The sequence below is a fragment of a genome, unplaced genomic scaffold, assembly GCF_019419815.1.
Source record: "Pyrus x bretschneideri cultivar Hongxiangsu unplaced genomic scaffold, Pyrus_bretschneideri_v1 Contig23, whole genome shotgun sequence".
Taxonomy (NCBI): Eukaryota; Viridiplantae; Streptophyta; class Magnoliopsida; order Rosales; family Rosaceae; genus Pyrus; species Pyrus x bretschneideri.
In genome coordinates, this window is record NW_025999535.1 from 6,227,818 (window position 1) to 6,368,115 (window position 140,298).

A 140,298-nucleotide genomic window follows, 5' to 3' on the forward strand; every position below is an offset into this window, starting at 1 on the left:
ATTGGGAAATATTTTGTTTCGATTTAGCTTTTCTGTGCAGGAATTACATATAGAACATGAGAAAATGTGAAATTTTGATGATTTGTTCTTCATCTGCTTCTGATGAACCAATGTTAGGATCCTGGATCCGTGTTTTTTCTTTTCTTGAATTAATTAATATATTTTTCATAATAATTTTATTAATTTATTTTATTGGTGGCTGAATTAATTTGGTTTTATTTCATTTTGCGTATGAAAGTAGGGGGCTTTGAGCTTAAGTTAATCGAATTGTCATCTGTTAATCTTTGAATTATGATCCGGGGGTCGATATTGTTGAGGCATTGTTCAATTTTAAAAAATTGGGGTTCTTTTTGTTGGTTATTTATTTTATTAATTTTTCGTGAGGATACGGTTATTGGATTACTGTGATCTAAATAGATTGGTGGATTATCGTGGGGATTTGAATTAGAATTTGTTCCCTCAATGTGCTCTCCCTTCCAATTTAGTTGTTAATTAAGTTAGTGTTTGTCTGACTTTCAAAATTGTGATCTTTTCTTTGCTGAAGTTATGGTACTGAGTTGATTTTCTTTTTTCAAATTAGGGTTTTGATTCTAATGTTGTTTTAATTTGGTCAATTTTACAGGTTCTGGAATTGGCTGGTAATGCTGCAAGAGACAACAAGAAGACTCGCATTGTACCTCGTCACATTCAGCTCGCTGTGCGCAATGACGAGGAGCTCAGCAAGCTTCTTGGTGATGTGACAATTGCAAATGGTGGTGTGATGCCCAACATTCACAACCTTCTGCTCCCAAAGAAGACCGGTGCCTCATCCAAGAACGTCGGTGGTGATGATGACTGAAATGACAATTGTTGCGGGATTAATGTGTTCCATCTCAGATTTAGCTGTCCGGTAGGTTAAATTAGGTAATTGGTTCTCTTGTGTCTGGAAATCGTGTCAGGTTTTAAAGTTAGGGTTGTAGGTTACTAATGTTTGTGTATATAATTGTCTTCTTCTAGCTCCTTAACAGATAGATGATATTGTGGGAACTTCTTTTGCTTCTTTCTTTTTGGATGTGTTCTTTGTGGGTTTACATACTTAATGACAGTGCTTTAAATCATATGGTTCTTGTGCTGTATGGTTTCACAACTTTCACTCTTCTGTTCACACCATTTTTGTTAACGCTTACAAGCACTTGGTGGCACATTTGGCCGTTGAATTTGATTTACCAGTTTGAATTGAATTGAGTGATTGAAGACCGTTGAATCAAATCTAATAGTCAAATATTTGCTAGCAATTATGAAACTGAAATTTGTTTACCGGAAATTGGTTGCACTTTCCATGATGGTGAAACCGTTAAAAACATATTTTTAAAAAGTTATGGCGATGGACACAGATGGCAATTTGTGTTTTGTGAGCGCGTGTCAAGAGGCTTCTCACTCATTTATAATGGGTCGTGTTCAGGTTGACCGTTTTATGAACGTGCATGACGAGCATGCAACATGAACGAGAAATTAAACAAAAAGGAGAAGATGAAGAATTCTAAGATGGATTATTCCAAATATAAACCCTAATGTATCCATAAACAAACTATTGAAAGTCAGAAATTACAAGTCAAGAAGGAGAAAGACTTGGACATGAAGAATTCTATTGATCAGCTTCCTGAGGCTAAGAGCATCAAGCAGTGAGCAATGAGCAATATCATTGATCAAGAGTGCGCCCGTATTTGTCAAGGCACTCCTTGTAAACGTCGATGGGTTTAGTCAACGATGTGGTGGTGGTGTCGTAACTTGCAAGGCAAACGGAACAGAACCACCACACCAATTGAGTTGTTCATGTCAATGGAGCACTCAACGCAGCTGCCTTGGTAGCAGAAGGGGCAACAGAAAACAGTTTTGGGCTGCTTCTCCATCGGTCGCTTCTTAGCTGCTGCCGGCGACTTTTTCGTCCCCATTAATCTTTCCGACAAATTAATCTCTCTTCTAAATCGTATCGGATGAATATTATTGCTTTTTAGCAAACAATATATTTCTCTTTTCTTCCTCCAAATTGTTGCATCCTTGTTTGTGTAGTACTAGTTTGGTACTGAGATGCTTTTATAAAAAACGGGTATAAAAAAAAACTGAACTAAAAAAAATGTTTGGTAAACACTTAAAAACAACTTATTTTCACAGTTTTTGGTGAAAAATAGCTTCAAACGTGAAACAGCAAAAACGAGCTTATTCTCACAACACATCAAAATCAGTTTTTTTTTCAAAACACAGCAATACCAAACCAGACCTTACACACATCACATATATACTCTTGAAAAGTATTTGGTCGGAGATGGGGCAGTCGAATTGCACCACCACATAACCTAACAAAAAGTAAAACCAGAGTTGTCTACCAAGTTGCACACATTAAAGAGCTTAATACTGATGATATTAATAAACGACAAGAATGTCAGTTTGTTATAAATCCCGCTAGGGTCAGACTACCAGAGACAAAAAAAAAACGCAGTTGCTTCTTCCCTAAAAGCAAGCAAATATATATCTGACTATATCACTTGTGACATGTTCATATGCAGATCAAAACTTCCGTTACATGGAAAGTCATGGTACGTCAGGTCCAGACTTTTTTCCGGGGTCCTAGGTATCTATAGCAGCCTCATTCCTTGCAAAATCACAGAAACATGTCGAGTTAAGTGCGTGATTTCCATTGCACAGAGGAGTACACAATGTTTTAACTGATAAACAAGGCTAATAAATTAATAATAGATCAACACATACCTTTTAACGCTTCCGCTCTGCCCGCCACTTGCATACAGCGTTGGATGTTGGGGAGACAATCTCATCTTCACATACTTTGCGGTTTTTACCCCTTTTCTGTTAATTCAGATGGAATTGTTTTCAAAACTTTCCATGGACAACAAAAAACCCAGAACTAACCAAACAAATGTAGATGTCACTACCTGTAATTCCTTCTGCATTGCCATGTCCATATAAATTTTCTCCAACTCATTGACTCTCTTCCTCCTTCCTTCAAGCTCTCTGTAGGAACCAGCTGTTTTCCTGCACATTGAATACAACAATATAAGACAAACAAAACAACAATATCGGGCTACAAGAATCCTTGCTGACAATAGAGACAAGAAGGAAGATGCAAGCATTGGTTCGCATGGCAGCAAAGAGCTGTTTTATCAAACAGGTTAATAATTTAGCATACAGAACAACTTTTACAAGATAATTTTTTATTTATTGTGAATTTTTTTATGCCATATACTTGTAACCATTAAGATTTGTTTATGCTCTTTTAGGTCAGTTGACATATTCACAAATCACAATCACATTACAGTATAAAAGCCAAATCGCAGCCTTTGGTCTTGTGAGACTAGTTTTGCTTAAAACCTTTCCTCTATTACGAAACAATCCAGTCCTATTCACTTCATGGTTGATGGATTTGTATCACAAAGCAATCTTATTGCTTTTAGAATGCAACTATGCAAAAGTGCAAACCAATCACAGCACAATTATTCTTAGATAGCAAAACATGCGAAGATCTTATGAGCAAAATCGATGGGAATTTGTTTCTACGATAATGCGATGCATAGAAATGCATAATTGATACTGATATTGATGAAAATAAAAAAAATTAAATAAAACTTCCAGTATAAACCCAACTCCTCAGTATGTCCCCTATCACTGAAACTTTTGTTTGTACCTTTTTATATGATCAGGAATGTCCTCAGAAACCGGCATTTTTCCACTTTTTGGACGTGATTGAATTTCTCTAGCTTCCTTCCTGCCAAAAAAATAATTAACACGATAAAACTTATTTCTAAAAATGTGCAAAACAAGATAAAATATTTGGCAAATGGGAACATAAATGATGAGAAGTTAAGAAACTACTTTTCTTCCCTACTCTTTCACACGGAGTGGTCTCACATGAATTTAATAACATTATAGATCATACCCCCATTTGAAGAATTGAATAATAATGTCTTCCCAAGAAACAATTAACAACACTAAGAAATTAGCCTAGTGTCCCCAGTCGAAGCCATGAGGATCTACTTTCAACAGAATCAGAATTACTATAAGTACATGGGCCTGAAAGGAAGCAGTTTGCAGATTTGTAATAACACACTTGTAGTCACTTGTATCATGGTATTTCTATGTCCCCTTTTTCGGGGCCATAATTTTTTTTGTAAATATACTCAAGTAAACAGGATGAAAAGCATTTCATATAAGTCCAAAACAGGATCAGGAGAAACACACAAGTTTTATGTATACATCTTCCCATTTGTTACAGTTCCTTTTCAATGTGTGTAGTGTATGCGTGCATATGAACGTTGGGGTTCATGTACACCAGATATATGTTTGTGTTGTGTGTTGTGTGTTTGCTTGGAAAAAGGGGTTAACAGATCACTCCAGATACTTGTGCCTACTGATGACAAAACAAACTCAATGAATATAAGAAAATATACATAACAAAATCAATTAGAACAATGGAAACACGCAACCTCTGGGGATAATAAGGGATAACAAAGAACTGAAAAATGGTGAAAATCATCTTTCACCAGATCGAAGTCTGAATACAAATAACAGCAACGAAAAGTTAAAAAATAAAAAAAAATCCACTAATACAGAATTAAAATTCTCCGAGGACAGAAGATTTGAAGGAAGCTCAAACCTGTCTTCAGTAAAGTAAACATGTCTACTTGAAGGCCGATTATCAAGAGAGTGCAGCATTGCAGTTAACTTTTCAGTTTTCTAAATTAATTAACTACACAATTATAACCAACATGTTAATTTCAAAAACCAATCGGTAAACCATAGCTTCATGATATACGTATTTATAACCTTTTTCTCACTCTGCACTTTCTGAAATATGTATCCAATATCTTGGGTCTTCATAAGCAGGAGCTCTTCTGGAGTGTACTTGTTTGCCCAACTCCTGTAGTGAGCTATACCATTTGAGTAGCAAGTGTGAAAAAGGAAAACGATATAGAAGAGTAAAGTAGAGTTTTAAATTACTCTAATTTATGGACTCCATCAACAGTTCGTGTCTTGGCCATCTTGAAGTTGAACTCATCTGGGTTTCTGAAGAAGGGTTTCTCCTTGAGTCTCTGTTGAAAAGACAGATGAGAGACGTATACCATATCCGGAAGTTAAACTACCAGGCTATTAGTAGATGATGAAATCCAAGGAGACGAGCAACATAGCCATCATAAATTTACCCGTAAAGTCTCCTCCGCACGCTTTCAAGAAGCCCAAATTTTTTCATCGATTCCCTATAAAAAATTTGGACCCAAAACACAAAAACATTAATCCCATCATCTGATGCAAAACAACATTATGCGAAAGTCTACCAGCGAACGGAATGTGGTCACTCTCGGTTGAGCTCGTTCCTTGTGAGCCCGTCGGCTAACAGCATTCCTTAAGGACGACATGCTGAATAATTCAAAGCAACCACCACAAATTAACTGCGAAGGTATCACAAAAACTGATTTTTTTTTTTTTTTAAGCTGCGGAATTGCAGATACACCAAATATACATAACCATCTCGAACAAATTTGATAAATCACAATGTCGAACAATTAGGGAAATTAATTCTTGGGTAAGTTCCAAAAGCTCAAATCTTTACACGTCTAATCCTACAATAATTGAATTGAAACCCTAAAATCTGAGTAGCAATTAGCAAGTGAAAGTTGAACAATTGGAAAGATGAATAACATTAATAAAAATTAAAAGCGAGCAAAACCTTTGACGATGAAAAGTTGGGATTCCTGAGCAGCGGAATGGAATTCCAAAGCTCTCCTTACTGTTCCACCGAATGGGGAAGAGGATCCTCTCGGAGCATAGGATGAATCCTCCTGATCACGAAATTCGAGCCGTTCAATTTTAATTCAACGATTGCAATTATTATAACTTTTTAGAGGACCCTCTATTTAGAGCCGTTGAACGGTCCGGATTTCATGATCAGGAGGATCCTCATCCTTAGCTCAAGAGAGGATTCTCGTCTCACCGAATGGAATCAAAACCCTAAGGGCACGTTTATTAATCCGTAATCAGATTCAGAGAAATTGAAATCAGATGGAATCAGAATCAGATTATTGTTGAAGTTATTTACTAAAACTATCTAGAATCGGAGTAAGAATGATATTGATCTATATAAACTACTAATTCACTTGAACCGGAATGAAAACTGATGTGATTGCTAAAATTCCCCTAGTTTAACTAATCTATTTTCTATGCTAATTATTTTAAAATTTTTATCTTTCATTTTTTTTATTTTTTAGTATTTCTTCTTCTCATTCACGCTTTCAAAAACCTTTTAGAAACTCTGCAACTTCAATTTTCCAGAAACTCTTCTTCTCATTCTTTCATTTTTCTAATTTTTTTTGTGATCCCCCGTCTCTCCCTCTCTTCCCCGTCTTTCCCGACCTACCCATTTTCTAAAATTTCCCCATCGTTCTCTGTTGCTGACGTACTGCCGACCTACCCCTTTCTAAGATATCTTTCTCTGCTACCAACCCATCCCACGTTTGCAAAGAACCTTTCATGCTCCCTCCCTCCATGTCCCAACCTTAATTTTTTTACCCCAATTTTGAGTTTCCTAGTTGAGGCAGTGAATGAGTTTTTAACCATGGACTCGGCAGATCGAAGAATCGAAATGAGAATATATAAGAATAGGGACATGAATCGGGTTTGGGATAAACAACAGATGACTGAAGGCAAGGAGGAAGATGGACTTTGAAAGCTCCAGTCCCAAGTCGCAGAACGAAGAGAAATTGGAGAAGAAGTTGCAAGGAGTCCACTGAGAAAGGAGCAAGAGTGTTGGAGCCGCAAAGGTGTATTGGGATATAAAAAGAAGTACAAGGGCACTTTAGGAAGAAAAGTTTGATTACTGATGGACCCTTTCTTCCGAAATTCAATTACCACCTATATCTTGGTAATCGGATTTTGAACAAATCCAGAATTGAATTCCCCATTTTGGGTGGACCCCATCTTTTTTTTCATTCCCTATGTACAACATGAATGCATTTGAAGGAATGCAATTCTGATTCCACTTTCCTCATTCATGTTTCGTAAACGCGCCATAAATGGAGAACTGGATTTTGGAACACGCAGACTAAAACCCTAGGGTTTAAGAATTAGTGATTACAACTAAGGAGTAAGCGGTGGTTCTTAGGGGGGGGGGGAGGGGGGGTTGGCGCCTACGGCTGTTGGGTGTGTGTTCAGATGTGTTTTTTTTTGTTATTTATTTATTTATTTCCTCTCAATAGTAATGGACAAAATTGAGGTTTCACTTTTCACTCAATATGTTTTTTATTATTCGCCCACATTTTAATAAAATATTTAGTAACAAATTTACCCTCCTAGATTAATCTTTTCTTCATTTTCTGTTCATTTAATTCTTCTAGTTTATTCATTTATATAAGGAACTTTAATGAAAAACTTTTGGTACTGTTCACTTTAACGAAAAACCACATTTTTATACTAAAAAATCAATCCTGTTACTATCCACTTTACAATTTATTTTGTCCTTATCGTTAAAATCTAAAATTTTCAAACATTTTTCATTATTTTTCCTTATATATAATCATTTAAAACTTTTGTAATAGTGAAATTATTATTATTATTTTTCTTTAAATTGAAAAACGAAATGGAGGAGGAGCTGATTTCGATGTGGGATCCAGGAAAGGAAGGCAGCAAAGAATTGGAAAAAGGGGGGAGGAATGGGAATGCTTTTCTTTTGGGGTCTGGAGAAGGGGGCAGGGAAGAGGTAATCGGACCGGATTCTGGAATTCAGAGAGGTCAGGTTGGGGTCACTGGATAACACTGTCATGTTTGAGGGTATTTTTGAGACAAAGTGGGTGACAAAATAGCGGGGATGTTTTTTTTTTTTTAATTTTTTAAAAGAAAATTGCAGTAATGGTCCATCAACATTAACTCAACTGGAATAATGGTCACTCAATTAAAAATTCATGATCATTCGTCCCTTAACTCTTCAAAACATGTAGTTATGATCATTTTCTTCAACTTCGTTACATCAGCCAAAATGAGTCACATGTGTATATGAGGCTGATCAAGGGACAAATATAGAAAATCAAATAAAAAAAAATTATAGCAATGATCCCTTAACTTTAACCTAATGAGAGAAATGGTCTCTCAACTTTAACCCAATTGGAGCAATGGTTCCTCAACTTTAACCTAATTGTAACAATGGTCATTCCAACATGAGTTTTTTGACGAAATTCTGATGGAGTTGACGAAAATGATCATGAATTTTTTATTGATGGACTATTACTCCAATTAAATCAAAATTAAAAACACCATTGCTACAATTGTCTCTTTTTTTTTTAAATGAGAATGAGAAAAATAAAAAAAAATGAGAAGAGCCCAGCAGCACTTTCTTTTAACTTCTTTATCGCCACAGAAGCCTCTCATGCCCGTAACATTGTTCTTTGTTCAATACGAAACAAGAAACTCCCGGCAGCAAGTTAAAACAATTGTATTTAGAGAAAAAAAAAAAAGTAAAAACAATTCTATTGAACACAAAACTACCTTGCTACACCTTTTTCACTCCCAAAAGGTCAAAATTATGAACAAAAGTAATAAACAAATAATCATAGGTGAGAAGAACAAAGAAATAGGAAAAAAAAAATCACCGAGTCTAAATCGCTGCTGCGGACGTCCGGCTGTCTAAGGGCAATAACATTGTTTTGTCATAAGTTCATTCTCCACAGGACACCAAATTACAAGGAAGGTCACTCTACTAATGCGATGTTAGGTCCAATAGCTGGTCAATCAAGAAATTGTTAGCCTTTTGAAAGGAGGATGAGCAGCCACAGTTCAGCCAGTTCGGTATAGTACTGGTGTAGTCCTGTCGTCTGCCTTATCAGTGGTTAGTCATTGATGTACACGGCCAGCCATAAGTTGGGGTTAAACATCACCGGAGGTACCTTCGAAAGTGAGCATAGATTCAATCCAGTGAAATTCCACCTTGAAGAGAAGGGTATATGCCACAGGCTCAACTCTTATCTCCCTTTTCACGAATCCTTATGTGATCACTGCCTACGGATAACATCTTCAGACAAACCAAAAGGGCGTGTCGTTGTTGAGATTCTACAGTGATGTTCACCTGAGTACACGCCAAGAAAATAATTTCTTATTTGGTACTCAAGATAAATATCCTTGACTTGCTTTTTTTCTAATTAAATTACGCACGCACACACATGGATTGAACTTCTATAAAATATACGAGAGATTATCTTTCTTCAACTAGGTTAGAACATACCTTCTCCAAGTAAAATCAATTAACTTTCATCATCTGAGCTAGAGTTATCCATTCGTCGATCTTGGATTGCCGGGAAAAGCCGCTTATGGAGATCAGGCGGAGGAGGCAGCCGAAGATCAGAGGCAGATGGTGTTGTAGAAGGCTGGTGGGGATCAGAGGAAGGTGTCTCCTTTTTCTGAACTTTTGTTGACTTTTTTGGTGCCAATTTTACCTCTCTGCAAACCTTATCTACGATTATTAAAAAATCTCGCACAATAACAAACAATCGTAAGCCCTCATCTTTCCCTGAATTCCCATGGAAGTAGTCACCAGTGCTCTTCACCAGAGCCATGATTCTCTTTTCTTCTTCAACAAGACCCACGATATCAACCTCAGCATTCTGCACGAAACTCTTCAGTGTTTCATGGAATTCACTATCTTCCCCTGAATCTTTCATGTTCGTGTTCAGGAAGTCCCGGGTTTTTATCAGTGCATGACCAAGTTTGGCAACAGTTCCTGTTAAGCTTTCAGCATCTAAAACAGATGCTTTTCTGACATTCTCAAGTTCATTGCTTAAACCTGAAACTTTCTCAAGACCGAGACTGCGATAATGTTCTTCTGTTTCATTGGAAGTGTCCTCAAGGAGATCATCTGTTTTGATGCTAGAGAAACTCCTGCTCTCTTTTGCTGTACGAGCAGCTCTGACACCCTCAGAGCGGATTATTTCCTGAACAACAAAGTGCAAAAGCGTTGTCTTGCCATCTATTCCTTTTACATCTAACAATTTCAAGAGTGTGTCAAGTTTGAAAGCTTGTGCTCCACCACGAAATGTTCCGTCATTCATGCGATTGCCAGTTTTAAGAACAGCTTCCAAAAGCTTGAGGAAAAGCCGACTGCTTCTTAGTTCCTTACAAGCAACCTGCCGTAGAAATGAGGTGCCATATAATTTAGATATTTTTAGTGCAATGTTTCAATATATGGACCGAAAAATACTGGTAGGGAAACAAAAAATGATAGGTTACAACAACAAAAAACTGTGCCCCATTTTAATAGGAACTGATAGACATTTTTATAAATGTCGTACAAGTACATTTGTACAAATCCTCATGCCAGATTATCTTCAGGAATCTCCTCTAGATGCAGATAGATCACATATCTAATGTCCAACTCCCAAGGACAGTATAGTCTGGGCCATTTGAGCATTCAGCTTTGCTGACATGACTAAGATGAAGCTATCTAATAGATATGCTATCGTTTCGCCTTAAAAAAGCTATCTAACACATAGTTTTGATATGCTATTGTCCTCTGCTTCAACATGTGAATATCATTAGCAATATAAAATTGAATTCTGAATAAACTAGTCATCACAGAAGTGACGTGAACTTTGAAAACCATAAGCATAATGTACAAAATATCTGCCAACATTTTCCAATCTCTTCAGCAATCTCATTAAGGAGAAAGAGCAGTCATGGTAAATGTATAATTGAAGGCTTCTAGATGAAGTAATACGCAAGAGTTGGGGTCCAAACCCCACCAGAAATAAAAGCAACCATAGGTCTGCCACTACTAAGTTCTTAACATATGTGCATGGTAGCAACCAATCCCGTGCGTAATTTGCAATCATGGCATCATTTGTCTCCTGGTTACATCAGACTTTTTCATGCTATTTCAACTGTACATTTTTCTTTTGCCATTGGCATTTGGCTCTTTATTGGTTCAGGTTTGCAAACTAGGGGAACAATATGTCTTTGTGTAGGGTAGAGAACATAGGATGCTAGCTTAACATAGATCTGCACTGTGTTCTATGTTTATTATGGTTGTATAAACATAGTTTAGGTAGCTATATTAGTTCTTTCTTTTTAACACTTTCTGAACAATAGAAGTTAATGTAAGAAAACTAAAGCATGGGTAGGTGAGCTATGACACACAAAATCATATAAGTGATGCAATTCAGATATACAGTACCTCCAAGGTCGCGAAAGACTCTTTAAGGTGGGTGGCCTCCTCCTGAAGAGTGCACATAAAAAGTAGTGCTTCCAATCGCTTAAAAGCAAATGGGATGTCAATCAACGCTTTTAGGAACCGCTCAGCAGGCCCAAGTTGAGAAAGTGGACCATTGAACATTCTAAGCTTTAGTTCTTCTTCTTGTGTTGGTGCCATCTTCAACAGAGTTTGTAAGAATTCTGAGGGAAGCTCATTCCCTGATCCAATTAAGAAAAGTAAACGCATGTTAATGGGTCATTATAGAAACAGTCTTTAGTAAGAATTCTTTATATGTTATTCTATTACCAAATATTGAGGGCATTTTCACTTATGGTTTTCAAAAACAATAATTTGAAGTCCTATAGCAGGTAAGCATTTTGGGTAGTTTATGTTATTCTTAGTCTACAGTATTTGATTACCTGGTTAATTAGTTCAAATAGGTTGTTTTGTAATGTTTGTTTAGCACGTTAGAGTACATTGACTGTGTGTGAGGGGGAGGAGCAAGAGGCGAGAAAGGGTGATACAGAGGAGGGTGAAAAAGAGGCAGATAGTTCTTTTGTAAATCTTCAATTGAGGGTCTATCATTCTATTTCTACCCCTGAAATTACATCATGTGCTTGCTGCACGACAATTTTTAACAGAAAAACTAATGATCAGACGTCATGGGGTACATTGATGCATAACCCCCGAGTTTGGAAGGAATATTGATGCATTTCTGTGACCAATTTGATTGCAGGGAAACAGTTCAGGGAGAAATGGTTATAAAAAGCTTAACAATAAGAAGCAGAGTGACCAAACTATCTACACATCAAGATGTGCAGAATCTCTAGTCTACCGGCTGCTAAAATCCACCATAAAATTTTGAAGATAATACAACAGCAAAACAATTAATCACACCTACATTAAAGATTGCTGCCTTCCAAGCTGCGTAAATGTGGAAGAAAGGTATATCAAGAAATCAAAACATATCAAATCCTAACAACAAACATTTTTCCACAAGCCCTTCACTTCCCTTAATCTTCAAAACTTCTCCTATATCATTGTAACCACCCTATCCAGAAAAATAAAAAACGCACTTGCCCCTCCACAAACACTAGGTTCATTATCATCTTTTGTTTTAGTTTTCTGTACAAATTATTCTTCTACGAAAAGAAGAAATTTTGTCTCAAATAAAAAACTGTGCAGATAAGTGGACAAGTAACTCCTCAAAGAAAATGTTTCACCAAGAATTTGCAGAGTAACAATATCCCTAAGTGCATCTGCCACTTGAACTGACATAAGTTGAACCTCATAAAATGGCTAATTTGCAGGTTTCCCTCTAGGAAAATCATATATCCCTTCTAGTACATTTCATCTCGACACACTGGAAAATGAGGAAAGGACAATACTTGCATATTATTTAATGCCATGGAAAGAAAGGAGAAAAGTTACCTTCACGAATTGCATCACAGACTTCTTCTATGGTCACATTCAATGCCCGCAAAAGAATTGATAGATTTTGTGCCTTTTTGGGATTAATAATTTGAATAAACTGTGGCATAGGATCTTGAGATGAAGACTCTTTCTTGCGTTCATTTTTGTTTTTATCAGCAGCGTTGTACCCAAAGAGAGTTTCAATCATATTTTCATCAAATCTGTTTAAGAATCGCATATTGTTTTCAGAGGCTTATAATATCTAATGACTCATGGGTCACAAAGAGAAAAAGGTAAAAAAATTGCGACTTACTGGAATGATCCTGACTTAATCTGATGCCAAACCATTGAATTATCAGGGTTTGCTAGAACCTTATCCCAAAAAAAGGGCTTCAGCTTGGTTTTAGGAGCATCACCATCAACCTCCGATCCAGCATCCGATGGATGTTTTGGGGCAAGAGGTGGAGGTCGAGCTACCTTTGAACCAATAGCCATTGCTGGAGGTGGCCGAGGAGGAGGAACGCCGCTCTTTGGAGGTGGTGGGGGGCGAGGGCCAGGAGGTGCTGGAGGCGGTGGGGGCCGAGGGCCAGGAGGGGCTGGGGGAGGTGGGGGCCGAGGGCCTGCACTCCCTGGGGGGTTTAAAGCGGGAGGTGGGACAGGTGGTGGAGGAGGACTAGCCCTGCTGGGAGGTGGCTTAAATGAAGAAGGTGGTTCAGGTGGGAGAGGATTTGCTCTGCCAGGCGGAGGCTTCAGAAGAGACATTCCAGGAGGAGGTGGTACTAGTCCATTGATACTGTTGGATACGTCAAACTTGGAAGCACCTCCAGGGGATCCTAATTCTGCAGTTTCATTTAGTGAAGCATTGAGAACATGAGACTCAATGCAAAAATGCTATTAAAGATTAGGCCTTCCTGAGATGACTTGAGTTATTACCTAATGATTGATGGTCAAGCTTCTCTTCTTTCATGGAACTTCCCATAGCATAAGACTTGTATGAAGAACCTGAAACATAAACAAATTTCAAAGAAATGTCAAAATGTAAGGGCTCCAAACAACTGCAGATAACAAAAACAAGATATTTCAGAATTATACCAGCAGAATCAGTTAGACTCAGGCTAAGAAGGGGCCTGTCATCATTTTGTCTATCCTTTTTCCCATTTCTACATATTTTAGTACAGCATAAAAAGAGCACTGCTGCAACAATAAATGTCACTGATGCAGTTATAACAACAGCAGTAACAATTTTTTTACGTTCATCTTGTCCTTTATGTTCCTGTATATTTGAGCCAGAAGCTGGCCCTGAAGCTTGAGGACCCGAATTTCTGGGAATGGAAGGAAAAAATGATCCTTGTGGAGAACGGCGTGCAGGCGTAGGACTAGGACTTTGAGAAGTGGAAGGTGCTACACCAGGAGAAGATCTTGGTGCAGGGGCTGGAGAAGGTACATCAGCCAAATTTCTTCTTGGAACATAAGGTATGGGAAACAGGGACTTGATATACTTGACAGACCAAATCTTAGAGGCACCCTCTTCTCCAGAGACACTGAATAGGAGATTATGCTTTCTTAAACAATCTGATAGAGTTCGTTTCACCTCAGGATGCAGGACATTAATAAGATTTTGAAACTTTTCTTTTCCCAATAACCGTGTTTTTGAAATAATTTCATCTGTGCCACTATATGTTTCCTCTGTTAACCACAAGTCAAGATGTTCAATAGCTTCCGTCAAACGGAACAAATCAACCTTGCAACTTATCCATAATAGCTGTGCCTGCAGGCCACAGAATTTCATAAGTTTTAATGTCAACTTTCGAAAAAATGAGCATATTAGAGAGTTAATGAAGAATAAAAATTTCATTGGTGAAGGCCTTGGTGAAAGTGAAGCTCAAACACATCAAAGTATCTTTTTAATAAAAGTTGTTTTCTGTTAAGGCCTTGTTTATCTGCAATAAATATAAAAGTTCGTTAAAATTACCAAGACACTGGTTATGTCAAATACTACTTCTGGTTTCGAAATAAGTTACGCCCAAACATTCTTCACTAGCTTAACATAATCAAGATATATTTTAGTAAAATTAGCTTTGTGCCTTAAACATTTCATAAGCTCCAAACGTACTTCCACGTACTCAAAAGCTTAGACTTTTTAAGTAACTTTCAAATCTACTTTTCGATCCCCAAATATGAAATGATGCTCCCTACTAGAGTAATCCATACATAAGACGTTCTATAGAAATTTAAAGCGAATGACGGAATCACTCATATGAACAAATTTATCATATATAGGATTAATCTATGTGAAACTAGAAACAACACACTCATAGGATAAGTTATCAAGCTGAAACAAACAAAAAACAAGTTATATAGTGTGTTACCATGTCCCCATCAATCTTTCCAGTTGCTGGATCAACCAGTTGACTGAGAAAAACTTCCTCTGTCGTCCTGCTCTCCTCTGAGCTCGTTGATGCTGAAGCACATAGCAGAATAACCAAAGCAATGAAACAGCCTGTCTTCATAAGACCTATTTGTTGCCGAAAACGTTTAATATCTTTCTCATTTCATTAATCCGTAAACCTCTAATAACCAAAACCCTAGAACACATTCATCACGCAAAACTCACACGAAGTTTCAAACTTCCGCGATTTGGCACCGGCCCAAGTCGATTTTCCTCAAGAGAACACCTATGATATCCCAACTTCCAGCAGATGCAAGCAAATTTTCACCTACCCACCAAATATCTTCTCATCAGAATTTGAACTCTGAATAGTATAGGAAGATATTCAATAGAAAACCCAGAATTTTTCTTCCCCGAAGCTGCCAAAATATTGAACCAAATCAATAAATTTTAAAACCCAGAAAGAAACAGACCAGAAATAGCTCATATGGAGCTGTAAGAATTCAATATTCACCTTGATTTCACTTGAAGAAAAAGCCTGAAATTGAAGAAATTTCCAAATGGCTTCCTAATGGCAGCCGGGAATGCAAAAATTCAAAGGCTCCTCGTGTGAAAACCTTATAAATGCGTGTTCGATTCTGACCAGATCCACCCAGAGGAGCTTAAGGAACGTATGTCAGCTGTTATATATTTGTATAAAATGCATTGGCGGTATTGACCGCAAGATGTCGAACAGGTTAAGTTTTCTTTTTCTTCACAACGTTTCGTCTCAAAGCTGTCAAGGGAACGAGTCGAACGACTATGTTTCCTGTCACTTTCCTTCTCCTTTTAAAATTTAAATAAATAAATAAAAAAAGAAAAATAAAAAATGTTTTTTTTATTATTTAATTTTGTGTAGAAAACTCCCACTCTTTTACCACATGCATGTGTTTGTGTCCTAATTGGAATATTTGCAACAGAACAAATGTGAGATGTGCATTATCATTGTCTTATCCACTAATTAGTAATTACACCCCTAATTTTATGAAATATAAAAGACATTTTCCTTGTTAGTTACTAAAATACGTTCGTTATGGCAGTTTACAGGGGTCAGAAAGACTCGTAAAAGCATTTCTACTATTATTTTTTTTCATTCTAATACTTCTCTAAGTGATTGATCCAAAAATAATTAAAGTACTTTTCTAAGTTAGACATGCAATTTAGAGGTGTTAATTCTTGACACACAAGATAATCCTATTTGAAAATATTACGAAATAGTGTTAAAAGTTAAAACCAACCAAATACATATTATATATATATATATTACATATATATAACAATTACACACTTTACATAGAAATCAAATTGAACTATATATAACTTAATCACAAATATGAAAATTAAACATAAGTTGTAACTAGAGTCACAATAAATTACTAACTTGGTTTTCCAAAGATAGAGGCTTGCACCAGCAATCTCCTAATGCAGAAATACATCCCTACACATGTGTGACAGTTCTTGGACGTCTATCTTGTTGGCTACAATTGTCTAATCCAAGTTCTTGGATTCAACTATCTAATCCAAGTTCTTGCATTAGAACTTGAATTCTTGGCGAATTGATGTGTGTTTCTCAATGAAAGAATAGGAAGGGAACATTGGAAATTGATTATTACATTTCAGATACTACAACTATGTGGTAGTTCTTGAACATTTACTTCTAATCCAAGTTCTTGCACTTAGACTTGGATTCTTGGCGGCAAATTGATGTGTGGTAGTTCTTGGACATTTACTTCTAATTCAAGTTCCTGCACTCAAACTTGGATTCTCAACGAATTGGTGTGTGTATCCCAGTGAAAAAATACGAAGATAACATTGTAAATTGATCATTATGTTACTAATACTAGAGCCATAGTTTGTAATGGCTTAAACCAACAGTTGTTTGAATTCAGTCTTATCCTTTCAAAAGGGTTATAACTGTTTTCAGTAAACAGCCTTCTCAGTTCTTATTTCTTATTTAAAATAAGTGAGATGGACTCACTTTAATTTTTTAATTTTTTAATTTTTTTTTTAAGGAAACGATAGATGGCATATATTAGGAAAAGTCATAACAAAGTTCGCTCATGGAAGAGACGGTAAAATCCTCGAAAGGCGTTAACATCCCAATACGTTCATGAATAAGACCAGACCGAGCAGGTCTCTGCATAGCTTGATTGGTACGACAAATTTCCCTCGCAAGTTTTTGCGCTTGATGCGCGGCTTGATAGACTCACTTATAAAGATGTCCTTCCTCAGGTTTTTGGTCGACGTGGGACAAATTTTCATCACAAATTCCAACCCTACATTGTCTATTTAAACTCTAGCAATGGACGTGTTTGGGTTCGTCAAAATCGTGTTCGTATTGGTCAAAATCTTGTCGGCACGTTTACTATGAGTAATAATCGATTTGTGTTACTCAGTGAGCAGTTGGACTCCACGCACAGGGCCCCAAACTCGAATGGCCTCGAAAAAACAAAACAGGAAATTATACATAGGTGAAATCATTATTTAGTAAAAAAAAAACAGGATTAGTTTCGGAGACACATGTTTTGTAGGATCACTTTATATGTATTTTAACAATTTAAATTATTTATTTTTTAGATATTCTCTTAAAGATCAAGTCTATTAAAAATCTGAAACCTTATGATCATTGAGTTAAATGATAGTAATTTCACTGTTTATATGCAAAACTGTACTCGTCTATTTTTTTTCACTAAAAGTAAATGTCTTAATTGCTTTGGAGTTATTTAATTTTTTGTAAGAATGATGTATAAATAATGAACTGAAACATAACCAGTGCAGGAATTAGATCCTCTCCGGATCTCCTCGTTGGGGATTCCAGAGATCAATATACCAACTGTTCATCAAAGATCGTGCGGCCATAATTGAATTCTTTTTATATTTTCAACAGTAAACAGCCTCATTTTGTGTGAAAAATATAAATAAAAAAAATTATGATTGCACGATGTTAAATGAACATTTGTTATTAATTGATCTTCGTAATCCCCAATGAAGAGATCCAAAGAAGATATAAGTCCACCAAAGCGAATCCTTAAAAAAAGCTACGAAGTGGAGGCCTCTAAAATAAAAGAAAAACTAAAGAAAATAGTTTGAAAACTTTGAGTTTTAACGATAAGAACAAAATAAAAGGTAAAATGAATAGTACTAGGATTGACTTTTTATTATAAAAATATAATTTTTCGTTAAAATAAATAGTAACAAGAGCTTTTCGTTAAAATTTCTTAAAATAAATGTAAAAAAATAGTTGTCTCCCAATCCTAACTCGATTGATATAATATTTGTGCAAACAAATGATGGGAAATGAAGCTGAGAGCGTGGTGACCAGCTGGATTGTTTTTAATTGACAAGTGCTGAATTCGAAGCTTGGTTTTTTCTTCTTTGTTACTAGCGGTTTTGTAAGATCGCCAGCGAGGAAATGTTACACGGTAACACCTCTCCCTAATTTCATTAGGAGCTCTCACAATTGGGCACTAAGTCAATATCCTCTATTATCTTCGATTTTAACAAGAGTGCTGATATGTCTATGCACTTATCATATTTCCGCTCACTTTATAGAACAATTGCAAGAGGAATAACAAAAAGAAAAACAATTTACAAACAGATTACTTTAATCCAAATGTTGAATTTTATGTGCCGAAGTGTCTATTTTTTCAAGTTGCACATCATATATGAATGAGGAGGATCCTTTTGGTGAGGATCCTTTTCGGATACTTTAATTGTGTCCGTTTGTCGTAAATCGTAGGCCAGTTTTTGTTAGATACTATTTGTATTCAATTTTAAGTATAAAATTTAAAATGATTTATAATCGCACGATGTATGATGAATGGACACGATTAGAGGATTCTCGGGATCCTCACAAAGAGGATACGGAGAAGATCCTCATTCCTCATATTAGTCAAATCGAAAATATTTGAGAGGGTTTAAAGAAATTGACGAACACTTTATTTTATAAGAAACAATAAAATTTTATCGTAATAATTAAATAGACAAATGATTTTGTATTGAATTGAATCTTTGCAAGGATGATCTATGAATTAATACTTACAAAATAGATGATTCTGATCATTGAAGTTCGATATAGAGCTAATTTATAACTAATTTCCATTTAAATAAAATAAAATTCTCTACCTTTTGTGAGTATATATAATTGCATTATCCAGCACCGGAAATAATTGCCTTATTAGTTTCCAAAAAAAAAAATAAATAAATAATTGCCATATCCTAGCCGCTTCCAGCATACTACGTCAGGATGAAGATGATGAATCAAAATAAAGGGTCAACCATTGTAGCATCTGCATAGTCCTCACCTTTCATGATAAACTGCACCAATATTTGTGGCTGTGCCCCACTATCCAAAGTTGCTGCAGAGTTTCCCTGTGGACTCTGAAATTCAGCATCAATCAAGCAGATACTAATCCTGCTTTTGTAAAAAGCTGCTCTCCGCAAAAGCTTTTATTTATTTATGAGAGGAGGTGCATGCATTTACATTCACATTTACTTTACAAATATTCCTTTCCCACAACCTTTATGAGTACAAATTAATTGGTATATTTCTATCTAACAAGCAAAGGTACTCATTTATTGGAACTTTAAATACACTTTAGATAAGGTATAGTTTGAATGGAGAACTGCATGATGTATGAATTTGATGTAACAAATTCGTGTTTAGGTTTAGCTTTAGGATTTAGGGCTTAGGGTTTAGAGTTTATAACTTATAAATTTATTAAGTATCATAGTCACATACGCTTTCACGTCATTTATATAAATTGAACACATGTTATGCACAGAAAATGCTACACAAGAAAAAATATGTTAAAGATACTTTATGTGAAAAATCCCATACCTCTACATTATTAATTAATTTTAAGTTGGATACTCGTTATAACTCCCTTCGAACCATCGGCACTCACCTAAAGTTACAAAATTGTCATAGAGATGGATCATAACTCGTCTTGTATACAAAAGAAACAAAAACCAACCTTGTGTCGTTAGAGATAAGTGAAATACTAGCTAGCTTGATGGAAAATTTAATTAGCTTGATTTTCTTCACACCCATGAGCAAAAATCTAGAAAAAGAAAATATTCCAAATTGCTTTACAGCCCTCCAAATATTCTCACCAAGGAATTGGTGCTCTAGCTTTCTCCTTAGTGCTTCTCATTCACTGTAAACACCAAACAACGCTAACCTCTCTCCACCATCCACTCAAAAGTTGCTCTCCCAAGATCCTCCCATCTTCTCCAATGGCTACTACTTCTACTACTCGGAAGCAGCTTGAAGTCGTAAGAGACGATAAAACTCCGCAGAAATGGTGTGTTTTATTGAGAGAAGACGTGTTCAGAAGATTCATGTCTCAGGGCAGTCCAAATCCAACAATCCAGAAGGTCTTTGGTGGTGCATCTTTTTTCAGTCCTTTGTTGTTTGGGAAATTTTTTGATCCTTCTGATGCCTTCCCACTGTGGGAGATTGAGTCAGATATCTTTCTGTCTGGTCTCAGAAGCGCTGGTCAAAACACTATTGATTGGTTTCAAACAGATCAAGACTATGTCCTTAAAGTAGAGCTACCAGGTAAGGTTTTTCAACTACTTTTAATTTATTTGTTTTCGGAAATTAGACTTCTTAATTTTCTAATTATGATTTAAATTTCATGAACTAAGGAGACTGCATCTACAAAACCAAGAAGTCTGCCTTGGCCTCAACCATTGCTTTTGCAACAGTCTTCTCATATGGACTGTTGGATTGTCGTCGGTAATTTTGTTTTTTAAATTATAGGTTCTGCCGTGGAACAATCTGATGCGTCTTATTTTAAAAGATTTTGAAAATCAACGACCATGATTAATTCAACGGCGAAAAAATCCAAATAAAAAAACCCTTTTATTTAATTCTAGAAATAGATAACCATCTTCTTCATTCTTCTCATCACAACTCAATATTTATTTTTACTACTAATCTCCTTAGATACACTTAGGACGATAATGACACGTGTTGGACAATATATATATATATATATATATATATATATTTGTGAAAAGTAATCGTCTTGTTCTTCCAAAACAGATGAACTTGCACAAAGACAATTAATGTTTAAATTGGATAGTAAGGGCAATTCCACTGCCTTACGCACCTAAAACTGGTGAACTTGCTCTAGCTTACTAGCCCAAGAGGATTATCACCCTTGTGTATTACATAGGTTTTATAAATGAAGAGCGAGGGATAAGACCTAGAGTCCAAAGTGGTTTTAACTAGAAACTAAATTGATGAGGGTAGTGAGACTATAACTTGATGCGCATGACTTTTATTTAAAATGGTTAAAAGCATTTTACTCTGCATTCACGCTTTTAAAACGTACTCAACACTAATGATTTGGTGAAACAGGAGAAGGGAAAAATAATATTCAGGTGTATGCTGAAAATGGGAAGGTGGTGGAAATTAGTGGGCAGTGGAAGCAGCAGCAGCAAGGAGGAGAGTCCAACTCCTCGAAGAGCGCAAAGGATTGGAGAAGTGGGAATTGGTGGGAACATGGTTATGTTCGGAGGCTTGAGCTCCCACAAGATGCAGATTCCAAAAGGATAGAGGCTTCTCTCACTAATGACCTACTTTTGGAACTCAAAATTCACAAGATCAACAACAAACCCTTGGATTATGAGGCTAATGCAAAAGATAATGATGCAGATTAAGTTCAAATAAAACCCAATAACATACTATTTGTGACTTGTTAAATTTTGACATACTTGTGACATAAACTTGTGTGATGTGATGACGTACTTTTATACAACAGAGTTTTTTCATACCTATTGTAAAAAATGACGTACACGAAACAAGTTCATGGTTATTCTGACGTCTCGGTCCAACGTAGTAGTGAACCCAGTTCCCCGCTGAGCTTAAGTACGGAAATATAATGATTAAAAAAGGAAAAATAACAAGAAACGGGGATGTAGCTCAGATGGTAGAGCGCTCGCTTAGCATGCGAGAGGTACGGGGATCGATACCCCGCATCTCCATTATTTTTGCCTTTTTCATATTTATTCAGACGGCTATTTAGCTTCTTGTCAATAATAAACGACGCCAAAGTTAGCGAATCACGGGCTGGAATTTCATATAACTAAAAGTACTAATATTTGTCTCTTATCGTTGGCAAGTGTTTATTCTTCTTTAAATACCAACTAGAACCCTAATCCAATTATCCAAGCATTAAAAGAAATTTAAAAAAAAAAGGTTCTAAATGCTTGGGCGGCTGCATATTCTAATGAACCGATTGACCAGAAAACTTGTTTACCAATCATGGTCCTCAAGGCCTCGTTTAGCAATATCGTATTAGATATTGAATAGTACTATTTAATATTATTCGGTTGTTGGTGCCGTTCCGTATTAAATTAACATCGAATTTTTATGCGGTCCCATCTATTTTATACGGTGCAAGCCGGATAATTTATACACTCCAAATCCTCGGTATTATTAGTCGGGTTGTTGGAAATAAAATCACCATAGCTCTTTTTCCATCCCTTTCTCGTAGATTACCTTAGCACCATCCCGATCCATCTTCTCAACCAATATTCCATCTTTTCTCTCTCGATGAAAAGGAACTGGAGTTTGGGGGTGCGGCTGTGTATGGTTGTTAGGGGTGGGGATTGGGTGGTGGAACAAATTGGAATTGGGGCTAATCGATGAATAGGCCGTTGACATGCATTTGCAGATACTCGTGGCGAACATTCATGACAGCAGCGTCTACTTCTGGATTAAAGGTGGTGGTTTCTAGTGTTTTGTCCACAAATTGACGGGCTCTAATACCAAATTTGATTTTAAATTGGAAACTCAGTGCCATTAAATATTCTTCAATCTCTTTTGAGGAAGTAGATCAACATGATAAACTTTGATTCGTTGTGTAGCGACAACTTTTATTAAGGAAGAAATGCAAACAAAAACAAGTCTAAGATGAATTGAGTTTTTATTTTTATTTTTCAACTAAGAACAAATCTAATCAATACTCTTTAATTTGTTTATACTCTTAAAAAGTATAGATAATATTTTTATTTTTATTTTTTATAAAAAAATCGGTATTTAATCCGATTTTGCACCAAACTCCTGACTAAATAGTCAACACGCGTGACTAAATAGTCAATATTATCTAACGATAGATTATCCTATCTACAGTCCAAACTGCCAAACAAGATCTTTGTGCGTTGTTCGGTGTCCCATAAATTTTGGATTACTTGGAGTGTTCCCCTGCATAATTAAGCTGAATAAATCATACATTATGAAACAAATCGGGGATTGCTTTATTTATACGTGTGTGTGTGTGTTGAATTTATCAAAATGTTTGAGTGGCGACATATGCACATCTTGTTGATTAAGTCCAATTATTTGTCAACTTGGTATTAGTTGAACAAAAAACGTAAGCTTCAACGCAATCTTACGTTCCATTGTCAACATATGGCATCGAAAACAATCGAATTAGATCAGTTTAAAATGAGTGCGACTATTGATCTAGCTGATTAACTTAAATTCATATAAGATATCTTGATCTCGAACAGAAGTGGGAATAGACATTCGTATTGGACGGAGCGCTCCACGCCGTAGTGGGTGAGATTTGACTGCTGCTAGTACCGGTACTCCTAATTTTGTTCTTTCTTCCACGTTTTGATCCCTTGATTTATCAGCATAACAATTTAAGCAACTAACTAGTTAGGAAGTGATAAGGTCTTCCATAGGAATTGAATTCCATTTAGTGTATGTTTCATCCGGTCTAATTATAATCGAATTTTAACTTCACAACTATGGTCGAAATCCATTTGATTTGGAAATCCAATCCAATAGAGTTAGCCAAGTTTGGGTTTTCATTATTTTAGTGTTTGGTATATATATTATTATATAATGGTGGAACAAGTGAACAACCACGTACTTTCATGTTACAAAATAAATAGTGACGGTTATCCATCTGTTGTACTTAAGAATTACATGCTCCCATATTACATAATAAAATGTTAACATGTGTTAAAATTTAGTAGACTTCACAAGTGAAGGAGTGTTGAGAGTTTTGCACATTGAAGATGAAAGCCTTGCAGTGCTTAAAAATCGTTACTTACTCTACTAATAACTAAATGATTTTATGTTAGAACTCATTGAAATACACATTTCAATTGAGCAAAAACTTTTTGTCGATTTGGATCAGCATCATCTAATCCCTCGTTCCTATTTTTTCAGGTTAAAAACTCCAGCTTGTTGCTGCACTTCACAACTCTTCTATCAATTTGTCAATCGTTGGGCATATTATCGAAGCTTTGTTGTAATTGCTTTTGGTTGTGTCTATCCATTCTGTTGGCAATGAATCCATCGATCTTTTCTCAAACCCCTAAAAAAAAAAAAAAAAAAAAAAAAACCTCACATTTTTTGGTACATAGAAGAAATGGTTAATCTCAGTTTACTACCTTGAAGTTTATTAGTTTTTAACATTTCATACATCAAGTTTTTTTCGTCCCAGTCTGATACATAATGTGGAGCCAAAAATAATCAAGAGGTGACACGTGGATTTTTAGGTGAAAATAACAAAATTACCCTCGAGGCACACCAGAATCCCTACTCGCGAGCAGTGGACAATTAGCCTTCAATCAAGTCAAAAGTGTCCAAATAGGTATTTATTTATAACCTATTTCATCCATCCTTTATCATATCTTCTCCTCAAGGTAACCTCTAAATCATTCCTCTTTTATTATATCAATTAGCTAATTAATTAATTAATTGTTCCATTAATTAGCTACTTAACCACAAATCAAGAACCTAATCCACAAAACCATCCAAGTGGCCGGTCCTTTCTCTCCCAAGGGGGCCGGCCACACCCCTATATTAAACCCCAACATTCTCTCCAAAACTCAATTCCAATTCACTTACCAAATTCTCTAAATTCTCCAAACACTTTTCCCTCAAATTTCTAACTTTGGCATCGGAGGTTCTTCGGCCAAAGCCCCCCCCATTCATCATGGGCGCGTGAGGATCTTGGCCTTGACCTAAGGTGTTATTTGTTTTGTAGGTGCAATTTTGTCCAAGATCAAGGAGGAAGAAATTTGCATCTACAAATTGGTGCTTTCATTGAGAGCAGAGTCACACACTCGTAGAAGACTCTCACATCTAAGGTTTTTCGTTTCCTTGCTTATTTGTAGATTTTTCGTACGTTCTTGTCTTAAGAATTTTTATTTCTAAAAATCCTTTGATAAAACGTAAAAGAAAAGTACAATAATAAGAGATTTGGAAACTTTTACGAACGGAAATTTCAACGTTCAAAGAGTAGGATCGCAACAATCTACAAGGCTTAACATAGCGATGAGTGGAGCGGCATCCCCACGAAGCACCACGTTGGCAACCACCATGGTAACCACCCATGACAAGGCTCATAGCGCCACAACCACGGCCCAAGCCGTGCCACCTTAACCTTCAGGGCCCAAGCCCTAGTCGACTTGGCCCGTGCCGCCCAAACCCAACACGAACCTAATGCATTGCCAAGCCGAGCCCAAACCTCGCACCTGCATGTGCCACACACCGAGCAACCCACTTTAGTGGCTCAGCCTGCGATCGAACCGGGGGCATTTTCACCATATTTATCCATAGATTTGACATTTCCCAACTCAAATCTCCTGCCCAGAGTCTACCACTCTTCCACTGCTCAAGGAGACGCATTCCTTCCAAGCTCTTTCAACCCAAATGGAGAACAATACTTGTCTCGACAAGTCATAGAGTTGACGAGCGCTCTTGCACAGCAGATGACCTTGTTGAACCAACTCTTGCAGCACACCAATATGCAACGTACCCCAGATGAGGTGTTCCGAAGTAGGACAAGGGTAGACGAAGAACCTCTCCAACATCGTCCCAGCAAGCAACCACTCGACCAGCTATGAACCAACCGTTTGGGCAGTGTACATTCTCGATTGAGCCCTCGAGATAGTGTATAATGCGTCTTAGCACGCGAAGGAGTGTGCATTCTCGACGAGGCCCACGGACGAGCATACACTCACAGTTGGGGCCACACTCTGATAATCAAGATGAGCAGCCTTCCAATTGAAGCGCTCATTCGCGGCTAGGCCCGCAAAAAACATCTTCTACCTCAAGTCGGAGTAGGCAGCACGAAGGACGGAAAGAAGCAGTTACTCAATCCGGCTCAAGTTCAACTAGCAGCCTGCTAAGAATTCCCTTGCCTCCTAGGAATGAACCACATGTACCGCAACCGCGACATAGACGAGCCGAGCACATAGAAGAGCAGCATAGACCAGTAGGTCTTGATCGGAGGCAACCGAGAGCTCCGTTACCCCCAACAAAGGTAAATTTAGGAAGAAGTAGAGAGATTCTTGACCGAGCGATTGCATGATTTCCAACGCAACAAGGTCACTAACAAGGCACTGCGACGAGACATGACCAACATAAGTTGGTCATCCTTCACGGATGAGATCGAGCAGGTAAAGCCTCTACGCAAGTTTAGCATGCCACATTCCACATCATTCAAAAGAGATGGAGACCCAGAGAAACACTTGAAGCACTACCGAAGCGCAATGATCCTCTATCAAAACAACAACAATCTTATGTGCAAGATATTCACCACCACTCTACAAGGCACTGCACAAGATTGGTTCTACACCCTGCCGCCACAATCTATCCGGAGTTTTGACGAATTTTCTTTGATTTTCACCAAAGAATATTAATCATATCGCTCAATCAAGAAAAAGTTATATTATTTGTTCAATGTTAAGGAGTCACTTCATGACTATGTGAAGAGGTTCAAAGCAAAGAAGGCAAAGCTAGTCGGATGCAACGACTCGATAGCTAGAACAGTCTTCTAAAAAGGACTCACAGCAGACCACCCGCTATTCAGAGAATTGATCATGAAAGAAGATCTAACTCTGGCAGACTCTTTCGCTCTGGTAGAGAAGCATGCATTTTGGGACAAAGTTCGTCGATGCTCATTCAAGGCAAATCTGAGCGATCTTAAATATGAAGTCCCCCACTACTCTGAAGGAGATTCAAGGTCTGACTAGACGAGCAGCCGCATCTAAAGCAGCAATAAGCTCTACCCTCATACGAGAAGAGCTGGGGGCTTAACTACCTATATTCCATAGTTCAAAAGCTCTCCTTGATGCAGAAACCAACTACCAGAAATTCAAAAGCTAACTTTGGCGATAGTTGTTGCAACTTGGAAGCTCAAGTTTCACCACGTAGACACACTATTCCGCCCAATCCAAACACCTGACAATAAAGGCGTAGACATTGGTGGATGCAAAGTTTTCTGACGAAAACAAAAACTCGACCCAAAAGTTTTGCCAAGGGCAGACAAACACTAGAAGGACACACTCGGAAACAAGTTTTGTCATCATCGCCCCAAAAGATTATACATAGAAGCAACATGTACCGACAGTTGAACACGACCCCAGCCGACCCTTGCTTCATAAGTTAACTCTATAGTGACCCAATACTGACAGTTGAGCATCTCCTACTGCGTGAAAAGTAGCATGTCTGCCACTAGTTTATAAAATCTAAAGGTTAGGGTATGAACAAAAGAAGCAAAGATGAAGAAAAATGAATGAAGCATTTTTATAAACGACTAGCAAAGGTCGAATGAGATCAAGCAAAACAACAGCTACAAGGAAAACAAAGAAAATCCTAAAAGCTACCTAGAAGACTACACTTCAGCATCTTGGACATCTCACGACTACTCTGTCACCACACCTTCAACAGCCGCGACACTCTTAGCAGCAGCATCATCCAACGCTTCACCCCCGGCTACCCCTGCCTAGGCACCAACTTTTCCAACTACTTCACCAATGGAAGCCTTAAAAGTAAAAGCAAGCAAGTCTTCTGGAGAGAGAAGGTCTCGAAACCTCGAGCCCAGCCTTCTCACCCTTCAGCTGCTCGTTCTCCTCGAGCAAACAAACACGAATGTGATGCAGCTCATCCACTTCCTTCTTCAGACTTTCTTTGATCTTCAGTACACCTTGAAGTTCCAACACTTGGGGTTCAAGCCTATCGACGATTCTCTTGAAGTGGATTACTTGATTATAAGCAGCAATCAACTCTTCATCCTTTATATAAGCAGCAAAACGAAGCAAAGAAACTTCAAACTTAAGATGTTAAATCTGAGGTATGTAACATCCAATCTCATTCTCTGCACTTTCATACTTAACTTGGATTGCGTTAAGCCTAATCTTCAAGTCAACAATCTCTTGGCGAGTGGTCTCAAGCTATAGAGAAATGGAGGCAGAAATATTAGACCCCTTCAAAACAACGAGCTCAGATTCCAACCTCTCGATCTTCTCGACAGATTAATAAGCATCAGCTGCCATAACCTTTGCCACCTCCTTGGTAGCTTTGGTATCCTCTTGGTCAATGAGCATAGACTCGACTGTCAGAATAGCCGTCTTATGCATCATTGCAAGTAGAGCAATTTTCCTATACTCGGCCGTATGCTTCACAAAGGAACTTGGGCAAACAATCCCTCTAACGCCATCGACAAACTTGGCACAAGCATCCAGGTCTTTAAGCAGATTTGGTTTCAAAAGCGTATAGATCTCAGCAGCCTCCCCAGAAGCAAGCTTAGTGGATTTCTCACAGCTGCCTATGTGAGCAGTCTCTTCTTTCCTAGTAGGCGAATCAGTCACATCAGCAAAAGTAGTGGGCCTTGGCGCCACTTTAGCAACGGAGTCCACCTTGTCACTCTTCAAATAGCAAGTTTATCCAAAGGTGAATCGAACTTAGCTCCTAACGGACATCTTGGTACAGACTTCGGCACTGAGGATATAACAAGACCTTTACACTGAGCAATCTTATCAGCAATCGTACTAGCCATTCTCGACATGGTAGACGCCACATGCTCAGATCTAGCAGCCTCATTTTTCTTCCCATTGGAAGACGTTATGTCAATCACAAGCCTCTCAACAGCAGGCGGACCCTCATGAGCGGGAAAGATCTCTTCTTTCCACCTTCATTCACAGTAGGCTCCATGATAACGATCAGACGAGCCAAGGCATCCGCCTTGATCCTCTTTACCTTCTTTCTCAGAAGCAGCCCACCTTTCTCCCGACGAAGAGAAGTAAGCAGCCAACACCATTCACAATACTCAGTAGGGGAGCTCAACCCATACTGGTTTTTCCCTCATTTTTTCTCTCGGACTAGGAGGCAGGAAGCTTGCATGCCCAGCATTCTAGCAACCCATGAGGCCCGCGACCTCTTCATTTTTCTCAATCACCGGCCTGGCCCGCGTCAGGTCCAAAAGCCCAAATGACATGAGCCATGCGACTTGCCTAGCACTATGCCCCAGCGCCACAATCCGCGGCCCCAACCGCACAAGCTGCCCTTGTCTCTAGCCAAGCCGAGCAGCCCAAGCAGTGGAGGCTTTTGGCCAATTCCAAAAATCAATTCCAATTCTTTTGCTAAATTCTCTCCAAAACTCAATTCCAATTCTCTTGCTAATTTCTCTAAATTCTCCAAACATTTTTCCTTCAAAATTCTAACTTTGGCATCGGAGGTTCTTCGGCCAAAGCCTCCCCCATTCATCATGGACGTGTGAGGCTCTTGACCTTGACCTAAGCTGTTATTTGTTTTATAGGTGCAATTTTGACCAAGATCAAGGAGGAAGAAATTTGCATCCACACCTAAAGTCATAATTATGTAACACTTTCATACATCTCTTGAGTTTTCCGTTATAACATCCGTTAACTAATGATGTGGCACCCACATGGATAATGCACATGTGCGCTTTGGCGCCACGTGGACATTAAAAAATTAAAAATTAAAAACTAGGGTAAATCTCAGTTTATACTACTCTGAAGTTTCTTGGTTTTCTACATTTCATACATCAAGTTTTTTTCATCTCAGTCTGCTACCTAAAGTGATAATTGTTACACAGTTTCATATATATGTTAAGCTTCATGTTAAAACAGCAGTTAACTTGTGATATGTCACCCACGTGGACAATAACTAGGTGCCACGTGTCAACCAAGGGCTCATGTGAATATTAAAAATTAAAAAATAAAATAAAAATGAAGGGAATTAAAACACCGAGTTCCCAACGAGTTTAAAACTTAGCCTCGGCAGACTTGGCCTCACCCGTCCCTAACACGTTGGTGTAAAGATCAAAGCCGAGTGTCGAATTCAAAACAATGGCTCTTGGAGAGCAGCCTCAGATTTGGAGGTAACTTGTCAACGACGGGGACAAGGTGTAGTCCATGAGGTAGTATGAGAATTTGTTCCCAAACAGACAACCAGTTGCTAGGAAAACGAGATGGGTCATCTTCTTAGGTTTGCGATTAAAGCAGTAGGTGTAAGTGGAGTAGTTGAGCCAGGCGAGATCGATGTCGATATCAGGGACGAGAAAGCAATGATGTGGAAGGATGAAGGGTGCCAATGTGGAGATCGACGAAGTACGGTCCGAAATTTCCTGTCATCTTAGTTTAAAGTATAATATCGCTTGTAAAAAAATTCACCTATCATCTTCTTCTTGTTCACTATCTTCTTCAAGGGCTTCTAGAGATGGTGGTGTGGCATCTCAAGAATTTCCTGGGGAGTTTAACCTTGGAACTTATCAAACTTGGCAGGAATTCTTGAAGAAGAAGAAGACTTGGTGAGTGAAAATGCAGTAAAAGAAGAAAGGGAGCAGAAGTGAAACAAGCAGTTCGGAGATGTGGAAGATGCCATCATTAAAGTCGGCCACTGACACGGGAAGAGATCCCCTTCGGATCTCTCCTACCAAAGCCCACTAGTCAATTAATCTGGGTTTTTGAAATTGGATCCAACGGCTACAAACAGGGGGCTCCCTTAAAAGTTATAATAATTTTAGTTGTTGGATCAAATTTCAAGGGCCCGGATTAATTGATTGGTGGGCTTTGGGAGGAGAGGTCCGAAGAGGATCTCTTCCCCACTAACACCACCATTACTTGTACAAAAGTTGCAGAGATTTTATTTTTTATAGATAAATATTATTTTTATTTATTTTGTGATTGACTTGAGTCTTGAGCTATTTATACATTTTAGAAATAATTATAAAATGCACTACTGAAGTTTGAGAAATGCTAGTAACCTTCTCATTTATTTTTTCATTTCAACTTTCTTATTTCTTTTAATGTCACGTGTGCTCTATTAGCACCCAAAGCTATAATTTTAATTATATTAAAAAGAGTGAAGTGCCGATTTAGTCCTTAAACTATCATCTCAGTGAAAATTAGGTCCTTAAATTATTTTTTTGGTAAAATAAGTCCCTAAATTCATTAAAAATTGCTAATTTCATCCCTATCATTATATTTAAAGTTATTTTATCCAATTTTTCGTCAACTTAAGTCACTTGACACACTTTAGAGTGTAACACTGCTATTTTCTCACCTATAAGCCCTTAACATTTCATATATGTTACAAATCAAACGTCTATTTACCCTTCGAAGTTAACTTACACTATTTCTTATGAAAACCTACCAATTTACCCTCTAAAGTTAACTTCATACACTATTTCTTTATGAAAAACTACCAATCTACTCTCCAATGGATATCACATGCAAGTAACATGACTTAAATTGTCAGAAAATTGAATATAGTAGCTTTGAATATAATATTAGGAATGTAATTGGCAGATTTTTATAATTCAAAGACTGATTTTTCTCAAAAAATAGTTTAGAAACCTAATTGTCACTAAGGTGATAATTTAGGGATTAAATTGGCAATTCACCCTATTAAAAATTCTACAATTTTTCTTACTTTGTTAGTATAATTAAAATTTTAGTTTTTCAATTAAACAAAATAATTAGCTTTTTAGTTTGTGTGCTAGTAGAATACACTTGACATAAGTAGAAGTGAAAATGTTGAATAAGAAAGAAAGTGAGAAGGTTGCTAACATTCGCCGGAAGTTCTAGAAATAATTTCCGTAAAGAGATATGGTCTTTCAATTTTTATGTATTAATTGAAAAAGTGTTAAAAATATCAACCATTCAAACTACTAAGGCATATAATTTCATAGGCTTTCGTTAATCGTTTATGTAGCATGCGTGGAGCTTACGTTTTGTATTTGAGGATACTAATGTGAGAAAATTAAAATGTTTTATCACCTTATTAGAAAGTAGAATCACACTTCAAATTATATATGCAATTGAGTAATACTACGTAAACCAATTTTTTAGACTAAATTTACAAACAATATAATGTGTCACCATTAGAAAATAAGTACGTTAATCAACACTTAAGCAATAACATAATCATCAATAATCACATCAAAATTTTAATTTAAAAGTTGATCTTCTTAACATTACCCTTTGCAATTAGTCCTACTGGTAAACGACGTGAATGTTGCATCCTATTAAACGGACGACGTGAAACTAAGCGTCGTTTTGCCTTCTCACCGACTGGGGCCTGTTGGGCCATTTCGAAGTGGTCCACCGAGAAAATTCTTTATAGCCGTTAGAAAGAAAGAGCTCCCTTCCATTTAAACCGACGGCTCAGATTCACTCAATTCAAACTTGAAACGGTCTCTCTCTCTTTCTCTCTCTAGCTCTCTGAGATCTTCGCCTAAAATTCTCAACTCGCATTCTTGCTGTGATTCGATTCAATGGAAGGTACTCTCCTGAGTGTCCTCTCTCTCTCTCTCTCTCTCTCTCTCTCTCATCAATTATTTCTTGTTTTTTATTTGATTTCTTGTTAAATCGTGGAGCGAGCGGTGTCAAATGGTGGAAATATTCCCCCAAAACTGCAAAGACTTTGTTCCAAATCACGACTGCAAGCTCTCTTCGACCCTTGAAGCAGGTTCTTGTTTTCGTTTTATTTTAAATTTTTTGAATTACAAGAAACTGTTGAATTCGAAGTTCGGATTCGATTATTACTAGAAAATGTAGAATCGAGGAATTTTCTGATTCAATTTCATCCCTCTTTTTCTGCAGAGTCAAAACTTAAAACCCTAGAGCGATTACAACCCAGTTGGACAGTTACGTGAGCGACGAAGGTGGATAATTTCTGCAATCCTTGGTTTTTTAATATTTAATATTCTAAAAGAAATTGGGAAATTTTTCAACTAAACTGTTACATTGTGAATTCCAATTGAGTAGCTGAGTTGTAAGAAAATGGAAAATTTTGGGGGGGATCATTGAAGTCATGCTCTGATTATATCATTATTTTCAGAATGTACTCCAGATATTGCCACCAAACTCGTCAAGTGAGATTCTGATTTGATTGGTGAGAGCAGCACGTGGAACGGAACTCAACAAGGTTCTCCATGTCAGATGGTCCTTCCAGTTTTCCAGGAGATCACTGATTTGACTACCAAACTTCAGGTAATTCTTTGTTCTAGCATTGTATTTTGTTAACGTCGCTTTGAGGAAAGCTCAGAAAGTGATTGGAAGCATTTGTATGTTCTTTCTGTTTTGAATCTTTCGACAAATTCCCTAAACGTTTTTGGTTTTGTTCTCATGCTTTAGGATTTGAAGAGAGAGCATAATGCCTCGTCTGATGAAGTCAAGCTCACCACGAATTTCTTTCCGGACCCTGCAGTTCTAAACACCATTCAGCTGCTAAGTGAGCCTTTTGTTTTAATCACTCACAATTATTTTCTAACTTTCCTTCTCTCTTTGCTTCATCGGAATTGCCCTGGTATGGTTTCTGAAAACTCACTTTATAACTGCTGTTTGCTGTGACTGTGCTTAGAAACATGCATAGGAGTTAACTGCTAGACAAACAAGATTAGGAATGATTTTAGAGACCTAGCAATTCAATGAAAGACTAGGAACCCATATCTGCTTGTCTGCTTTGACTGTCCTCTGAGTGAAATTCGATTGCTTTGAACTGCTTAAATTTTCTGCAAAATGATACTCTTAGAACTGCTGTGGTTGATTGATGTCAATGAATGAATCTGCTGCTGGATGCAAGATCCAGTTTTTTCTTTATTTGCCTTGCACGTCTTAGATGAAATAGGGCCGCTTTGTAATTCTTGATTGCAACCTGCAAAAGCCCAAAGTTTTTCAATCAATAATCTGTTTTTATTAACTCAGTTTTTCATTATATAAGTTTCTCCAAGCAAAAATTTACTTTGAAAAGATAAGAATTTTATCCAACAAAACAAATGTTTTTTCAAATTAAAAACACAGCAAACAACAATTTCACAGCTAACAATTTGTACACACAAAAAAATACTTTAAAATACAAAATTTTAAACTAGCATTATTGAAAGAAAACAAAACTAAGTGAAATGTATTTTTTTAATTTTTTTTTTTTTTCAAGTTAGTGTTAGAAATTTAGGCTACTTCTTAAAAAATGCTTTAGTTAGTCTATAGCTAGACGTAGTAGAAGTCTGATGTTCAAACCACTGGTTTCTTCAGAGTCATTGACTCGCATGTGACATCGTAGGGTGACTCCATGTATGGTTTCAGCTTGTGAATACCTTGAATATGTTACACCACTATACTCATTATTAATGTCGACAACCCCATGAGGATAAACCTTAGTAACCCAGTGTTGTCTGTTCCAGCGAGATTTCAACTTCCTTGGAAACAACTTCAACCTTGAATTAAACAAGAACACTTTCTGCCTTAGTTGAAACTCTTTTCTAAATTTGATTGTTATGCAACCCCTTGGTTTTCTCCTTATAGATCTTCGCAATTTCATATGCCTCATTACAAATTTCATTTAGCTTATTGAGTTGTAATTTACTCTTATCACCAGCAGAATCATAGGCAAAATTTAGATGTTTAGCTCGGTACGCCTTATGCTCTAGCTCCATAGGTAGATGACACACTTTCCCATAGACGAGCTGAATGGGGGATATCCCAATCAAAGTTTTAAATGTCTATGGGAAACACATGCGATTTGGTTGTGTTTTTTGCCCAACTATCTTTGCTTAATAGTTTGTAGTCCATTAAGCAAGATCACCAGCAGTCTTGAGTCGACACTCTTGAGGAAGAAGATGAGAAGAGAGGACCAAACTTGCCACCTATGAGGAAAAGATTAATGACATACTTGCTGGTGTCGGAAAGATGAATGAGGTGGGGAACCCCCTCCATGCCAAAAACACCCTACTCTAGGAGAAGCTTGACGACTTCCTAGAATAAATCAACAAAATGAACAAGGAAATCGACAACACATCCAAGGGAAAGGCTCGGAAGCGGAGGCGAAGATGCATGTAAAGTCATCAACAAGAAGCTCAAAGAAGAGGATGACGCTTGGGACGAAAGGGCAAGAATCGTTGAGCACCAGCTAGGGTGTTCAATGGCAACTCTGGTAAACCCCATCGACCTCGGCTTGGAGACATTGAGCGATCGTCCAAACTAAAGAACCCTGATTATTCTGAGGAAGAGGTGTCATTGCCATTCTCCAATGAGCTACTCGATGAGCCTACGAGCGGGACACTCGAGCACTCAAGATGCAAAGTTACAAGGGGCTTATTGATATGTATAACCATCTCGATGGGTTCATATATGCTACCGACCAACCTTACCTTCATGAAATAGGGTTCTGATGAATCCCTGATTATATATCCAGATTCAACGACGAATACGCTAGATGCATATGATGTAATGAAGCAACGATACATAAAGCTCTCATAGGGGATTTGCTAGAGGCGATTTCTACTTTTATCTGACCCCCCGAGACTTTTAAGGATTTGCTCTGTGAACAATTGAACAAGACGAAGATACAAGGGCAATAAGGATTAGTCAGCCAAGCACGTCAGCTAAAGCCAAGCAAAAAGTTGTGTGTGATCGCCCGCTTAAAAAGAAAAGGTATAAGAATTACTAGCCCAATGCAGAGTCACCTTGAACAATATGCCAGGTACAAATCTTATGGCCTCAATGAATATGTCTTAAGGGGAGATGTTCCCTCTTGTGTAGCGTCAACTTCCCATCACTCGAACAAAGGGTGCAACTCGATTTTTACGGGTGGAGAGATGAGGGTATTGTCGGTATCACGAAGACCACGACACCTTATCGGTGATTGCATGGATCTCAAGGTCAACTTAGAATCGTTCGTTCTGCTACTCGCGATACATGTAGCTGATAGATCGTAGGCGCAGCCGAGCTTCATCTACGTCGGGTTCCCTTGCAAATTGTGGTTCAGTTGAAAGCAAGGTGATCTACACTTTTTCTAGAAGATCTTTACTATCGGGGAATTCTAACCGGTCTAGGAAGGCTTATGCTCGGGCATCATGACAACCAGTTTCGTATGCCTACTAGGTTGTAAAAGATGCTAGCGATGAAGTTCTAGACCTCTACAGATGTAAGAATGGTCAGATGAGATCAGGCGTTGGCAAAAGTATGATATGTGTCAACAGTAAAAGTGAAGACCAAGGTGACAATAGAGTAGTTTGTACGAACGATAAAAAGGTTGCCTGCACCAGATCACAATACTTGTTAAACGATCCAACCCAAGGTTCTAAAAAATGCTAAGTGCTAGTCGGGCGGCGGGTTAAAGCCTAGCACCTAGGTGGATTTAGGTAAATTTCTTGTATAACTTGTAAATAAGTGCATATTGACACTTACAAAAAATTATACTTGTATGAAATCCATGGATAAGATAATAAAAGAATGATAAAATGCAAAAAGAGTATCCAACAAGTCCAAAATTTAAAAACACATTAAGCATATATGCCATATAACCATAGTGAGGAGTATTGTAGGATAACACATGTAAAACAAGTTCACAATTTAAAACAACATAAAATGGAAAATAGGAGGAAAAATAAGGAAATTTAGTAATGTAAGATACTTATCTTTAGCATCCCGGAATTTAAGTTGATACACAATACACCTATTCTATAAAATTAACAAAATGTCAAGGTATAATTAGAACTTAGACTCTAAACAAATTTCACAAAAAAAAAAAATAAAAAACCACCCAGCAACCTAGCACTGCCTAGAGCCACCCCGATTTTTCCAGCCGTTTTGTACAAAATCACCTCAATTCCAAGGCGCCTAGCGCCTAGGCGACCGCCTAGGGTGTTTTTTAGAACAGTGGTCCGACCGCTCGTTCAAGCAGAAAGGTAACACGTTAATGAAATTCTACAAGTTGAGGAAGATGGGGACATAGTAGCAGGTTAAGGAAGACCCAGTCTTAGGCATTTAGTATGAGTAGCAGATAGCACTCTATAAGCAAGACTCTCGTAGCCTGCCTATAGAGGATAACATTTGAGCATGAAGAATAAGTCTTCGATTGATACAGTAGAAGGAAGAGTTTTGCAACGACCACGACGTAGGGTCAACCGCTAAGAGCTAGAGGCAGGTAGGGCAAAAATAAAAAAAGATAAAATATGATAGAATACCATAACGAAAAACAGTACAGGACTTTACCCAAAATCAATCATCAAGGCCGCTCAAAGGAATGTGAACAAAAGAGTTTTTGGAAGAACGGGCACCTTGAAAGAAGTTGGCATTTTTATCAGAAAAATTGGTGTGGATTAGGAAAAAAAAAAAAAAAAAAAAAGAAGCTAAATTGGTGTAGAGTAAGAACATCAAAACCACTGATTGTAAATAGCTTGCCTAATCTCCTTGAGACCATCTCTAACCCTTGGGCTAAAAGCCAAAATTTTTAGCCTAGAAACAGCTTTTTTGCTCCAACCCTTTTGGCCTAAATTTTAGCCTCAGATTATTAAAGAATGAACTTAGGCTAATTTTTTTCTTAAATTAACTTTAAAAAAAATTATGTAGACTATAGTAAATTAATTTTATGAACATTTTAATCTAAAAATATTTAAATTCCGATAAATATTGAAAAATCACTAAATCGATACATGAAACATTATGGAAGAATATGAAAATCATGATTGAGATGTATAAACATAAAATACATAAAACACACATGACACACAGAACACATGTGAAACATAACAAAACACATGTAAAGGACATAGAAAACACATGATAGAGATGAAGTACACACATAACACATGTGAAACACACGACACACACGAAACACATACAAAATACTTACAAAACACATGAAATGCATGAAACACAAACCTACACACATGAAACTGAAGCCTTCAATCATCCTCTATATAAACACAAGTTGAATATCAAACCATCACACAACATGTTCACCAATCTTTCAACTTTCAAAGTGTTTTTGTTTCCCAAAAATCCTTATTATCTCATCAATGGGTGATAGAAGAAGGCGTAGCAGGGCAATGCAGATGGCACAATACCAAGCAAGCCTTAACAATGAGGATGCATAAATGATCAACGCAGAAGTCAAATTTGGAAACTCGCTTATGCAATATGAGCATCATGCCAAATCTAGCTATGGGTTTTGGTCCGTTTCTTGTTGGCGAGTGTTATGGGTTTTGGTCAATCTTGCAAATTCAGTAGCAATGAGTGCACTCATCGGATCTTGGGACTTTCGTTTTCTCTTTGCTTCATTTTGCTTATCTTTTCCCTGGGGCCTTGCAAAAGAAGGAGTTGGGGTCATTTCATCGACACCTTCATTGACACCTTCATCTTCATCATTTGTTGGTGCGTCTTCACATTGAAATAATATTCCCCATTGTTGGTCCGCATTGGTTCCCCACCTCGGACAATCCTTGAGGACGTCCCAAGCTTGATGCAACTTAAAAGGTTGATTTTTTGGTGTTACTTTTGTCTTGTAAATTTCCAATGCTTTGTCACCCTATGCAGAAAATACATAAAAACAATTAGTTGCAAAATAATATTATGTACATAACAAATAAAATATCAACAAAAAAAACTCACAATTTCCGCGGTGCTTCTTCCACTAGCCATGCTAACCACGGCTCTCTCCAAGCTTCAATTCCATAAAGTGCATGCTTTTCAATGATTTTATCCCACAAAACCTTTTTATTTTGATTCATGTCAACTGCACCATCTTCGCTAACAGAAACCCATGCCAAGCATAAAGCAACATCTTCCTCACAGGTCCAATTACGACCTCTAATATGCTCTCTTGCCATCTTGAAAAATTGGGAAATGGGAAGAAATGGTAGAAAGAAAAATTGGAAGAATTGTAGGAGAAAAGTGAGTTTTGTGTGGATGTTTGAACAAATACTAGGTATTCATAAAGTTTTTGGGTGAATTTTGAATTAAATAATTTTTTTTAATTATTTTAGCTGTTGGATTTAAATTTGGGTCGTTAGATCTTTTTTTTTTTTTACCGTTAGATTTCATTATATTCGATCTCTACCGTTGGATTCAATGTATTTTAAAATTACATTTTTTAAAAAAACAAAATTTGAATTTGGATCGTTGGATCAACCAACGGTTGCTAGGATGAAAAAAAGAGCCATTGGGCTCCTGATGGTGGTCGACAATGACCCTAACAGCGGGTCCCACCATGTCAGATGCTGAAGGCCTCACAGCCCGCGTGAGCAGAGTGGGGCGCGTCCTCGGGCCGAGATTGGGTTGGGTTTGGGCAAGTCCACACATATGTGGGCTAAATCTTAGGGGGTATTGGGCTTTTGGCTTTTAGCCTAAACATTTAGGTTGGGTTGGGTTTTGGGGGGGGGGGGGGGGGGTGGGGAATAAATGGGAAAATTTGGCTTTTAGCCAAGGGTTGGGTTTGGTCTGAGGGGGGGATAAATTGAAAAACAAACTTTCCATATCGGTTCCCTTTACACTAAAAAACTTGCACACCCACCATGTTGGGTGCTGAAGGCTTCAGCCCGCGTGGGGAGAGTGGGGCGCGTCTTCGGGTTGAGATTGGGTTGGGTTTGGGTGAGTCCACATGGATGTGGGTTAAATCTTGGGGGAGGGGTATTTGGCTTTTGTTTGGCTTTTGGCTTTTAGCCCAAACATTTGGGTTGGGTTGGGTTTTGGGGAAGGGGGGAATAAATGAGAAATTTTGGCTTTTAGCCGAGGGTTGGGTTTGGTCTGAGGGGGGGATAAATTGAAAAACAAACTTTCCATATCGGTCCCCCTTACACTAAAAAACTTGCACACGCACATCTCTGTCCGACCACTAATTACTCATAAATTTAAACCAATCATCACTATCGTGACTAAGAATAATCCACGTCCTATCAAACGCCAAAACCACTTTAAGGAATAAAAGAAAACATACTTAATACATATATTTAAAATGACCCCTAAAATTCAACCAAAAAAAAAAAAATTATTACAAACTTAAAGTTGTTTGTTTTGTCACAAAACACTTAAAATTAAAAGCACAACAATTATGTTAAGGGGATGGCTGGTTTGGTCTGGGCGACAACTGTTGCAGAGTCGGCATCCATAGAGTCTACAAATGCTAAGTGTGGAGCTGTTGGGTCTCTTGATCGGCAGGAACACCCAATGTTCCGAGGTTTTGAAAACGGTAAACTCAATGAAGGTTTCTCCAGCTCCATTTTTTTCCTCCCTGCTCTACTCAGATAACTTCACTTTATTGTAAAACTCCATTTAGCCTTAGAAGCGAAGTTTGTTTAGCCCTCTTCTGCTGATCATTCTCCTCCCACCTACAATTCCAGAGCAAACTGAAGTTTGTTTATGGCAACTTCGCTCATCTGCCTGCATAAGCACTCGTTCCTTTGCTCTAGTTGAGCTCTTTTCAGAGAAGATGTGTTAAAGCCCCGAGTTGAACATGTGCTTCTTTTCAGAGAAGAGGTGTTAAAGCCCATGAAAAAGACTGTGAAAACCAAGGAAAATATGTTTCATAAGCATAAAAAGGTGAAATGGGAAGAAGAACTTACTGCAACTTGCAGATCAAACGAAAGGGAACTCCGCGAAACGAGCATTGCAAACAAATTGGGTGTGCGCCGAGTGGAATGCCCACAAGCAAGTTGCTTTACGTTTGATCTAAAGGTTGGAGTAAGTTCTTCCCATTTCACTTCTTTATACTCATAAAATGTCTTTTCCTTGGTTAATTTCCATAGTTTTTTTTTCTGTGTCTCTTTGCTCAATACCAGAAATTCTGACACCTCTTATCTAAAAAGAAGCACAGTGTTCAACTCGACCGAGACCTAAGAGGCTTTAGGATGCCTTAACAACTAAAGAGACGGAATTTGGGGCCGCAATGAGCCGAGCAAAGGAACAAGTGCTTGGGGAGACAAGTACAAAGATACTTCAAGCTTCTGGAGTTGGGGGCGAGGCTAAAGATGTTGCTCGGGCCTTAAGGGAGGAGAACGAGCAGCAGAAAATGGCCTTGGATGAATTCTTTCAAATTCGCCGTAAGGAGTAAGGATATAAACCTCCAATCGTCAGTAGGCCAAAAGCTTACTAAAAAACTGTTTTCAGTGCTATATGGAGTTTTACAAGAAGGTGAAGTATGATCTAGATGTCAGGGATGATAAAGACAGTGCTGAGCAGGGTGGGGGTGAGGAAGATGGAGCCGGAGAAACCCTCTTCGACCAAACTGGACAAACCGTAGACTTTTTGGTTGCTGACCCAGCAAACAAGACTAGACCAACCTCCTCAACATAATTTTTGCAATAAATTTTCTTTTAAGGGTCCTTTTAAATATTTTTATTAAGCATGTTTTTCTTTATCCTTTAACGTGGTTTGGGGGATTGATAGGACATGGATTATTCCTAGTCATAACACTGATGATTGGTTTAAACTTTTTAGTGTAAAGGGGACCAATTTGGAAAGTTGTTTTTCAACAAACTCTTTTCTCTTTTATACTAACTAGAAACAAAATCTCCATGTGATACCCTTTACACCCTTTTCAGGGAGATTAAGGAATGACTTTATTTAGTGGTTTCGATGTTCCTACCACTTTGATATGACTCAGCCAATGCGATGCCTCTACACCATTTAGCTAGCTTCTGATTCGAAATGCCAATTTATTTCGAGGCAGTCATCTTATTTAGTTGCCTCACACAGCAAATCCTTAAAGGCGTTAAAGGATTTTGAGTTAGATAAAAATATAAATTGTCACCAACAAATCCCCCCATGAAGGCATTATGTGTCATCACCTCATCACATCCTATGCATTTAGCGTACTCATTGTTGAATTTGGATATATAATAACTTAAGGATTCGTCTGGATTCTGTTTTATAAAGGCAAGGTTGTTTGGTGTGTATTGCCTCTTAAAGATGATCATATAAATGTCAAGGAAAACCTGCCTCAGTCTCGAGAAAGGCATATAGACCCTGAGACTATTTGCTTAAACCAATCCCGAGTAGCTCATTTGAGAATAGTTAGAAATAGCCTACATTTAGTAGTGGTGGTGTTTTTCTCAACCCTTGATGACGTATACAGATCAGTAATCCCCTCGTAGCTTCGCATCTTGAGCGCTTGAGTGTAAAGGTTCTTTGGATATGTTGTTAATCTTCTTGTTCATTTGGTTGATTTATTCTAGGAAGTCATCATGCTTCTCCTGGAGAACGGTGTCTTAGGTGTGGAGAAGGTTCCCTACCATATATCCAAAACCAGCAAGTATGTCTCTTTATAGGTGGCGAGCCTAGTCCTATTCTCTTATCGTCTTAGGTCTGCTGGTCATCTTGCTTAATGGACTACAAACTATGAAGCAAAAATAGCAGGGCAGAAAACACAACTAAATCGTATGTGTTTCTAATAAATAGTGCCAAAGCTTCTGCTTACTCGTTACCTTGTACGCCAACAACTTATACTAACTCACTAACACCTTTCCATCTATTCGGCCAGGCTCTTGTAAGTGAAATGACATTTTTGCAGTCTCGGTGGCACATCTTTTTAGGTCTAAAGAAGCATTGTCCCAGCTACCTTTATGTCTTATATTAGGTATTTGTTGCTAATTATGAGCCGCCACATATTCTAAATGGCACTTGAGTAGTTTTGCCCTTGGAGACTTTTGCTATAAAGCTATTAGTTTGTTCACATGTTCCATGCAATCGGGGGCAACTCCTTTTTTATCTCAATCGGCTCAAGTGCTCGAGGCAGCCTTCTATGAACCCCTTGAGCCTTAGGCTTTTAGGTCTTTTCTTGGGCCTGTATTAGATCATTTGATGATGCATTTAGAGGACACTTTGGGCTGAAGAGGACAACAACTAAGATTTTGCAAAGTGGGTTGTTTTGGCCTTCATTTTTCAAGGATGCAAATAATTGGTGTTAAGTTTGTGATCGTTGTCCACGAGTGGAAAATCAGTCTAAGAAGAATAAGATGTCACAGTAGCGTATTCTGGTTGTAGAATTATTTAATGTTTGAGGCATTGATTTCATGGGACCATTCCCATCGTCCCATGAGAACCAACACATTCTTGTGGTTATGGAATATGTTTTTAAGGCCATCTCCAACCATAGGGTCTAGAGGGCCAGAGGGAACATTAAACACTATGAAACAACATTAAATAACATTAACCAACATACAAATTATATAACATAAAAAAAAATTTAATAACATGAAACTTAAACAATATTTTTAAAAACATTTAATAACATAAAACTTAAACGTCTACTCCATGCTTCTTTTGGCCCAAAGATGTGCAACAAACATAATACTTGTTTGTGGCACGAGAACGTATCATTCTATAAGGTCTCATGTACTCATTTATAGAGATATTATAAGTTCTTGGATTGAAAGGCAAATTAGGCCAATCATATATTTTTGCACGAGCCCTTCTTGACCTATTTAGATCTTCTTGGTCGTCATCGGACTCTCCATCAATATACCCATCTCAATATGATGCAAGACATCATGATGGAGTCAAAATTTTCTCGACTCCACCATTTTGCTGGTTCACTAATGATCTTTCCGGTATGCCCTCTTGGTGTAAGGTAAACAAATTTTCTACATCATTCCTAGGGTTTGGAATTGCTTGGACAAGTGTCACCCATTTTGGGTAAATGTCATATGCCAAGTAATACCCCATATTGTATTGACGGTTGTTGATGTAGTAGTCAAGTTGAGGTGTTTTACCTTTCATCAAGTTAATGAATAGAGGTGAACGCCTAAGAACTGTAATGTCATTTTGGGATCCAGGGACTCCAAAGAAAGTATGCCAGATCCATGTGTCATGTGAGGCAAAACGACAGTTGGCTTTCTCGACCTTCCGCTAAAGCTTCATTGCCATCAGGTGGGACAGTTATTCCAATCCCAATTCATGCAGCCTAATGACCCTATTATGCCCAGAAACCCATGGTCTTCAGCTTTGCGAATGAGCCGATTCAAATCTTCTTAATTTGGCTCACGGAGGTACTCGTCTTTGTAAACCTGAACAATTATGTCACAGAAGTATCAAGGCATGTCTACTCAGGGTGGCCTGCTTTGTCCCGTTTTTGTCGAAAGTATGGATTGACCTGCTAGACATCACAACGTAAATGCTCGAATACATGACGCCTCATCCAGAAGCGACGTCTGAAATCCTCTTATGTGTACACCGAGTTGGGGTTGAAGTAGTTGTTCATCAGATTGGCATGCAACATCGCTCTGTTTCGTGGTTTGTAAGAGCGACCAGCAATAGAGCCACCCCATTGAAGTTGTTCCTCAGTTGGTTGACACACTATGGTTGCTGCTCTGTTTTGTTTGTTGCGTCTTACTTGAACTTCTTCATCAGACTCTTTATCTTCTCGTCTCATTTGCGCCCATTTTGTTTCCAATTTGGAATTAGATAAGGACCCCCAGTTGGAATTTGAAGAGGATCTAAAGTTGGAATTCATTGCAAACTTGAATTGAAAAAGATTATTAAATTGAAATAAATTGAATTCAAAGTTGTGTGAATTTGCAAACTTGAATTGAAAAAGATTGAATTGAAAGAGATTGAATTGAAATAGATTGAATTCAAAGTTATGTAAATTATAGCTCAATATCCACCCTATTTATAGCAAAAGAAAAATTCAAATCCAACGACTAGCTGACGTCACTTAGCCGTTGGATTTGAATTTAAGTTGTAGTTTTTAAATAATAAATTATGTTTGGTCCTATGGCCCTTTGGCCCTCGGTTGGAGACGGTTTTTTGTGACAGGGCTAAAACGAGCCATATGGCCCTTTGGCACTCGGTTGGAGATGGAGACAAATATGACCCTGTACTGTTCTTTAAAATATTAATTTCTTGGAGGACCAGAGCCGTCTGGCAAACCCTCGGTTGGAGATGGCCTTAATATATGGCCATGCATTGTTCTTTAAAATATTAATTTCTTGGAGGGCAAACCATATTTGCCTTAATATGCCTCCATCTCCAACCGAAGGCCAAAGAGCTATAGGGCCAAACATAATTTATTATTTAAAAACTATAACTTAAATTCAAATCCAACGGCTAAATGATGTCAACTAGCCGTTGGATTTGATGCTGACATCAGTTAGTCGTTGGATTTGAATTTTTTTTTTTTTGCTATAAATAGGGTGGATATTGAGCTATATAATTCACAAAACTTTGAATTCAATCTATTTCAATTCAATCTTTTTCAATTTAAGTTTGCAATGAATTCCAACTTTGAATCCTCTTCGGATTCCAACTGGGGGTCCTCATCCAATTCCAAATTGGAAGCAAAATGGGCGCAAATGAGACGAGAAAATGAAGAGTCTGATGAAGAAGTTCAAGTAAGGCGCAACAAACAAAACAGAGTAGCAGCCATGGCTATAGCCATGGTATGTCAGCCAACTGAGGAACAACCTCAATGGGGTGGCCTCAATGGGGTGGCTCTATTGCCGGTCGCTCTTACAAACCACGAAACAAAGCGATGTTGCATGGGTAGCTCTATTACTTCAACCCCAACTCAGTGTACACAGAAGAAGATTTCAGATGTCGTTTTCGGATGAGAATGTCTTCGAGCATGTACTTCGTGATGTCCAGTAGGTCAATCCATACTTTCGACAGAAGATTCGATGGATGAAACTCATGGTATGTCTGAGTCTACATGCCTTGATACTCCTGAACAATTCTATGACAAATTGTTCAGGTTTACAAAGACGAGTACCTCCAAGAGCCAAATCAAGAAGATCTGAATCGGCTCATTCGCAAAGCTGAAGATCATGGGTTTCCGGGCATGATAGGGTCATTAAACTGCATGCATTGGGATTGGAAGAACTGTCCCACCGAATGGTAAAGAGGCTTTAGCGAAAGGTCGAGAAAGCCAACTGTTGTGTTAGAGGTGATTGCCTCATATAACACATCGATGATGACCAAGAAGATCCAAATAGGTCAAGAATGGCTCGTGCAAAAATATATGATGAGCCTAATTGCCTTTCAATCCAAGAACTAGTAGTATCTCTATAAATGAGTACATGAGGTGCTATAGAATGATATGTTCTCGTGCCACAAACAAGTACCTACAATAAGATCTTGTTGCACATCTTTGGGTCAAAAGAAGTATGGAGTAGACGTTTAAGTTTTATGTTGTTAAATGTTTTTAAAAATATTGTATAAGTTTCATGTTGTTAAATTTTTTTTATGTTGATTAATGTTATTTAATGTTGTTTCATATTGTTTAATGTTGTTTTATGTTACTTAATTTAATTTAATGTTGTATAGGTTTAGGAAGTTATAGGAAAAAATATAATTTAAAAAAAATATGAAACAAATTTGTGAAATAGAAGTTATAGAAAAAAAATAGAATTTAAAATAAAATGAAACTGTAAAAAAATAGAATTTTGTAAATAAAAAATAATAATAAAACTGTAAAAAAAAAAAAAAATTTTGCTTAAGAATTCATGTTGGTTATAACCAACAGGAATAATGATTTTTCTAGCTAGCCCCGGGCTGGCTGGCTGGCTGGCAGCTGCATCCCTCCTGCCCTTTCAGATTTCGTGGGGCCCTCTCAAATTCCACGAGCCTTATGGCATAGCCCTCCATTGGAGACAATTTTTGGGCTATTTTCGGCCCTCTGGACCCTTCGGTTGGAGATGGCCTAATTTCTTAGAAGGCCAAAGGGCTAAAACGAGCCCTCTAGCCAGCCCTCGGTTGGAGATGACCTAAGTGGGTCAAGGCAATTGCAGCACCTACTAACCAATGGTCAGTGATCCTGAATTTCCTCCAAGGTATGATTTATTCGAGTTTTGGTATTCCAAGATCTACTATCAGCGATCAAGTTAAACACTTCTTGAATAAGCCTTTTGCTGCACTCCTTGCGAAAATACGAGATCACCCATTGTGTAGCCACTGCGTATCATCCTCAGACATCTGGGCAAGTTGAAAATTCCAACCGAGATAAAGCGCATCCTAGAGAAAACAGTTAGCTCCACTCACAAGGACTGGAGTTTGAAATTAAACGATGCTCTCTGGGCGTACAAAACAACGCATAAAACTCTAATTAGAATGTTCCCCTTTTAGCTCATCTATGGGAAAACATGTCATCTACCTATGGAGCTAAAGCATAAGGTGTACTGGGCTATCAAACATCTAAATTTTGCCTATGATTTTGCTGGTGGTAAGCGTAAATTGCAACTCAACAAGCTAGGTGAAATTCGTAATAAGGCATATGAAACTGCAAAGATCTACAAGGAGAAAACTAAGGGGTTTCATGACAATCAAATTTAGAAAAGAGTTTCAACTAGGGCAGAAAGTGATGTTATTTAATTCAAGGTTGAAGTTGTTTCTAAGGAAGTTGAAAACTTGCTGGAACAGACAACACTGGGTTACTAAGATTTATCCTCATGGGGTTGTCAACATTATTAATGAGTAAAGTGGTAACAACAAACTAAAGCGTTTGCAGCCTAATTTTCTAACACTAAGTTTTAAAAAAAAAATTCAAAAACTAAAGCATTTATTGAGAGGCAACCTAATTTTCTAACACTAAGTTTAAAAAAAAATTCAAAAACTAAAGCGTTTATTGAGAGGCAGCCTAATTCACAAACTAAAGCGCTTTTAGTTTTGTTTTCTTTCAATAATACTAGTTTAAAATTTTGTATTTTAAAGTATTTTTTTCGTGTGTACAAATTGTTAGCTGTGAAAATCATTGTAAAATTGTTGTTTGCCTAAGTGTGTTTTTAATTTGAAAAATCATTTGTTTTGTTGGATAAAATTCTTATCTTTTCAAAGTAAATTTTTGCTTGGAGAAACTTATCTTATGAAAAACTGAGTTGATAAAAATAGATTATTGATTGAAAAACTTTAGCTTTTGCAGCTTGCAATCAAGACATACAAGGCGGCCCTATTTCATCTAATACGTGCAAGGCAAATAAAGAAAAAACTGGATCCTGCATCCAGTAGCAGATTCATCCATTGACATCAACCACAACAGTTCTAAGACGATCATATTGCATAAATTTTGAGCAGTTCAAAGCAATCGAATTTCACGCAGAGGACAGTCAGAGTAGACAAGCAGATATGGGTTCCTAGTCTTTCATATTGGAAGAAGTTCTAGGGTTAGTCTAAGTTAACCCTAAATCCTAGTCGGCAAGCATGGGTGTATGTATGGTACATTGCAGTCTAACAACTAAGTATGGCTGTCATAGTTGTCATAGTGGTGATATCCTGAAAAATCACAGTTTTTTGAGAGAAGATGGCAGTACAGTTTAGTGAGTTTGTGATTTTTTCAACAGATAAAAGCTGAAAAGGGAATGAAGGAACATATAGGGCCTCAGACTCGACATTACTAGAGATCAAATGTATTTTTCCTTTCCCTACAACCATGGCACCCTTGCGATTAGCAACTGACACTTGGGATGGACGTGAAAGTTTTTTAAAATCATACAGATTTGTGGACTTGTTGGTCATATGATCAGTGGCTCCTGAATCTATAATCCAATAATCATGCATATTACCTATTTTAAGCGCAGTTGAGAAGGATTGTAAGATACCTGGAATATCTTGTTGTGTCACGCCTTCTTTCCTAGCCAAAAAACTAGCAAACTGCCCAAGTAGAGCAGCTGGTTTGTTGTCAACATGACTGGTTGATCCTTCATTCTCCCCACCACCTTGTTTCTTGTGAAGGAAGGCAGCAAATTCATTATCAGCATGGCCGGATTAGAGGTGAACATCTGTGCTTCCTCGGAATGAGAGGTCATAGTATGATTTGCCTTGGGTGATGAGTTGTGTGCTCCTCTAGTGAAGCTCTTGTTGCTGTCCCTCGAATGCTTGGGCCTTAGTTCAGGATGGAGAATCCAGCAATGATTTCGTGTATGTCCACCATTATCACAATAGCTACACTTCACAGTGGGTTTCTTTCCTTTATATCTCCTCTCTTCACTAGCCCTGTGATTTGAGAAATATACCCTAGATTCTGGTATATTTGACTTTAATTCCATAGTCATGATTTTTCTGCGAGTTTCTTCCCTTTGGATAGTGGCACACACACTTGAGAAGGAAGGAAGTTCAGGATTCATGAGAACATGACTCCTGAGATCTTCGTATTTAGAGCTCAAACTTGCTAGGAGCTGAAAGATTTTATCTTCCTCAGCTCTCTTGATCAACACGGCAGCGTCAATGGTGTGTGGCCGATAAACATTCAACTCATTCCACATGGTGGTCAACTTGCCAAGATGATGCACAAACGAGTTCCCTTCCTGTTGTAGACTAGCAATATCCTTCTTTAGCTGGAACACTCGAGCTGCGTTATTTTGATTTCCATACATCTCTTTGAGATTTTTCCAGAGAACGTATGAAGATTCCGCATAACTGAAGATTTCTGCAATCTTTCAATCCATAGAGTTGAGCAGCCATGACATGACTAGCTGGTCCTTGCACAGCCAATCATTGTAATCGGATGAGGACACATCAGGTGCTGGAATCACGCCATTAACATAACCAAGCTTCGATCGTCCTCCTAACGCAAGGGAGACAGCTCTCTCCCATGGGAGATAGTTGAACTCATTTAGTAGGACCGAACTGAGACGTTGATTTGGATTGATATCAACGTCTAGATGAGATGAAGAAGACGCAGCATGCGAGTTTACTTCTTCGCCATGCACGGAGCTCTCTTCAGCCATGATAGAGAAGAAAGGGAAACAGGAAGACAATACTCAGAAGCAGGTCGATAGAGATCACTGCTCTGATACCATATTGAATTTTGAATGTCTATTTTGTATTATGTAAAACAAAGTACAAGGAAAGCTCAAATAAATGAGCGGAAGAAAGGAAAATAAACAGAAGCAGAAAACAAGGAAAAGTAAAGCAGAAAACAAGGAAAAGCAAAGCAGAAAACATGGAACAACACTTCCTTGATTTATGCTTTACCAACAACTAAAGGTCTAACAACTAAAGCAAGGTGGAAATCCAACTATCACCACTATGACAACTATGACAGCCATACTTAGTTGTTAGACTGCAATGTACCATACATACACCCATGCTTGCCGACTACTGCAGAACACACCACCAGTGGCACCTGATGAACTTATCTTATCTGAACCCTCAAGAAGTCCTTCCAACCAAGAGACTGCTCAACTACCAGTGGTTCAACCTCCCACAGTTCGTCGAACTCCTTCTTGTGAGAGGAGACTCCCATCCAAGTTAAATGATTATGTAACTTACAATGTCAGGCATCCCTTAACTTCTGTTATTAATTACAGCAAAGTGTCACCTTCATTTGCTGCATTCCTCAATACAGTTACTGAGACCTATGAACCTCAAACCTTTCAAGAAGCTAAATTACATAGCGAATGGAGAGCTGCTATGGCAGAAGAGCTTCAAGCTCTTCACGAAAACAACACCTGGACCATCATGAAGCTTCCTAAAGGAAAGAAGGCTGTAGGAAGTCGTTGGGTGTACAAGATCAAGTTCCATTCAGATGGCACGATTAAAAGACACAAGGCTCGATTGGTTGCTCGTGGATTTACTCAGACTTATGGAGTAGATTACAAAGAGACCTTTGCACCTGTGGCAAAGATGAATACAGTGAGGGTGCTGTTATTTGTTGCCATTAACAATACATGGCCTCTCTTTCAAATGGATGTTAAAAATGCCTTTTTACATGGGGAACTAGAAGAAAAAGTTTTCATGAAAATCCCTCCGGGTCATCCTCAATCAAACAATCCAGACCTGGTGTGCAGACTTCATAAAGCCATTTATGGCCTCAAGCAAAGTCCCCGAGCATGGTATGCCAAGCTCAGTCATGTCCTAGAGGGAGTTGGTTTCTCTCGGAGCAATGCTGATTCCTCCCTATTTGTGCGATCGGGCAAATCTGGTAAACTTGTGGTGCTTATTTATGTCGATGACCTAATTGTTACAGGTGATAATGTTTCTGAGATTAGTGCTCTTAAACAATATCTCAGTCACAAATTTGCTATCAAAGATCTCGGCACTCTTAAATATTTCTTAGGAATCGAGGTGGCACATTCCCACAAGGGCTGTTTTCTAAATCAGCGCAAGTACATCATTGATCTTCTCCATGAGGCAAACATGACAGATTGTAAACCTGCTCGGACACCTTTGAATAGCAACTTGAAGTTGCAGTCTCATAGTGATCTCATTCCTAATATAGAGTATTATCAGAGATTGGTTGGCAAGCTTATTTACCTAACTATCACTCGTCCTGATATATCATATGTTGTGAGCCTTGTTAGTCAGTTCATGCATGCTCCAAACACAGATCACATGAAGATTGTTCACCGTGTGCTTCGCTATCTGAAGGGTTCCATTGGTAGAGGGATCCTTATGCACAATAATGGTCATACTCAGATCTCGGGATATACAGATGCAGATTGGGCAGGGAACTCTCTCGATCGCAAGTCTATCACGGGTTTTTGCACATTCGTAGGGGGTAATCTTGTCACCTGGAAGAGCAAGAAACAAAGTGTGGTTGCACGCTCAAGTGCAGAGGCAGAATATCGTGCTATGGCATCAATGGCATGTGAACTCACTTGGCTCAAAACTCTACTCTCGGATCTAGGGTTTCCTCACCCGCAACCTATGTCCCTTCACTGTGACAATCAAGCAGCAATGCACATCGCATCAAATCCTGTCTTTCATGAGCGAGCTAAACACATTGAAGTTGATTGTCATTATGTTCGGAATCAAGTGCAGTCCAAGGTAATTGCTACACACTTCATTCGCAGTCATGTCAGCTAGCAGATATCTTCACCAAAGGACTGGCATTTACTACTTTTCATCATCTCCTATCCGAGCTCGGATCAATTGATCCCTTTGATCCAGCTTGAGGGGGAGTATTGGAAGAAGTTCTAGGGTTAGTCTAAGTTAACCCTAAATCCTAGTCGGCAAGCATGGGTGTATGTATGGTACATTGCAGTCTAACAACTAAGTATGGCTGTCATAGTTGTCATAGTGGTGACAGTTGGATTTCCACCTTGCTTTAGTTGTTAGACCTTTAGTTGTTGGTAAAGCATAAATCAAGGAAGTGTTGTTCCATGTTTTCTGCTTTGCTTTTCCTTGTTTTCTGCTTTACTTTTCCTTGTTTTCTGCTTCTGTTTCTTTTCCTTTCTTCCACTCATTTATATGAGCTTTCCTTGTACTTTGTTTTACATAATACAAAATAGACATTCAAAATTCAATATTTCATTGAATTGCTAGGTCTCTAAAGTCATTCCTAATCTCGTTTGTCTAGCAGTCAACTCCTATGCATGTTTCTAAACACAGTCACAGCAAACAGCAGTTATAAAGTGAGTTATCAGAAAGCATACCAGGGCAATTCCGATGAAGCTTATGGACTTGGATATCCAGAAACAACAAATTACAATCAAGGAGAGAAGGGAAGTTAGAAAATAATTGTGAGTGATTAAAACAAAAGGCTCACTTGGCAACTGAATGGTGTCTAGAACTGCAGGGTCCGGAAAGAAATTCATAGTGAGCTTGACCTCATCAGACAAGGTAGTATGCTCTCTCTTCAAATCCTAAAGCATGAGAACAAAACAAGAAACGTTTAGTGAATTTGTCGAAAGATTCAAGACAGAAAGAGTATACAAATGCTTCCAATCACTTTCTGAGCTTTCCTCAAAGCGACATTAACAAAAAACAATGCTAGAACAATGAATTACCTGAATTTTGGTAGCCAAATCAGTGATCTTCTGGAAAAATGGAAGGACCATCTGACATGGAGAACCTTGTTGAGTTCCGTTCCGTTCGATGTGCTAGTCTCACCAATCAAATCAGAATCTGGAGTACATTCTGAAAACAATGATATAATCAGAGCATGACTTCAACGAAACCCCAAAAATTTTCGATTTTCTTACAACTCAACTACTCAATTGAAATTCAAAATGTAACAGTTTAGTTGAAAAGTTTCCTAATTTCTTTTATAAAATTAAAGACTAAAAAACCAAGAATTGCAGAAATTACCCACCTTTGTCGCTCACGTCACTCTCCAACTTTGCTGTAATCGCTCTAGGGTTTTAAGTTTTAACTCCGCAGACAAAGAGGGATGAAACCGAATCAGAAATTCTCCGATTCTACATTTTCTTGTGCCGGAAAACAAAATTAAAACTATAAGAAGCTGCAATAATCGAATCCAAACCTCAAATTCAACATTTTCTTGTAATTCAAAAAATTGAAAAGTGGGCAAATTGAATAAATTAAAGCAAAAACAAGAACCTGCTACAGAGGTTGAAGAGGGCTTGGAGTCGTGATTTGGAACGAAGTCTTTGCAGTTTTGGGGGAATATTTCCACCGTTTGACACCGCTCGCTCCACGATTTAACAAAAAATTAAATAAAAAACAAAAAATAATTGAAGAGAGGGAGAGAGAGAGAGAGGACGCTCAGGAGTGTACCTTCCATTGAATCGAATCACAGCAAGAATGCGAGTTCTAGAGAGAGAGGGGGGGGGGTTGTGAATTTTAGACGAAGATCTCGGAGAGCTAGAGAGAGAGAGAAAGAGACCGTTTATTTATAGGACCGGAGGGATCTGTGAGGGTAGTGTTCTGATTGCATTCAAGTTTGAATTGAGTGAATCTGAGCCGTCGGTTTAAATGGACCAATAGTCCCCAGTCGGTGGGAAGGCAAAACTATGATTAGTTTCACGTCGTCCGTGTTTAATAGGATGCAACATTCACGTCGTTTACCAGTAGAACTAATTGCAAAGGGTAATGTTAAGAAGATCAATTTTTAAATTAAAATTTTGACGTGATTATTGATGATTATATTATTACTTAAGTGTTGATTAATATACTTATTTTCTAATGGTGACACATTATATTATTTGTGAATTTAATCTAAAAAATTGGTTTACGTAGTATTACTCAATTGCATATACACTTTGGAGTGTGGTTCTACTTTCTAATAAGGCGATAAAACTTCTAATTAGAAGGAAAACTCAACGGATCTCTAAAAGTGTCCCATAATTATGATTTTAGATAGCAGACTAGGACAAAAAAAAAGAAACTTCAGGATAGTAATCTAATATTAACCCTTTCTTCCATGTACCAAAAAATGTGAGGTTTTTTCCTTCCTTTTTTTTTTTTTTTTTTTTTTTTTTTTTTTTTTTTGAGAAAAGATCGATGGATCCATTGCCCACAAAAGAATAATGTTATTCTTACCACAATTTTATACCACATTTATTTACCAACTTAGGTGGCAGATAAGTTGGACAAGCCACATCATTTAATTTCAATTTTCTTATTAATTAAAACACTTAAATAAGGAAAATTGCATACTTCAAGTCTCCCACTAGCGTTAATAACTTAATTGGGTATGACCCTGATCCGATAAACAAATTTGATTTTGACTCCTAATTCTCATGAAAGCTAATATGCATTATTCAATGAAATAATCAGATGAAATCCTTCTTTTAAACCACAATTTTTTTTTTTTTTTTTTTGAAAAGAAGACAAAAAAATCACGAGATGAATAGCCATGGTGGACCAATGAAGATTGGAGACGGAAATACTTGAAGCGGAATGAGGACTGGGGCTACGAGGCATGAGTCTGGAAATAGAAATCAATATAAGGTGATTGTGGTACACGAGTGAATTCTATAAAGTTGATCATAATCATGGAAATCAACATAAATTAATAAAAAAATTGCCGTGAAAAAGAAAGGGAAGGGAAGAAGAAGAATTGAAGGGGAAGGAAGAATGAGACTCTTTGTATACCACAATCATCATTTAATTAACCATCTTTTTATTAGTTATTGATTAATTAAATAGTTTTTTAACAAAAATTAAATGCTAATTAATTTAAATGATGTGGTTATCTATATCAGATGTCACCTAAGGTGGTATACAATTGTGGTACAAAAACATGGTAAGAATAACATTATTGCCCACAAAATAGAGAGATACAACCAAAAGCAATTACAACAAAGCTTCGCCAAATAACAAGTATGGGATTAGATCCAGAGGATTTTCATTCCAAGTACAATTGATTCCCGAAAGAAAAGCAAAACGCGCTAGGCAATGAGCAATGCCATTAGCTTGACAACGAACATGGATAAAAGAAACTCTAATGACATTAGCTTGATGACGAACATGGATAGAAGAAACTCTAATGACTATGGCAATTAACGACTTTGAATCTTCGATAATATATGCCCAGCGACTGACAGAAGAGTCGTGAAGCGCAGCAATAATCTGGAGTTTCTAACCTGAAAAAAATAGGAACGAGGTATTAGATGATGTTTATTCAAATCAACAAGTTTTTGCTCAATTGAAATGTGTATTCCAATGTGAGTTCTAACATAAAATCATTTACTTGTCGGTAGAGTAAGTAACGATTTTTTAAGCACTTCAAGACTTCCATCTTCAATGTGCGGAACTCTCAACACTCCTTTAGTTGTGAAGTTTTGTCATGCCCCGGACTCGGGGTCGGTAGGAAAATACGACTCTACGCTCAGCATGAGAGTAAAAAAAATATATAAAAAAAAAAACAAAAAACTAACTTCTCTTATACAAATAGCTTCAAAAGCCTTTACAAAAATAATAAAAACTCTTAAAATCCCTCGTCTAACACAACCTCAGCTCTTCTACCCTATGTTAATCTTGTACCAAGTCTGCAAGGTCTAAAATAGTGTGAGCAAAACCACAGCTTAGTAGGAACATAACTCTTATCAAGGATAATTGTCAAGGCTAAACCAAGGTTCATGCAACATGTAATCAATTTTAACATGTTATCAAACACATATTATATTCCATGAATGCATCCTAACTTCAATTACTAAGCCCGTTAATTTATAATAAAACACGCGAACCTACATGTCTCATACCATGCATTTTACCACTTCAGCGGTGGTCTGAATGCTCTATTATTTAAACTAACCCCCATAACTCAATCATCCCAAATTTCCCATTTTGTTTGTCATCTTGTTCTCTTCTCGGTCGCTAGAGTCTTCACTACTTCGTACCATTCCTATAATTTCACTTTTGCCACCCTTGCTGGTCCCTACGAGACTCGAACTCAACCACACAAAATATAATTCCATTTCCATAACCACTCAAATATTCCAATAAAGTCCATCCGCTCCAATATGCAATGACATATGCATATAATCAACATTATCAATATTAGTAATATGAATACCATATTCCAAAATACACAATTATATCAATTGTAGAGATAGATCAAGTATAACACATATTTCACAAAGCTTAAACAAGACAAATACCCCAATAGTGATAAGTTTCCCAAGAAACCCCTACATCAATTCCATAAAGCTAAAACGAAGAACCACGTCATTACCGTAATAGTTAAACTCCATGTACTTGAGCAAGTTCCTGATCACTCCTGACACCATGCATTCCTTCCACTCTTTTCTTTCCTAATCTCTCCCTAACATATATATAAACATCAGACCTTAGCTTGTATGCAAACTAGCCCCTTTCACGATATTAAACAGGAGCATATGCTCCTATTTATAGTACAAGAATAACGGCAAAACAACACATCCTATTGGATGAATTGGTAGTAAGCACACCTGTCATCTCGATGTGGATAAATGTTTGCCAGATATCCACAGCTCATGCTATGACTATGACTCACCTACATATCCCATTTGCATGTAACTTTACTGACACCTCCTAACTTAATCCGCCAGCAAGCTAAGCACATAACTTGGTCATCTCCAAGCAGCACACATAGTGCTAATCTAGACCATTCCAACCCAAAAGCTTGGAATGCAATAGCTAGTAAGCATAAATCATTGCATGCTACATGCATAACGTCTAACTATAGTCATTCTAATATCTGTAAATAATACATAAAAATATGGGATCTCATAAGTCTACTAAATTTAACACATGTTAACATTTTATTATGTAACGCGGGAGCATGTAATTCTTAAGTACAACAAATAGATAATCGTCACTAATAATTTGGTAACGTGAAAGTAAAGGCACGTGGTTGTTCACTTGTTCCATCACTATATGAGAATATATCAAACACTAAAATAATGAAAACCCAAACTTGGCTAACTCTCTTTTGGATTGGATTTCCAAATCAAATGGATTTGGACCATAGTTGTGAAGGATAAAATTCGATTATAATTAGACCGGATGAAAGATACACTAAATGGAATTCACGTCCTATGGAAGACCTTATCACTACCTAACCAGTTAGTTGCTTAAATTGTTATGCTGATAAATCAAGTGATCAAAATGTGAAAGAAAGAACAAAATTAGGAACACTAGTACTAGCAGCCGTCAAATCTCGCCCACTAAGGTGTGGAGCGCTTCGTTTGATACAAATGTCTGTTCTCATTCCTGTTTGAGATTAGGATGCATCTTATATCATTTTAAGTTAAGTTAGTTCAGATTTTCATAATAATTTTTAAGCGGACAAATTCTATGGTTGATCAGCTAGATCAATAGTCACAATTATTTTAAACTGATCTAATATGATTGTCTCTGATGTCATATGTTGACGATCGAACATAAGATTGCGTTGAAGCCTATATTTTTTGTTCAACTAATACCAAGTTGAGAAATAATTAGACTCAATCAACAAGATGTGCATGTGTCGCCTCTGAAACATTTTGATTAATTCAACATATATAAATAAGCAATCCCGATTTGTTTCATAATGTATGATTTATTATTCAGCTTGATCATGCCGGCGAACACTCCAAGTAATCCAAAGATTATGGGACACCGTACAATGCACAAACTTGAAGACCATGATTATTATACAAGTTTTCTGGTCAATCAGTTCATTGGAATATGCAGCCGCCCAAGCATTTAGAAATCTTTATTTATTTTAATGCTTAGGTTATTGGATTAGGGCTCGAGTTGGCATTCAAAAAACAACAAACACTTGCCAACACTTTAGACAAATACTGGGGATCGAATCTACACACCAGAGTTAGATATATGAAAATAGATACAAAAGTTCATTCATCAATTGTTTTTTTAAAAATTTTTTATTTATTTTAAGATAGCTTTTGTGGGTTAAATTTTTAGTTGTTAAGGGAGAGAGAAATCAGTAGGATCAACCCACACCAGGATGTGTCGGCATCATTGCTTTCCTTTATTGCAATAAAGTGTCTTATGCAAACTTCATTCATCAATCAGTATATATAAAGGGAAGTCAAAAATCTCATTTTACACTCCTCACAAATGTATTTTTCTTTCTAAATATAAAAAATTTGGAATGTAAAATGAGAAATTTGGAGTGCCAATAACAATTCTCTATATAAAAGGCTATCTATAGTCTACAACGTTCAAGCATCCTGAAATTGTATAAACTTTAATACACCATTTAATTGATGAACTCTTTATTCAATGAGTTGCAAATGTGGCTTACACGACAATCCTATCATCAATTTTATCTAAGATCAAACAATCAATTAGGCCAAACAATCAATTATGCCGAAAGCATAACTTCATACAATTTCAATACCTTATGATGTAATATAAAAAAAAAAATTTAAACTTTGTGTCCCATGTTAAAAACTAAAACAAACTTAAAGTTGTGAAACGTAATTAGCATTATATCAAAAAATGAATGGGGAATTATATACCAATATCTTTTTCTTTGTGACAAAAAGAAAAATATTCATAGTTTAACTATACAGACAGCTTAATTAAACCTAACTTAATCTACTTGGATGCGTTTATTTTGGTTTTCCATTACCAACTTAGATATGTCACCATTTTTAATTAATTCTTTACTAGTTGGTTATGTGCACATGATTTACCATTGTCAAAGCAAAATATTCATTTTCTCGTTTCAAGTAACTAAACATATAAAGTATTCGATTCTTTTTTAGGTTTTTATCACTAATGATCCTTGAGATTGACTAAAGTCATCATTTTGATCCCTCACTTTTATAATCAATCAATGTAGTCCTTGACATTCACCACCGCACATCAATTTGGTCATTCCATTTAGATTCCGTCAATTATTTCTGTTAGTTTGTATGTGGGACCCACAAGTCCAATAAAATGGTGACATGTAAATTACATAAAAGAAATTTTTTTTATCACAAATAGTCACTGACATTATTCAAACTCCTCATTTTGGTTATTGAGTTTCAAAAATCAATCAAATAGGTCTCTAACTTTCACTACTGCACATCAATTTAGTCATTCTATTAAAATTTCGTCAATATTTTTTGTTAATGTGATAATATGGTCCCACATGGATTAACTATGAAAAAATATTTTTTTTAACATTTAAAACTAAAAGTACTATAAGAAATTAAAAAAAAAAAAACTAAAAGAAAAAAAAAGACATCATCGTCTTCATCTAGGTATGCTTAAAAAGAAAAGAAAGGCACCATGATAGCACTAAAGCTCTTGTCCTCCATGAACTCACTTTTTATTCTCTCTAGTTGGTTATAATCCTATCATATTTGAATAATTTGGATTCGATTTTATCGAATTTAGATTGAATTTTATTTTCTAATTGGGATTGGGGGATGCGAGAGAAATGTCAGCGTGGAATACTTGTCAGTTGGTTCACTCTAAAAAAAAATAGTTTCTTATAGTTAATTCACTTGGCGCCATATGATTGGATTAGTGGGACCACATCAGCACACTAACAAAAAATATTGATGAAATTTTAATAGAAGAACTCTATTGATGTGCGATAGTGAAAGGTAGGGACCAAATTTATCGATTTTTAAAACTCAGGGACCAGAATGAGGAGTTTGATCAATGTCATGAACCATTTACGATAAAAATCTTTCTTTTGTATAATCTATATGTCACCATTTTATTGGGTTTTTTGGTCCCACATACAAATTAACTGACAAAATAGAAAGGCAAGCTATGAACATCAAAATAGACAGGAAGAACTTAGCTCTTTATTCCATTTGTTAAATAAAGTCACTAATCCATATTAATCAGCATCTTCTCAGCAGGAAAAGTGATCATCATGAATCTTGATAGCGCATATATCACCTTGATTATAATCTCTTTTTCTTTTAATTTACATAAGCACAACTCACACGTTTGGCATATATCTTGAGAGAGAGGTCTAGTTTACGAGAACAATTTAAATGAAATGAGTTTAATCTCAATAATGTAATGTATTATTAGACTCAAACACTCTAGTAGCGGTAAACCAATGAAACACATAATATTATATTTATTGAACTAAAACGTCACGGTGACGATAATCACACGTAACACATAACATAACATTATTAGATCAAACGCCATAGTAACACAATAAAATGGATTAATGGCTAATGATGAAGCTTTCCAGAAAAGGATCATATAATTATTATCAGAAAGTGACGTCGTCAAGAATGCAGCCGAGCACCAAAAAACGAAAGGGCAATATTACCAACACAGCTACCAGCTACACCACCACCACCATGCATGATGGGAACTTTTCCGAGAAAATTTATAAAAGTAAAAATACTTGACCTCCATTTGACGCAAGGGAAAGAGATGTACAGTTTTTAAATTCTTTAATTTTTATCTGGTTGGAAAGTTGGGGAGCCGGATCTGGCTTTTGGTTGCTTCAGCTCCAGCAAAGGAGATCATCACTAATATATGTACGTATATATATACACACACAGAGTTTTTAAGGGAAGAGATTTTCGTTTTTTGTTTCTGAAAAAAAAGAAAGAAAGATAAAAATTAGTGTGGGACTCATTCTACATTGAAATTCAATGATTTAAATGGTCTATTTTGTAATTCTTTATTTATAGATCATCTATGTAAAAATTCAATCCAAAATCAATTGCCAATGTAATTATCATACTGAAATTTCAATGTTTCTTACAACGTCAGCACACTAACAAAAAGTTTCATGGAAAATTAATGGAATGATCAAATTGATTGCAAGACCCATTTTGGCATTTTCAGAAATCAAGTTGATGAATTTTCTATGCCAGTGATCATTTTGAGTGGAAGGTCGAATTCAAGAGGCCAACCGTAATAAAAACGTATGAAACTTAAAAATCAAATTAGGAAATAAAATGAATGAAAACAAACTTGGAGCGTTGTAGGGCACACCGCCTGATCCCAAATTCAAAATCAAGCCTTACCCGGGCAACAGCCAATGAATAAAATAATGAAACAATCACTGAAAAAATAATTTAACTGTTTTTAATTTTTTTTAAATAAGATTTATTTCTGAGAAACAAATGTATAAAGATTTCAAGTATTTCTGTCTCTGGGTTTCTTGCTTGTAGATCATCCATCTTCCTGCTCGTTGAACCAACGGCTGAGATTTCGCTGTTAGCTTTGAATGCAATTCATGGCCCCACACAACAACACTTTCTGAACTCTCTCTCCTCTCTCTCTCTCTCTGCTTATTCAAATAGTTTTCAAGAGACAGATTTAGTAGTCTTCATTTCCCACAAGATTACAATACAACTCCATCCACTAGTATTTCAAGGGTTCATTTGGATTTTTCACATTTGGGTTTTTGAAATCCGTGCTCAATTTGTATACTTGGTGGATTGGTGGATTTTCCCTTCTGGGTTTCTGGAGAAACATATCTAGGGCACCAAGTTTCACATTCTCACGAATGGGTTGCTTTTGTTTTCGCCATTCTTTTCTGGGTTGTTCTTAAAATTGTTTGCTTTTTCTTTTTACAAGTGTTGGGTCGGTGAGATGATGAAGTATTGAAGTTGACAAGTGTCGAAATTTTCCAGAGGGCAAAAATGGTGGGCACTGCGAAAAATGGGAGGGTCCGGCACGCCTTCTCGGTGGTGAACGGGGGCCAAGAGTTGGGTCCGAGCAGCGCTCCGGTGAGTAATGCCGGTTCGGAGAGCGGTGGTATTGAGTTTACCAGAGAGGATGTTGACTCACTGTTGAATGAGAGACCCAAAAGGAAGGACAGGTTCAGTCTCAAGGTCTGAGCTTTCACTTCTTAATTTAATTTAATTTTTATTATATATATATATTTTTTTTTTCTTTTTTTTTTTTTGTCTTTGAAAATTGAATGTATTGAGTTTTTGAACTTTTATTTGGATTAGTTTACCTGAGATGGGTTTTGGGTATTTTTCAATTTTATGTTGATTGATTTTCTAGGAAAAATGTGAGACTATGAGTGAGTATATTAAAAGGTTGAAACTTTGCATAAAGTGGTTTCAAGAGCTTGAAGAAAGCTACTTAATTGGGCGCGAGAAGTTAGAGAATGATGTGGAAGTTTCAGAGCGGCAACGGGATGAAATGGGTATGAATAACAACTTTTGTGTCTTTGAATTCTCAATGAAGTTGTTTACTAGAGTAATTATACTTGTTTTATTGTAGGGATCTTACTGAAAAACAAGGAAGAAGAACTGAATTCGATTATTGCGGAGCTGAGGAAAAACTATGCTTCTTTACAAGAGAAATTTACGAAAGAAGAGTTGGATAAGATGGTAAGTAGGGTGGGTTTGATATCCAATCTGGCTGAGTTTGGTTAATTTCTGTAGATTATTAAATGTTTGGATATGCCTATCAGGCTGCAATGGAATCTCTCGCGAGGGAAAGAGAGGCTAGACTTGAAATTGAGCGATCACAAAATTCCCTATCGGATGAGCATGGGAGAGTTCAAAGAGAGCTTTCAAGTGCTACACAGAAGGTAAAGTAGAATATGCATGCCTTTCCTTCTTTTGCCTTTATGTTGACAGGTATGGAATTCCTTACAAATGTTTTAATCTGAATGATATTCTTTTATGAGCTCCGCAGATAACTTCACTGAATGATATGTACAAACGATTGCAAGAATACATTGCAAGCTTGCAACAGTACAATAGTAAACTGCACAACGACCTCTCTACAGTTGAGGAAGACTTTAAGCGCGTAGAGAAGGAAAAAGTTAGTATGGTGGAGAACCTGAGCATGCTAAGGGGTCAACTTTCAGTGTCCAGAGTGAGTTTATTATCTTGAATTGTTTCTAATTGCATAAGGAATTTCGCTTATTATGTATCTATAAATCTGACTTCTGTGTTCTCCTAAGTAGGCATGTATTGAAAATTCTACGTAGGGTGTTGTTATTAGTATGTTTTATGACTCACATTATGATCAAATAATCTTGAAAAAGTTCTTTCCGTGTTTTGTAGTCCTGACTTTTGTTTCTTCGGTGCATTTTAGATTTTGCTTCTGAAAATGAACTGTTTCAAACCTTTATTTGATGGATGACATACAGCAAACTCAAGATGATGCTATAAAGCAAAGGGATGCTTTGGTAAATGAAGTTGCATCCCTTAGGATGGAGTTGCAACAAGTGAGAGATGATCGGGATCGTCATAAATTCCAAGTGCAGAACCTAACAGCTGAATATACAACATACAAAGAATCCACCGAGAAATCTAGTTTTGAGGTGGATAACCTCAAATCAAAATATACCAAACTGGAGGTCATTTTATAATTCTTTTCTGGTAGTTCTGTGGGTTTTGCTTCTAATAGCATTTGTTAAGATACTATAGTGGCGGTTATTCTTCAGGTAAGATGTCTGTCTCAGACTGACCAGATAAGGACATTGAAGGACCAACTAATGATTGCAGAGGAGAAAGTACAGGTGATAATATCTGGTTCTTTTGTGACTACTACATTGTTGGTGTTGTTCAATGCAATGTTTAACATCTTATTCATCATGTTGATTAAACTTTCTAAGTATAGATATGTTTTCTTCTAGATGTCCAACTTAACTACACTGGAAACAAGAACTGAATATGAAGGGCAAAAGAAACTTATAAGTGAGTTACAAACTCGCCTGGCAGATGCAGAATTCAAACTTATTGAAGGAGAAATGCTGCGTAAAAAGTTGCACAACACTATCTTGGTAAATCTTTTGCCTTAGCTTTTTTATCTGCTACTTCTGCTATCAGCTTGTAAATTCTCTCGTTCTATAGGAACTAAAAGGGAACATCCGTGTATTCTGTCGAGTGCGACCTTTGTTGGCGGATGAAGACGTAAGCACTGAAGGGAAGGTTATCTCTTATCCAACATCAATGGATGCTCTTGGACGGGGCATTGATTTAGTGCAACCTGGTATGTTAAGCAATAGTAGATAGCTTTCTCTTGTAGGCTGTCCTATTCTGTGTTTTTCAAACTCACATATTGCCTGTATTTGTCATCAGGGCAAAAACATTCTTTCACATTTGACAGAGTTTTTATGCCTGAAATATCACAAGAAGATGTGTTTGAAGACATTTCACAGCTCGTACAAAGTGCTCTTGATGGTTATAAGGTGATTAAAAGCCTGTTATCTTGTTTAAGTTACTCTTTGCATTTCATCGAAGCAATGCCTTTGTCATCTAGTTTTATCAATTTCATTTCAAATTTGTCTTATTAGTTTCGGTAGAAAAGCTTTCGATTTGTAATTTCGTAGCAACATTTAACTTTATATTCATGTTATACTATATGCTTCATCTAGGATCTTTAATTTTTTATTTATTTTTTTCATGCAATATGTGAAGATACTTATAGATGCATGCTGTGTATTTGTTAGAATGTTATATGTTTTTGTTTCCTTTATTACAAATTGATAACCTGAAAGTTGTATGGGCAGTGGAACATATGGTGCATAAGCACACGCATGTTATGTGCTTGACTGTCTTTAGGAGTGTGTATTGTATTTGGTTAGGAATTTGGTAACATGCATATTCTTTTGCATTCACTTTATTGGTTTTATATATCCGTTCAGCGATTGAATTGTACACTCTTAGCCTAATGATGGTGGCTTCTTGTTTCAGGTTTGCATTTTTGCCTATGGTCAGACAGGATCAGGGAAAACCTATACCATGATGGGTAAACCAGGAGATCGAGACCAAAAAGGGTTGGTTCCTCGTTCATTAGAACAAATTTTTAAAACCATACAGTCTCTTCAACCACAAGGTTGGAAATATGAAATGCAGGTGGGGGGAATCTCTCTCTCTCTCTCTGACTCACATTCACACAAACAGTTATTTTGCTGTTAATGCATTAATGAATATATTCATTTCATATGTAATTTTCTTTTTTGTTTGACAAATATTTGTAGGTGTCGATGTTGGAAATATACAATGAAACTATTCGTGATCTGTTAGCACCCAATCGATCATCTTCAGATATGTTGCGAGAAAATGGTATTGGTGGAAAGCAATATACAATCAAACACGATGCAAATGGGAACACTCATGTCTCTGATCTTACCATTGTGGATGTGTGCACTGCTAAAGAGGTCTCATATCTCTTAGAACGGGCTGAGCATAGCAGGTTTCTAAATCTAACTATGTGCCTTTTTTTAGTTTTGTTTCGTTGGAGAAATTTAGTTGTCTATAAGACTACAACATATAACTAGTCTTCCAATGCATATTTCTAAATCCTTCTTAACTTTCCCCAGCAGTACCAATGCTTGACGGTGGGGATCTAACTCTAACTCAATGAAAATTGGATTTGCTGATTTTTTTAAAGGTTGAAAATTGCTATTGAAAGAAGGCGCTTACTTATGTTCCACTTGGTTCCTTTCAGGTCTGTAGGCAAAACTCAAATGAACGAGCAATCTTCAAGAAGCCATTTTGTTTTCACACTACGGATATCTGGTGTTAATGAGGTAAGCAACATCCATTTTCTCTGCAGATACTCTTCTGTATGCAAAAATTAGTTTTTTGGCCTTATCTTTTTTCATATTTTCGTTACTGCGCTTACTTTTCTTAACTTATCATCTCATCTTAGAGCACTGAACAACAAGTACAAGGTGTTCTGAATCTTATTGATCTTGCTGGGAGTGAACGACTTTCCAAGAGTGGGTCAACGGGGGACCGACTGAAAGAAACTCAGGTATTTTACGTTAACCTTCTTAGTCTATTTGTTTATATGTTTCTTATTTTTCCTTTGTAGTAATCGTTTTTCTCCTGAAATCAGGCCATCAACAAAAGTCTGTCATCTTTAAGCGACGTGATATTTGCCTTGGCAAAGAAGGAGGACCACGTACCATTTAGGAACTCAAAGCTTACATATCTTCTTCAGGTTGTTTACTTGTTCAAGTGATATGTGAAAACGATTTTAAGTTTATTTTTAAAACATCCTATCATATTCTAAACTCTTAATGAAATTTTGACCAGCCATGTCTAGGAGGAGACTCAAAGACATTGATGTTCGTAAACATTTCTCCTGAGCCCTCCTCAGCAGGTGAATCACTCTGTTCCCTTCGTTTTGCCTCAAGGGTAAACGCTTGCGATATTGGGGTTCCACGGCGTCAGACCAGCATGCGGCCTCCAGAGTCACGTATGAGCTATGGTTGATCTTTGATCCAAGACTTCTTTTTTGATTTAAAAGTAACCGCTGGTTTGTATTATGTACTAGTAGTACCGTGAAGCGAAATTCAAGAGTTATTCTAACGTAGGCTTGTCTGTATAGTGAAGAAATAGGATATGCGTGCCAGTAAATTCGGAGAACTCTATTCTAACTAGTGATTTGATTGAGCTTCATTACTCGATAATCTTTTTCCTCACGAGTCTTCTGTAGTAATGCATGATTGCTTGTTGAACGTCGATGAAGTAAAACTGACTAGAAGCGAAAAATAGTCCGCCCTCGGTCATAATCTTGCAAAATCATAACTCATTCGTCGTGTACAAGTTATATGCTTTGAAGGAGACTTACACATCGGTAGAAAAGACTAATTTTTCTCTATCAGATGAACAGGTTTTAAGAATTCACGCCATTCGATCCATGACCTCTTGGAGAACAACTGTTGTGTCTTTATAGTATGTTTCTGTCCGAGGGAGGTCGCGTTGCTTCACGGCGCCATCAAGCTGTTGACAAATTGGAAGAAACAAGTTAAAACTTTTTCAAGCAGCTGCATAGGATCTAAGAAGTTATGTGTTTGTTTTATCGTTACCTTTTCGACGGTGTCAAACAATCTGTTAGCAAGATCTGTGAGGGGTTGTTTCTCGTCGACTGGTGCTGCAGAGATAACTTGGTCGAAATCAAAGTACATGAATGTGGATTTCAGCCGCAGATACCTTCGGACATAGTTTAGTGTATCTTTTGCAATCAAATCCGCCATTGCCAGGAGATCGAATGCATATTTCTTAAGCCTGAACTTCCTCCCTTTGGTTCCAATATTTGCCATGTAGAGTCCCCTCTTCAGAAAAGATCGCGTTCCCGTTTTCTCATTTGCAATTTCTGCATCAAAACACATGGTTGGAGTGAGTGACAATGTAGCAAATGCTGTACCACTAAACTTCTCAGTACAAAACTTACTGTTTTGAGCAGAAGGCACGGGCAGAGGGCCGTCGAGCCAGAACCCGTTGCCCTCAGCAAGAGAGACACCATTGCAGAAGTTGCCAACAAGTGCAACAGAGGCCAGGCCTAATGCAATTCTTCTTGTAGTTTGTAGTGGCTGTTCCTGAAAATCATCGCTTTTCTTGCCCGTAAAGCAAATAATGCTCGCTTTCTTTCGGGTTGTTTGTACGCTCGGAAACCTTGGAAGGACCGGCAGTGTTTCGGAGACTCCATTTAAGTTTGCCAAGCGAGCCATTGCAGAAGAATTGGCTGAGAAAATGGCAGTCTTGAACGAACAGAGATAGTGGATTGGAAAGAATTTGAGCTATATCCTTTTCAAAATTGCAGGTTTACTACTGACCACCAAAAGGATATCCTCATATGGGATGATTTGGTCAATGTAACAAGGCCCGGTGATATATGCATAAGCCCATATGGGCCCAGGTCAGAAGATTTTACAAACAAATTATTGGCCTGTGTTTGGGACGTTTACCGTCAGGAAAACCATTAACCATTGGTTTCTTTTTCACCCTCTGTTTTTCTTCTTTATAACCATGAATATCGAACCGTTGATTTTTCTGCATCCATTAAAAGATCATGCTTAAAAAACAATCTGAAAAACGAGATCAAGTGAAAAGAATAGAACGTAAACAATCGATGATTAAATATAAATAGAGTGTTTATGGATTATGGTAAAGAATTTCGGAGTTGACCTCTTCACAATAGTTATAAATCTTGTCGTTACGAGTAATTGTATATTTTTTTGTACATTTTCTGATTTTCCATATTTTTTATGTTAATTATTATGAATTTTTATTAATTTTGCACTCAAATGATAAACACTATTCATGATGATTTGGAGGGTTTTAAAAATCTAAACGACAATGCAACTATCGTCTAAGCGCAGAGAATACAATCATGAGCATTTTATATATTTTTTTCACACATTTACATTAATTATTATGAATTTTTGTTTATTTTGAACTTCTCCTAAAAGCCCTGTTCACGAGGGTTTATAGGTTTAAAAATCTAAACGACGATGTATCCATTGTCACAGCATAGATAATGTGTTCATGAGCTTTTGCTTTTTTATTTTTTTATTTTTTATTTTTATTTTTTACATTTTTTACAATTGTAAAATTAAATATTATGAATTTTTTAATGTGCTTTGGTATTTTTAATTTTCTTTGAATTTTTTTAATCTCACTTATAGTAAGGTTTTCTTAATATGCTCTGAAATTTTATGTGAGAATAAATACATTGTAGAAATGTTTTTAGTAGTTTAAAATTAGCAAACTCAATTTTATCTTATCAGATTAAAATGGGTTATTCACTCATAATCTTGTATAACGATCTAATAAGTTATCATATTAAATTATTAATCTCGTTATTTTTATGATGTTTCGAGTCAACTTAACACGTAAAAGAGATATTGTCTTCCTGATGGTTAAGACTTCCTTTCCACGCCATTAGAAGAAAAAGAAAATATATAAAACAAACGAGATTTAATAATGATTTGGAATCCGGACCCAACATCACAATAAAAGAGGCCTTGTCCTAAGATTTCCCTTCCACGCCATTTCTTCCGCTACCATGAATATCGAACCGTTCATGTTTCTGCATCTATTAAAAGATCATGCTTAAAAATAAATTTGAAAAACGAGATTCGGTGAAAAGAATAGAGCATAAACAACAATCGATGATTAAATATAAATAGCGGATTTATGGATTATGGTAAAGAATTTCGGAGTTGACATCTTCACAATAGTTATAAAGCTTGTCGTTACGAGTAATTGAATTTTTTTTTTTTTGACATTTTCTGATTTTCCACATTTTTTATGTTAATTATTATGATATTTTTATTAATTTTGCACTCAAATGATAAACACTATTCATGATGATTTGGAGGGTTTTAAAAATCTAAATGACAATGTAACCATCGTCTAAGCGCAGAGATTACAATTACGAGCATTTTGTATATTCTGTTCACACATTTACATAATTATTACGAATTTTTGTTTATTTTGAACTTCTCCTAAAAGCCCTATTCACGAGGGTTTATAGGGTTTAAAAATATAAACGACGATGTATCCATCGTCATAGTGTAGATAATGTGTTCACGAACTTTTGCTTTTGTTTTTTTTTTTTTACATTTTTTACAATTGTAAAATTAAATATTACGAAAATTTTAATGTGCTTTGGTATTTTAAAATTGCTTTAGTATTTTTAATTTGCTTTGAAATTTTTTAATCTCACTTATGGTAAGGTTTTCTTAATGTGCTCTGAAATTTTATGTGAGATTAAATACATTGTAGAAATGTTTTTAGTAGTTTAAAATTATCAAACTTAATTTTATCTTATCAGGTTAAAACAGGTTATTCACTTGTAATCTTGTATAACGATCTAATAAGTTATCATATTAAATCATTGATTTCGTTATTTTTATAACGTTTCAACTCAACTTAACATGTAAAAAAAGCATTGTTTCTTAATGATTAAGACTTCCCTTCCACGCCATTAGAAGAAAAAGAAGATGTAAAACAAACGAGATTTGATAATGATTTGGAATCCGGACTCACAGTAAAAGAGTCCTCGTCTTAAGACTTCCCTTCCACGCCATTTCTTCTGCTACGACTCACTCTCACTCTCACTTCCTCGACCTCGCTTACACTTGGAGAGCGCGTGATTCACACCACCCATCGGGAATCTCTCCCTCCGAGGCACATTACTCCTTTTCCGACTACGATCGGCGTTGTTCATCAGGTAATCGCTCACTTTTCTCTCTCTACCGTCTACTTATAAGAGGGGTTTTGAGGGTTTTTGTTGTCAATATTCAACTTTTGGGCGTAGCAATGTGGATCGGAGTAGAACTTGTGTTTTGATTTTCTGTGTCCAGAGCGTTAGATCTGCCACATTTCTGTGAATGGAGTGGAAGCTTACTCAAATGTTTTAGGGTTTTGGCTTTTATTATTATGTGTTGAGCGTTTGACCTAAAAATCTTGTTTTTTGCTCTCTGTTTGGTTGATGGGAAAATGAAGAAAGGTAAAAAAAAATTCAAGGGACAACTGGACATGGGTTTCCTTATATTTTGGTTAAAATCATGTCAAAATTATTATAAAAAATAAATAAATCGGAAACGTAGCTGTGAGGAGATTACACGCATGTACATTATTCTGTGAATATTTTCCATATTTTCATGGCATTTTTTTTTGCTTAAAACAGTGTTGCAGAAAAGGGATTGTTTGGTACGATGAGTGCGAGAAGAAGTGGTGGAAATTTCAAAGGAAAAGATGTCTCGGGAGGAAGTAGCCCCAAGATCGAAGAGTTGAGTCATGGTGTTGCAGACGTGAGCCTGGGTTCGGCCGAGGGTGACGGAGAGTGGGAGGTGATTGCCAGGAAGTCAAAGAACAGAGCTGGAAGCAGTGCTGCAAGACAATGGGGTGCTCAAAATTCTAATTCTAAAGCTTGGACACCGGTCGATGCTCAGAAGCCAATGCGGAACAATGGTGGATCAGGAAGGGGTGCCGGAAACTTCTGGCCTTCACAAACTTCTAATACGAGAAAACCAGCGGGAAGAGGAAATGCGATTCCCCCTCCACTGGACCATGGATGGAACTGGCAATCCAGAGCTGGTTTCACTCAACCCAGGGGTTCAGAAGATTTCCACGGAAAAGATGACAAGGACAGTGATGCGGCTGCTGCTGATGCTGCCAATGATGATGATGACAACTCTGATGCTGCGGGTGATACCGACGATGAGCTGTTCAGTGATGAGTTTGACTCGGATTCAAGTGAAAAGAGCCATGAAACTCGAAAGAATAGCAGATGGTTCAAGAAATTCTTTGAGATTTTGGATAGTTTAACCGCTGATGAGATTAATGATCCTGCTAGGCAGTGGCACTGTCCGGCATGTCAAGGAGGTCCTGGTTCCATTGATTGGTACCGAGGCCTGCAGCCCCTGATGACACATGCCAAAACAAAAGGATCAAAAAGGGTAATGCTCCATAGAGAGCTTGCAGAGCTTTTGGATGAGGAGTTGAGGAGGAAGGGAACTACAGTTGTACCTGCTGGTGAAGCGTTTGGTAAATGGAAAGGATTGAAAGATGAGGAAAAAGATCATGAAATTGTCTGGCCTCCTATGGTTGTCATCTTAAACACTAAACTTGAGCAGGATGAAGATGACAAGGTATTAATTATGTTTTTCAAATTGGTATCTCAAGTATTGGTCGGTTTACATTTTCATGATTGTTTATAAAGCCAAGGTTCCTTGCCTTGTAATCATTTCCAGTCCCTCATTTTCTGTTGCTTTGAATTTCAGTGGATTGGCATGGGAAATCAGGAGCTTCTTGACTACTTCAGCTCTTATGCTGCTGCGAGAGCTCGACACTCATATGGTCCTCAAGGACACCGTGGGATGAGCGTTTTGATCTTTGAGGCCTCTGCAAGGGGTTATTTGGAGGCTGAGCGTCTTCACAAGCATTTTACAGAGCAAGGAACTGATAGAGATGCATGGGACCGTCGTCGTGTCTTATTTCATCCTGGTGGGAAGCGACAGCTCTATGGGTACATGGCAATGAAAGAAGACATGGACAGTTTTAACCAGCATTCTCAAGGTGTGTTCCTCTCTCTTCCCCTTGCCCTCTATGTGTTTTGGTTTTGGATGGTCATTTTGGGCATAAAATAATGAGTTTTCACTTAAAATCTCTGAAGTTCACATGCTAACTTTGATCCATTGAATTTTATTCTGCAATCAAGATCCCTGGAAATGTTGTATATGGATGTCTGACATGCTCCCATTACTAATTAGGTAAATCTAAGCTGAAATTTGAGATGAGATCATACCAGGAGATGGTTGTGAACCAAATCAGGCAAATGAGTGAGGACAACCAACAGCTTATGTGGTTTAAGAACAAGGTTGCTAAGGAACAGAGACATGCAAAAGCCCTTGAGGAATCTCTTGGTATAGTGAGTGAAAAGCTCAGGAAGACGACGGAGGAAAATCGTATCGTAAGACAGAGGACCAAGTTGCAGCACCAAGAGAACAAGGAAGAGGTAAGTTTCGCTGTCAGATAATTATGCCCTAATATTAGAGTAGAAACTAGTTTACACTTGCATCAGGGTTTGGCTTGTCTACAGTTGGTATATTTCACCATATTGCGTGGTTTACCACCGATTGTTTTTCCTTGTGGCTTCCAAATATTTCGTATGTATTTGTTGTTTGTATTTTTTTGCAGATTTACTTGCCCGTTTGTTTTGTTTCGTTTATTGGTTTGTTTGTTTGTCTTTTTGGTGTGAAAAGATGTATCTGCAAGAACAATTTTTCAAAGACCAGATCAAGATAATTCATGAATCAAGGGATGCAAAGGAAGAAAATTTTGAGAGGCTGCAGCAGGAGGAACGTGACAAGGTGAAGCACTCTTATCTCAACCCTTCAACCGAAGAGGAACAAAAATACAGGTAATTTGTGTCAAAGAATACGCGTAGACTAGAGAAAGTTGGGGCCCCAGTAGTGGGTTCAATACTTTTAACCATGTGGTGCCTCTGGTTTTGTTTGATTTATATTTCTTCCATACTCATGGCCGTAGGTCGGAGGAAATTGAAAACTTCATCAAGTCTCAAGAAAAAGAGATGGAAGAATTTGTGGCAGAGCGGGACATGCTGATGAAAGCTCATGTAGACAATAAAGCTGCAATGAAGCGGAGGCATTGGGAGGAAGAGGTAGAACTGGAGAAGGATTTTGATGCCAAATTAACCCATCTCATGGAGAAGTATTCCCCACACCTCCCGGAAGAAGTTGCTAAATGACTTTGAAGGTTAGATGTTAGTAGTGCATTTGGTTGGAGGAGAGAGAGAGAGAGAGAGTGGCACATGAGCTATAAGTCACTGAAAATTTAGGGTATTTTAATCTCTTTCGTGGTCTGGTTAATCATAGATTCCAAGAATTATGCCTAGAAGGAAAAGGCAAAGAAGCAAACATTTTGAGCGTGTGGTATTTTAGAGATGTCGAGTTTTGGCATCAGTTGCGTTGTGTTACTCGTGTTGTGCAGAATCTATTTTGCATTTCAGTTTGGTTTAAATGCTGTTTTCAACTGCTAATATTAGCTACTAGTGATATTCCTCTTTATTCGTAAGTACGAGGAATAAGTTTGATATTTATATGCTTTTTTTATGAAATCTGAACGTCACTTCCTTTGGGCTGGTTTGGTATTGCTGTTCTTTGAAAAAAAATAAAGAACTACTTCTGATGTGCTGTGGGAATAAACTTATTTTTACAGCTTCATGTTTTTAGCTTTTTTTTTACCTAAAACTGTGAAAATAAGCTGTTTTTAAGTGTTTATTAAATATCATTTTAAGCTTAGTTTTTTTTATACTTATTTTTTATAAAAGCATCTTAGTATCAATCCAGTATTTCATATTGTCGTAAAACGGTTGAGTGGAAGCTGAAAAAGAGTGTGCACAAATAATTTCTGAGTAGGAATTAAGAAGAATTACAAATTTTCTAGAGGATAAATTGAATATAAAATACGGAAATGAGTAACTTAGTTTTTGGTGAATTAATGTGGATGAATTAGTGCAAGGAATGCAGGCTAGCTAAGGGCAGTGTTGCCGTTCGGCTAGTGCCATATCATACAAGTGTAAGATCATTTTTAGAGGAGATGTCAAATATGCTAAATATGATTATAAGATATTTAGATGTTCTCTAATAGATATGTTATATATGATGTGGCAGTTGAGTCGTTTAATATCTTGCTTTCTAGCTTTTTTATTTTATTTTTTATTTTTACAGCAAACAAACGAGTCGAATATAGTTAATTTAATTTTTCAATGCATGATTCTCATTAACAACTGATAGAATGAAAACTAAAATTAGTTTTGATCATTTTTTAATAGTTAATATAACTCTAAGTTCAATTAAATAAATATTTGACATATTCATTAAAAAAAAAAAATTAACATTTATATTCAATTTATCACATCAACCATCAAATAAAATTTTGACATATTATATTTGACGTTTCTTTCGGAGATGCTCAAAGCAAAGAGGACTAGATCCAAAACAAAGGGGGTAGGGGGAGGCCACTGCAGACCCTAACTACGGTCTACCCCCGAGACAACCTCAAAACTGCTAAGTCAGTGCCGGTGCGGTCCGTGAATTCGACAAGAAGAGCTCGGAAGAGAAGAAGAAAATTAGGAAAGAATGTACAAAGTCTGTATTTGTGTCCAAATTTGGGCCAGTGTTTTTGTAGCGTTTCCTTTTTAAAGTTGAAATGCATTTGGTGGGGGTTATGGTGGTTTAACATTTCCGTGTAGCCTATGCGACGTTAATAACCCAAACACTAATTTGAGAGGATTTGTTCAGATACTAATTTCTGTTTATACTTAACCACCGTACTTGTACTCTAAACCTACGCACTTTCAACTCTATAAATACAACACTACATGAACGACAATGTCAAAAGTATAAAGCACTATTTGTAAGTCTTTCTTCTATTCTAAAATAATAATTTTAGGGGGCGTTTGTTTCCCGGTCTTAGCTCTCATTGGACTAGACTAGATTAAATATTAGTCTAGTCCAATGTTTGTTCCCTTGCGGGACGAGTGTTAATGAGATTAACTAGGACTCGCTTTTGCTAGAGACGTCGCTAACCGGTCTTCACGAGTCCCCCCAAAAACCACGGGATCAACTAAGAACTTCTCTTCGTTCTACCTGATTCACCACCTCAACCTCGATTGCAACGGCACATCGCATTGTCCTACTCGATTCACTTGAAATGGTTTATATCTTTGGCTTTTTAATCTGCAAATTTCAAAGAGAGAGAGAAGTGCAGGGTGATGGAACTCGAATATGGAAAGATAATTTTTAGGATTTTGATTTTTGTGTTTTGGTTTTGAATATTTAGAATTGGTTTTATTAGAGAGATGTTTTGATTTTGAATATTTAGAATTGGATTTTACTAGAGAGACAAGCTCACTACTATGGTTTTTTCACGTTCAGTGTTTTATTTGATTCTGGGTTTGAGTTGGACTTTTTGGTTATGTGCTTGACATTCTACAGAGAGAATGTGTGATAAATGGTGAGAGAGAGAAAAGGTTGGTATAAAAAATATCAAATTCCAAAAATATTTTAGTCCCCTTGCTAGTCCGGCACTACACCAAACATTTCATTATTCTTATACTGCTTAGTCGATGTTAAGCCAGTCCAACTTAGTCCCTGAAGCTAGTTCAGTCCGAGATAATCCGGTGCAACAAATGCACCCTTAAAGGTTAAGATGGCCAAATCACTTTCGCTCCTTAATCATCTTTGTTCTTCTTGGTTCAGGTAATCTTCAAATGTCCTATTGCAAGTGTCCATACAATTAATTAGTCTATGTATAGTACGAACTAACTCAGTTTTAATATTGGCTTCTATGTTGATCGATTTGAAGTGAAAGACTAATACGAAGTCCAAGTTCATATTTTTCCCAAACAAGAAAACTGTTGATATCGATCGCCCCACGTCCTATTGCAAGTATCAACTCATTGTGTTGATTCTTGAAAAATTGTACTAATTAAATCTCAATTGTCATTTGTCAAGCTACCAATATGGAGGCATCGAGATCCTTGGATACTATCATTGGAAATGGCTACTCCAGATGCAGTTGCAATGTGCATGTCCCCGGCAGCGACTGGATTGCATTATCTTGCGTATGCACATATCCACGTTAGGTTAACAATAAGAAAATAAAATAAAATGTACATCTATATATCATGCCGGACTATTCTCCATTGTGTGTCTCTTCATGGATTGAATCTCAATCCATTCGCTAATGTTCACACCAAAAAATGTGGCATTTCAATGGTTTTTAGGATTAAACAACCAAGTTTTATACGCTAAGACTTGGTGGAATTTCCGCCACTGCTGGACTCGCAATTGCTTTCGATGTTTTGAACAGTTTACTCGAGCAGAATATAAACACCACTAGACGTCCCAAACTTTCAACTCTACTCCAAGAATTTAGAGAAGAATCAAGTCGGTAAACATACCAAAATGTAATCAGATATGATCATTGTCGACACAATAAACCGCCAATAAGAGCTCCCCATCAGACTCAACCAAATAACGTTCCACTGGTTCATAGAGAAAAGATTCTCTTGGCATGCATGTAGTAGTTTGTTCATTGTTTCCAGGCTTGGAGTGAAATATCGAAGGCATCCAAGGCGAATGAAGAAGAAGTATTCCCCACGCCATAGACATACAAAATTCCATCCACATATGCGATGTCACTGGCTTCAGCTAGATTAAAATCATAATTACTACGTGCACATCTCCATTGTTTCTCTGTCGAATTATATGTGAATATAAAGCTATATCCTTTACGGCAAGGATAAGATGTTATGTTTTCGCCTAGGACAAGCATGGAACAATCAGGAGAAGTTGGAGTGGTCGTAAAGATTGCAAACCCTACCTTTTCACCCGTGTTCAAATCTAATGGAGGCATTTCCAGAATCTGATTGCAGAAGGGATTGAAGAAAAAGAATGCTGTCCTCACGCCACCGGATAAATTTTCTACAGTTGAGAACAGTAACCAACCATATTTTGAAGCATGAAGTCGAGCATTGGCAATGAGTCCTCTCCCTTCTTCTATCAGATGCGTGCTTCCAATATGATGATACGTTCGTTTGGATGACAGATCAAAGAGCTCGAACGCCTTCACGGTTTTACCATCGCTCTTCTGGCACCAAGAGGGCACACTATTTAGGCATGGTGATGATGGCAAGTTTGCACTCAGTTGAACCCATTGTAGAACAACCCGCCAACTCTTGCACACCGCAGAAAAGTGACAAGGATCAAGATATGAGAGATATTACGAGTATTTATCAAATATAACCAAATATTTGTTACTAATTTCAAAAATGTCAATTTTTATAAAAACTTTCAAATATATCCAAAATATTATTTAAATAGATACAAATACCCTTAAATTTTAAATCTAATAAATTAAAAATAAAATATATCGTTGCATTAAAAAAAAAAATCAAAAACCCTATTAGATGAATGAGTTCTCATGGCAAAACCTAAAAATGGTGTTTTCTCTTAAGTTAATCTTTCGGCTAATAGTAACCAAATAAGTTTCTCTTTGAAAATCTAGTAGTTGACAGGGAAGATGGAACAATACATCAAGCAATGGTAAAGATAATCAGGAATAGATGAAGAAGGCAGTATACCAGAGTGAACAAACAAAAATAAATTAACTTTTACTTGTCTCAAATTTAAAGGATTGTACAACCAATATAAATAATAAAATGATAGAAAGAAAATTGTATTCATTAAACTATAAATTTAAAAGGGTTCTACAAACTAGGATGAAGTTGAACGGGATTCCTACAAGTTTGCTTATAATGGCCATTTGAACCACAATTTGAACAATTTCAAGTTGATTTTTCTTCTCCACGTGATGGGATCCTCTTTTCTTTGCGCCTACCATATCTTCTTCGTGTAATTGGTGGTAGGACAATTCTTTCACGCACATCATCAGTTACTATCCCATCGGTTTGATCATGAATTGGCCATATAACTTCTGCATATGCAATGACCAAGGAGTTTGTAGTATAATAATGAGAACACGTAGGATAACATGAAATTTATCTGTGTATACATGCAGCACAAGCATGTGAGCAAGGTAGTTGGTCAAGATCAAATTGCCGGCATGTGCAACTCTTTTCCTCTAAATTCACAACTTCAATATAAAATCCATATATATATATATATGAAATGAGTAAGCTGTGATGGGTGATACCTACATATTCACACACACACACACACACATATATTACTCAAACAAAAGAAGAACTAAACAACAACAAAAAATCCGTATAAAAACTACAAAAAGCAATTTGCATAAAACTAAAACAAAATTACGTTGAAGTTACATTAGATATAGGTTTTAACTTTTTTTTTTGTCAAACCCAAGTTTTAACTTTACTTTCTTACATTGCAAACATACATATATTTATTCTTTACTAAACATGGTACTGATGGATAAAGTTACATATTATTTGATATGAGAGAATCAATAAAATAGTTCAAAAACTTGAGAACAAATCAAAATGTGCCAAAATTAAATAGACAAATTAAAATAAATTCTAGTTAAGTGAATGAAGTAAAATACCTGGAATGATAATCCTTGCTTGTTATTTTCTCACACCAACTTGTCTGCCCAATCTGTCAAATGTGTATTCATTTTGGCTGCCTCGGTTCGACGCTTATAAAACCACTTATGGAGAATATTCATTCTCAAATACTCAAGAAATCGTGTGATAGGTAGCTTTTGAGCATCTCTAGTGATTGCATTAAGGCATTGAACAATATTTGTTGTCATGATGTTGTACCGCTTTCCATCAAAATACGCACAAGTTCACTTTTCATATCCAACCAAATTTAGTCACCCACCTCAGAGTCGACTTTATATATTTCTATCATGAGATGATGAAATTCAAGAACTCTGCATGCTTTAGCAGTTATAAAATACAATTTGTGTGCTCTCTCATGCTTAAAATTGTGCCTAATGTTTTGACTTATATGAAATATGCATGCACCACAATGGGCATTGGGAAAAACAGTCAAGAGAGCCTTCCGAATGCTTTCACGTCTGTTAGAAACGAACACCAAGTCATCAATTTCCCCAATTGCTCCTCGTAATCGTGTCAAAAACCAATTCCATGATGCGTCGTTCTCTGAATCTCCAACTCCGAATGCTAGAGGGTATATTTGTTTATTGCCGTCCATGCAAGTGGCAACAAATAGAGTGCCAAGATATTTACCTTTTAAAAACGTCTCGTCGACTGCTATTACCAGCCTAATAGCACTTCGAAAACCTCTTATGCAAGGTCCAAGTGACATGAAACAGTACCAAACATAATTATTCTCATCCGTTTCAATATATGTTATCGTACCTGGATTTTTGGCTTCTAATACAGCAAAATAAGATGGAAGTAATGCGTAAGATTCCTCTGGTGATCCCTTAACCAACTCCATTGCATGTTCCTTAGCTCTCCAAGCCTTCACATAGCTTATACTCACACCCATGTCCTTCCGCATATCTTCTATGATGTCACGTGGTCTATGTACTCGTGATACACCCTCGTACTTAGACTTTATGCATTGACCAATAAGAGAACTACTTGCTTGTCGATGATGGCGATTGATAACGTCTAATGAGCATGAGTGCATGGTAACATATTTCTTGACCTTGAAATAAGATGATTGTCGTAATTTAGAAGCACATAGTTTCCACTTGAATGCATCGCCGACACAACCAACTTCAAACCTTTCTTTGCTTGATCTCTTCACTTTGAATTCATAATTGTTCTTTCATAGTATCAATACCCAACTTTTTATTTATTTATTTATTTTATTTTTAATTTTATTTATTTATTAAATCCTCCTTAGTCTTTTACAATTGACCTATAACTATCCCTCTATCTGAATTGCACAGGTTCGCTATGTCTGATTCATGTACAATATTTTTACCCTTGTGAATATTTGATCGGTTAGAACTGTGTTCATTAGATTGCACATTACTAGACATTTTCCTAAACAATAAGCAAAGAAGAAAGTGACATACATATTGAAAAAATTAATTTAATATTGGCCAAATTATTGGTACAACTAATTGACAATTGCAGACTAAAAGAAAAAAAATAAAAATAAAAAAATAAATAAATAAATAAAAATTATATCATAAAGTAAACCCTAAATTTTCTAAATGCAGTACATGAATTTCTTGGTCCCCATGGCCGCGGGAAAACAACCTTGTTATTGGCCCTTGCAAGAAAACTCGATAAATCTATCGAGGCGAGTATTGCAAACCACGAAGTTTACAAACTTCATCTCAAAATAAATATATAATGGAGTGTAAACCGTGTTACAATCGTCATAAAAGCTTATGTTCTTTTTTTCTTCAGGCTGCAAGGGAAAATTAAATACAAAGGAAAGAACTACAAAAACAAAGAGAAAATGTAGACAAGGAAAAATGCAAGAAATTAACCATCTATACTCACCTTTGTTTTGGGGGTGCACAAGTCTTCACCAATCGTCAATGCCTTCACCAGGTCTCCACCATTTTTTAGGTTTTGTCGTGAGAATTCTTAATCTAATAGGGTTTTGATTTTTTAATTTATTAGTTTAAAAGCTTAAGAGTATTTGTGTCTATTTGAGTAATATTTTAGATAAATTTGATAGGCTTAATAAAAACTGACATTTTTGAAGTCAGGGGCTAATATTTGGCTATATTTAATAAATACTCGTTCAACTACTTTGTTTAATATATCAATTGGAAGATCAGACCATATTTCATCTATATAATTTTTTTTTTTTTTGTACCGACGATAATTTACAATAAATTCAACTAAACTACGAGGAAGAATTTGAATTTGTTTACGACGATTTTCTATAGCGAGTCACTCATCTTTGTATATGTGACTTTGCTGCCCTGGCTAGCGTTTCAAACTTGGCTTTACTTTATACAAAATAAATAAAAACGTGATGAAATAAAGCCCAAGCCCATGACTTATTACCTAGGTCCATACCCAGCAACCCAGCAAAAAGCGTGTGGGTGAGATGTGTAGAGTTGGATCAACGACGAAACACACACCCAGCAAACACCACGGACCACCTGTGCTGTGCCATCAAATCCCCACGTGAGCATCAGCACACAGATTCTTCCCCTCTTTCCATACGAACCCGCCTCCTCCACCAACCTCCCAAGACGGCGAATTGACCCCCCTGTTTGGTTCCGAGGATTGACTAGTCCCCAACCGGAAAACCGCTTCCCAATTTTTTCCGGCAGTGTCCAAACATGGTCTCCCCGGAAAACACCAACTGGCTCTTCGATTACGGGCTCATAGACGATACCCCTGTCCTGGATGGTAACTTCACTTGGCCCGTTCAGCCCATCGCGGGTTCGGCTAGCGTCAGGTACATCCATTTCTTCTGTAATTTTGTACTAATGATTAATTAATTTTTGCTTTTGGGCAATTAATCCGACTGGGACAAATTAGGGTTTTTTGAGTTTTCGTTTCTGCTTTGATTTTGGGGTTTCTGGATAACCTCTGCGAAATTGGGTGGTTTTTGGTTCGTGGGTTGGGACTGAATGGTTGGAATTTGCTGATTTTAAGATCCTTTTGTCTTATTCCCAATCTGTTGTTTGGGGCGTTGGTTGTGATTGTGGGTGTTTGGTTAATTGGGACTGTTTAGGACTGGGAAATGTGTGATGAGAGAGGCTTGGATTCAAGCTGATAACTGATTGAATGGCTTGAATTGTACTGTGTTCTTTTGCGGGTGGGGGAAAAAATATCGAATTTAACTGATACAATCACGAATTGTACTGTGTTCTTTTGCCGCCGGGGGGGGGGGGGGGGGCGGAATATTGAATTTAACTGATACAATCACATTTTTAGGGTGTTTGGCTGAATAAAAAATAAAACGTAGCTTTTTAAGAACAAAGAAGCGACTTTTCCAACAATTTAGGGAATCCATGGTTTAAACAGACCAACTTCTTGTGCTATAGGATTTGACCAACTTCTTGTGCTATAGGATTTGAGTGTAATACATTTGTGAGACGAACAGAATTTGTCCACTAACTTGAAGTTTTCGTGGAAGCCACTGTGAGAGCGATAACATGTCAGTTTGTTTTGATCACTCAAAACCTTTTTCTATGAATTGGAACATTAGTGTATGAGATTTGCTGAGTACTAGTGTTGGTTGGAGTTGTGAGGGTCTGAGGTTATTTTCTACTGAGAGAAAAAGATGACTTTGGTGGTGGGATTTATACTTTAACGGGGTGATAGTCTGTTCTTGCAATGAGGGTTCCTGATGAAAAGTGGTACACATATATGCGAATATTCATGCATTTCCATATAAAGGTTTTACAGTTATATTTAAGCAATGGCCTTTACATGGACTGCTGGACCATTTTTTGAACGACTGTTTACAGAAGGCTTCATGGGCTTGGTTTATATTGTGGATTCATTATGTGAGCATCTATTGTGTGTATGAGGTCAGAAAGCTTTGTTCATAATTTTATATATTTTTGGTTGGTTGGAGGCGACAGAGTTCAGAAATGTATTGGATGATTGTATCATGATCTTTCTTTCTATTGTGTACTGTTTACTTTGTCGTATGCAAGGGTTTGTGTTGTTTATTCATTTTCAGATTGGGTCATGTGGTATGGTTGCTCATTTATTTTCTTTATTCTGTGGCATTCCCTAGTGTTGAACTTGATGGCTCATTGGGGGATGCTGAGGCACTTAAGGAATCTGGCTCAAAAAAGAGGTACAAAACTTGAATTTTCTCATCGAAGAGATCACCATGTGTAACCACTTCAAAAAGCGTATTCTCATTCTCTTTTATGTACTTTATACCTTGTCATAGTTGACTATTTTCTTTAGGGAACTTTAACGAAAAGCTCTCGGTACTGTTCACTTTAATGAAAAACCATATTTTTACACTAAAAAGTCAATCCTGGTACTATTCACTTTACTCTTTATTTTGTCCTTATCGTTAAAACTCAAAGTTTTCAAGCCCTTTTCATTAGTTTTCCTTTTTGTTTAATGCATGTGCTGCTGTGCAAGAGATCATGAATTTGTGCTACAGCAGCCTTAGTCGAGGATGCTAAACTAAAGTTTATAATGATCTGTTCTATCACTAACTTGCATGCTTACTGTCACCATCTATCTGTGGTTTTTCAATCCTGGATGATTTAATTTCTTATTTTCTTTCAATATGGTTTTAAAACACCTCATGTCATATCTCCACAAATTATCAATAATTGTTCTGAAAATCACCACCTAGAAGTTACATGTTAGTATTACAAGTGAGTTCATCAAAAGCTAGGAAGTTTGTTTAAATTCATCTTATTCCAGCTGTCTTCCTCTGTCTGTTGCTTTTTTCTCGTTGCAGGGTCAGATCTGAATCATGCAGTGGAACAAGCTCGAAGGCATGTAGGGAGAAGTTGCGAAGGGACAGGCTAAATGACAAGTACATTCTATTGTTCTCTTTCGTTTATTAGTCCCCTTCTCTTCCTCTTGTTTGAGGCAGGCTTGTCTTATCACTTAACATGTACCAATAATAGGTTTGTGGAATTAGGCTCCATTTTGGAGCCTGGAAGGCCCCCCAAGACAGACAAGGCTGCCATTCTGGTTGATGCTGTACGAATGGTGAATCAATTACGTGGTGAAGCCCAGAAGTTGAAGGACACAAATTCAGGCCTCCAGGAGAAGATCAAGGAATTGAAGGTAAGCCTTTGTTTCTTTTGATAGAAAATTTGAGGATGGATCACGTGTAAAAACCCTTAAATTCTAGATGGTTTGTACTCTTTATTCTACCTGGTAGAAGTTGATAGGACATACGGACTTAGATAAAAAAACTGCGGATGTGACAACGTGCAAGACATGTTTTCCCTTGTGCAGACAGAAAAGAATGAACTTCGCGATGAGAAGCAGAGGCTGAAATCAGAGAAAGAGAAGTTGGAACAGCAACTGAAATCCATGACTGCGCAGCCTGGCTTTTTGCCTCCCCCTCCTGGAATTCCTGCTGCATTTGCGGCTCAAGGCCAAGCTCACGGCAACAAGTTGGTGCCTTTCATTGGTTACCCCGGGGTTGCCATGTGGCAATTCATGCCACCTGCCGCTGTGGATACTTCGCAGGATCATGTACTCCGCCCACCGGTTGCTTAAGTCCGGCTTAATCTAAAATGATTGGGGTGGTGATTCGGGATAACATTTTGTCCCAAACAAATGTATTATTATCGTGTCATTGTTCATGTATTTTTGTTTTAACTATGTACTAACTGAATTTGGTGGGTGAATTGACTGTATTTGCAACTGCAATTGCAAACCTGGCTACTTTTATGAATTAGTATGCTGGTATTTACATGTAAATCGTATGAACTATTAAGTTAATCTCGCAACTTCTCGTTACCAATTTTTAGGATGCTTTAGATGTTAATCATCTCATGCACGTTGTCGATTCGGACCTATATGGAGCGTCTTCACCACAATGTGCGGCCCAATAATACAGAATTCTCGACACTGCGCGGTAGTGAACGCCTTTATTTTATGTTAGTAGCTCTTGAAGGTTGCCTTCTCTCCAGATGGCTCCATCCCAATTTCTGTAGACGTATGACCGGTAGGAGAGCTCCTAGATAAGTGGTAGATTGCTCGTCCCCAAATGAAGAGCAACTTTCATCAGTGATGCAATGGTGGTGGTATCACAGGTCTATTATACACTACTACGTATTTTAACATTCTTATATAGCGATGCGTGATTGACTTGAAATACTGTCATTGCATTGACCAGTTACATCGAAGTTCTCCGAGAACTAGAAATTAGGAGTCATGTTGTCGTAGAAACTAAACAAAGATGAACCAACAAACGCTTGCAAAAAACCGAAGTTAAAAAAGTAACAAAAAGTGGAAGTGCTTTTGCAACCTTATCACGAAGTGCTTCTGGCGAACTACCTATTTTCGGCTTTCTTCCCCTACTCTGTTAAAACGCTCAAATGGCTTCCAACCTTCCCAAAATCCACACAAAAACCATCAAAACTCCAAACACCACCACACAACACCCACCAAACACCACCACCACCCACCCCACCCACCCCCCCCCCCCCCTCCTCCTCCTCTCCCCTCTTCCCCCCAAAACACAATTCCCATTCCCATTTCCCAAACACCACCAAAACACTCGCATCTCCATCCCTTCAACCCTCCTCCAAAACCCAAAATTACCACTCTATCCGCACTCTGCTCCTCCTTGTCCTCCTCCCCCACCCCTCCAACCTCCAAAGAAGCCGCCATCAAAAAAGCCAAAACCTGCCTCTCCACCACCCTCTCCAAGCCCCTCAACAATCTTCGCCTCACCACCAAGCTCAAGAAGCCCAAACAACCCCGATTCCGACTCGAAATCCCCCTCGCCGACGACTGCCCGGAATCCCTCTCCCACCTCGCCCTCCAACTCTTCCAAGACCTACCCATAAAACGAATATCCTCCAAAGTCAACGTCTTGATCGCATGGTCGAACGCAGCCTTCGCAGAAGCCGCATTGAAAGCCTTTGGGGCTTGCCCTTCGAGCCCGGTTGAGCATTCGGACATTTCCTCCATCGCCGACGATAATACCGGAAATTTGAATTCTGCTGACGTGGCGGTGTTTTTGGCGCCAGATGGAACCCAACTGGCGGTTACAAAAACGGTCACTGATTTGTTGTTCCGTGGCCGGTGGTGATCTTCAACCCCAAGTGGGCGTTTGAGGAGGAGGCAGAGTTGGGCGAGCTCGGCGGGTTTGTGAATTCGTTTGAGGTGATTTTTTAGTTCGTGGGTTTGGAGGTGAAGGGGCTTTTGAGCAGAAGGAGGGGAATTGAAGGTGTTTCGACGTTTAAATCGCGGTCCTCGATGGGTGAAGTTCAGAACGTTTTGTATAAGTTGGTGGCCATTAATTCACCTGTGACGAAATCAGTGAAGTTTTTCAGGGATTTGGTGTCGAATGTGACTGGAAACAAGTAAGTTTTCTTCAAGGACTGTTTGTATACTCTCTGATTGATAAGTTTTGAATGTGTACGAGGTGTTTGTTGAATTGTGTGACTTTTACATGTCCTGAGCTCGCGGTTGTGTATTTTGTTGATTACAAGGGAAAGAATTTGGATTTGTGTTTATGGATTCATCATTCAATCTTGCTATATATGTTCTCTGTCTTCATTGTAAGCTATAGAGGCAAATGTCCTCGTAAAATGATTGCTTTTCGAGTATGTACAGGGGAGAGAGACTCTTACTACGCAGGCTTTCTGCCATCCTCACTCAAGGGTCTCGATACTCATTAATGGCCAGACTAGTTATGATTTCTATAAATTTAACAGTCGGTAGGAAAAACCGAATCCTGATGCTGTCCTTCCAGCCACCTTGTTAACTTGGCACCGGGAATGCACCGTGCTTTCCATTAAGCGTAGGCAAGCAATTCGTAGTTAAACGTATTTCTGACCCTTTCAGTGCTCTTTCTAATTGTTGTCCAAAGAAACAAACTTCCCTCTCTTTATCTCATGTATTTGAATCTTATGAAGTATGTGGTCTTGTATTTTATTGCATGTACTACTTCTAACATATAGTCGTTAAACAAAACTGTACGATCGGAAGTTCTAATCACCGTGTAAGGGGAAAAAGGAAAGAAGAATACAGAGTGATAGGTGAAGGAATGTGCACTGAGGGAAGCGAGTTCCGCGTATCAGAGGCCCCTGCTGTTTTTTCATCTTGCATTTAAGTATTGAACGCCGTGAATTGGGGAAGAACTCTCTCTCATTTTCCTTTGCCTCATATACAATACACTCTTATCATCAACATTTTCGATATATTCCTCTGAAAATCCAACTTAGGTTGCCGTGATATGACAGCCCTTGATGAATTTATCTGAGAAATTGACATATTTTGCCCAAAATGGCCGAAGTTTTGGAAATGCAATATCTAGCCAGGGCTTTGCTCTCCCGTTGAAATGGATGACACCGGCACTCTTAACATCGGCAGAACTTGTGTTTTCCTGATATCCCAGTCCCAACATGTGCCAGAATGGATCGATAACATGGACATGCCCGTGGAATGCTATTAGGCCGGGGGGCAACGTTCCTAGCTGCCAAAGGCTCAGGTCTGATTTCAAGTTCTGCATAAAGATAAGGATCATAAGATAGGATGATTTTTAGTAGACAGTAACGCATTTTCTCGCTAAATTCTTCTTGGGCAATTTTGAAAGTTACAAAGTTAAAACTTCTTTCACCTGTTCAAGCCAATGGTGGTACGTGAGGCTTATGTTGGTTTTTCTCCAAGCATCTAGGTCGAAGATGTTCATGCCATAAGCCCAGGCACATGTCTTGGGGTTGAAATTCTTAGATATCAAGGGATGAGAGAAGTTCAGATAACTCTTAAACCGCTTCGACATCACAAAGTTATCTTCTCCCTTGCATGTCTCAACTGCTCCATTGACCTTTCCATTCATTTCGATATCCCATAGCGGTGAAAGATCAGTTTGAACGACTATGTCGTCGTCCAAGAACACTATCTTATTAAGACTAGGAAACAGCTGCATTGAGATTTAGTGTAGATTAGCACGAATTGGAGAGAAAATGCAGCAATTTGTCTAGGAAAAATAGGCTTATGGAAGCACTATAAAATGTCGTAGACGCTATTAAACCATTGTTAAGCATGCTACCTCTGGTAGATGTATTCTGATGTGGTTCATCAGAGAGTTGTACTTGGGACTAAGTGCCTGCAACTTTGCTGCAATAACATTAGGCTTCTCGGTATTATTTGCCACAATGGCCGAGGACCCGCCTCTAAACTGCGACCTCACCCTTTGGTCTTTCTCCATTGCTTCCAACACCGGCACCTTCCCCTTTGTAAACCAATCGAAATGGTGCAGCGCCTTGACCTCAATTATGGCAGGTGATAACGAATGCAGAGAAAACCATGCTTGCATTGGATAATATGTCTTCCTGTCTGTGATAATGTGGAGGACAACTTTGTGAGGGTGCAATGAGTTGCGAACAAGGGATGTGGCAACAACAGAGGCGGCAAGCACATTGTCTGAGGCGAGGACAAAGTGGTAGTAGGAGTTGTCAACGAGGGCAGGGACGAGTTCAGCAGAAGGGAGCTGGAGGCGAGCAGCCGCGTTGGAGGCGTGCTCGTTGGCTAACCTCAAGGCTAGGCAGTGAAGCTGTTTAGGTATGCTGCTTGACGCTACATGCCGGTATAAGTACTCTTGGATTTTGGCATTTCGGGTTCTTTGCTCAAGAAGTGTGACCTGAAAAACATGCACCATGTCTTATAACTCAAAATACGCTTGCACCAAATACATGAGACATAATTTGAAGCCAAAATTTGGCGACCCTAGCGTTATCGGAATTTCATTGCCGATTAGAGAAATATCTTATTAATTACTTTTCAAAAAATTAAAACATTGAGAACAGAAGTACCATTTCTCTGAGCTTGACAGCGAAAGTCCTTGCGTCTAATTTTCCATCCTTTATTTCAACCATAAACTCGTCTAAGGACTGAGGAATATCAGATCTTCCTTGTAATTCATGCTTGCCGATGGGTTCTTCTAATATTTGGTATATTACTTCTGGGACCTTTCAGAAATTAATTACATTGTTATAGACGAAAATAAAATCAAGTAATTAAATAATATCTCATCAACCAGAAGTAGGGATTAAGAAATTACCCTTGATTCTCTTCTTCCCAATATTTTTGGCCCTAATCTTTTTCCCAAGCAACCTACCATTGAAACAAAAATTAGGTGTTACAAATAACTGAAAGTAATGTGTCTAATTATTTTTATTTGTACCGTGTTCACCGTCTAGTTTTTTGTCTAGCAATATTTAACTGTTAAAATTAAATGATGTTTTTGTACTGAGGGCTCAAGTTATAACTAGTTAATAAAAATGAGTGCAGGTTACTGTCCTATGCTATTCATCTGATGGCTCAGAATTTATGGTTTTAAAAAAAGAAATTATGGTGGGATAAATTATGATGTTGCAGAGAAAACAGATACAAGCAGCACATTTATCATATCCTGAAAGGAGCTTTGAGCCTTGACACATGACAAAACACATTTTAAATAATTAAGCATATTTAATTATATCATTCAGTAGATTTTAAATAGATTGGATATCGCTTGACATATGACAAAACACATTTTAAATAATTAAGCATATTTAATTATATCATTCAATAGATTTTAAATAGATTGAAGCATATTTAATTATATAATTCAATAGATTGGATATCACATTCACATTCATATTCACGTCACTTAGTACTATGGTCTAGTGGTATTTATTTTCATTTATAAGTTAGAGGTCTTATGTTTGATTCTCACTAAAACAAAATTTGAACCACATTATTGCTAGCTCATTGTGAGGTTAAGCCCAACCTCTATTAGATAATATCTTTTGTTCCAAATTTTTTTTTTTTTTTGACAATGATAATATCTACGGGAGGGGGTGGCCATAGCCTTACAATAGACTAGTAATAATGTGGTTCAAATTTGCGAGAATCGAACCTAAGACCTCTCACTTATGTTTGAAGAGGAATACTACTAGACCGTAGTACTAAATGGCAAAGAAAAATGAAATTCGAGTATTGTTTTTAAACTAAAGCTCAATCAAATCTTTGGTTTCTAACAAGGTTCTAAATGACGGTAAGCGCTAGTGGGGTTGGTGAGCTGGGGCCTAGCGCCTAGGCGGATTTAAGTAAATTTATTATATTTCGTGTAAATAAGTGTCTGTTTATACTTAAAATATATATAATTTCATTATAAACTACAAAATAGAATGATATATATATTAGGAAGTATTGGAACATAATAAAATAATGGGGAACATCCATATAATGTGTATTCATTTAAGTATTCAACAAGTCTCTTACAATTTATTGAAAAAAATAAATGCAAAACGAAAGTTATATATTTTCTGTCTAAGTGAGTCGTAACATAAGCGGGTTTGGATGGGGTAGGTGGGTGCCTAGGAAGGCGCCTCAGCAGGTTTAGGGCCCCTTTCTTAATTTTCAAACGTCTAGGCATTAATCCGGACAGTGGCCAACCGCCTAGCACCTAGGCGGCGCTAGGCAAGGATTTTTAGAACAGTGGTTTCTAAAATAAATTTTGTAAGTACTGAAGTAGTAATTATTTTGAATAACTTCATATTCGTTTATAAGTGCTTTTTAAAATGACTAAAAGCGTTTTTGGTGAAAATATTTTTGAAATCAATCCTTAATAAGAATCCAAGCGGATTCTGGAAAAAACACTTTAAGTGCTTCTTGTCTAGTGGATTTTCCAAAAGTGCTTTTTGAACCGAAAATCAGTTTTACCAAAAGTTCTTTTAAGTTATTTTAAAAGTATGTCAAAATGAGTCATTCGTTAGAATTTTTGTCCTTTATTTAATTCTTCAACTCTTTTATTTAAAAAAAAAACTATAATTGATTACTTAAAATGATCATTGATCAACGTTGTGGTACATTTAAGAACCAATACTCAAAGATTAGTTCTTCAAGAACCAAAACTCATAGATTAGTTCTTCAAGAACCAATATTCCAATTTCTGAAAGAAAACTAAAAAGTTGAACGTTATAAGTTCCTCTTGTTCTTGCAATGACCATTGTTCTAAAAATTCCCACCTAGCGCCGCCTCGATTAATGCTTAGGCATTTGAAAATTAAGAAGGGGCACCTAGACCTGCTGAGTTGTCTGCCTACACCGCCTAGGCACCCATCTAGCCCATCCAGACCCTCCTAAGCACCCGCCTAGGTTGTGACTCGCCTAGACAAAAAATAGATAACTTTCATTTTACTTTTTATTTTTTTCAATAAATTGTAAGAGACTTATTTACACGGAATATAATAGATTTACTTAAATCCGCTTAGTCCACCTAAACGCTAGGTCCTAACTCACCGCCCGACTAGCGCCTAGTATCTTTTAGAATCTTAACAGTGACTGGAATCTTTGTTATCTGAACAACTTTTTCTAGCAGATCATTGCTAGTTGGCAAAGAATTAATTAAATTAATCAAGCCATTGGTTGATCACTATTGTAATATTATTTGCCTGCAATTGATATTTTCAAGACAGAAACGACATGCTTTTATATGAAAACCTAGATAATATTGAACAATCTATGATAAGTCTCTCACGTGTGTATCTTAACACTGGCAATTCTTGTTCCTTTCCGTTTGTATAGGAACTACTTTTCGTATCTACAAGATTACAAATAACTTGAACATGTTACGTTGTTAAATTTTCAAGATAAAAGTACATATTTAAACAAGAATCTGTCCGTACTTGTTTAGATTAATCTATAGAGAGTTGCTAGAATAATATTGGGTTTGAAAGTACATGCACGTACCTAGTGAGGAGCACTTGCTTTCCCCATCAATGGTGTCCACAGCAGTCATCACAAACGCGAACCTGAGAAGAAAAGTGAAGAACAGAATGGAGTAGAAGAGCATCCGGTACGAAAGCCGCCTTAATCCAACTTTCACCTTGATGAATTCCCTCACTCCTTTTCCCGGAAACACCGTCACATGCCTCAGGCTGGGAGATATGTGAAGCTGCATTTTTATTGTTTTGTTCAGGACACCAACAAAACTAACACATACACACCCAAAATGTTATTTTCGGGTGGGAAACGGCAAATTCCAGTCTGATCAGGCAAACCAGGACAGAGTAGAATTGCAAGAAGCAATGTTGTGTAAAAGGAAGGGTTTTGATGGTGTTAAGGTAGCTATCTGTTACCTAACCTTGCTTAGTTTTTGGGCTATAGGAGGAGATATATTAGGGTATTAATAATATTATTACGATGTGGAGAGAGATGAGGAGGGGAGTTGTTAAAGAGATAGAGACATTGGACTGGTGGTGTTTGCTTTTCTGGTTTGGGGAGTTTGGCTTGGTTTTGAAGGAGGGAAGTTGACGAGGGAGATGAGAGAAAAAAACAAAATTAAAATTCATAAAAATAAAAAATTAGAATATAATAATGCACTAAATGTTTGGTTTGGTGTTTGCTTGGCTTTGCCTCCACATGAGGTTCTTGTTTCAAAGAGCTTCGACTAAGAGAGAGAGTGTGTTTGACAGAACAGGGCTTCTACATGGAAAATGACTCTGCCTCTCTCTCTCTTTCTATGGGCTTTTGGTAGTTGGAGTAAAATTGCAGGAACATTTGATTCTAATATTTTTTTTCAAGCAAATTCTCATTGTTTGAACTTTGACTTTCAACTAGAGCAGTTTTGGTTAAAAGTATTTACATTTGCACCCGACATATCGAGTTCAATTTATGGATGGTATTTATGCACATTTTTGGGTTGGTATTTGTTGTATGTTGTTATGTTATCCTTCCTATCCAAGGACACTACCCATGAATTTTTGGGGAAAAATCTACTTGTTGCCATGTATTTATGCTTATTTTCTTTTGTTTTTCCTGCTTTTTTTGTTATATTTGTTATATAGGGTAGGAGGCCGAAAACAACCAATAAACCCAAGTAGGGATATCCATGGGTTGAGCAACTCTATATATTTGGTCCTTCACTAGAAGTTGAGGATGATATAGTTTCAAATCCAGTTAACATACTAAATTTGTTAAATTGTTTATCTTCACTATCCTCACAAATTCAATTTAAGATGTAAATTTATCTTTACACACATTTAAAAAATAAAAACTCAAAATCAAAGCATATGTTCTCTCCTTTCAACAGGTCCCTCGTCTTTCCTTTTAATTCTTTATTATTTAATAGAAATAGAAATTAGTAAGAATTGAAGAGGATTAATTTATCGTTTGAGTTTACAGGATGATGCCTGAAGGACACTGCTAACACCAAAACACTTGCTTTAATGGAGTCTTCATCATCCTCTATAGTGTTGCGCTGGATAATGAAACAAATATTTTTGTGTTGAAGGAGTAATATGTCAGTGGCTGAAATTACGATGGCCTCAAGCTATCAATAACATTCATCACATCTCTTGCCTTTACTTTGATCTGGGAAATCTTACATTCAAAGAAAGGCTTTGAAGTCAAGAAAATGGCAACATCATGATACAATAGTTTACAGACATTACAACAAAACCAAGTTGAAGACTATGCTTCACAAATGCTTCAAAATAGACAAGGAAATGTGGTACAGGTCATCTATGCGAATCGAAAAGAGACTGAGGGCGAATGCAAATAAGATTGCATGAGATCATCTATGTGGTACAAAACTTTTTGTTTTATATGAAGTCTTCCCAGTTCATTTTATGACAACGCCTTAAGTTTTTAGCCAAAATAGAATGCAGGAGAAAAATTGTGTAATGGTAGGAGTTTGATTACTGAGTGTGGGTTTATAATAGATTTTTGTTTTATTGTTACTTTCATCTTATACTTGATAATAATAATGCAGTGAGGTAAAAAAGACAATTTATATTTAAAATTTAAATTGATGTAGAATAATGTTATATGAGTTTAAATAAAATTTTCTAAAAAACAAATTGGTTTGAGATGATTCCTTACATAATGGATATTTCAAATGCATTTAAAGTGTAGTACATCAAATTATTTCAAATACATTCAATATAATGTAGAATCTTTAGGAAAAGTAACCGTGTTTCGAACTCTAAATTCGTTACATGCAGCGCAAGTACCAACTTAGCAAAACTGCAGCAAAGAAGCGTGATGAGATGAAAAAAGTTACCGAGGAGTCATGCAATTTTCCAATACCTATAGAAGATAGGAAGCCGAGTGATATAGTGGTTGAGCATATTTTGGCGCCTTCTCTTGTTGGTCAGAAAGTACCAGAGATCCTAAAGCATCTTATGGAACTTTTGGCTGTTAAAGAGATTACAAGGATTGCTGTTTATGGAGGGGGTTCTAGGAAGACTACGCTGGTGAAAACGTTGAATGATCAGCTTGACACTTCTGGCAGAGTTATCTGATATGGTCATTTCGGTCCCCGTGTCAAATGACCTGGATAGGAAAAAGGTTCAATCTCGATTTGCTGAGAAGTTGAAGAAGTACACCATACGGATAGGTCCAAGCAGCTGCGATTCAATCTATCTACCGACTCAGCATGATGAGAAAAGAGTCATCCTTCGAGGAGTTGGCCTCTTGCAACGAGGCCTCGAGGGGCTATTGTGCACAGAAAGTTCCCTGGACCTGTTCACATGCGGAGGTATAAGTAGTTTATCTGATATAATTACTAACAAGAGTTTGTGTGGCCTGCCAAACTTGAAGTCGCTCACCATATCAAATTGTGACTGCATAACTACATTGTTAGTCGGCGAAACAACTCTTCGGAGCACATTGCCAAATTTGGAGCACTTAACTCTGAGTCACCTGGATAACTTAGCAACATTGTTGGGCACGAAAGTCCCCAGAGGATGCCTTGAAAATTTAAAGACCATCAAGGTGGTGGGATGTCGACTTCTAAAGAACCTCATATCTTTTGCTATACTTCGACTGGTTCCAAACCTCGAAGAAATCAAGGTGAGTGACTGCAGGATGATGAAGCTGCACGTTATCGCGAAAGATTTCTTTGAAACACTTCCAAAGTTGAAAACCATTGAAGTCAGGGATATGGAAAGCTTAAGGACTATCTGTTCAAGGGAATCAGGACTGTCAGCTCTAGAGAGGATAGTGGTGAGCAACTGCCCCAGGGTATTCATGTGCACAAATTGCTATATAGTAAATGTATTTTCTGTCGGATTCGTAACGTAATTTGGAAATTTGCTTGTTTGTAGGCACGAAGATGTGAGATACATACAAAGGTGGTGAGCAAGTCCAAGAATAAGTTCCAGAAACAGTTCATGGGTTTCATCTCCTTGTTTGTAGCAGTAGTCTGTTAGCTGCTTGTAATGTAATGCATAGATAATAACACCATTGTTTGTTGGTGCATTTTGCTTTTTAAGACACCAACAACTTTGTTCTGGTGGAGTTGTCCTTGTCCATAGTTGTACTTTTTGAGATGATATGTTACATTTTTGTTTTGTTCAAAGGACAACACTTTTAGTTACTCTAATATATGAAAATCGGAATTTGAACTTGGCTGCAAAATGGGCAGACATTATTTTATCAATTGACCAAACTCACATATGATATCAACTAGTTCTTTTGATTGTACTATAGTTTTGACAATTCAAACTTAATTTGTAGCCTTGTTCTTGTCTCGGACAGATAAATTAAGAAATTTTAGGTGGTGTTCGATTGAACAAACTAGACCGAACATGAATTTAATTAAAAACCAGATTAATTAGCATCACACCTTTACTAGTAGGGCTTATTTTAAGCCATTTAAAGCGTGATACTTAGATAAGGGAAAAGACAAGCCTATTCAAACTAGTCTCCACAATTATTCGAAGCTAAGCATATTCCGTGCAACAAACAACCCCTTAAAGACTTTGAAGGTTATTATCAATAAGATACTAGAAGAAGTTGTGTGACGACACATCCCTAATTTTACGATTTTATAAATTTCAAAAGAGTGAATTTAGGAAAATGCCACTAGAGGTGAGATTGTTGACCTTTGTTGACCGTCATTTTGTGACGTGTACGAGATTCTATTTTACCGTATTCTCGAAGTACTCAACAATACAAATGTGTAGCCGCAAACGAAATCGAAAATGAAGCTACGGTTAAAATTTTACAAAATATCGAATATCGAAGGCAAATTGGTAATTTCATGTTTAGAGATATTGTGTTGGTTGTTTTGTGAGCCACATGGGCCCACACCCCACTCCCGCCTGTCCCATGTCCCTTCTCTCTTCCTAACACTCTCTTTTTATTTTTCAAACTTTTGGACCACTCTCTTGTTGCCATGTGTCCCTTTCCTCCACACATTCCCAGAGCTCCCTTTCTTCACTCACCTCTCTTGTGCTGCCATGACATCCCATTTCCCTCTAACCCTCTCAGCTCTTTCCTCCCTTCTCTCTCATTTCTCTATTTTGCAAAGACCATCAAAACGCAACCACTTGCCTACTCCGGCAAGACCCCTTATCACAGAAACACCATTGCCGACAGTCATGACACTTTCCCCTTCTTTCATCATCTCTCTCTCTCATCTCTCTTTACCTCGGCTAGCATGGAGATGCAACAGTGCATCACTATCTACGAAGCTAACTCCAGCGAGTTTCGGTTTTCTGACCAAGGGTAAGTCTCAGGAGCCCTCAACTTTAAATCTTATTGTTTTTGGGACTTTTGATAAGGTCTTTAATCTTCACAATGAAATTTGGTAGAGTTAGATGCAGAAAAACATCTCAAGGGAAATTTTCCCAAAAATTTTGGAAGCTTGAACTGTGGCCATTAGGCACTTTCAGAGGATTTTTCTGGCCAACTCTGACTGTGTCTTGGCCCCGATCCAGTATAGATCTATTCCCTGCATTCCTAACTTTATTTAGGTTATTGAAGCACGGATTTTGGTTAAGAAATGAGCTCGTTTGGAGCTCTGGAAGTTGGACCAAAAACTTGCAAAATTGCAAGAACTCGCGAGGAAGGCGAGTACGTACGTACTTGCAAGTGCGTGGGTGCGCGTGGACATGTGGGGTGGTCAGCCCATGGTTGCCTGTGCAGCCACCTTGTGGCGGCGCGTGCGGCAATGTGTGGAGGAAACTGAGGTCCCTCCTTAGGTTTCTCGACGTGCCGAATCCGAATCCGCAATCCGTTTTCCGAAATTCGACTGTTTTAAAATAGTTACTTTATTAGTCATACTTTGAACGAAAACGCGTTTATAAGTTAGTACGTTACGTATTTACATAAATGGTTTCATTTCTAAGTGAAACACATCACAAGAACTCTCGATGCTATGAGGCGGGTTTGACTCGACAACATGATATGTGAGTGGGTATTTTCTTTGATATATACATATATTCATTTAGTTTCCATATATACATCTAGTAATGAATTATCTATGTGATTGCCATAATTAAATTAACGCTCGTAAGAATTGCCTCATGGTTGAGAAAGTATAAATTAATCTTACGGGATGCTCAGGTAAGCTTACTATAAGGGGATGCCTTAATTATATTTATGTTCATGAATAATGTTGCGTCAACTAGAATTATCGAATCATTGTGGCATGGTTATATTTGTGTTATCTGCTCATCATTACTGCACCTGTGTTAGTAATCGCCTAGGTCAAGGCCAGTCTTTCACGTGTATGTGCACATCGCACCGTACGCTCACCTTGGATCCATTGTAGGTGCCAGTCATGTCCTAGATTGCAATAGGCAATTAGGACTCATATGTGCTGTGCATAGCGCCAGTCTTCACATGATTGTAGTACTAGAGAGTATATCATTATTACACTCAGTCCCGTTCATGTCAGAATATCTCTACATGAACTCGTGTGTCAACATATGTTGATGAGCACTCGATATGATATATTTATTTATGCGAGAATATGTGATTATGGACGTCGGGTATTTATTTACGAAAGTTATGGCGTATGGCATTCTTGAAATACAACTGGCTATGGTAAGTATTTTTATACTATACGTAGTATGTATATTTTGAAGACTATACTTGTTTTACGGTAAAGGGTTATTATGTTTTCAAAAAGGTTTTTACAAAGCTTTGTTTTCAGGTCCACTCACCGTTATTTTTTGCCCCTCCAGGTTTTAGTAGCTGAGATTTCGTATCGACGAGGATTCTTGGCAAATCTTGGTATTGGAGAATACCTTCAATGGTATAATTCTCATCCTACTTTACTGTACTTTACTTATGCTCTGACATCACGTGTGAAATGGGTTCATTCTCACTCACCAACGCACTCTTAAAATTAGGCACTTTTAGGTTTAAATTTATTTACATGTTCCACTACACTACACCTTATGGCTTCATCACCTTCCAGGTGGTAGCCAGCACAGCTCGATTCAAAGTCCAAGTGAACATTACGGGTCGGGGTGTGTCAAGTTGGTTTAGCTAGCTAATTAGTTGGTCTGGAAGACAAATGGTACGTTTGATAACTAGTTTTTTTATTTTCCTTTTTTGTGCTTAAGATATGAGTATATAAGGAAAATGAGAATGGAGAAGGGTGATGAAAGAAAAGGAGGTAAGAAACAAAGAAGAAATAAGAATAACTTTTACCAAGTAAAAAATTAAAATAGTTTTTGTTGACAGAAAATTTAGAGAGTGAGGGTAGGAGGGGAATGGCAAAAGAGAGAAAAATGGAGCTTATCTGGTTTGTAATTGCTTGCTTTTTTTGTGGCCAACATTTATTTATACTAATCGCATGGGCTTTACTTGCCCTACAAGATACAAGTTAAGGATTTGATCCCTGATCTTATAGATATTCTACTTGTAGATTTACACAATCACACTCTTAAATAATATCAACTACAACAGTTTTTTGGTTTTAGAATTCTTTTTTATCTCTTCTCTTATATATATGTTTTATGTATCTTTGACCATTCTTCCTCCACTTTTTATACCGCCCGCATCTCCTCTCTATTTCCCTTTTTCTTAAATACAAACCAACAAAAAAGAGAAAAAGAAAAACTAAAATTTAGGTTGCCTAATAAAGAAAATTAAAAACTAGAAAGAAAACTAATCTTAAAGTGAACATAACTTAATATATTAAACTCATGAATGTCATACTAATATATTGAACTCACACTAATATAGCAGTAGTGTTATAGATATCAAATTCAGGTTGCTTGATTTCTATATGTAGCTATCACACTCACTCAAACTATTGTTGAAGCCCTTAGTATCTTTCTTATTACATAACACATCGCATAACGAGAGATACCAATAAAAAGGATGTTTTGGTTATGCGACAGCAGCATCATGAACTTCTTTCATGCTAAAGATAAGAAATTTGAACTTCAACGTCCATGTTTTGTCAAAATCAGAAAAGAAAGGTCCATGGTGACTCATATACTAATCTAGTTTCTGGTCAAAGTTGCTTATTGAAGGTCACTGAGGTTTTTGGTTATAAAATTCAATACCTAATAATTAATAATTATGTTAAAACAATATCGATGATGCTAATGGTAAACTATATTGCGCCAACAAAATTTATCACATATTACACAAAAAGGTAAGAAATTTCAACTTCAAGTGCATTTCTTATTAAATCGAAAAAAAGAATGGTCCACGGTCGGTCATACTCATAGAGATTCCAGTTCACATGTGAATCCTTCTCCAATAATTGAACTTGAGATCCAAGACAAAAAAATTCTCATGTATGCATGAACAAGTGGCGTATTGTAAAGCCCTCTGTCCAAAAATGATAAAACAGATTGCATGAATAGCCAAACTTCAAATGGAACCCTTGTAATAGAGTTTGTTTCCATTTCACTCGAACGAGTTGAAAGAAAGAAACTGTAGCTAGCTGCTGCCCGCTGGCTCCTGCAAAACGAAATATGTTTTTGGCTGTCCTTAAAAAAAAAACGTGGTGTACCACCTGTGTTCCAACCATAATAAAAAATTTCTCACAGTAGTAGGTCAAAAAAAAAAATGGGCGGGTAACTTCTTTGAAAACAATTCAGGTTTCAACTAAGTGGTTGAATTAGTTTTGCTGATAAAGTGTGGACTAAAAACACTTAAAAACTCCATTTCAAAGACGAAACTTAATCTGGATCAATTGTTCCATAGTGCATTTTTGCTCACCGCCATGTTAATAGCCATTAGATGAGTATTATTTAATCTATTTGCTACACGAGTCTTGAAATTTAAACTAATCTAACGACAATTAATCTATTCACACATTGCGCTATATATGATATTTAAGTTGCTCTTGTTGTCGAGCACAGGGGGAGGGGGGTTGTGTGTGTGTGTGGACAATGGACATCTATCCAAGAAAAAGATGTATATATGTCTTTATTTTTTTGGTAGCTCCTTGGTGCAGATGTATGTCCTTAGACGACTAGTGTGTCTTTGTGCTTTGTAGCTTCTATAGTGTTAACATCCAGAAATACGATGGCAGTGTCATTTCCAAGGAAGTTGGAAAATTTTGGTGTATAGTTACTCAATTTTTTATTTAAATGCACTGCCGATGGTTCTGTCATAATCTCGGAATATCGTATCACATCTCCCACTCCGGACATAGTATGGAATGTCGTTACATACTTGGCATTGTTCCTGTTTGAATATCAGGGAGCCGGGAAGGCCGAGTAAAACGAAGACCTGCTTCACATTGTGATGTAAATAACTAAGGACTTAAAGTTAATGAAGCCAAGTAGAACATTTAATCACATTTTCCTCATTTAGAACTTTGTATCAGATGTCACTAAAAACAAGTTTTTCTTGTTCTTGTTTCCTTCTCTTTCCCTTGCTTCCTATTGGTCCCTCGATGATTTTCGCTCCTCATTATGTTGCTTATTCTAGGTTTCTGAGACTCTAAATATTATGGCCAACTTAACACTGCCTATAAAACTATATGCTTAACAACGATTAATTTGTAATCTCAAACCAACTATCTGAGCTCCCATAACTCCAATAGGGTATCCACTCCCTCCCCCTCAAACCCCAAACATAAAAAAAAGGTACTAGTATTGTGAAACCATGGAAACCTTGGGTGCTTCCATCGTTGAAGTTAGTAGGTGTGTAGGCAACTCAGTGTGGTCACTGTTTTCCATCCCGAAAATTTTCCAGAAAAACATCCAAACTTTGAAGGAGGAGCTGCAGAAGCTCTCTCGCAGAAAGTATGATATAACAGAAGAGATCGATGTATCAAGATTAGAAGGGAAGCACCCCCCTTGCCAAGTTATAGAGTGGCTTGAAAGGGTTGAGAAGATCGAACGTGAGGTGGAGGGGATTGAACATGAAGGTCGGCTACTTTTGGAGGCAGATCCCATTGATTCTCCCTTCGGCCCGGGTTGTATGCTTGACTCTAATATGCGGCGCAAGTACCAACTTAGCAAAACTGCAGCAAAGAAGCGTCATGAGGTGAAAAAAGTTACCGAGGAGTTATGCAGTCTTCCAATACCTATGGAATATAGGAAGCCAACTGATATAGTGGTTGAGCATATCCCGGCGCCTTCTCTTATTGGTCCAAGCAGCTGCTATTCAGTCTGTCTACCGACTCAGCATGATGAGAGAAGAATCATCCTTCGAGGGGTTGACCTCTCGCATCGAGACCTCGAGGGGCTATTGAGCACAGCAAGTGCCCTGGACCTGTTCACATGCGGAGGTATAAGTAGTTTATCTGATATAATTACTAACAAGAGTTTGTGTGGCCTGCCAAACTTGAAGTCGCTCACCATATCAAATTGCGACTGCATAACTACATTGTTAGTCAGCGAAACAACTCTTCGGAGCACATTGCCAAATTTGGAGCACTTAACTCTGAGTCACCTGGATAACTTAGCAACCTTGTTGGACACAATAGTCCCCAGAGGATGCCTTAAAATTTTAAAGACCATCCAGGTGGTGGGATGTCGACTTCTAAAGAATCTCATATCTTTTGCTATACTTCGACTGGTTCCAAACCTCGAAGAAATCAAGGTGAGTGACTGCAGGAGGATGAAGCAGGTTATCACGAAAACTTTCCCTGAAATGCTTCCAAAGTTGAAAACCATAGAAGTCAGGGATATGGAAAACTTAAGGACTATCTGTTCAAGGGAAGCAGAACTGTCAGCTCTAGAGAGGATAGTGGTGAGCAACTGCCCCAGGTTGGTGAAGCTTCCCTTCGCAGCCCGTCATGCAGTGACTATTAAAGAGATTAGAGGAGATTTAAACTGGTGGAGAACTGTTAAATGGAATGATCGTGCAGATAAAATCAGTCTTCAGCAACGATTCCAAGCGTGGGCAGACACCGGGCTGCAGCCGATGGAGGATTAAATAGGTAGAGATAATTATCTCATAGCATCATCATCTCTTGTAGTTTTTTTTCATTTTGAGTTTACGTAGTTTTCATCTACGAATCCAACAATCCATGCCATTTTTTTAATAGCAATGATATTCGTGTGCACAAATTGCTATATAGTAAATGTATTTTCTGTCGGATTCTTCGCTTCATCGGAAATTTATTGCTTGTTTGTAGGCATGAAGATGTGAGGATACATACAAAGGTGGTGAGCAAGTCCAAGAATAAGTTCCAGAAACACTTCATGGGTTTTATCTCTTTGTTTTTAGCAGTTGTCTGTTAGCTGCTTGTAATGTAATGCATAGATAATAAATAAAGTGTGTGCGCGCTTTTTTCAGAGGATAAATTATGGGAATTGGATCCCTGAATGATGAGGATCCTCGTGATCACACAGCATAGACCGTTAAAGTTTGATCCAACAGCTATAAATATGAGGGTCCTAATAAAATTATAATAATTGTAATCGTTAGATCAAAATCCAATAACCTGTGTTGTGTGATTATAAAGATCCCCACCATTTGCTCCGGAGGGGATTCAATTCCTAAATTATGTTTCATTTTTGTTTTGTTGACAAGACAACATTTTGAATTAATTACTCTAGTAAATGAGAATCGAGAATTTGAATTTGGCTGCAAGAAAAGGACAGACTCATTACTCTACCAACTGGCATAATCCACGCATTCTATCGAATAGTTCTTTTGATTGTACTACAGCTTTAACAATTCAAAATTTGTAGCCTTGTTCTTATCTCAAGCAGATAAATTAAGTAATTTTAGGTAGTGTTTGATTGACCGGACTAGAATGAACATAAAGTTAATTAAGAACTAGATTAATTACAATAACACCTTCACTAGTAGGATTTAAAGCGTGATCCTTAAATGAGGGAAGGGCAAGCCTATTCAAACCAATCTCCAGAATTATTCCAAGTTACGCATATTCCGTAAACAAACAACCCCTTAAGGACTTTGAAGGCTATTGGTTTAGCTAATTACATGGAATTTGCTTGCCCTACAAGTAATACAAGTTATAAAGGGATTTGATACCCAAATATTATTAGAATTCTACTTCTAGATTCACGCAACCACTCTTTATAATATTAGCTACAACATTTTTTGGTTTTTAGTTTTCTTTTGGTATCTCTTTTCTTAGTCATATTGTCTACATATCTTTGACCATGCTTCCTCTACTTTTAATACCACTCATATCTCTTATCTATTTTCCTTTTATCTTAAACACAAAAAATAAAATAAAAACTAAAACCAGGTTGCCTAATAAAGAAAATTAAATACTAAAAAGAAAATTAAATTTTTGAAAGTGAGTATAACTTATTATTATATTAAATTTTTGAGTGTCATACCAATACATTGAATTCATACTAATATTACAGTATTGTTTTAGGTATTAAACTCAAGTTGCTTGATTTCTATATATAGCTATCATACTCACTCATTATTGAGAGCTTTAGTATCTTTCTCGTTACATAACAGTTACATAATGAGATAATGTTTTGGTTATGCGACAGCAGCATCATGAACTTCTTTTAGATTTTTCTTTGCTGGGATGCCAAAAATAAGAAACTTCAACTTCAAGGTCCTTTTTTTGTCAAAATCAGCTAAGAAAGGTCCATGATGACTCGTATACTTATCTAGGTCAAAGTTCCTTATTGAAGGTGACCGAAGCCTTTAATGATAAAATTCAACACCTAATAACTAATAGTTAAGTTAGGATAATATCGATGATGCTAACACTCGACTATAACGAGCCTTGTTGATGCATAAATCAACAAGGTTTTGGAACAACATAAATTGCCGGTCACCTGGTGAGAATAATATAGAGATAGGAAGCAAACACAAGATATACATGGTTCACCCTAAGTTTGGCTACATTCACGGGGTAGAGGAGTTCTCATTAATAGTGAAGAGTTTACACAATACATAAGTTCAAGTATAATCATCATTAATGGGTTCTAATGATGAGTTTAAGTACAATAATGACATTAGGGATTAATTGTCGAAGAATGGTCTTCTTTTATAGTTGATGAGAGTCTCTGACTTTCGCCCGCGATTGGTGTGGGACTCTAGGAGTTTTACTCTGACGTTAACACGTGTCGTGCTGTGATTGACTTCTTGGTTGGAGAGAAACTCTTATGCTTCGGCAAAGGTGCCTTAGCATGAACATTTCAGTGGATCTTTGAAGATATAAAGTTACTGGTGCTTAATAATTTCGGGATTAGTCAACTATGGTACAAAGAAGCCTAAGGCCTCGTTTGGCAGCTTAGACTGTACTAACTATTTCAGTCGGATAAAATAAAGTCACCAGATAGTACTAACTAAATTAGTCAGGCGTTTAATGAAAATCGGACTAAAAATCTTATTATTTATACTGCCACTGTACAGAATAGGAACACTTCAAACTATTATTATTTTTGAAACTTTGATGATCAATGAAAAAGAAAGGAGAAAAATTGCTTCAAACCAAAATAATTTTAGTAACTTTTCACATAACAACCTATGTTAAATGGAAGAAATGAAAAACTAAAGAAAAATTGAAGTAAAAAAAAAAAAAGAATTAATCATACACCGACCAAATTTTGGGATAGGCATATCAGATAAGCATCTTTGATCCGGCATGATGAACCTTTCAATCCAACAAAACTACCTCTCAAATTCTCATACTACTCTTCCAAGAACCAGATTAAAAGCTCCAAAAATGGCAAAACCAAATAAAACCCATATCAAATTAGATGAAGATTCACTTTAATTAGAACCCATAAAGGCAGAAAGCTTAAATACCCATGAAGAAGCAAGCTTTTTATCCAAAAATCAGGGCTTTGAAGGAGTCTGCAGTTAAAAAGACCAAGTCCTCGGTGATGGGGATGAAGAAAACCCAAAAGGCAGTGATAAGAATTTGTGAAATCAATGGACAAGGAGAGAATTTGAAGAAGAAGAAATACTTTCAGAAGAAGATGGCCGCACAAGCAGATCGCGAGAGAAAGGGAAAGAACGATGAAATTCTGTTTTATCATTTTTGAGAACCCGACTAAATACTACAGAGGTTTTTGAGCGGAAAAGTTATACGGCGTGAGCCGTATAAAATGGGCGGGCCCTGATAAATTAACCGACGGCTATTTAATATGTAGTGGCACCAAACATCTGATTCGTTTTAAATAGTCATATATGATGTCTAATACTGCATGTCAAAAGAGGTCTAAAAGCTTATCACATAGATTCGAGTCGAAAATATTTCATCATCTAAAAGCTTTAATAGTCATACCTCATTCGTACATTTCTTGTCAAGTCGAAAAAAGAGCGTTCCACGATGACTCATACTCCATAGAGATTCGAGTTCATATGTGAATCCTTCTCCAATAGAAAACCGCAAGTCAAGTTGAATAAAGCGGTATGTTTCTTTCGTCATTCTAGTAAGTTTAGATGAAGATGGTGACTTTGGATACGTCTTTGTACGTATATAAATTTGGCTGAGATTTCTTGAATCCAAAGCATCAGTTTTCTCATGTGTTTGCCTACTGAACCTTATTAAGCTTCTGCCATGGAAATTGTGGTTGAAATTTTGGGTAGTTTAGTGGGAGAAACCGTCCCGCATTTATGCTGCTGTCTATGTTATGCCGCCAAAGACTCTGCAAAATTCCGAAACAACCTCGACGAGTTAGACAAGGAGATGAAACATCTTGTGGATCTTCGGAATGATTTCCGGCAGCGGTTGGTCGTATCAGCAGCTGAGAAAGATGGAAAAGCACCAGCAAAAGTAGAAGAAGAGTGGCTTAGAGAAGTGGAAGAGCTTGAGCACAAAGTGAGTTTGTTGCAAACAGTAGGAGTGATTGTGATGAACAACAACAAGAAGAAGTTCTCAGGGAGATCGAAATCCTGCAGATTAAAGCTACGAGTTTCCCAGAAGCTAAAGATGGGCAGAAAAAGTGAAGAATGGGTCAGAAAATATTAGTATTTTATGGTTATTTGATTTTTGGGTATGCTTGTTAGTTTAGAAGATGGGTCTACCTCATCCGAATTAGGGTTTCTAAGTTTTGTTCTCTATAAATATAGTTTATAGGTTAGCATGAATAACAAGTTAGTCACAATGTAACATCTTGAGATCTTTTAGCCGTTTCGGCTTCTTGTTTGTTTAATAATATTTTTATTATTTTATAGTCTTGTTCGTTGGCACCTCCTAAGAGTTTTAGGTTGTATTGTGTGAAACAAAATTTATTGCTTAATAAGAAGCATCAACTTTCTAAATTTGCAGCTAAACAGATTTACACAAACATGTTACTTTGTACTAATCCGATACGTAAACACGGAGAACAATACGTACATGTAGATGTAGTGTTGTTTCTAGACAGCCTTTTGTTTTCCTTTTTTTTTGAGCTGTTTCTCAAAGGCAGCATGGACAACATTGGAAGTATTTCGTGGATTCTTTCCATCGCCGCAAAACAAAACAAACTGAGCGGCAGGTATCAAGGTAACGGAAGGAGTCAAGGACCGAGATTATATACCGCTGCAGAAGAGGACCCGAGAGCGCTTGTTTCGTTGAAAGGTAAGGATCCCGTGATTGACCAATTGGTTACAAGGATAGTATGATCGACTGAATTCTTGTTGCTTGGCTGGGGCTAGTAGGGAAGAGGATTGTTTTGCTTGAGAGTCAAGGGAGGCATGCCACAAAACCTCCGGACGCACCGACGACTGGCCTAGGGAGGTAACCTTTGCAGTGCAGTCCGTAGATTGCCCGTAGCACTCGAAAATAATACTACCTCGATCACATGTTCATATCAACACAAGTTGGTTTTATTTCGTTTTCTAAAACACAGTTCCTAATCCTAAACGTCAACAGCAACACAACAACCGCAACCTAACAACCAAGAGTATGGCAGAATAACGCGTTATTACAATTTCTCTTGTTAAGGCGCTGCGTCGGGCAGTCGACGCCACAACGATTTTCTAAAAGAAATCTATGAAGCTAACAAAGGTTGTTCACTTCCTAAGCCTACTTCAAAGCTTTTACTTTTAAGTTACTGACCTCCTATCAAGGACCCAGACAACATTGCAAACCCCAGAGGATTCGGAGTTGGTCCTGGTCTCTTTGACAACCTAACAAGCCCTAGCTGGCTAGACCGATGCGTCCGCGTCCCAGGAGCACCTAAATTACCAAGTTGGACCCTGCAAACCACAAGTAAAACACGCAAGAATAATAGCAGTAGGAATGTGTAGAACCTAGCAGAAAAAAAAGGAGATTGAAATGAACGTAGCAACATAATGCTGTTATTTACACATTATGACGGATTATTGGAAATATATATATACGGTCACTTATTTACAACGTCAACATAAGATGAAACCCAACATAGTATCCACAATTCCGCATCGGTAAAAAGCCCCTATTGCTCATGCTTCTCTACAGGCCACCCCCCTTGTATAAACAGTGTTAATATCCCAGTAGAAGTAAAGAATATCTGCACAACTAAACACAAAAATGAAAACAAAGAGGGAATTAGAAAACCGCACAGAGAAAGCGTACTGATGGAATAACATGGTCCAAATTTTGACAACACTAGAAAGAGCAAGGGAAAGATTTGGAAATCATTATTTGGGCAGATGCATTACTGGAAGGCACCACCCTAGAATTAAGAAAACTACTCAGCATATAATCTCCTTGTCTCAAACAATTAATTTTATAAAGTAGGCAAGTGAACAGCTTGCTTTATGTACCAAGTTGGTACCAAGAGTTCATGGATATGACATATAATGATGGATAACTTTAAGAAAAGACATGGAGCACTTAGAGCTAACAGAAGGCTTGCTGCAAAACCAAGCGCATTCTAGGATTCATACAGCCAGCCCCACTTAGTGGAATATCGCTTTGTTGTTGTTGTTGTTGTTGTTGTTGGTAGGAGAATTTGTGACAGGCATTGAGAATATATGTAAAGCATTTTTTAAGGAGATTTAAAATTTAAGGAAAAAAAAAACAGACTGACTACCAAGTGGGAGAGGATGAATGTCATGCCTAGAGTATCATGCTTGTACCAGGATGTTAACCTCAAACTACGATGTTTCATTTTGAACTATATAATCATTCTCACTTCATTCCAATTAAGACAATTCCAGAAGATCCCCAAGATAAATCATAATCCTGAACTTCAGTAAACTTACTAATAATATTTAACAGAGAAATCTACACCAGTAAGAGGAACATACCTCTAATCAAACGCATCACCTTCAATTCCAAACAGATTCCCCACTCCCAGGCTGTCTATGTCATTATTTACAGATTTAAGTTGGGCCTCCAATTTTAAGCTGCTCTCTCTATTATTTACAGTCTCAAGCTGAGTCTCTGTCTTTGGGCTGTTATTGTTATTTACAAAGCCCATGCTTTCGGTGGGCATCTGAGAACCACCCTGTCCAGTTACTTCAATCCCATTAGTAAGTTCTGCCACTCCAGCACCACTTTCAGTCATGGTGTCAAGAGAGCTTGAACTGTTTCTGCATGAACGCCCACCATTTTCAGATATACCCGACCTCTGACGCAAAAGTTGCCCGCTAAAATTGCTATCTACAGAAGCAACCCTGCATAGGAGAAGATGGTAATTGATATACAAGAACACAAGCACTCAATGCTGTCATGGGTAAACATACATAAAGATATGCAGAGAGCATGTGAATATAAGCAACGGTTACATGACCAGAAAGTGGTAAATAAGTGGATGCATACAAGGCTTACAAGCTCAGCTCACCTTGTTTGTTGAAATATGGGAGCTTGAAGATATTCAAAAACTGGTACCAAGTCCTTTGATCTTGCTTCAATCATGCAAGTAGGAATCCTCTCGATCTCAATTTCCCCTCCTGAAGCGGTTTCATCATCCATTTTGACACCTTCCATGATCATTGACTGAAAGTTTAGCTGGCAAACCATTTTACAAAAGCAAGGAGCATGTTAAACATCACAAACACATAATTTGTATGAAAAACATGCATAACTGCAGTTTTGGATTTCTCCAATACTCAAAAGAAATACCTCAGGTTTTGCCCACACTGGACTCCGTGCTTCATGCATCTGCAGTTCGGCTTCTGAAATATACAACTGATGTTTTTCCTCAGAACTGATCTTTGCTTTTGGGAAAGTAATGCAAGCTTCAGGGTAAATTGTGTTTCCCTTCTTCTTCCCTTCAGGATATATCTTATTGTTGTCGAAATTTACATTCTCACCATATATATCAGAAGTATCATCACGTTCCCTTCGGTTTTGCTTTTGACATACATTCCACTTCCGGATAGCTTCAACTACTAATTTTGTATCACCCTCCTGGCCTGACTCATAAGCAGTGTTCAATCCAGCCACAGCTGTCAAATCTAGACCATTTGATATTCGCAATGCATATTGTATCATGGAACCAGAAGGGGAAAAAACCAAGAGGTGGTACTTAGCCTTCGAAGAGTTGTGATCCAGATAATAAGCATTGCCTTTGCAATTGTGGAATGAAGAAGCAACTGCACCAGAAAGGGAACTCATCTTGCCTGTTGCAGCGGCTGCAGCACCAGTTACAGTGCCTCTCCAACTATTATTTCCATTTCTTATTCTACTAACAACAGAGAGGGTAACTGGGGGACCAGCTGAGCAAAGGCTTTGCTGATTAGGCGTTTGCAAACCTGGCCAACGAACTGACGATCTAGTTGTAACCCCCAATCCTGTACTTTTGGTAGTAAAACCAGCATCGGCAGTTGGAAGATTTACTGATCCTCCCCAAGGATTTATTGCAAACAGATGGCTTGTCCCCCTAGAGGAACTAACCATGATCCAGTTGCTGTCATCACTAAAACTGATGTCCTGTATGATCTGGAAAAAAGAAAAACGAAAAAGGAGGAAATTAATATAAAACATGTGATTGTTGCAAAAAATGGTGTACCCAACAAGGAATCCCAAACTAAGAAAATAGCTTTTACCGCATTTGTTAATCCACGTTGCAGCCTGTAAAGATGTACATATGATGCACCACCATCAGTTGAAGGAGAGCTCCCAGGCATTATCTTAAAAACATTGATGTTATGCCCCTGAGTTGATGCAGTCACTAAAAGGGTGCCACTAGGATCAAAGCGTAACGCAGAAATAGGACTCGTGTGCGCCCTGAACTGTGCAATAACAGCCTTATTGACAATATCTCTGACAATGACCTGACAAACCAAAGAACATGATAAGCACAGGTGACCCAAATAATGCATGAAACGATCAGAACAGTATCACTATAACAAACTTACTTGGTAAAAAACACAATAAATAAAGCATGTACATGCATTTACTCATGCAAAGCTAGAAAGGTAATTCACTCAGTATATGATACTCTGAAAGAGAAAGTGAAAACTACAACTACAGGTGAAAGCAGAATTGAGGTCAACAATATGTGCCATACCATTCCAACATTATCAGTGTCTGTGGACAGGCCATTGACAGCACCATTGACTTTCCACACAGGATTGGGTGATTGAAGAGAAGTATTACTATCAGGTATAAGCTCAGAGCAGTACCGGGACAGCTTCTTATAACCCATGTCTCCCAGGGTTACAATCCCAGCAGCTAGTTGCTTGCTTGACTCTTTTGCATAGTGAGCAACCAGGCTTCCATTTGAAGGAAAACCAGAAATACTCGCAGAAGGTTCCAGATGCTGTGGACTGACACGCCCAGAATTAGATACAGCAACAGGACTTCCACTATAAGCCAGCCATCTATTGCCTAATGCAAGAGGTCCACAACCAATACCTCCAGAACCAGGAAATCCCATAACTATCGGGTTGGTAAGAATGGTATATTCTCTCTCAAATGTCATGGCATCAAAACAGTGTATCTGCAATACGCAAGACTAGATACTCAAACACTGGTTAAGCAGAACATAATAAATAATGGAGAAACTTTACATAAACAGGTATATACCTGAGCTGCTAGAGAAATAGCAACAACTCGAGGACTGCATTTTAAAGAATAAACAACTGATCTGAACTTTAGAACATGAACATAAGATTGAGATTTCAGAGAATAAAACCGAACAACAGTAGGCACAAAACTGCTGTTCATTGTGTCATGGCTGTTTGCAGTAATACCATTGCAAGGAGTGGCAGTACCATCCTGTATGGTATTACCAACAGAAATGGATCCATCGGCACAAACTACCAGCAATGGACGGCTTTCTTCAAAATTGTCCTCTGATCTCTTTGAAGCTATAGGTTTAGGTAGCATTTGCATGTATGAGACAGCACCATCATATCTGGAAACCAGGTCGCGGACATTATCTGCTTCTTCAACATCCCAAACCTGGAATCCAGAACGGTAACCCAGAAGGAGAACTTGACGAGTGAGATTCCCCTCACCTTCTAAATTGTCAAAGCCAGCCCAGTTTACCTTTATTTATTCAAAAGAAAAATGAAAAGTCAAATCCAAGTCTCTACTATTTTTAAAAATCCAGAAGAGAAGAGAAAAACTTAAATCATTTGTACATCAACATAAGAAGAAAGTAATAGCATACTGTTCAATGAAACAAGCAGCTACAGGAAAAAGGTAAGAAAACCAAGTTTAAAACAAAAGGAGGAAATTTACAGAAAACGAGATAAAGAGTCATCAACCTGAATGTGCATAATTAACACCCACTCTTAGGCTTTACATAATTTTCTTTAAAATAACCATTGGCAGAAGAAAGGTTGAGAGAGAGAGAGACCTTGATGGACTAACATCAAATTCAAGAATGAAACATATGTATCAGAATATCCCTGCTGAATGGTAAGCATTATCAAAAAATACCGTTTTACCAGTTCTAACATCGAAACAAAACGCTAAAATTTCCAATCAAGTACAGACTTCCATTTAGGTACTCATGTTTTGTTCGTATATTTTAAACAAACCTTAAACTTTCTAATTTATTAAATATATTATAGAATCACGAAACTTCTTAACAATTGCAGCTGAATTACTCCTTCAACGTTCTAGTGCACCGGCATGTTTGAAGTGAAATAAGTATTTATTTCGGTGTCGAACCAGCAAAAAGGCACTGCAATTTGCATCAAATATTTTCATTATGCAACTGCTTTCTTGTTCCCAGAGTAGCATTGCACAAAAATAATGAGTAAAATCCTGTTAGTATTATGTTTTCTAGACTCGATTCAGTAGATATAAGCATAATGTCCAAACACTCTTCCATCAGTGAATCATTATTACACCTTGTAAGAAAAATGTATGCCATCTTCATCATAATGTTTCCAAAAAAAATCATAAAATGTGTCCTCATCAGAAAGGCTTGATTTTTGTAAAACAAATCGTTTACTTGAACAAGATAAATAGAGGCTCTGTTTGGCTGCAATTATCACTGTCTTAAAATGAAATTTTCCGATCAATGTTACTGTTAAAGGAATGATCAGTTCGGGATGCATTCCATTTCTACTGAAATAATTAGTCACTACGTCAATTAAATTATGAAATCTAGTTTACAATAAAATTAAATTATCTATATACTATCACAAGTTCAACTACACCAATCACTAAACGTCAGTGCTAGTTGCACAATATCTTTTAAAAACGACCTGACAATTATAATGTCACACCATTTAAGTCGCAAAAACCCATAGTCCAATTGAACAGATTAGTTATGACTGTATTCTGTATATGCCAACAGAAAACATGTCATCAAAGTCAGCTTCTAACCATGCTTGAGCAACTCCTTTATATAGTAATATTAAGGTCGGGCTAAAGTTGTTAACCGGAATGTATAGTTCCTGTAGCATCAAGTCATGCATGATACGGAAACCTCCCAATGCTACCAATCTAACAATGAATAAACAAATAAGCGCTTAACCAAATGTTTTCAATTGAATCTGGAAATCAGGGTGTGCACTTGTAACAGACTTACTCAAAAAAGTTTCCTTTATGTCTGACCTGATTCACACACATTTGTCACAACCAGGATGGAAAACATGATTTAATAGAAGTCATGCAATCAAAGCTAAATAGAAAACCAAATATTTCCAAATTAAAAGTTTTAATTGCAATGAAAAGAGCTTAAAAAAATAGAAAACTAATGTCATTTAAAATCAAACACGTGGAATATATAGCACAAATCCGACAAAAGGTACGCTACGCACCACACCGGCCATGAGGCTTATGTATATCAAAATATTGATTCAAAAGATAACACGTGTAGAGCCTCAATTACGCAACTGACCAATCAAAACACCTATGCTATCCGACATCAAACAAGCGACAAATCACTTTAGCCTGTTGCGAACACCCCATCTGAAGTTCTGAACTACCTACGACCCCGAACTGCCAGTATCCCGACACCAAAATGACAAAATTCTTTTAAAAAAATTGCGTCAACAAGAATCAAATCTTGTGATAAATATACATATAATCCACTAGATTATCTAGTATCCCAACATGAAACCGACAAAATCCTTCAAAAAAATATTGCATCAACTAGAATCAAATCTTATGATGCATGCATAACAACCTCGACCACTACAATCACTCTTCCAACGAATCGCAACTTCTCCTTTGCACAACTAGTATAAACACTAATACCGTCCTAATTCAATCAGCTTCTACATCAAGCTTTCTTAAACAATTTTCATCAACTTTGATTAGTTAGGTAAAGAACCACCACTTCCATAAACAATTTTCATCATCTACAGACAGCTTTTGCATTCTCTTTCAGGTTCAAAGTTTCAGATGAAACATATTCAAACTACGTATTCACGGCTAACAATTTTGGAAACTTAAATACTGCACATATTAGTCTACATTCAATCTGCATTTCAAAGCTTGTATTCATAGAAGTAAACGATTTACACTGAATCCAGAATCCATACTTTATTCCAAAATTTTCATAACAGTAAGTTTAATCAATCTATCCACTAAAGGTAGCAACATCTACACAACAGATACTTGTACAGCTACACAACAAATGAACTGAATTCTACACTTCAAAACTAATTTTCCAACAAAGTGCTAAAATTTCAAATAAAGAAACCAAGATTCTGTAACTCATACCTGATCATGGTTGGTATCATCATCCCTATCCACAATCGAGGAAGCCACCGAAGCCGCGGACCTCGCAACGGTGGAAGCACCGGACGAAACGATCCTCAAGTAGCTCGAAATGGCCCGAAAAGAGTTGGGAATGAAGCTGTTGGACCGAGCTGGGCGAGGCACACCACCCTGCTGCTGCTTCTGACCGCCATCATTCCTCATCCCCAGAACCAGAGAGATCAAACTAATCAATACCCAAATCACGAAAACCGATGATTCTTCGAAAACTGCCTTAATCATAACCCCAGAGCTGTTTCCCTTTGATTATAAGGCAAGACCCAAATAAGAAACAGCCCCAAATTCACAAGCTTTAGGTCCCAAGTGTCTCCATCTCCTTCTTACACCAAAAAGCATCCGAATTTTCACCAAAACCCAAATTTAAAAACCCCCCAAATCGAAATAAATAGGAAACACAGGGCCTTCGCCTCTGATTCCACGTCTTCTCCTCAATAAAAAAAACAAAGAAACTCTTACTGCTTCCAAATACAAACAAAGAACCCCAAAGGGACTTTATCTTTAATGCCCAGAAGCTGAAATTCGAAAAAAAACCAGTGAACAAATGTATAATTTTGCTGAAGAATGAGGGGTTCTTTATACTCCAACAACGAAAAAAAATAAAAAAAATTTAGACATTAAAAAATAATGGGATTTTTTTGAATTTTGAAAAAAAAAAAAAAAAGAATGGGTAGGAATTGAATGGAAATAATTTTTACAGAGGATTAAAGGACGGATTTTTATGGTTTTTGAAGGGAAAACCGCCGAGAAATCGCCAGAAAACCGGGGGAGATCTGAGGAGAGAGAAAGGTGTAGAGAGAGAAAGAGATTGGATAATGGCAATGTTTTTTTTTTTGTTTTGTTTTACATTTTTTTGGAATAAAATTAAAACTTAAAAATAAAAGACTATTCGTGTACGACTCTATCTATATGCTATGAACCATCTTTTAAGGCATTTTCAAAATTGGGTTTTTGCTTCGGTTTTGGGTAATTTATCACACGTAGTTGAACCAAAAACAACTTCTTCTACCTCCTCTACACTTTATTAGAGCATTTCCACTCCTAAAAATACCTAGGCAATAAGCAAATCAATCCCAAGTGAACAGTAAGTAAATAGTAATGTCTAAACGTATTTCCACCTCTAAATTAAATAGCTTAAACAATTCGTATTATAATATTAATAAATTTGTTTATAAAATAATAAAAGATCATCTTATTTTTAATTTCATATGATAATAAAAAATTGGTTGAAAGTATTTGAAAATATTGAAATGTAATGAAGGTGAAAGAACATGATTAGGTATTTATAGGAAAAAAATTATTTTTAATTAAATTCTATAATTTTTTTGTATTTTTCATTAAGTTTTTAATTGTAGTTAACACCACCTTGTGTCACGTGGTCTAGGGCTAGGCTAATCGATTTTAGCCTAGGTGAGCAAATACGCTCCCCCAAGAGCCCAATGGGTTGGAGGAGTTTTGGTGGGGGAGGGCATTTAATCTACTATCCCAAGGGGATTTGAGAGGGGTGGAAGGGCTCTTAACCTTCCTCCCTCTTGTCTATTACTTTGGTCAAACGGTTTTCACCCTTCTGACCCCAACATTAACCCAACGATGAATAAAAATGTAAAAATTACCAAAGTTAAATGATCACCTACTGTTGAACTAAGATCGAATGATAGATAGCCACACTTTTCTTGGATCATAAGATCTAATAGAATGAGACTGCTACTTTTTGTTTTTCATTTTTTGTAGTATTTCTTTTCATTTTAGTGATTTATTTGTGGGATTGTGATGACACATGATGTTCATATGCTTAAAACTAAATACTTGTGGCTTTTTTCCAAAAAAACACTTAAAAGTTCTTTTGGAACCCAAAACTATTATGATCAAAAGCGCTTTCAATTATTTTAACAATACTTCCAAACAAGCCCTGTGAAAATATAAGTTCAACAAACAGAAAAGATTCAAAATCTCACCAATAATATTTTGTAATGCTTATTTATTATAAATAAAAGGAATTTAGAATATGAGAATGAAAAAAAGGAATAAGTATGCGAACAACGAGCCTTCTAATCGGTTAAATCCCTTAAGCTTTAGGCATAGCATTACACATTTAAATATCAAACTAGATTTTTTTATTCGATGTGATAGTAAATATTGTGATCGTGTCTTCCACATAAAATAAGTTGTGGTGGTATTTTACTTTCATTATAAGCAAATCATTAAAATTCTTATTAATTTTGTAAACATATATAAAAAGACATACCAATTATTACAGATATTAAAATACATACTAATTTCTCATTTGTATAAATAATATTGTTTGTTTAGAAAATATACATAGCGAATATTTTATTAAAAATAAAAATAAATGGAAAATCGTCCCTGAAAAAATAGGTGCAAGTTGTTGACGTGATCCGACGGAGGAGACATTGATAAGTGGAGTGGTAAAGTGGGTTAAGCATGACATTTAGGAGGGGAATCCGATGTTGTCTTCCTGCAGCTTGGTTTCCAAGTTTCCTTTTCTTGGACCTCAAGCATAAAATAACCCTTCAAATGCTCCCTATATAATATATATACATATGGGACCGATATGTGTTACTACTTTTTTACACAAATTTTTACACAAATTTTGTAAAGATCGTTTCGTTATGTATTTCAACAATTCGAATTGTCTATTTTTTAGGTTTTTTCTCAAATATCGTGTCTATAAAAAATCACTCAAATCTGAAATCATATCTAAGAGTTTAGGGTTTACTGGTAGAACCATATTCGTTCATTTTCTTCACTATAAATGGATGTCTTAATGATTTTTTATTTGTCTAATTTTTTTTTGTAATGATGGTCTATGAATAATTCTCTAGAAGATAAACGGTTTGAATTCTTTTTTTAGTACATCGATATTTTTATACTAGGGGAAGAGAGTTCGGCTAAGCCATACAATTGGCAACTTAATTTTGTATCAAATTCGTCATCCACGAGATTCAAACCTAAGGCCTCTCACTTTCTAAGCGAAGAGAAATATCACCAGACCATAATACTGAGTGGCGACGGTTTGAATTCTTAAATACAATACAAAAACTTGTGTAAAAAATTGTGCAAACAAGTGGTATCATAGATCCACCCCCCCCCCCCGGTACTTATAGGGTGGTGCTATCTACACACTCATTTTTGTTATATAACACTTTGCATAAAGTTCATGTGACATATACTCAATTAGGGTGATTCGTCGTAGACGGTCCTCATTGTAAGTTATTTTTTTCTTTTTTACAATAAAATGCTAAAGCAAAGTAAATTTAAAAAACAAAAATAAATAAATGTGTATGAAAATCATTTCTGCTACCAACCGTTTGGTCAGATAAATTTTTATCTTTGGCCAACATGCATGCACAAGTTACACATTCAATGAACTTTTGCCTGCTAATCAAACTCTGCAAGTTGCAAAGCCAACAAGCTGTAAGTATTTGACTGCATTTTTCTAACTTGCAAGTTGCAATGTCAAGAGAAGCTTAACTTGGTCTCCACAAGGTTCCCATGTAGTCATATTAATCATGACCATATATAAGTGGAGGGGAAATTATAAATGTTAAAGAGATTTTTTTATTAATTATCGTGACAATATTATAAAAGATAAATTCTAAGGAGACTCTCAAATGAGACTTTTCATGGAGTTCTTATCACATCATATGTTAACGTCAATTTTCGTGTCAACATTATAAAATATTGTGTCAAAAACATGATGTGGCAGAAAATTCATGGAGAGCCTCACTTTTAAGTGAGTATGCTTAACATTTCTCTAAAACATTGTACCAAAAAATGAGGTGACAGGGAGTCCCACTTTTGAGAACCATTTCAACATTTCTCTATATTTTCAAGAACTGCAAAGGATACCCTCTTAAAAGTACTCTTGATGGACTCTCTGTCATCTCATATTTTTAGCATAATATTCTATAATATTGACACGAAAACTAACATTAAACTGTAAAATGACAGATGATACATTCAATTTTTTTTTCTTTTTTTGAGAAAATTCAAGTTTTTAAAAAAAAATTAAAAAATATTTTATTTGCCACGTGGCAGACATTTGGCAGCCACATGACATATATGTGACAGCCACATCAGCATTTAACAGATCAATGGATGAAAAATGTAACGGATATATTATTTTGAAATAAAATAGTACTTAAGGTACGAAAATGAAATGTTTTAAAGATGTTGTAAAGAATTGAAATAGACCCCAAATCTGAGGTATGAAAGTATAATTTACTCTTTTTTTTTCAATTTTTTTCTTTTTTTGGGAGAATTCAGGTTTTTTTTTTTAAATTAAAAAATTATTTTATTTGCTACGTAGCAGACATTTGGCAGCTACGTAGCAGACATTTGGCAGCTACGTAGCATACATGTGGCAGCCACGTCATCATTTAACAAATCAATGGATGGAAAATGTAACAGAGGTATTATTTTGAAATAAAATAGTACTTAAGGTATGAAAGTGAAATGTTAAGAATTGAAATAGATCATAAATCTGAGATATGAAAATGTAATTTACTTTTTTTGCTAGGTACTACCGTACAACATGTGCATGATCCTCACGTCTGGAAAAGGCAATCATGCCGTAATAAAACCTGCATGTGGTTGTGGAGGAGACTAGTCACTCGAAGACAAGATGATGACGTCATATGCAATAAAGAGCGGAGGGGAGTAAACTAAATTTAGCATATCAACACACACAGCAAGGCAGTTTTGCTGATGCTGTATTCATTTCGGTTAACTTCCAGATAAGGATTTTGTCACAGAGGGTGAAAAATTTTATAAAACATGGTAACGGTGACGTTTGATAGGCATCAAAATTAATTATCAATGAGTACCTGAGTTTTTTATTTTTATAAACGATATATTTAATATATTTAATACGAAAGGGTGCGATTTTCGTCAAGTTACACGCTGGTCAATGATTGTACATGAGTATTAGGTTTGTCATTCAAAACATGGCGTCGGGGACTCAGCTCCGGTAAACCTCGGGTCCCGAGGCCACAGAGTTGATCAGAATTCAATCCGAAAACATTTATTTTTTTTATTTTTTTTTTAAAGAACATAACTAATAGGTTATAGAGAATTTCATCATGTCTATGATCATAATTAAATAGACTTATCAGCTCGGAACATCGAATTTTTGCTTTAAGTTTCTGATCTCTCGAACGTGAAGATTGAATTCTCCACACTTGGGCTTTAACCTGAAAACTTTGATGAATAGGACCGTCTCGGTCACTTCACGACCAAACTGGGGGAGCCCGACCCATCTATATCAAAGGTAATAATCATGGTCATTTAGTTGGACGTCATTAGGGGAGAAAAGAAGAACAAAGCCGAAAGCATAATTAGAAAAGGGTTCATGAGATTAAGGACAGTTTGTTGAGTGGCGAGTGGGACACAGGAAAGAGATTAATTGGCAACATATATTCACATATGTAAGATATAAATCTTGAGCAACATTGGATTACAGATTTGGGAATCTTTACCAAGCACTTGTCTATCTCAAATGCTAATCTAAACAAAGTCGTCTGGTCCTCACCAAGAGAGCAATTGATATAGAACGATTTCATCTTCACATGATGTCTTGATTCAATAATATATTCATGTGAAAGAAACGTGCACATGACAATGAATTATTGGACAAGAGACGAAATGTAATGGTGAACTCGTTTTATATAAGTTATTCTCCCTCGTCAAAAATAATAATGATAAGATGATTACTAATGAAATTGTTTTAACTGTTTTACCTTGGAAAATTAACATGTATATGTACAAAGAGAGTTATATACAATTTGCTTTAAAAATTGGCCTTGTCGCTTATTTATTTTGTATACAATGATATTTTACATCTAACGGGAGGGACTAGCAACTAGGTTAGAGCGTACAATGTCAATGAATCAATTATTGACTAGGTATCAAACTAAACACAAATATAATACGTGTGACCGAAAGAATTTGGGGGCAAATTAGTAATTAGCCCAGCAAATACCAGTTCACTTGGCATTGTTGTCAAGCAAAATTGCGGAGATTATCCATCATCGAGTTACGTAAAGTAGCTTGCGAAGCAACGTAGTAAGCAAAGAACCAACTTATTCTTGGCAACCGAGAGAATATGGGCTCTCTGCCCCTCTATCTGCTGCGCAAACAAGGCATATATTCAATTTCACATATTGTGGTGGGTTCAATAAAAAATAGTGCGTGGTTTAGAATTCTAATTTCGGGGGATTCTAGTGTAAAATCAAATATTTATTTTTCAACAAAAATAATGCGTTATTTTTTTTATAAAGAGTTGGGTATTTTGTCGACCATTCAATGTGTTTGTCATCCTGCCAAGTGCTATCAAGATATGCTGAATAACTTTTTCATAGAACACTTAATAGACATAAAAAGGTTCCATATGGACCGTATGAGACATTTGAAGAGTCCCTAGAGATGGAGGACATTTACAAGCTTTGTTCTCAACCTCTAAAGTGTCCCCGTACCACCCGCTCTCCCTAAGTAGATTTGTCGTTGAATATATACAAAATCTTAATTCTAGCTATATTTATTCTACATTTAGTATAGAAGCATTCCTTTCATACCTCTTCTTTGACACGTCTTAAACTCTTAAATCATAACGTATGCTACAAATGTATACGAAAACTCACATTTTCAATATGATGGGTAATACTAGAAATACTAAATCGTTATATGTATCCCCACTATATTAAATGAAACTCACATTGCTTCAATACGTAACGCGAATGTCTCAATCTAATAGATAGTGTTTGTGGTCGGGAACTATTTGATCCAGTTAATACAAATCCTTTACAAACTTTCATATAAATATTTGTATCTAGGTCCTCATATAGATAAGTTGTGACCATGTCCATGAGCTACTATTTAGTCTTTTGAAAACTATCAGATTGACAAGGTAGCAGAATTGTGATGTCCATTTTGGGGGAATAAGTCTCCTCATAATCAATTTCAGGATGTTGAGAGAAGCCTTATGCTACAAGGTGTGCTTTGTAACGCACTATTTCATTTTTCTTATTACACTTCCTTACAAACACCCACTTGTAGCCAACAAGCTTCACACTAGATGGAGTTGGAACTACAAGTCAAAACACTTTACCCTTTGCTAAGGAATCAAATTCAACTTGAATTGCTTCCTTCCATTTTGGCTAATCAGTTCTACATGACATTCGTCAATGAAATGAATTCGACTTCATCGCTAATCAGAATTTTAATATCCACTGCAATGTGTAAATGCAAATGCATCATCGACGATAACCTCATTCTGGTTCCAATCCACATCCAAGCTAATATAGTGGACAAAATCTCTCAATTCTTGGGAGAAGACTATTTTTCTTCCAAGACTCTACCATAATCTAGAATAATCTCATGCGATGGATCAAATAAGACAATGATAGGATCCAAACTAGTTTGACTAGTATGCGCTATTTGTTTCCTCTTCTGGGGATACAATCTTTCGAACCAATGGGTCTCCCACGCTTCAAGGTGGGGCATGTGAATGGCTAACCACCGATGTACCTACTGCCCAACATGACCCAGCATGTGGTTGGCTAACCGCCCATGTATCTGGTTGCCCAATGGATCTCCCACCCTTCCATTTTAACTAAATTATTATAGTCATCATACACATGTAAAAACATTCAATTAGACAAACTCATAAGCAGCAAATACACATATTAATAAACATAGCAGTAAATAGGAAAAAGTAAGAAATAATAGCACTTGTGGTATTAAGAGAGATGTGTTGTCACTGTCCTAAAGATGTAGACGTCTTTCTACATATAGATTATAATGGCTATCTACAACTTCAAGATACAACCTTTGAATCTCACAGAGTGTCTTATCCATACGCACGATTATAGTAGATGATGTGCCAATTAGTGATGAATTGCTCATTAATGATAAAGATGAGTAGGAAAATAATAGGGAATATAGATGGGTACTGTAGTAAGGAGAGAAAGAAAATAATTGAACATCTATTTTATGTTTGAGGAGTTTCCTATTTATAAAACTCTCTACACCCTTTTGTAAGGGGTGATTCTAGCCTTCTAGGTAGACCAAATTTTTAAACCAAATTTGCAAATTAAATCACGTCTCACTAATAGAAAATAAACACGTTAATCAACACTTAAGTAATAATCCGACCATCAACAACCATATCATTTGGTTCACAAAATTTAGTTTAAAAATTTAGCCTCTATAGCTTTATCCTTTTGTAAAAGACATGATTATCCCCATTAGACATGACTCTTTAAAATAATAAATATAGTTTTGAATCTTTAATAAAATAAACTAAATGAGAATAGATCCTCTCTGGATCTCTTCTACAAATGCCACCGGATGCCATCGGATCAAGTGATCTGAGTCTTTCAATTTTCATCCAACGGCCAAAAATTATTACAGCTTTAAAGGGGTCAAAACAGGTGGGCCATTTGATTAAATTTGAAAGGCACGAATTATTTGATCTGACGACTTTGGTGGAAGAGATTCAGAGATGATCTCTTCTCAAACTAAATAACCAACATACACGTCCTTGCTCCACGTTAACTTGACGTTTGTTGGGCGCGTGTATCCCTGCATATGCATTTGCAACTGATATATGTGATCGTGATCAGTGAAAGCCTTTGGCATGCTTTAGACAACACTATGAAAATCTAGAATCCTCCGCACTTCAGTTTCATACTGGGTGGTTTGGTTTCCTTCGGGATCCTATCTTTCTCGTAGAGACACTTCGTGCTAATAACGTGTTGTGAAACTAATTTTAAAAGTGTGAGAGAGGGGACGATAAAAATAGAAAATTACTCATGTGTATGAGAACGTGTCTTTATCCCTAACCTTGTAGCTTTATTTATATTAATCGTGATGAGCTTTTCTTGCCATAGAAATAAGAATTTGATCTCTTTGGTCAACTCTCTTAATGAGTGGACAACAATTAAAAAGAAATCCTATCAAACTACAATTCATTTTGTTTAACTATCTTTAGCGTAAACAATCCAAGACATCTAATAAACACACCCAAACATCGTACGGAGTCATTAGCAACAATTCTAGATCATTCTTCAGGGTCGGATCTACCAAAACTGTATTAAAAAAATTATAAGTTGTTGAATTGTTTGATTATTAATGTCAACATTTTGGCTTTTTAGTGATAGATATAGTTTATTTATTTATACAAAATTTTCTACTCTACAACATATTTGTACACTTTTTAATAGAGATATAATCCACATATGTTGACACACCCCGACCGAGATCAGGGCGTGCTGGCCGTCACGTGGAAGTGACGTAGTCAAGTGCACAGTGCGGAAGCTAATAAAGTAGTAATATAAAAATACGAATAATTAAAAACTAGCATACATAATGTCAAAGTAATAAGTGCTAGCGTAAGTGAGACACAAATTCAGAGCAGAAAACCCTAAGCAGTCCAAACTAAAATAGCGTTACAACAGTGCACCCGAAGGTGAACATACGCTGGTGATCGTCTGTCAGAAATGCCGAAAAAGCCCTCTGGGAAACCACCAACTTGCTAGCTAGCTAGAACCTGGAGGGGCGCAAAACAAAAGCGTGAGTGGGCAAAAATAAAGCTTTTCAAAACCATTTAGCAAAATAAGTTCTAACCCCTCGCCGTAAAACCTGTATATTTCCTAGAAAATAAACATATGTACGTATACATAGATATGCCAATCATGCTCAAGAATATGTCATACCAAATCTCACGAATAAATGCAAGTACTCAGGTATAAATCACATTAATAATATATAATCTGGCAGCCGGAGTCACCTAACGTGACCTGTACGGCTGCATCTAGAGCTCAAATCTCAATCACAATAACTAAACCTGCCCACGAGTCGGAACCACCTATAGTGGTCTGTACGACAGGCCTGGGTGTAATACATATAAACGCTCTAGTGCTACGATCACGTGAAGGCTGTGCGAATAATCGCGGGTCACCTACGAGTCGGAACCACCTATAATGGTCTGTACGACAAGACTGTGCACCTGACTTGGATCCAAGCTGAGCGTATGGTGCGGGAGGTGAACAACACGTGAAGGACTGTGCCCTACTCTGGACGGGAGCACTAACACCGGGGGTGTAGGTTATGAGCTCTCTAAGCATCTCTAATCACTATTTAATGCAAATATTAAATAACGCTTACCTGGCACTTACCTGTGCATCCACATCACCAATATATATATGAACATATAACTGAATATGTATGAATAAACATATATGCAACTAATCATGCATAATAACCAATAATATAAAAGGAACGACATATAACTAATAAGCATTTATATTAATTTATGGGAATTATATGTACATAGGTATATACGGAAACCAAAAGCCCACTCACTGATAAGTGGAACGGTCGTAGCCCCCCTGCCTCAAGTGACCACGCTCGTCCTCGGGATACGTCTCACCTATATGCGAAAATACTATAAAAACGTTAATTTTAAAGCACATAACCTTCCTTTCGTAATAACTTCTCATACATTGCTCAAAATGGACAATTGAATATACCAACGTGCTCTACACAACCTCAGGATCACACTCATATTTTTAGAAAAATTTTCCACCGCCGCACGCGCCCCCACGCGCCGGCCACTCGCAGGCACGTGCCTGGCACGCTGATGGCGTCAACTGACGCCGTTAGGAATATTCCGTTAGTTCTAACGGATTCCGTTAACAGCGTCAGGAATATTCCGTCTCCTTCCCCGGCGATACTTCGGCGACGTTGTCAGTGCCAGAAAATCGCGAAACCTGCAAACTTCGATTTCTCTCTCGTTTCTCGACCAATTTTTGTGATTTTTGTACCAAAATGACGCCTAAGACTAGGGGAACACAACCAATCAACTTTTAATGGACAAAAACTACGAGATCTTACCTGTCACCAAACTCCAACTTCGGCCAACTTCGAATATGGCGATTCCGACGTCCAAATTCACCAAACGAACCACTCCGAGACTCCTTGGGACTTCACCAAGTTACCTACGAGCTCCATTTTCCTTAAAACGTGAGTATTTACGTTTGCATGAATAGTATCCAAAACGGACCTCGTCGAATCGACGTGAAAACGGTGATAATCTTACCTGAAAATGGTATGGTTGCACTCCCACGAGCCTCACGAGTTCGAAAATGTACTTGGTTCCTTCGATCTGTGAAGGTTTGAGTGAGTTGTGTGTGTGTCCGTACGTTTATGGTGAATGGGAAGGGAGAGAGACGCGGGACAGAGACAGAGGAAGGGGATAGAGGGTGGTGCAGGTGTGGGAGTGTGTGTGTGTCCCAAAGACATGCCAACACAACACCAAAACAACCAATAACGTAAAGAGAACGAACTAGGGGTAAAAGTGTCTTTTCACATATACGTTTTCAATATTTTCGAGACGGGCTGTCACATATGTTGTTGGATATTACTTTTATTAGAGAGATGATACAAATTATGTACAAATATGTGGTAAGCGTAAATCTTCAATGTTATTTGGCGTTTTCATATGATACCCGTGTTTCCTTTCTACTTGTTATTCAATAAACAAATTAATCGGTTATGTTAGATTAATTATATACATTGTATTATCAACAATTTCCACTATTCACTAATCATCAAATGATTAAACAAATTCAAACAACTTTATTTTTATAAAGATGATTAAACGAATTCAAACAACTTTATTTTTGTAAAGATAATGTTCAAAGTAGTATCCAAAAATGTAAAATGACGAAATCTATCGCAATCATTGCAAAATGAAAAGGATCATATCATCATAGCATATATATATTTTATACAATAATATTTTTACATTAAGAAAATAAAGAATTTGATTAAATCATACAATAAACAGCCTAATTTAATATTGAATTTGCTATTTACCAGATCCAAACTTAAAATATCTGAGAATACAATCAAACTGTTATACTGACCGTCGTCGTCGTCAGCATAGCATATTTGTAACCCGACTCTGAATTTCTGACACCCGCAGAACACCCCCCTCTATCACGTGCCATTCGTACGGTCCCCTCCCTCCCTCACGTGCCACCCCATCCCCGGCTCTTTCCATACTTACTCTTTTGAGATTCCCACCTGCAACATCGAAAAAAAGCAAAGCGGAAAGGGAAACAAGTTGCCTCTCGGTTTTGGAACTCCAAATGCATGCTCCACCCGCCAGCCAGAGCCCCAGATCCGAACCCGATTACGGTTTTCCACATTTCGCATCGGCGCAGATCCGCGGAGCTGCGGCGGAAAGCTTCCATTGACGATTTGTTTGAATTCTCGAGGGCGTTGTAGAAGTTCTGCAAGGTATGGAGTCGATATTGGCTCGGGCGCTGGAGTACACTCTCAAATATTGGTTGAAATCTTTCTCCAGAGACCAGTTCAAGTTGCAGGGACGGACGGTCCAGCTTTCTAATTTAGGTAAATTTCAGGGATTTGTTTGCTCAATTCGTTGTAGTAGGGTTTCATTGATTTGTTTTTGAATTTGGCAGATATCAATGGCGATGCTTTGCATTCTAGCATGGGATTGCCGCCGGCACTGAATGTAGCCACGGCCAAAGTTGGAAAGTTGGAGATAGTGGTTGGTGACTGTTAATTCTGATTGTCGTGTGTTCCGTATAATTCATTTGGTTTCGATTGATATGGTGTCTGGCCGAGAAGTTAAAATGTGTTGGCTTTTTGTGTATACTCTCTTAATTGTTACAAAACTCCTGAATTTAGTTGAGTATGTCGTTGTACAAGATGTGATGCTTTGGTGAGAGCTTAGGGTAGATGTATATTCCAGATGGTTTCCTTTATATGCATTATTTCTCAATTCATTTTCGGATATGAGTTTAGTCAATGACTCTTCTTTGTGTGGTTTGATAGCTCCCATCTGTCAGTAATGTGCAAATAGAGCCGATTGTCGTGCAAATTGATAGGCTTGATTTGGTTTTGGAGGAGAAGTCAGATTTGGATGAGAGGAGTCCAAGGAGGTGCTTGATTATACATTTCAAGATTGAAACAAGTTTTATAGTGTAGTCATGGTTTTACCGAGTAAACAAATTCTTGTGTGCAGTTCCCCATCATCCTCTAGCTCGGCAATGGGTAGCGGTTATGGATTTGCTGATAAGGTGAGGTTCAGTCAGTGCAGTTATGTATTCTCTATGCAGAATGTAAATAATCTTGTCATTCTTTAAGACTGATGAAACTTCAAAACTCAGGAAGAATAAAAATAATTAGCTATCACTTGTAAAGGGAGAGATTGTTGCCAAATGGCATTGAATTCTTGACGCATTTCATGTTTGTTGCTGAATGGCAATTATAGCTTGTTAACAAGATGAAATTTGTCAAATAGAGCTCCAGTCTTTTTTAGTGTATCTGGCTAATTATCACCGAAGTATGGCAACTGAGATTATATGTGTTTTGTTAGGTCCTGACCTTTCATACATTCAATTCCTCCCTTGCTCTCATGCTTTTTGTAATTCACTTTTCATTCCAACATTTCGTCTATTTTCTGTTCTTGTTTTGTTCTGTGAAGTGGAATTTCTGGTCCTCTGCTTTTGTATTGTTGCACAATTTTAATTGTTCAATAAATTTTGTTTCTTCTAAAAAAAAGGTCAACTCATACTGACTTTTTCAATGGTATCATTAGTAGCTCAAATCAATTGAAAATCCAGGCCTGTAAAGTTTTCTTGCAAGCTTCCTTACTGATGAGTGTCTTCTTTGGGTTTTTTGAGCATGCATAGAGATTTGAACATTTATTCTGGAAGTTACGTTATTGATCTTTTTTGAAATGATCAGATTGCAGATGGAATGACTTTGGAGATTCTCACAGTTAATCTTCTACTTGAGACTCGTGGCGGTGGTCGAAGCCAAGAAGGCGCTAGTTGGTAATTTCTCAGTCCCAGCTCTCTAGTTATATATTCAGAAACGAATATGGCCAGAAATGCTCTTATCCTCAACGAGCTGCCCTTTTAAGAACACTTGATAAATTTTGTAGATTTTTAACCTTAGATTGAAGTTAATATAGATATATCAGGTGGAAATTCTTCAATATGTGATATCATATTTACCATGTGCAGTCACGACGTTCTTATTTATGGATCCCTTTTGGGGGAATTTGGTTTATGATCAAGAACTTTTGGCTCCAAAAAAGGAATTGAGTTTATGCAAATCAACAAGTAGATCTTTTACCTCTTAAAATGGCATGTGTATCTGTGATAACTTATTATATAGGCCAGTTGATATAGGAGGACATAGTAGGAATTAGCCTGTGTGATCACATATGGTAATCGTGGTTTGTGAAGATTTAAATGTTTAAGTTCTGGGTCTGTAAGAGGAGGAAGTATGCTTCAGGAAAATAACAGAAAGGTTGTAGATGTTGATGGCCAAAAGTAGCAGGAAGCCGAAGGTTGTGCTTGCTGGAGGTTTTGGGTGGCAATATCTTAAGTACTCAGGATGATAGTTTAGGATCTTTAGTTAAAAAACTGCAGGACTCACAAGTTCAGGTTTTTTGGCAAAAACACTATAGGGACAGGCTCTAGGATTTCTTTGACATTTAAATAGGCTTATTTTTTGTAAAGCCCCTTATAACTCGACTTCAATCCCACTTTCCCACCTGAAACTAAAATATCACCACTTTGCACCCTGGAACTCTATATCTGCTTCACTTTGATCAGTTTCCGTTTATTCTGTCAAAATTAAGTTAAATGCGCTGATGGAAGGGTAATTTAGTAATTAAAGCATAGGTGGCACTTAAAAGTCATTTTCTAAGGTAACATGACAATGAGTAGGACTGTCGAAGTCAAAACATAGTCATTGTTGTTGGAAATGTCAGCTTAAGGAGGAGCCGGCAATAGGCACGGGGTTGCAGGTGTTTTGGGGTAGGTTTAGTGTAGCAAAGCGCCACTGTGAAGAACGCATCACTTGCTCTGCGACTTTCTTCATCTCTCTCTCTCTCTCTCTCTCTCTCTTAATTTAAAATTTAGGTTCTTTTTTTGGTTTTGAGTTGAAACTTCCAGTTACAGAGTTCGCTTGCTTTCACTTTTAACTTTTAGTTGGGCAAGAAGGACCCTACCCATTACAACCAAGATGCAAGAATTCAAATTGGCAAATAGAAAATATTGGGATTTGGGGCTGCTCTACGAATTTTGGAAGTGATGTGTGAAGTTTTCAGTTTTTGACTGATGGATTTGGCGCTCCAGTTTGCAGGTTCTTTTGAGAAAGAAGGGAGGAGACTTGATGATTTGACCAAAATACCCTTTTCTCTTCTTCCAATTGTACGTGACATAAGCAAAATATCTTCCACATCAGCACATTTGGCAACCATTTCACGGAAGAAATGGAATCGCTCCAAAGTGGAGCGAATATTGAGTTCCAGAGTTCAAAGTGGTGATAATTTAGTTCCAGGGGGGAAATTTTGGGATTGAGGTCGAGTTACAAGGGGCTTTGCAAAAAATAAGCCTTTGAAATATGCAGTTGTATAGGTTAGTGCATATTCTCATTCTTCTCTCATTTTTTAATTTTTTTTATTTGTACCACAGGGCATCACCTCTGGCCTCTATAACTATACGGAACCTTTTTCTGTATACTACCAATGAAAATTGGCAGGTAATGTGTTGGTTGCTCTGCTCATACATTCATTTCTTGACCAGTTCCGTAATTTCACCAGCTTATTTGAACTAATGTCCCGTTACAGGTTGTCAGTCTTAAGGAATCACGGGAATTCTCCAGTGACAAAAAGTTCATATATTTGTTCAAAGTAATGTACTAATCTTTGTGCATCAGATCACTATTGTGTTCCATATTGTTCTGTGTCCAGCAGTGTTAGACTTCTCAGTTTTGAATTAGTATTAAATGATGATGATGATGATGATATATTGTTTCTTACCAGAAACTTGAGTGGGAATCTTTGTCTATTGATCTCCTTCCCCACCCTGATATGTTCATGGATGCTAACATAGCACGTACTGAAGATGGAAGAAACCAGAGAGATGATGATGGTGCAAAGCGAGTTTTCTTTGGTGGGGAGCGCTTTATAGAAGGAATTTCAGGACAAGCTTATGTAATGTAGATATAAACTTTTTAGTTAATTACTGATGGATTTGTTTGTACTCCATATATCAGTGTGATTCTAGAGAGCTTCAAGTGTTTTCTGGGCTTTGTGTCAGTGTATCTTTTTTGACTTTGAGATTATGACCAGATCACAGTGCAAAGGACTGAATTAAACAGTCCACTTGGACTTGAGGTTCAGTTACATATCACAGAGGCCATTTGTCCTGCTATAAGTGAACCAGGTAACAAGTGAATTATATTTGATCACCTGTTTCAGTGGTTCTAAAATTATAATAAGACCATGTATACGTATAGCTTGGTGCTAATATGTAATCGTGTGGTGCAGGACTACGTGCTCTCCTTCGCTTTATGACAGGATTGTACGTATGTCTGAATAGAGGAGATGTTGATTCAAATACTCAGCAGGTTTGCTGTTGGCTTTACTTCATTCTCAATCCATTATCTGCTAACATTTTATGATTCTCTTGTTATTCTCTGTCTCTAATCTCTATCTATCTACATCTTTCATGGAATTTTTTGCAGCGATCCACACAAGCAGCAGGACGTTCTATTGTCTCAATTGTTGTGGACCACATATTTCTTTGCATTAAAGATGCTGGTTTGTGATTTTCCTTTACAAATGTTATAGGGACTTAATACTTGTGTACATTGAAAAAACATGTATTTTATACAACCCAATGTACCGACAAAGAAAAATGAGCCAGGGAACCCAATTTGTTGGTATCTGCGAGGTTGCCTGGTACATTTATTCAGATTATTTCTTTTGTTATTTTTGTTTTTTAAATTGAAGCATTCTCAGAAATGTTGGATTTGCTTGCAGAGTTCAAGCTTGAACTTTTGATGCAATCACTCTTCTTCTCACGGGTATGTTCTATGACTCTTACATATATGATTAAACTTTTCCTTACCATCATCTCAGTCTTTGATTGAACCCTTACATATTGGACTCTTGGGTTTACATATTACTGAAATAAGATTCAGTTTACAGAGTGCTTATACTTCAAGGAGGGTCCTGTAAGAAAATATATTATACTTAATAAATTTGCCACAATCAAAATTAAAAATATTTGGAATTTGAATTCTGTGCAATTCTTATTTAAAGCTCTTATTAAGCACTAAAATACATTAATACTTTGGAGTCTTTGATTTCATTGTCGGGAGTACAAATTGTAGGTTTTATGCATGCAGTGTAGTGTTTGTGACGTTCCATGTCTGTTTAACTCAATTAGGAGTCCAGGATCTTATATGGGGATCCACTTTTGCAGGCCAGTCTTTCAGATGGAAAAATTGACAACAACTTGTCGAGGGTTTTGATTGGTGGGCTGTTTTTAAGGTAAATATTGTTAATTTAGGATATTGCAAGAGATTTGGTGGTAGTATGTTTTCCCATCATTTTCCTGGAGCTCAGTTGGGCTTTGACTAGGTTCTACTAAGTATAGCTTTTGGGTGTTGTTTCTGCTTTTGTGCATTTCTTTTCCTGATCTTTTAGGTAGGAGTTCACAGATCTCTAACAGTAACAATTAACAAGGATTATATGTTAACTGTAGGAATTGTTTGTTCATACCTGCATTGTATCTGAAGTGATTTAGTGACTAGTCCTATTGCATTTCTACTTTTGTTGAAGCCACGATGAATTATGGATGTAGTTTAACGGAAAAGTATGATTTTGTAAATTAGCTCTATGTGGGAAACGTTTAAATTTGAGAAATGGCTTCCCCTTTCAATTTGATATATGTTAAGTCCTATGGCTAAGTTATAATTTATGTCGGTGGCTGGAATGTAGGGATACCTTTTCACGACCTCCCTGCACTTTGGTTCAACCATCAATGCATGCAGTTTCTGAAGAACCTATCCATGTTCCTGACTTTGGTATGGGATAAATTTATTTATGTACACTAGAAAACGAAATTTAACCCAGTGGCCGTGTGCTGGGTGTTGGGTATCTGTAGTTTGAAATTATTCTCTTATCAGTTTTGTACTATTGTTTGGACAGGTAAGAACTTTTGCCCTCCCATATATCCTTTGGGAGATCAGGAGTGGCAGCCAATTAAAGGTGTCCCTTTTTTGTGCCTTCACTCTCTTCAGATCAAGCCATCCCCAGTCCCTCCATCTTTTGCTTCACAAACAGTAATTAATTGTCAACCCCTAATGGTATGTGTTGACATCTTTTATTTGTTTTTCTTAGTGAACCTTCAAGTATCATTTCTCAATTTTTTTTCCCGTTTGTTTTTTGGTTTAAATTCTAGATTGATCTCCAAGAAGGATCCTGTTTGAGGATCGCTTCCTTCCTGGCTGATGGAATTGTAGTCAATCCTGGTGCTGTTTTACCAGATTTCTCAGTCAATTCGTTGACTTTCACCCTGAAGGAATTAGATGCGACTGTTCCTTTGGACATAGATAAATTGTGTGACCGTGCTAACAACAAGGACAGTATCTACCAGAGTACTTTTTCTGGAGCAAGGCTTCATATCGAGAACTTGTTATTTTCGGAGTCACCATCACTAAAATTAAGGTTACTGAATCTGGAGAAGGATCCTGCTTGTTTTTGTCTTTGGGAAGATCAACCAATTGATGCCAGCCAGAAGAAATGGAGTGCTAGAGCATTGCACATCAGTTTGTCACTTGAAAAATGCACCAAGTCTGCTGGCCTTCAGAGTTCTCTTGATGGGAATTCAGGCACGTGGAGATGTGTTGAGCTGAAAGATGCTTGTGTTGAAGTAGCTATGGTAACTGCTGATGGGAGCCCATTAACAAATGTTCCTCCCCCCGGTGGTATTGTCAGGGTGGGGGTAGCTTGTCAAAACTATCTCTCCAACACATCTGTTGAACAGTTATTTTTTGTTTTGGATCTTTATTCGTACTTTGGCAGAGTTAGTGAAAAGATTGTTCTCGTTGGAAAAAATACTGGAAAAAAGAATAAGGATCATTCTATGGACTTAAAGCTGATTGACAAGGTTCCCAATGATACAGCGGTAAGCTTGGCAGTAAAAAATCTTCAGATTAAATTTCTGGAATCATCTTCTGTGAATATTGAAGGAATGCCTCTGGTTCAGTTTATTGGGGATGATCTCTTTATAAAAGTTACTCACAGAACTCTTGGTGGTGCAGTTGCTGTTTCATCCACTATACATTGGGATAGTGTTGAGGTGGACTGTGTAGACACTGAGGGAAACTTGGCACATGAGAATGGTTCAGTTTTAACTTCTGTTGAAAATGGTCTTTCAACTAGTGGAAATGGGTACCCTCAGCTGAGACCTGTATTTTGGATACATAACCAAATAAAACATCAATCAAATGGAAAAGCTTTTGTAAATCCATTTCTGGACGTAAGCATGGTACACGTAATTCCTTTAAATGAACGAGATGCAGAGTGTCATAGTCTGAATGTGTCGGCGTGTATCTCTGGCATACGCCTAGGTGGGGGAATGAACTATGCTGAATCCCTGCTGCATCGCTTTGGAATACTTGGCCCTGATGGTGGTCCAGGAAAGGGGCTCTCTAAGGAGTTAGAAAAATTACAAGCTGGACCACTGTCAAAACTTTTCAAACCGTCGCATCTCATTGTTGATGTGAAAGAGGGTACGTGAACATGATTTTTGTAATTTAGTCTGTTTAGGTACATACACACAAGGTCATTTCATCCTGTTCTTTTTTCGCTTGTCAATTTATTATCAGTGCTGAGTTTATTCATTGTTACACAAATGGATATATATATTCCATTTTCTTCCAGATGGAAGTCCAGGAGATGGGAAAGAAAGTGGGGTCTTGCACTTGGGAAAGCCAGATGATGTAGACGTGTCCGTAGAGTTCAAAAATTGGTTATTTGCTCTTGAAGGTGAACGGGAGATTGCAGAAAGATGGTGGTTCGACAATCATAAGGATGTGCAAAGAGAAGAGAGGTGTTGGCACACAACGTTCCATAATCTGCATGTAAAAGCAAAAAATGGTCCAAAGCATATGCTGAATGGTAATGGAAAGTCATACAGGACCCAAAAATATCCTGTGGAATTGGTTACAGTAAGGATTTCTCACTCTTTCCATTGTGGCTTTTTCTTTTTTTAAGGTTGCCTGCGAAAGGCATCTTGGATGAAGTATACATGCATATTGATTATTAAATGTGACTTTTTTCCAAAAGGGTCAGCTTACATGAATAAGCCAGCATCATTGAAGCGTTTTGTCATTTTTTTTTTTGGGTTTTTCTTGGGGAAAAAAAAAGTAAATTATGGTCTTCCTAGGCGATATCTTAGGTATTTTAATTTTTTTTGGGAGTTTTAACGAAAAGCCCATGGTACTGTTCACTTTAACGAAAAACCACATTTTTATATTAAAAAGTCAAACCTGGTACTATTCACTTTACCCTTTATCTTGTCCTTATTGTTAAAAACTCAAAGTTTTCAAGCACTTTCATTAGTTTTCCCTTTTTTTTTTTTTAACTTGCATGCATTGCTGAGATTATGTCCCTGTTATGGTGTTGGTTCACTATGTTACCTGGTTCTGTGGTCATAACAGTGACACACATGAAAGTAAATGAGCATGTGGTTTGCTACCGCTTACCTTGGATCATGGAATGATACAGCTGCTGACAATTGCTTCACTAGGAAGAGAGAGTGATGAGGCAGGGTTGTTAGATTAGAATGCTTGGCCTTCTTTTTGTTATCGTAATTTGGTGGTGGTCCTACAAGATTTCTCACCCGCACTTTGTACTTGATTTTTGAACTAATCAATTTCTGTTTCATTTCTGAAAAATATATGTACCATTTTCTTAACTGGTTTGTCAAGCTTTCTGTTTGGTTAAGTAGTAGTGAAGTATGATAATGATAATTCTTCGCTTTACCTCAAGTGGGTCATTATAGTAGGGTGAGAAGTTGTCTTGCTCATGCGCTCAGAACTATCTCACGGTTGGGTGCAATTTGGAGATATGTAATTCTAAGCGACCTAACAGTTGGTAGTGCTTTATGTTAGAGTAGAACTGAGTCAATGTCATGCAGTTTGAGATTTAGGCAAAATGAGCAAAAGATCATGCATAGGTTTTGTTCTTTTTTATTTTATTATTTTATTATTTTTAATTTTTTTAATTTTAATTTTTATAGATCTAATGAGCTGACAATTCTCAGTATATTCTTAGGTGGAACTTGGTTGGTTGCGCCTGTGCTGCGTTCAAGATCAATATTCCGACACTCTAGATATAGTTTGCTTTCATTAGAATATTATCGAATGCAAATATGTGCAACTGTTTGTGATTGATTTCAATTTCATCATTTGTGCACCTGCATTTTAATCAAACAGATATTGAAATATTATCTCATGCATTTTAATATGGTTCCAGGTTGGTGTGGAAGGCTTGCAGATACTAAAGCCACATTCTCAGAAGTCTAACAATGTTGCTGTCTTACCTGCGAATGGGATCAAGGAAACTGCTGAGACATCTGCAGGTATAGATCTTGAAGTTCGCATGGTGATACCAGAGGACCCGGTTGATCACAAAATGGTGGAATGGGCTGTGGAAAATGTGAAATTCTCTGTTAAGCAACCGGTAATGTGTTTTTTCAAGTTAACAACTGTATTTTATCTTCCATAAAGTATTCTGCATTATTAACTTTTTTGTCTCCATAGATTGAGGCGGTTGTAACGAAGGATGAGTTGCAACATCTTACTTTTCTGTGCAAGTCGGAAGTTGAATCAATGGGTCGAATGACAGCTGGAATTCTGCGGTTACTCAAGCTGGAGGGGTCCATTGGTGAGGCTGCAATGGAACAACTAAGCAACCTTGGTACGCTACTAAACTGATTGTCATCCAACATATACATCTCCATTAATTCTAATCAGGGTTGAGTTGTTCTTCCCTTCCAAGTCCTGAGATTGTTACGCTAAAAAAATTCAATCTGTTGACATCTGTTGCCATGAGTTACTCGATTCATTAGTGGAATTAGTTACCTTTTCAAAAAATAAAAAATAAAAAAAAAATTTTCGCCAACGAGTTTAATCTGGTGTATGTGATTATAGCCAATAAGTTTTAAAATATATTATTTTGGGCCATGTGTGAGTTTGGATACGAAAATGACTTGCAGGAACTGAGGGCATCGACAAGTTACTCTCACCAGCAAAGCTCAGCAGGGGCGGCAGCTTTTCCAGCACGGGGCTCTCTCAGTCAAATTTGATCATTGAAACCCCAAGTACAACCGCAACCTTGGAATCGACAGTGGCTTCACTTGAGGAGGCATTTACAGATTCACAGTCCAAGTGCACTGCTCTTCTTGCCGACCTAGGTAGTTCAGAACCGTCTGCACAGCATCTTGCAACTCTAAAAGAACTCAATCAGAAACTTCAGAGTATGCAGAGTTTATTGACGCAGTTACGGTCTCACATATAATTGTCATTGTGTGTTATTCTTTTGTCCCCTCCCCTGTAATACCTTGGGACGAAAATGATCCCAATCATCTAGCTTACCCATTCTTTATCTGTATATAAGGGGCAAAAAGTTGCCCCAGAGATGAGAGATTATGTATTCATGTCTGTTACAGCAGTTTTAAAGAAAATATACAGTACCGCGTTGCATTGCTTGTATCTATGGCAATGGTCGATCGGCGAAACACTGACTCAAATCCAGCATGAAATTGTGGTGGATTTGATTTGAAGTTGTTCCAGTGTATGTTTCTGTTGATAAAAGCGATACTGTTTGCCACATTACAAGCACCTTGTAGACGTTTGGTTTGACATTTGGTATTCGTTGGCCGAGGGCCTGAAATTCTTGAAAAGGCAAGAATAGCGATATCATGTTACTTTTTCCTTCCCATAGCGCTTGCAGATTATCTTAAATCAACCAAGGCTTCACTTCTTCCTTAAGAGCACGAACCACGGGAGCCCTCTGAGAGTGATGCACAACTGGTCTGTGATATAACATATATGATAACATAAAAGGGTTATGCAACGCCACGGCAGAAAGTACCTTTGCAAGAACATGGTTCAAAATTCTATCCTTCTGCAAATTTTGACATAGATTTGTTATCGACCTGCCTGAGTTACGTAACAACGCTAGAGCAAAGGTTCGCCGAAGTATGATCTTCTGTACTCCAAATTTCAATCACATATTACAAATCACTTGTGTTCCTCTATCAGGAATGCCGCCAAATTCATTACCACAATCAACCAAAGCTGGTCCAAATTAATCAGCGATAAGCATTTTTCTAAATTAGTGCCAGCAGACCAACTTGGATAAGCTTTAAGAACCCTCCATAGCATCCCAACGCCAAATAGTTCCGTCCTCACAGCAGCTTAGAATGGTGCTGCAATATAGAATAAGGAAAAGAGGGTACACTTCATCATTATCGAGGGATATGGAAATTACAAGGTCATATAAAGAATAATGTCAAATAGAAGATGATATGTAATCAAAGCAATGAGAGATAAACTGTGCTTGAATCACCTTCCATCAAAAGACGTAGCAGTTTGCCTAATCGGAGATTTTGATTGAGGATGTAACAACCTGAAAAACGGCGCAAGGTTATTATTAGTGGTTTGCATTTCAAAGTTACAACTTTCTTCAGCATGTAGTTTTGGTAAAGAATAGAAAACAAAACAAACTTTGCAATAAGAACTGGAGGGCTGGATTGTAGTTCCCAAACAAAAATCTTTCCTTCTCTATTCCCTGCTAGACAGAAAACAATAGACAGCGAAGAAGTCAACCTATAGTTCTGCAACTCAGAACATCTAAAGTTTACATGGTATGGTCCCTTCATTTTTGAAAGAATGAAGAACTATATCAACTGTTGTAACTACAATTGTTTAAGAAAATTCCTCATGCAGTTTGCGTTACCTATTGCGGCTGCATTGTAGTGGAAATCACAGGAAAACTTGATGAACCAAATATCACACTCCGGAACTGGGTATTTTTGAAGGATGTCGACGGTACCCTAACCAGAAAGCATCCAAATAACAATTTAGGCCACCAGAAAGTATAATTACGGGAATTCTACACAATCAACCAAACTCAGCAAAGATTCGTGGAATAGGTAGTAAAGAAGAAGAAATAGGGTTTGCTTGATAACTGTTTTGTTTTTAATTAGAAAAATAAAGGGGAAGAGATGAAGGAAACTGAGTAGCCAGATGATAGTGGTGAAAGAAGCAGAGAAGATAATTAGAATGCTTTATGGCGTAAAACTAAAAGAAAAAAACTATTTCGAATTGTATTTAGCTTTTAGTATTAGTTTTATATATTCCACTCATTTCTCCTCACCTCCCCTTCATCTCTTTAATTCAAAGAAAAAAAAAACAGAAAATAAAAATGTTACCAATTGGCCAGGTTTCTAACCTCCCCAGGAGACTGTTCCTTCATTTTCGGTTCCCACAGCACAATTTCATTGTCAACACTCTGGAAATTCACAGAATAATATATTAATGTAATCATCAGAGAATATATGGAATTAAGCTACCACAGGCATCTAAAAGCAATTCAAGCTACCTATATTTGAAATCTATTTGTTATATCTGGATAAAGTTTATCACACCATGCAAGTTATTCTAAATTGTTAAAAACTTTATCTTGCTTTCAGATGATCAAATAAGCTATCAATAAGTTGATGCCAAACAAATAGAAATCAACTTTTCAGCAACTGATATGTCTTCCCCGTTAACTCATTTGAACCAGCTGATTGTGCTGATTAAAATTTTGCCAATTAGTAAAGGCAACATATGATTTACATATTAAGATTTTACATCCTACAAATATTTTCTGTTCCCAAATAACCATCAGATTTATACTGAAAAGAAATGAAAATAGTGGATGAAATTCTGATTCACCTTTGAGAGGAGAAAATCACCAAGCCACCTATTACAGTCAACATAGTTTGTATGAATGGAGGCTATGAATACCTGAAAGGTTCAAGTTAACCTCAGATAAAAGAATAATGAAAACTATATTATGAAACACACGAAAAAAAAAAAAAAAAAAAAAAAAACAGGTTCTCACTGGAAATTGCACATATTTTGTCGGAAATTTTGACGGAAGATCTGTCCATGTGAAAGATTTCTCCACATATGTCCAGAATTCTACAGCAAAGCATTGTATAAGAAAACAAATTAGAAATAATATTGATTTACACAGTTGACACCTGTCCAAACATTAAATCAGGAACTCTGACCCTCAGATGTGGAATTACTTTAACATCCCACTGTTGCATAATCATGCATAAACATAGCTAATTTGCAATCAAAAGAATTTTAAAATAACCCATTACTTTCTTCAATACTAGTAAAACAAAGAAGGCTGTTTCTATTTTCTATGATAATATATATTTTTCCTTTTTTAGAAACATAAGTATTACATACTCACACTATACTCTGAATGGGTAAATTTGTGATCATTGTGATCCATCATCCATGCCATATGGTTACACAACTATGGTTACCATATCAAACTGTGTAAATTCTCATATGAAGCAAAGCTGTGAAGTCCTACCTTTCATTGACCAAATCTTAACGGTGTTGTCCATGCCACAACTCGCAATGCGATATATGTCAGAAGGATGAAAGTCCTATAATAATAAGAACAAGGTGATAGAATTAGCCCCTCGAGTCATTTTCTTTGATTAAAATCTTAACAAAAAAAAAAAAAAAAAAAAAAAAAAGAAAAAAAAAAAAAAGAAAAGAAACAAAAGATTTATAATTAAAAGATCCCATGGAAAGGTGGCAGGATATAACTCCTCGTCAGATATGTTACCACACTCAGGACTTCATTGCGGTGACCCCCTGCTCCTGCGAATATCAAAATACATATTCCAGTCTGAACATTCCATAGCCGAACTGACTCATCCTGGAAAGTTCTAAGATTAATAATAATGTAAACAACAAAAAATATCTTAAGAAGGAAAAAGGAGCAGGTTACTGTGTTCACTTTGCTTGCTGACACCACAAGTGATGACTTCAATGGCTGAGTCCTGATTTCATTTATTGAGTCCCCATGGCCAACAAAACTCTGCACATAGATGAGTATGTTAGGGGCAAAAAGAATGTAAAGCAAGAAAATCCTGTATTTTCATTGCCACTCAAAGCACTTTTGAAATATTTCAAATATTTCAGCGGAAATAGATGTATGATTGCATCCTGATTGCAGCTATAGAATAGTAAAGAGCACCCAGACCATTACTACTGCACCACTATAAAGCACATGATCTTACAACCAGTACTAAATTTAGTACCTTGTCTATCTTCTCGCTGCCACAATCAATGACGCGCATTATACCATTAATTCCTCCAGCCACAATCAACGGGGATCCATCAATATTGCATGCCCAACTCACAGTGTAAAAAGACTCATCCTTCTGATCTATACCAAGCACATGACAATCACATATCCGCAAAAAAAGTTCTAAACAATAGCAAATGAATGCTAAACTGTTTGATAAAATGACCGAGAAAAGAACACTAATCTTGATCAATGACAGAATGATGGCTGTCTTTACTTACATCTTCATCAATGTAAGACTGC

At 37.2% G+C, this 140,298-nt stretch overlaps 13 protein-coding genes, 3 long non-coding RNA genes and 1 other non-coding gene across 29 annotated transcripts in view; 9 read left to right on the top strand and 8 right to left on the bottom strand.

The window, feature by feature from the left end:
• LOC103938195 (histone H2A.6) overlaps window positions 1–1,132 on the top strand; it is a 1,536-nt gene extending 404 nt beyond the window's left edge. The window contains exon 2 of the mRNA XM_009348191.3: window positions 623–1,132. Within this exon, the coding sequence (XP_009346466.1) occupies window positions 623–838 (216 nt within the window). The 3' untranslated portion in view covers window positions 839–1,132. The remainder of the gene's footprint in view (window positions 1–622) is intronic.
• A 1,249-nt stretch (window positions 1,133–2,381) lies between these two features.
• LOC103948744 (probable U3 small nucleolar RNA-associated protein 11) lies at window positions 2,382–5,999 on the bottom strand. Of its 8 annotated transcripts, XR_007258857.1 has the most exons (9): window positions 5,717–5,998; window positions 5,193–5,406; window positions 4,990–5,081; window positions 4,816–4,909; window positions 4,646–4,738; window positions 3,677–3,757; window positions 2,928–3,027; window positions 2,746–2,841; window positions 2,382–2,629 (listed from the first exon to the last, which is right to left on the bottom strand). XR_007258857.1 is itself a non-coding variant. In XM_048585713.1 (8 exons), the coding sequence occupies exons 4-7, from the start codon at window positions 4,702–4,704 to the stop codon at window positions 2,749–2,751; spliced, it is 333 nt and encodes a 110-aa protein (XP_048441670.1). In that variant the 5' UTR covers window positions 4,705–4,909; window positions 4,990–5,081; window positions 5,193–5,246; window positions 5,717–5,989; the 3' UTR covers window positions 2,382–2,629; window positions 2,746–2,748. The 8 variants fall into 8 exon arrangements, 1 of the variants encoding a protein (XP_048441670.1); XR_007258855.1 differs by having other exon boundaries at window positions 3,677–4,738; window positions 5,717–5,999; XR_007258853.1 differs by having other exon boundaries at window positions 3,677–4,909; window positions 5,193–5,246; window positions 5,325–5,406; window positions 5,717–5,997.
• Window positions 6,000–8,489: 2,490 nt separating this feature from the next.
• On the bottom strand, window positions 8,490–15,796 carry LOC103938206 (formin-like protein 5). The gene is made up of 9 exons (XM_018645205.2): window positions 15,535–15,796; window positions 15,001–15,439; window positions 13,724–14,399; window positions 13,565–13,633; window positions 12,945–13,470; window positions 12,650–12,852; window positions 11,201–11,436; window positions 9,257–10,154; window positions 8,490–9,100 (listed from the first exon to the last, which is right to left on the bottom strand). Exons 2-8 carry the CDS (start codon window positions 15,139–15,141, stop codon window positions 9,276–9,278), a joined length of 2,730 nt encoding a protein of 909 aa, XP_018500721.2. The 5' UTR covers window positions 15,142–15,439; window positions 15,535–15,796; the 3' UTR covers window positions 8,490–9,100; window positions 9,257–9,275.
• Window positions 15,797–19,946: 4,150 nt separating this feature from the next.
• On the top strand, window positions 19,947–21,842 carry LOC103948749 (21.7 kDa class VI heat shock protein). Its single transcript, XM_009359806.3, has 2 exons — window positions 19,947–20,622; window positions 21,430–21,842. Exons 1-2 carry the CDS (start codon window positions 20,298–20,300, stop codon window positions 21,729–21,731), a joined length of 627 nt encoding a protein of 208 aa, XP_009358081.2. The 5' UTR covers window positions 19,947–20,297; the 3' UTR covers window positions 21,732–21,842.
• A 140-nt stretch (window positions 21,843–21,982) lies between these two features.
• On the top strand, window positions 21,983–22,055 carry TRNAA-AGC. The gene has a single exon. It is a non-coding gene; the product is annotated as a tRNA-Ala (tRNA).
• Window positions 22,056–32,524: 10,469 nt separating this feature from the next.
• Window positions 32,525–33,999, top strand: LOC125477967. 2 transcript variants are annotated; one of them, XR_007258808.1, is made up of 4 exons: window positions 32,526–32,811; window positions 32,946–33,007; window positions 33,184–33,335; window positions 33,480–33,999. It is a non-coding gene; the product is annotated as an uncharacterized LOC125477967 (long non-coding RNA). The 2 variants fall into 2 exon arrangements; XR_007258809.1 differs by having other exon boundaries at window positions 32,525–32,811; window positions 33,184–33,999.
• Window positions 34,000–52,434: 18,435 nt separating this feature from the next.
• LOC108867349 lies at window positions 52,435–53,587 on the bottom strand. Its single transcript, XR_007258807.1, has 4 exons — window positions 53,334–53,587; window positions 53,086–53,200; window positions 52,781–52,910; window positions 52,435–52,636 (listed from the first exon to the last, which is right to left on the bottom strand). It is a non-coding gene; the product is annotated as an uncharacterized LOC108867349 (long non-coding RNA).
• Window positions 53,588–55,052: 1,465 nt separating this feature from the next.
• LOC125478080 lies at window positions 55,053–56,537 on the bottom strand. The gene is made up of 2 exons (XR_007258897.1): window positions 55,429–56,537; window positions 55,053–55,321 (listed from the first exon to the last, which is right to left on the bottom strand). It is a non-coding gene; the product is annotated as an uncharacterized LOC125478080 (long non-coding RNA).
• Window positions 56,538–61,333: 4,796 nt separating this feature from the next.
• On the top strand, window positions 61,334–66,549 carry LOC103948751 (kinesin-like protein KIN-14N). 2 transcript variants are annotated; one of them, XM_048585775.1, is made up of 16 exons: window positions 61,334–61,981; window positions 62,160–62,304; window positions 62,382–62,491; window positions 62,575–62,694; window positions 62,802–62,984; window positions 63,262–63,435; window positions 63,559–63,633; window positions 63,751–63,897; window positions 63,968–64,106; window positions 64,196–64,305; window positions 64,811–64,972; window positions 65,098–65,312; window positions 65,568–65,649; window positions 65,772–65,876; window positions 65,961–66,065; window positions 66,161–66,549. In XM_048585775.1, exons 1-16 carry the CDS (start codon window positions 61,790–61,792, stop codon window positions 66,338–66,340), a joined length of 2,244 nt encoding a protein of 747 aa, XP_048441732.1. In that variant the 5' UTR covers window positions 61,334–61,789; the 3' UTR covers window positions 66,341–66,549. The 2 variants fall into 2 exon arrangements, with proteins under 2 accessions (XP_048441732.1, XP_009358086.2); XM_009359811.3 differs by having other exon boundaries at window positions 61,336–61,981; window positions 63,262–63,471.
• A 42-nt stretch (window positions 66,550–66,591) lies between these two features.
• LOC103948750 (photosynthetic NDH subunit of lumenal location 3, chloroplastic-like) lies at window positions 66,592–67,690 on the bottom strand. Its single transcript, XM_009359809.3, has 3 exons — window positions 67,302–67,690; window positions 66,937–67,223; window positions 66,592–66,850 (listed from the first exon to the last, which is right to left on the bottom strand). Exons 1-3 carry the CDS (start codon window positions 67,576–67,578, stop codon window positions 66,752–66,754), a joined length of 663 nt encoding a protein of 220 aa, XP_009358084.1. The 5' UTR covers window positions 67,579–67,690; the 3' UTR covers window positions 66,592–66,751.
• A 2,236-nt stretch (window positions 67,691–69,926) lies between these two features.
• LOC103948752 (protein SUPPRESSOR OF GENE SILENCING 3) lies at window positions 69,927–73,517 on the top strand. Its single transcript, XM_048585733.1, has 6 exons — window positions 69,927–70,085; window positions 70,545–71,508; window positions 71,641–71,935; window positions 72,130–72,374; window positions 72,622–72,779; window positions 72,908–73,517. Exons 2-6 carry the CDS (start codon window positions 70,573–70,575, stop codon window positions 73,125–73,127), a joined length of 1,854 nt encoding a protein of 617 aa, XP_048441690.1. The 5' UTR covers window positions 69,927–70,085; window positions 70,545–70,572; the 3' UTR covers window positions 73,128–73,517.
• Window positions 73,518–80,951: 7,434 nt separating this feature from the next.
• On the top strand, window positions 80,952–84,263 carry LOC103948753 (transcription factor ILR3). The gene is made up of 5 exons (XM_009359815.3): window positions 80,952–81,279; window positions 82,573–82,635; window positions 83,263–83,340; window positions 83,435–83,597; window positions 83,772–84,263. The coding sequence occupies exons 1-5, from the start codon at window positions 81,161–81,163 to the stop codon at window positions 84,036–84,038; spliced, it is 690 nt and encodes a 229-aa protein (XP_009358090.1). The 5' UTR covers window positions 80,952–81,160; the 3' UTR covers window positions 84,039–84,263.
• Window positions 84,264–86,394: 2,131 nt separating this feature from the next.
• On the bottom strand, window positions 86,395–91,576 carry LOC103948754 (probable galacturonosyltransferase 12). Its single transcript, XM_009359816.3, has 6 exons — window positions 91,232–91,576; window positions 88,558–88,610; window positions 88,310–88,465; window positions 87,547–88,137; window positions 87,115–87,417; window positions 86,395–87,000 (listed from the first exon to the last, which is right to left on the bottom strand). Exons 1-6 carry the CDS (start codon window positions 91,440–91,442, stop codon window positions 86,716–86,718), a joined length of 1,599 nt encoding a protein of 532 aa, XP_009358091.1. The 5' UTR covers window positions 91,443–91,576; the 3' UTR covers window positions 86,395–86,715.
• Window positions 91,577–100,351: 8,775 nt separating this feature from the next.
• Window positions 100,352–101,629, top strand: LOC125478010 (disease resistance protein At4g27190-like). The gene has a single exon (XM_048585633.1). It carries the CDS (start codon window positions 100,352–100,354, stop codon window positions 101,627–101,629), a length of 1,278 nt encoding a protein of 425 aa, XP_048441590.1.
• A 5,258-nt stretch (window positions 101,630–106,887) lies between these two features.
• On the bottom strand, window positions 106,888–114,588 carry LOC103948755 (autophagy-related protein 18f). Of its 2 annotated transcripts, none has more exons than XM_009359818.3 (8): window positions 113,688–114,588; window positions 110,586–111,050; window positions 110,068–110,499; window positions 109,604–109,831; window positions 108,678–109,496; window positions 108,397–108,563; window positions 107,861–108,229; window positions 106,888–107,118 (listed from the first exon to the last, which is right to left on the bottom strand). In XM_009359818.3, the coding sequence occupies exons 1-7, from the start codon at window positions 113,964–113,966 to the stop codon at window positions 107,863–107,865; spliced, it is 2,757 nt and encodes a 918-aa protein (XP_009358093.2). In that variant the 5' UTR covers window positions 113,967–114,588; the 3' UTR covers window positions 106,888–107,118; window positions 107,861–107,862. The 2 variants fall into 2 exon arrangements, with proteins under 2 accessions (XP_009358093.2, XP_009358092.2); XM_009359817.3 differs by having other exon boundaries at window positions 106,888–107,126.
• An 11,269-nt stretch (window positions 114,589–125,857) lies between these two features.
• On the top strand, window positions 125,858–136,379 carry LOC103935041. 3 transcript variants are annotated; one of them, XM_009344805.3, is made up of 20 exons: window positions 125,858–126,179; window positions 126,251–126,339; window positions 126,627–126,733; window positions 126,817–126,871; window positions 127,542–127,630; window positions 129,284–129,350; window positions 129,439–129,501; window positions 129,634–129,804; window positions 129,943–130,036; window positions 130,141–130,220; window positions 130,338–130,413; window positions 130,636–130,679; window positions 131,081–131,148; window positions 131,599–131,684; window positions 131,809–131,966; window positions 132,062–133,394; window positions 133,546–133,832; window positions 135,142–135,348; window positions 135,429–135,585; window positions 135,884–136,379. In XM_009344805.3, exons 1-20 carry the CDS (start codon window positions 126,068–126,070, stop codon window positions 136,183–136,185), a joined length of 3,645 nt encoding a protein of 1,214 aa, XP_009343080.1. In that variant the 5' UTR covers window positions 125,858–126,067; the 3' UTR covers window positions 136,186–136,379. The 3 variants fall into 3 exon arrangements, with proteins under 3 accessions (XP_009343080.1, XP_048441657.1, XP_048441658.1); XM_048585700.1 differs by lacking the exons at window positions 125,858–126,179; window positions 126,251–126,339; window positions 126,627–126,733; window positions 126,817–126,871; window positions 127,542–127,630 and adding an exon at window positions 129,006–129,170; XM_048585701.1 differs by lacking the exons at window positions 125,858–126,179; window positions 126,251–126,339; window positions 126,627–126,733; ... (1 more) ...; window positions 127,542–127,630; window positions 129,284–129,350 and adding an exon at window positions 129,006–129,226.
• A 469-nt stretch (window positions 136,380–136,848) lies between these two features.
• Window positions 136,849–140,298, bottom strand: part of LOC103948757 (polycomb group protein FIE1) — a 4,296-nt gene continuing 846 nt past the window's right edge. The window contains exons 2-13 of the mRNA XM_048585702.1: window positions 140,277–140,298; window positions 140,009–140,131; window positions 139,705–139,785; window positions 139,531–139,623; window positions 139,270–139,345; window positions 138,781–138,860; window positions 138,612–138,683; window positions 138,124–138,183; window positions 137,629–137,725; window positions 137,397–137,460; window positions 137,239–137,298; window positions 136,849–137,098 (exon numbers count right to left, since the gene is read on the bottom strand). The exon at window positions 140,277–140,298 is cut by the window's right edge and continues 44 nt beyond it. Of these exons, the coding sequence (XP_048441659.1) occupies window positions 137,035–137,098; window positions 137,239–137,298; window positions 137,397–137,460; window positions 137,629–137,725; window positions 138,124–138,183; window positions 138,612–138,683; window positions 138,781–138,860; window positions 139,270–139,345; window positions 139,531–139,623; window positions 139,705–139,785; window positions 140,009–140,131; window positions 140,277–140,298 (892 nt within the window). The 3' untranslated portion in view covers window positions 136,849–137,034. The remainder of the gene's footprint in view (window positions 137,099–137,238; window positions 137,299–137,396; window positions 137,461–137,628; window positions 137,726–138,123; window positions 138,184–138,611; window positions 138,684–138,780; window positions 138,861–139,269; window positions 139,346–139,530; window positions 139,624–139,704; window positions 139,786–140,008; window positions 140,132–140,276) is intronic.

Bases quoted from the DNA above. Each gene is read 5' to 3' on its own strand.
- LOC125478010 (XM_048585633.1), top strand. From the start codon at position 100,352: ATGGAAACCTTGGGTGCTTCCATCGTTGAAGTTAGTAGGTGTGTAGGC.
- LOC103948750 (XM_009359809.3), bottom strand. From the start codon at position 67,578: ATGGCTCGCTTGGCAAACTTAAATGGAGTCTCCGAAACACTGCCGGTC. The intron at 67,224-67,301 runs GTAAGTTTTGTA...GTTTTGATGCAG, and splicing joins CGTGCCTTCTGCTCAAAACA to AAATTGCAAATGAGAAAACG. The intron at 66,851-66,936 runs GTAACGATAAAA...ATTTGTCAACAG, and splicing joins TGTTTGACACCGTCGAAAAG to CTTGATGGCGCCGTGAAGCA.
- LOC103935041 (XM_009344805.3), top strand. From the start codon at position 126,068: ATGGAGTCGATATTGGCTCGGGCGCTGGAGTACACTCTCAAATATTGG. The intron at 129,351-129,438 runs GTAATGTGTTGG...GTCCCGTTACAG, and splicing joins CTACCAATGAAAATTGGCAG to GTTGTCAGTCTTAAGGAATC. The intron at 130,414-130,635 runs GTTTGTGATTTT...ATTTGCTTGCAG, and splicing joins TCTTTGCATTAAAGATGCTG to AGTTCAAGCTTGAACTTTTG.
- LOC103948744 (XM_048585713.1), bottom strand. From the start codon at position 4,704: ATGCTGCACTCTCTTGATAATCGGCCTTCAAGTAGACATGTTTACTTT. The intron at 3,758-4,645 runs GTTTGAGCTTCC...TTTTTTTGGCAG, and splicing joins GTTTACTTTACTGAAGACAG to GAAGGAAGCTAGAGAAATTC. The intron at 3,028-3,676 runs GTACAAACAAAA...TTCAATGTGCAG, and splicing joins ATTCCTGATCATATAAAAAG to GAAAACAGCTGGTTCCTACA.
- LOC103938206 (XM_018645205.2), bottom strand. From the start codon at position 15,141: ATGAAGACAGGCTGTTTCATTGCTTTGGTTATTCTGCTATGTGCTTCA. The intron at 13,634-13,723 runs GTATAATTCTGA...TTTATGTTTCAG, and splicing joins GAGTCTAACTGATTCTGCTG to GTTCTTCATACAAGTCTTAT. The intron at 12,853-12,944 runs GTAAGTCGCAAT...ATTCTTAAACAG, and splicing joins ATTAAGTCAGGATCATTCCA to ATTTGATGAAAATATGATTG.
- LOC103948751 (XM_009359811.3), top strand. From the start codon at position 61,790: ATGGTGGGCACTGCGAAAAATGGGAGGGTCCGGCACGCCTTCTCGGTG. The intron at 61,982-62,159 runs GTCTGAGCTTTC...TTGATTTTCTAG, and splicing joins AGGACAGGTTCAGTCTCAAG to GAAAAATGTGAGACTATGAG. The intron at 62,492-62,574 runs GTAAGTAGGGTG...TATGCCTATCAG, and splicing joins AAGAAGAGTTGGATAAGATG to GCTGCAATGGAATCTCTCGC.
- LOC103948753 (XM_009359815.3), top strand. From the start codon at position 81,161: ATGGTCTCCCCGGAAAACACCAACTGGCTCTTCGATTACGGGCTCATA. The intron at 82,636-83,262 runs GTACAAAACTTG...TTCTCGTTGCAG, and splicing joins GAATCTGGCTCAAAAAAGAG to GGTCAGATCTGAATCATGCA. The intron at 83,598-83,771 runs GTAAGCCTTTGT...TCCCTTGTGCAG, and splicing joins AGAAGATCAAGGAATTGAAG to ACAGAAAAGAATGAACTTCG.
- LOC103948752 (XM_048585733.1), top strand. From the start codon at position 70,573: ATGAGTGCGAGAAGAAGTGGTGGAAATTTCAAAGGAAAAGATGTCTCG. The intron at 72,375-72,621 runs GTAAGTTTCGCT...TGGTGTGAAAAG, and splicing joins ACCAAGAGAACAAGGAAGAG to ATGTATCTGCAAGAACAATT. The intron at 72,780-72,907 runs GTAATTTGTGTC...TCATGGCCGTAG, and splicing joins GAAGAGGAACAAAAATACAG to GTCGGAGGAAATTGAAAACT.
- LOC103948754 (XM_009359816.3), bottom strand. From the start codon at position 91,442: ATGCAGCTTCACATATCTCCCAGCCTGAGGCATGTGACGGTGTTTCCG. The intron at 88,138-88,309 runs GTACTTCTGTTC...CATGTTTTTCAG, and splicing joins CTGTCAAGCTCAGAGAAATG to GTCACACTTCTTGAGCAAAG. The intron at 87,418-87,546 runs GTAGCATGCTTA...ATCTCAATGCAG, and splicing joins TCAGAATACATCTACCAGAG to CTGTTTCCTAGTCTTAATAA.
- LOC103948755 (XM_009359818.3), bottom strand. From the start codon at position 113,966: ATGATTAAGGCAGTTTTCGAAGAATCATCGGTTTTCGTGATTTGGGTA. The intron at 110,500-110,585 runs GTATATACCTGT...TGCGTATTGCAG, and splicing joins CTATTTCTCTAGCAGCTCAG to ATACACTGTTTTGATGCCAT. The intron at 109,832-110,067 runs GTATGGCACATA...TTGGTTTGTCAG, and splicing joins ACACTGATAATGTTGGAATG to GTCATTGTCAGAGATATTGT.
- LOC103948749 (XM_009359806.3), top strand. From the start codon at position 20,298: ATGGCTACTACTTCTACTACTCGGAAGCAGCTTGAAGTCGTAAGAGAC. The intron at 20,623-21,429 runs GTAAGGTTTTTC...TTGGTGAAACAG, and splicing joins CCTTAAAGTAGAGCTACCAG to GAGAAGGGAAAAATAATATT.